General features: G+C 36.3%; 3 protein-coding genes and 1 pseudogene across 3 annotated transcripts; 1 reads left to right on the top strand and 3 right to left on the bottom strand.

Moving 5' to 3' along the window:
- Nucleotides 1–1,160: 1,160 nt before the first annotated feature.
- On the bottom strand, nt 1,161–29,435 carry LOC127546478 (mitotic checkpoint protein BUB3-like; annotated as a pseudogene).
- Nucleotides 29,436–32,780: 3,345 nt separating this feature from the next.
- PCYOX1 (prenylcysteine oxidase 1) lies at nt 32,781–57,121 on the top strand. Its single transcript, XM_051975467.1, has 6 exons — nt 32,781–33,422; nt 38,140–38,346; nt 40,917–41,091; nt 46,772–46,983; nt 47,394–47,546; nt 53,530–57,121. Exons 1-6 carry the CDS (start codon nt 33,260–33,262, stop codon nt 54,189–54,191), a joined length of 1,572 nt encoding a protein of 523 aa, XP_051831427.1. The 5' UTR covers nt 32,781–33,259; the 3' UTR covers nt 54,192–57,121.
- A 230-nt stretch (nt 57,122–57,351) lies between these two features.
- Nucleotides 57,352–64,733, bottom strand: SNRPG (small nuclear ribonucleoprotein polypeptide G). Its single transcript, XM_051975480.1, has 4 exons — nt 64,592–64,733; nt 60,439–60,461; nt 59,615–59,739; nt 57,352–57,543 (listed from the first exon to the last, which is right to left on the bottom strand). Exons 1-4 carry the CDS (start codon nt 64,621–64,623, stop codon nt 57,493–57,495), a joined length of 231 nt encoding a protein of 76 aa, XP_051831440.1. The 5' UTR covers nt 64,624–64,733; the 3' UTR covers nt 57,352–57,492.
- A 2,482-nt stretch (nt 64,734–67,215) lies between these two features.
- Nucleotides 67,216–77,213, bottom strand: FAM136A (family with sequence similarity 136 member A). Its single transcript, XM_051975479.1, has 3 exons — nt 77,084–77,213; nt 74,103–74,243; nt 67,216–68,723 (listed from the first exon to the last, which is right to left on the bottom strand). Exons 1-3 carry the CDS (start codon nt 77,168–77,170, stop codon nt 68,535–68,537), a joined length of 417 nt encoding a protein of 138 aa, XP_051831439.1. The 5' UTR covers nt 77,171–77,213; the 3' UTR covers nt 67,216–68,534.
- Nucleotides 77,214–121,896: the final 44,683 nt, after the last annotated feature.

Below are 121,896 nucleotides of genomic sequence, written 5' to 3'. Positions count from 1 at the left end.
TCACAATTCCACTTATCAAGATGCTTTAGTGTGCCAATTTTTCCACATCTACTCCAAAAATATAATTTTTTTCTTTATAACAGCCAATCCAAAGGATATGAGGTAGTGCATCAGAGTTATTTTAATATGCATTTCTCTAATCAATAATGATTTAGTTTTTTCATATATCTGTAATTTTAATTTCTTTGTCTTTCACATCCTTTGATCATTTATCAATTGGGAAATGATTTGTATTCTTATAAATTTGACTCAAGTATCTATGTGTTTGAGAAATGAAACCTTTATCAGAGATCCTTGATATAAATTTTTTTAACCCAGTTTTGTGCTTTCCTTCTCATTTTGGTTTCATTGGTTTTGTTTGTACAAAAACTTTAATTTTATATGCAAGCCCCTTTCCAAAACTACAAGTTACAGATTAGAGGCTCATCTGTATCAATGGAGTTTCTACATCAAGAATTTCCTAAACTAATGAAATAAGTTTTTTTTTTTTTTTTTTACCAAAAAAACAAGTGGACCAGGCACTTTGCTTACCCTGGGCATACAAAAACAAAACAATCTCTATGCTCAAGGGGCTTGCATTGCTAGTGAGGGAACTAATAAGAATTGGCATATAAATGGCACTTTAAAATGGTAGTTATGGTTGTTCTTTGTTTTTGAAGAGGACCACTATATTGGAATCAAGGTACACTGTGCCATGCTATGATTGATTAGGATATGCTTAGAAGGCTCTACCACAGGTCAGGCACAAACAATTCACATTAACATTTGGAGAGTAGATGTTACTAAATGTGTATATTTCGTGTTTCTTCAATTCTGCTCTACTCGTAGAGTATAGTGTCTTCTTTGATGGGGCATGCCATGCTGGACAATTCTTTGCCTGTGTGTCTCATGATACACAATCAATTCCATAGTTTTTCAGAGAGACCTTAAGTATGTCCTTATATCATTTCTTCTGATCTCCATGTGAATACTTCTTGTGTATGAGTTCTCTGTAAAATAATAATTTCTTAGGTATACATGGTTGGCATTTGAATAACTTTTTTTTGGCTATTATTTTTTTATAGTTGTACTATATGTTGATAAAAGACATATTGTTAGAGAGTTTCAAGTTCTTGTGGTCAAATATGATTTCTTTTCTTCCTTCTGGTGTCTTGGGCAAGTCACTCCAAACATTTGTGAGGCCATTTCCTTGGGGTTTTTTCTGCATCTATCACCTGGTGAATGAAGATACCATCTTCAGGAAGTTCTATGTCATCCATTTCATACATGTATGATGATTCTATTGCAATAGCCCATCATTACTGAAGCCAAGAGAAACTATGCTAATGGGATACTGATAAAATTGGCATAATCATTTCTTGTTGATCACAAATAATAACAAATTTATCAGATCCATCTGTAGCAAATGTGTAGTGAATATTGTAAAAGGAAATGGTATTGACAGAAAAAAAATATGCTTAATATTAGTTCTTTTGGCCTATGGCATTTGAATACATATTTTTTCTTCTGTACCTCAGGACTTGGGTCCAAAATTCAACTGCCTTTTGGCCTTCAATAGAGCTTAACATATAACATTGCTTATTTGGAAATGCTCAAACAAAACAAGTCTGGTATTTCTGACTAGATTCTCTTCTTTACAGCACATAGCCCATATTTCACAAGTCTCATACCAACACTCTCCAGCCAGTTGTCTCCACAATTAATGTCTCCAGACACAAAGAGCATGTAAATCTTTTTCAGTTGAGAAAAAGTTCCTGTATTACAAGAAATTTTGGAATCCCACAATTTAACTCTTTGATCCTACTAACCAAAACATTCACATCTGGACAATATTCAGTGTAGCTAATAGGTGCATCATGGTTCCAACAAGGTATTGATGTTGGAATTCTCTCTATAGTAGAGTTTGAATGCTTGACAGTTTAGCTTGAGAAAGAACTTCAATGTCTGGTAACCTATTTTATCACATGATCTTCAGAACCTTCCTAAGAGAATTCTAATGGAAGTGATACAATTTTCTGGCATGGAACTGGTGGGCTATAATAGACAGGCCACAATGAAGTCAGCATAGTGGCTCTGGAGACCATTTTTGTAAGCAGTCTAATACATCTTTCTTTTGGAGCTTTCAAAACACTAAACTAGCTCTGGCAATGCATGTGTCAACTCATCGTCTATGTGTACTTCCCTGGAAAGTATTCTGCAAAGGTAAATGAACTTACCCACAGTATTCAACGTTTTTCCATTTGCTATAATGATGGTTCTATATATAGAAGGTATGGGGCTGGCTGGTAAAGAATCTGTATTTTCTTGGTGTTTATTATTAGGCCAAAATTTGTACAAGCAACAGAGAATGGATCCAAACTTTGGTGCATCTCAACTTCAGAGACTGCATTGAATGCACAATCATCTGCAAACAAAAAAAAAATCATGCATCACTTTCCCTCTACTTTAGTCTTCACTTGTAGCTTATAGCCTTTTCAAATTAAATAATTTACCATCAGTGAGTTGACCTTGATGCCCTTTTTCATCCTTGTTGAAGGTTGCTAAAATACCATGCTAAAAAAGCAGGGAACAAGTATGTAGTTTTGCCAAACTCTGTTGGTAAATGGGAAAGCTTGAGAGCACTGCTTATTATCCAGAATCTGGGCAAGCATGCCATTATAAAACTGATGTATAATACTGATGAACTTCAGGCTCCCAAATTTTACCATATTTTGAAACAAACTCTCATGACTGACAGTATCAAAGATCTTGATCAATTCCACAAACATGTATAGATTTCTCTTCTTTGCATTTTAAAGTATACAAAACTGTTTACATATATTGTCTTATAATAATTTCACAAGTAAAACATCATAGATGTTATTATCCCTACTCTACGTATAAGAAAAGTGAGTTCTATTAAGAGGAAATAAAACATAAGCTACTTTTTTTAACCAAAGGATTATATTCACTCACACAACTTTAACAAACAAAATAGAAAACAAACCAAAAAGAAAAACAGATTAAGTCCTGAGAAGTTCCAGACTCATTCTGGTGATTTACATCTGATTTCTCTGTGCAGAAGTACTGAGTAAAAGTGGACTTTCCTAGCTTCTCAGAGTCAATGACCTTCCTATCTTTCATCTATGATTCTTTCAGTAGGGCAATATTGATTATGGAAGGTCTAAGTTCAAGAAAAAATGGGAAAGACCAGGGCAATGAGAATTAGTCATAGAAAAAAAATAAGTATGCAGGGGAAATGGGGGGAGGGGAACCTTATGTTTCCAAGAGTAGGACAGCCAGCTATAAAAGAAAGCTAACATCATGAGTTTCATTTGGGTAGACAAAGCCTCTTTGACCTTTCCCAGTGCAGTCCTTTGAAATTAATTTCTTTGGAAACTAAATATGTTGTACATTTGGATCTTGCCCAACAGGTGTCACCCAATAGTTCAGCATCAACTGGGTAAGTATTAAACAACAAAAGGGCAAATAAATAAGGGGAGTTCTGCTGGCTTGGTATAGGCAAAGGTCATTGTATGTTTGAAACCAAAGGAGATCCTCTGTTCAACTCATCCTTATAATAATAAAATCTCCCATAAATTCCCTGTCTCCTTCAGCTAATACTAGTTCCTTATTGAGGGATGTGGAGTTTTGTAAATTTTTAATAAAATATCAAATGAGTATCTGTTTACCTATAGCTTCTCCCAAACTCTTCTTCCCTAACATTCCCCAGGCACAAATTTCATTTCCTTGTTAAGGAAAGAAGGGCATATCAACTCTACGCACTATTCACAATTCTAATAGGATTAATGTTTAGAGTCATAAAATCTCTGGACTCCAAAAATCTTGGCTAAGTTTGTGTCATGGAACTCAGGAACCCAGTGTTAATTGGAACTCTTGAGTGTTGATTGGTTGTTGGCAGAGACCTCTGATTACTTCTGGCTGTGGCCATTCATCCATTTTATAAGGATGGGTGAACCTAATAACCAGCCCTTACAAAGAGCAGTGCTACTATTATATGTCAATTTCCCTATAACAATTATCTTGGCACCCAGATAAATTTTTCCTCATTTCATATTTTTATTCTAAAGTCCAATTCAATTCAATTCACCATCTAAAGCCATAAAGTTCCACATAGCACAACTAGGTAAGAGACAGATAAAAGTAAGAGGAGGCTACATTTTGAAATTGCTTAATGGCAGTAAATATTAATTCCTTTCACAATAGAATTGAGTTTTAGAAATTGTTAGAAGTCATTGGATATACAATAAGAACTCAAGATTGATTTTCTTGCTCAAAAAACTGTTAGTGTTTGGGATAGCATCCAGAAATTTAGAAATGACCTTAGACATCATCCATCCATTCCTGTTTTACAAATGAGGAAACTTACTTCTAAGTAGCATAAGTTGCAAGATTGAAAATTGATCCCTAAATTTGGGGAAACAAATCTGGTGTTCTTCATGCTTGAGGGTTCTATTTTCTTCTTTTTTTTTCTTCCTTGAGGCAACTGGAGTTAAATGACTTGCTCAGGGTCACACAGCTAAGAAGTATTAGGTGTCTAAGGTCACATTTGAACTCAGGTCCTCTTGACTTCAGGACTGGTTCTCTATCCATTGTACCACCTAGCTACCCCTATTTTATTCTATTTTTATTATAACTCACAAACTAACTTTGAACATAATTCTAAGAAAAGGCACTTCAGTAACATTCTGAGACCTGGCAGTATCATTGGAATTAAATCTCTAAAGGTGGCTTCCCTAATGATATAGTACAGGAGAATTCAAAATGACAAGCAGCAGAGTCACACAGGGATCTCAGTTAACAGAACTTTTTATTACTATTCACAAGGGGAAAAGAAGAACAGGATACAGCCTCCATTTTCCTCAGAAGAAGGCAGCCCACAGTGGGATGGCTTCTGGACAGAGAGTTATGCAACAGCTGTAGTATTCTGGTAAAATGCCCAGAGAGCATCAGGGCTCAAAATTATATTGAGTTTTAGATAAAGAGCCAGCAGGATATCTAAAGAAGATGGCCCTGTCATCCATAACAGAAGAGTTTATAGTCAGGACCAGTGAAATGAATGCATTTTCTAAATTATCTACAAAGGATTGACGAATCAGTGGCAGGGACACAGAGAACTCAATTCTAATTGTCATTCTGCAAAAAGCTTGGGGGAGAAGGGGAGGGAAAGAAGATAATGCCCATTCTCTGATTTACTAAGAGTAAAGATGCATTCTGGGGTTCTGGAACTATTTCATTCAAACTTGTTTGCAACAGTTAATGGATAGATAATATTTGCTTTAATGTATATATTTTAGTGTGTTTTTTTTTAAGCCAGAATATGTTATACTTCTTATAAGATACATTGTTTCTCTCTTAGTATCTATTGTCTAGTATCTATTGTGGGGTAGGCAGATTATAATAGAGTATTAAATCTGGAGTCAGAAAGACCTAAATTCAAAATTAGCTATGTAACCCTGTGTTAGCTCTATTTGCTCCAGCTTCTTCAACCATAAAATGGGGATAATAACACTCATCTCCCAAGGTTGTTGTGAAGTTTAAATGAGATATTTGTAAAAGGCACTAAGCACAGTGACTGGCGTATAGTTAGCACTACAAATATGCCAATTCTCCTCCCATAAATAGAAAAAACCTGGCATTTATTATAAGTCAGTAGTATTCCATTACATTTATAGTCCATGGCATATTCAGCTTTCCCTAATTGAGTAATCACTTTGTTTCATATATGTGTATATATATAAGTATCTATCTATAAATATACATATACATCTATATATAATGAAACAAATTGATATAAATAAATATCTACAACAGTACTACCATGATTAAATGTGTGAATGTTGTATATTCTATCTTTCTGACTTTGATCTTTTCTGCAGTATATTCCCAGGAATAGTATTTCTGGGTCTAAGAATGTGAGTGGTTTGGTGATTTTTCTTCTATAATATCAAATTGCTTTCAAAAGTGGCCTCATTTCTATTGTTTGTAGTGGTTTGGAACATTTTTTCATATAGTCATTGATAGTTTATATTTCTTCTTTTGAATATTTCACATGAGGACTTATCTATTGAGGAATGGCTCTAATTTTTTTATTAATTCATTTTTAACATTTGTTTCTCAGCTCTAAATCTTCTTCCTTCCTCTCTTCCTTTCTCTCTTCTTGAGAATGCAAGCCATATATCACATACATATGAAGTAATGCAAAACATACTATTCATATTAATCATATTGCAAAAACAATGACAGTAACTAAAAAACATAAAGTGGAAAAAACTATAGTTCAATCTGCACTCAGCATTTTTCAATTCTCTCTGGAGGTGAACAACATTTTTCATCATGGATCCTTTGGAATTGTCTTAGATCACTGTATTGATTAGAGTTGCTAAGTTTTTCATAGTTAATCATCATTATAATATTACTATCTATATAATGTTACAATGTACAATTTTCTCCTGGTTCTGCTCATTTTATTCAGAATCAGTTCAAATAAATGCTTCTACATTTTTCTAAAAAAACATCCCATTCATCATTTCTTATAGCACAATAGTATTCTATCACAATCATATACCACAACTTGTTAAATCATTCCCCAAATGACAGGCATCCCTTCATTTTCCATTTCTTTGTCACCACAAAAAAAGATACTCTCTCTATATATATACATATACATATATACATATATATATATATATATATACACACACACACACACATATACACAAATCATATGTATAACACATAGGTTTATTATATACTTATTTATGTATACACACATATATAAGCTTTTCTCTTCCTTTGATCTTTTTGAAATTCAGCTCTAGGTGTGGCATTATTGGGTGAAAGGTATGCACAGTTTTATAGCCTTTTGAGCATAGTTCTAAATTGTTCTTCAGAACAGTTGGTCCAGTTGATAAATGGTCCTTAATGTTACAAATTATATATAAATAATATATATTCTAGATATCTGAATTTTTTTTTTCAAGAGGCAAAGGTCCTGCAAAAGGCCTAGCAATCCATTCTCCTAAAATCTCCTATTTTGTAATTTCTTCTTCAGCCTATTCTTAGCTTTAATTCATAGAAACTTTCGTTTATTTAATACAAATTCTTATTTGAATTTTTTTCAGCAGGCCTTACTGAACAGGAAGGAGGCTTTTTCTTAACTAGTTCGACTAATATATTGTCCTCTGACTGTTAGTCTCTTGACCCGGTGTTTTATTGCCATCTATTCCTTTCCAAACTCAAGCTCTGGATTGTTCTCACCATCTGCTTTCCACATTCTTGTGTGCTATTGAACATTGTAGAGGAAAATAATATAACTTTGCTGAACCACTACAAATTTATAGTGTCCTGTTTCAACAAAGTCCTCATTGCTGCCCAGAAAACTTTTCATCTCCTGCCCTGTTTTTTTTTTTTTTTAAATCTCAGTCTTCATAGTTTCTGTCTCAAACTTTCTATTCTTTCACAATGCCACCGCCTGCCCTCCCCCTGATCAAGGGATCTAATCTCATATACCACTGTAAAAATTGAGGCCATCTGTGTTGATCTGATTCTCCTGAATTCCACATTTCAAGTCACCTCAACACCTTCTTTCATTAGCTCCTTTACAGAAGATGATATGGTTTGCAAATGCTATCCCCCTTGATCTCAATCCCTCAAGGATCCATTATCAGCTTACCCCTTTGATCTTTCACCCTTTCTTTCTAACCATCTTTTTAATCCTAGGACATTTGGTGCTGCTGACAGATTCATGTTATGGTAATTTAACTTTGCTGTCCATATTGTCCCATGAAAGACAAGCCACTTTTCTTGATTTTTCAATTGTTATTTTGACAATACAATCTCTTTTACAAAACTTGTTACTTCCTGTTTTTCAAAAGGGTGGACTGAGCAAGTATAGTTCTCTGGGAAATGATTCTCAGTGTTTGAAGGATATTGAAGGGAAATATGGTAAAATCTGGTGGCTGTATCCGAAACTTGTTGAAGCCCAAAGGCTAAAGTACTCCTTATATTTGAAATGCAAGGATTAGATCCAAGAGCCTCAATCTTTCTCACAGACTCTGATTAAGTCTACCATGAGTTCTATCTCCTGCTAGGAATCAGTCACAGAGGGAAAATCCATCAATTCTGTAACTAAAACAATTAATAAAGGGGACCCTTTGAGAGTTGGACAAGGGTTTTGGCAAGAATCTGCTATCTGCTTTGATTAATTCTAGAGTATATCATATGTTGGGTGGCTGTTAAAGCTGGAACTTTCACATGGTTGAGAGAGTCTCAGAGAAAATAGCATTAAATAACAACCAATCATGATGTCCAGGGAACACTGATACTAAAATTATCACAAGGTAAGTCCTAAGGTAACTGCATGGAAGAGGTGTGTGTATATATATATATATATATATATATATATATATATATATCCAGGAGCCTTCTGGTAATATATGGGATAAAAAGGGGAATATTGATGGCTGTTTTGAGGAGCAAGGTAAGTGAGTGCTCAATGTCTATCCAAAATGCTACTTCTTTGTATTAAAAAGTCTCCTCCTCATATGAAGATTTAGGAGCTCTAGCATAACAAACATTTCAACATTTTTGTATTAATATATTTTGTTTTACATCATCTTTTTTTCTAATCGTTCTTCCCCAAACTGAATCTGAGTTAAACCTATAATGAATAAAAAGGAAAGAGAAAGAAAAAAAAAAAGGTTCAGCAAAACTAATTAAAACACCAACTGATTGCCATAGTATATGTGGCATAGGCCCTCACCTATACAGAAGGGAAGCTTCATTCTAATTACTCTTCTTCCCTGGCCAATAGATCTAATCATGCTTCTCCTTATTTTCTAGGGTTTTTTTTAAGGTGATTTTCTAGGTAAACTGAGTGCTACATCTATAACCCCAGCCCCCTTTTCCAGTTCTATTTAAATGACTTTAAAGGATGAATTAAAAGCTGTTATCTACAAATGAAAGAATAACAAAAAATTGCCCATCATTTTAAGTCTTTTTTTTTTGTGACTTCAAAAGTGCCATTGATTCCCAAAAAAAGATATGTCAATCTATGCTATTCTGCAACTGTAACTTTCAAACTTTAAAATAATACCTACTCACTACTCTTCTTATCATATATTGTCTACCTCATTAGAGATGAAAAAAGATTTGTCTTCACTTCTTATAGAGGGCTGAAATTCAGAAAAGATATTCTTGAATCAAACAGCAGAACACTTAAGGTTAATTACCTATTTGATGTGAGATAATGACTCTATATACATATTTAGATGAAATGGTGATGTGATGGCTCTCTTCATCATTGGTGCTCGATGAATATTTGGTGTTGAGATAACCGGGCAAGGATTGGAGGGCTGGGGGAGAGAGGTGAGAATCACTTGGCAACAGGATGAGGAGTAAAGAGGCTAGAGACTCCAGATTCCAGAATCCAGGATATATCTTTGGTAAGCTGCTTAGCAGCTTGCCTGCCTCCTTCACTTCTCCCCCTAAAGACCAATAACTTTGATTAATCCTGACTCTGACTGATCCTGAGGCCCTCCAGGGGGCTACTTCGGACATTACAACTTTCATTTCTTATTCCCAATGCTTTGCACAGTATTTTGGCACACATAATACAGCTTAATAAATGCTTTTTCATCCATTCATTCTAATTACACAATATTCAGATAACTTATATTATGGTCATTTTATTTATTTTCCTGATTCTGCATACTTCATTTTGCATTATTTCATATGTTTTTTTATTCTGCTCCTGCATTCTTCATATTCATTGTTTTTTAGGGTCTGATTATAGTCCATTACAGTATCAAAATTTGTTTAACCATTTCACAATTAATAGGAATTTACTTTGTTTGCAATTCCATAGAGGAGATGATATAAATATTTTGATATGTATGAAATCTTTCTATCTTTAACCACCTTGGGAATATGACTAGCAGTAGTATTTCTGGGTTAAAGGATAGATTAATATTTTATCCACATTTTTTAATAAAACAGATTGCTTCCCAGAATGGTTGAGTCAATTCACACAGCAATATTACATTTAGTATGCCTATCTTTCAAAACTTTTTCTGAGGCTGACTTCCTATCATTTGTCATCTTTGCCAATTTGTTGTATGTGAAATGAAACTCCAAAGTCGTTTTCCTTTGCAAATTTCTTGTCACTAGTGATGGGAGTAGTCTTTAATATGGAAGCTAATATCCTTTTTTCCCCCCATAATTATAACTTTTTATTGACAGAACCCATGCCTGAGTAATTTTTTACAATGTTATGCCTTGCACTTACTTCTGTTCTGACTTTACCCCTCCCTCCCTCCATCCCGCCCCCCAAAGATGGCAAGCAGTCCTATACATGTTAAATATGTCACAGTCTAAATCCTAGATACAATATAAGTGTGCAGAACTGAATAGTTCTCTTATTGCACAGGAAGAATTGGATTCAGAAAGTAAAAATAATCTGGGAAGAAAAACAAAAATACAGACAGTTTATATTCATTTCCGAGTGTTCTTTCTTTGGGTATAGCTGCTTCTGTCCATCCTTGATCAATTGAAAGTGAGCTAGATCTCTTTGTCGAAGAAATCCACTTCCATCAGAATACATCCTCATACAGTATCGTTGTGGAAGTATATAATGATCTCCTGGTTCTGCTCATTTCACTTGAAGCTAATATCTTTTTGAGAATTGCTTATATCCTTTGCTTAGCAATTAGGGTCAGCTAGGTGACTCAATGGAGAGAATGCTAGATATTTACCAGCCACATGATTTTGGGCAAGTCACTTAACCCTGTTTGCCTCAGTTTCCTCAACTAAAAGATTAGCTGGAGAAGGAAATGGCAAACTATTCTAGTGTCATTACCAACAAAACCCCAAATGGGGTCATAAAGAGTTAAAGAACTGAAAAATTACTGTCTGAATGACTAATCATTTGGAAAATATCTATTCCTCAGTTTTATTATAAGCAGTCTCTGCCTCTCTAAAGCTTAAAAGTAAGATTCAGGTCTTAGAAGAGAAGGCATGTGATCATAAATTTTCACTAGTTATAGCTCAGGTAGATTTCATTGACAAAAAGTCCCAATGTCTTGGAAAAGCAAGCAGAAGAGTAATGAAAGTAATTGGGATGATTTTCTGATTTGCTGGGCTAAGATTTACAGGGTATACTCCATGGTGCATTCATGGAAGTGAACCTGTGACCTGGCCCCTTCTGGTGATACTTTTGCTCTGGCCTCTAGCAAAAAGCTCTATGTGACTAGTGTTTCCTGGTTGTACCTATGATTGGGTATGGGAGTGGTGAATAGGCCAAGGAGCCACACACTTATGAGGTAGAAGGATTCAGTTCTCTGCCTCTTTCTCTCCTGCTCCTCCAACCAAACTAGATTACTAAGGACAAGCTAAATTACTCTGGAACTCTCTAGAAGCATAGCTCTTCATCTTTACCTTGGTCATTTTCCAAACTGCCACAAGCATCATCCCTCTTCTTCTTGTTCTGAAACCTGTGATCAGATTAATACAGAAATGTTTTGGAAATATTGTAGGTTCGGTTCCAGACCACTGCAAGAAAGCAAATATCAAAATATAGTGAATCAGACAAATTTTTTGGTTTTCTAGTACATGGAAAAGTTATGGTTATACTGGAGTATAGTATTTTAAGTGTGCAATATATTATTATGTCTTAAATTTAAAAATACTCTATTGCTAAAAAGTACTACCTATTATCTGAGCCTTCAGGGAGACTTTTGCTGATGGAATGTTTTTCCTCTATGTTGATGATTGCTGACTGATCAGGGTGGTAAGTTTCTGAAGGTTGGAATAGCTGTGGCAATGTCTTAAAATAAGATAACAGTGAAATTTGCTGCATTGATTTCCTTTCATGAAGAATTTCTCTGTAACATGCAATACTGTTTGATAGCATTTTACTCACAGTAAAACTTTTTTTCAAAACTGGAGTCAATCCTCTTGAATCCTACAGCAGCTTTATCCACTAAGTTTACATAACTTTCTTCAATATTGTTGTGTCTCAGGGAAGAGGGAGGCTGGAGAGGAGACAAGAGGCAAATAGAAACAGAGAGACAGAGAGAGTATGGAGGGAGAAAGAAAGAGAGATAGAGAGGAATGAGTGGTTGATGGAACACTTAGAACATGCACATTTATCAATTAAGTTTGCTGTTTTATACGGGCACAAATTAATTTTGCCCTAAACAATTACAATAGAAACATCGAAGATCACTGATCATAGATTACCATAACAATTATAATAATAATGACAAAGTTTGAAATATTTTGAGAATTACCAAAATCTGACACAGACACACAATGTGAACACTTGGTGTTAGAAAAATGGCATTGATAGACTTGTTCCATGCAGGGTTGCCACAAACTTTCATTTTGTAAAACAGCAGCATTTGTGAAGTGCAGTATAACAAAGCATGCCTGTATTTTCCATTGTCTTTGGAACAGCAGGTCAGTGAACTTTCCTGTTTATTCTACTTAGTCAATAAATGGTAAAAGACAGTCCCTGACCTTAAGGACCTCACAATAAAATATAAGAGACAACAAACAAACAACTATGTATGAATAAAGTACAAGCAAATTTAATTTGAAATAATCTTCAGAGAGAAGGAAGATCAGCACACTTAACACCGTACACCAAAATAAGGTCAAAATGGGTTCATGACCTAGGCATAAAGAATAACATTATAAATAAATTGGAAGAGCATAGGATAGTTTACCTCTCAGACCTGTGGAAGAGGGAGGAATTTATGACCAAAGAAGAACTAGAGATCACTATTAATCACAAAATAGAAAATTTTGATTATATCAAATTGAAAAGTTTTTGTACAAACAAAACAAATGCAGACAAGATTAGAAGGGAAACAATAAACTGGGAAAACATTTTTACAGTCAAAGGTTCTGATAAAGGACTCATTTCCAAAATATATAAAGAATTGACTCTAATTTATAAGAAATCAAGCCATTCTCCAATTGATAAATGGTCAAAGGATATGAACAGACAGTTCTCAGATGAAGAAATTGAAACTATTTCTAGCCATATGAAAAGATGCTCCAAGTCATTATTAATCAGAGAAATGCAAATTAAGACAACTCTGAGATACCACTATACACCTGTCAGATTGGCTAGAATGACAGGGAAAGATAATGCAAAATGTTGGAGGGGATGTGGGAAAACAGGGACACTAATACATTGTTGGTGGAATTGTAAACACATCCAGTCATTCTGGAGAGCAATTTGGAACTATGCTCAAAAAGTTATCAAACTGTGCATACCCTTTGATCCAGCAGTGTTTCTACTGGGCTTATACCCCAAAGAGATACAAAAGAAGGGACAGGGACCTGTATGTGCCAAAATATTTGTGGCAGCCCTGTTTGTAGTGACTAGAAGCTGGAAAATGAAAGGATGCCCATCAATTGGAGAATGGTTGAGTAAATTGTGGTATATGAACGTTATGGAATATTATTGTTCTATAAGAAATGACCAGCAGGATGAATACAGAGAGGCTTGGAGAAACTTACATGAACTGATGCTGAGTGAAATGAGCAATTAATTACTTCAAAAATGATACTGTATGAGGATGTATTCTGATGGAAGTGGATTTCTTTGACAAAGATATCTAACTCAGTTTCAATTGATCAAGGATGGACAGAAGCAGCTACACCCAAAGAAAGAACACTGGGAAATGAATATAAACTGCTTGCATTTTTGTTTTTCTTCCCGGGTTATTTATACCTTCTGAATCCAATTCTCCCTGGGCAACAAGAGAACTGTTTGGTTCTGCACACATATATTGTATCTAGGATATATTGCAACCTATTTAACATGTAAAGGACTGCTTGCCATCTGGGGGAGAGGGGTAAAGGAAGGGAGGGGAAAAATCGGAACAGAAGTGAGTGCAAGGGATAATGCTGTAAAAAATTACCCTGGCATGGGTTCTATCAATAAAAAGTTATTAAAAAGTTAAAAAAAAAAAAGCTCCTACTTTTATCAATTCAATTCAATTCAAAGGAAAGAGAAGATTCCAGATAATCCATAGAGATTATCAATGAAATGGTCAGAGTAGGGAAATGGAATTTGGTTGAGCCAACAGGTGAGAACTTCAAACTTTCTCTCAGACTACAAGGAAATTAGGGAAGAGTAGCTACAATTGTCCTTATGTCTTGAGCCCTGAGCTGGACTGGGCAGTACTGCTTTCTCTGGCTAAAGTCTTTTTTTTTTAAATCATTTTTTTATTAAAGCTTTTTATTTTTCGAAACATATGCATAAACAATTCTTCAACATTAGCCCTTGCAAAGCCCTGTGTTTCAATATCCCCCCTTTTCCCACACCCTCCCTTAGATGGCAATATATGTTAAACATATACCCAATATATGTATATATATTTATACAGTTATCATGCCGCACAAGAAAAAAAGAGAAGCAAAATAAAATGTAACTAAACAGCAACAAAAAAGAATGAAAATGCTATGTTGTGAACCACACTCAGTTCCCACAGTCCTCTCTCTGTATGTAGATAGCTTTCTTCATCAATGAACAATTGGAACTGGTTTGAATCATGTCATTGTTGAAGAAAGCCATGTCTATCAGAATTGATCATCATATAATCTTGTTGTTGCCTGGTTGAAGTCTTAACAAGCTCTTTCATCTGGAGAAATTAACCTTGGCTAGAATCAGCAGATTTTTCTCTTAAATTCCCTCAAAGGATTAGTTCTGTACAAAGCTGTTTTATTGCCTCTAGGCAGAAGATAAAAGAAATCTAGGCTCTTCTTGCCATAATTCCTTCCATATTCAAAAGTTAACTATTATATTTTTCTTTAGGGTGATTAGTTTCGGTTCAGTCATTTTTATCTCTTATCCTCCTTTGGGAATTTTAGATAGATGAATAACTAAGGGAAAAGATGGAAAACTATATCTGAAGTTGCATTCCTGGTCCAGTTGACATCTTCATCTGTTTTAAGACTATAAGTCTAAGAGAGAAAAAGATCTATTTTACAACTGAAAGTTTTCCCCTTTACCTTTATTTTAGACAAGGCAAACCATGGGTGGAGCCAAAATGGTAGAGTGTAGACAGGATATTGCCTGAACTCTCCTCAGCTTCCCCTCAGAACCAATACTAAATCAAGTGTCTGAATGGAGTTAGGAGTGATGGAACCCATAAACATTCTAAGTGTAACAATTTTCCAGTTTAAGATATCTTGGAAAGACTTCAGGAAAAATTTGTCTCAATTGAGCAGGGAAGGACTAGGCCCAGCACAGACACAGCATAGGGAGGCCAGGTATGGGAAGGCCAGGTTCAGGGAATCTAGCAGACAGCTTCTACCCAAAATACAGCAGCATTGATTACTCTGTCCTGGTTTAGAAGGACAGATCAGCAGACCAGCTGCATGACCTCCAACACAACTAGAGAAGCTAAATTGTGAGACCCTGAACCTCAGCATAACAGGCAGGACTTGGCTAGGCCACTTACCTCAATGGGGAAGCCTGCAGCACTGGCTCTGATACAGTCAGTGAGAAAGCTCTGTTGGCCTGCAGAGGAAGCTCGGGACAATGAAACAGAGAGATGCATATAGAGTAAAAGTAAAAAGCCAGAGCAGAGTATATTACGCTTCAGCTGAAATAAAAAATTTTTAAAAAGCAGGGATAGCAATCCTGATCTTAGATCAAACAAAAAGCAAAAATAGATCTAATTAAAAGAAATAAGGAAGAAAACTACATCTTGCTCAATGATAATGAAGAAATATCAATACTAAACATATATGTACCAAGTGATACAACATCCATATTCTTAGAGGAGAAGTTAAGTGAGTTGCAAGAAGAAATAGACAGCAAAACTATACTAGTGAAGGATTTCAACTTCCCTCCTTCAGAATTAGATAAATATAAATACAAAATAAATTAAAAAGAAGTTAAGGAGGTGAATTGAATTTTAGAAAATTGGAGAAAATTGAATGGAGATAGAAAGGAATATACCTTTTCTCAGCAGCACATGGCATCTACACAAAAACTGGCCATATATTAGGTAATAAAAACCTCACAGTCAAATGCAGAAAGGCAGAAATAGTAAATGCATTCTTTTCTGATTATGATGCAATAAAAATTACATGCAATAAAGGGACAGGGAAAAATAGACCAAAAGTAATTGATAATGAAATAATTTAATCTTAAAAAATGAATAGGTTAAACAACAAATCATAGAAACAATAGACTACTTCATCCAAAAGAATAAAAATGAGACAACATACTAAAACTAAAACAAAGCAATTCTTAGGGGAAATTTTATATCACTAAATGCTTACATGAATAAAATGGAGAAAGAGAAGATCAATGAATTGGGCATGTAACTAAAAAAGCTAGGGAAAAAACCAAACTAAAAATCCCAATTAAATAACAAATTCAAAATTCTGAAACTCAAAAGAGAGAGTCTTAAAATTGAAAATAACAAAAGTATTGAACTAATAAACAAAAATAAGAGCTTATTTTATGAAAACCCAATGAAGTAGATAAACCTTTGATTAATTTGATTGGAAAAAGAAAAGAAGAAAAGCAGATTATCAGTATCAAAAATGAAAAGGGTGAATTTACTACCAATGAAGAGAAGATTAAAGTAATAATTAGGAGCTGTTTTGCCCACTTGTATGGCAGCAAATCTGACAATTTAACAGAAATGGAGGAATATTTACAAAAATATAAATTCCCCAGATTAACAGAAGGGGAAATAAATTACTTAAATTGTGCCATTTTAGAAAAAACAAATTGGATAAGCCATTAATGAACTCCCTAAGAAAAAAGTTTCCAGAACCAGATGGATTACAATTGAATTTTACCAAACATTTAAAGAACATTAATTTCAATATTATAAAAACTATTTGGAAAAAATAGGGGAAGAAGGAGTCTAATCAAAGTCCTTTTATGACACAAATATGGTGCTGATACCCAAACCAGGAAAAACCAAAACAGAAAGAAAATTATAGAACAATTTCCTTAATGAATATTGATACAAAAATCTTAAATAAAATCTTAAATAAAAAATTAGGAAAGAGATTACACAATTTATTTCCAGGATAATGCACTATGACCATGTAGGATTTATACCAGGAATGCATATCTGATTCAATATCAGGAAAACTATCAACATAATTGACCATATCAATAACCAACCTAACAAAGATCATAGGAATGCAGGTCTGATTCAATATCAGGAAAACTATCAACATAATTGACTATATCAGTAACCACCCTAACAGAGATCATATGATTATATTAATAGATGCAGAAAAAACATTAAACAAACTATTAATACCTATTCTTATGATTTATAGACATTTAAAGACATTCTTATGTCTAAATCATAAACCCAAAAGCTCCAGCTTCACTATCTGACAAAAATTGCTAGGAAAATTGGAAAATAGTATAGTGGAAACTAGCTAGGCATTGAGCAACACCTAATATGCCTTACCAAGACAAGGCCAAAATTAGTTCCTGATTTAGACATAAAGGGTGGTGCTATAAGCAAATTAGGAGAATAATAGAGAGTTTACGTCTTGGATCTGTGGAGAAAGAAGGAATTTATGGCCAAAGAAGAACTAGAAAATATTATGAAATGTAAAATGGATAATTTTGATTACATTAAATTAAAAAGTTTTTTTGTCTTTAAATTCTTTTAACAATAAATAATTGAATTATTCTTGTCATTAGTAGAGAAATTCCTTATATAGGTTCAGGGAGTACTCTGAGTGGCTCACAATATAGCAAGAAAACCATCCCAAGAATCTTACAACCTGTTCTGTTTCTTGGGTAGTGATTCCTCAACATGAGGACTCTGACATGATCTAGAGGGAGCAATAATTTGGGTCAGATCTGATAGTCTTAGGGGAGAGATTTCCCACTTCAATTATAAGCTATCAAGGCACATCACTATTGAAGACAATTTCACCCTCCTATTTAAGAAAAGCTCTTTTTCAGTGAGTGAATGAAGTTATTTTGAAATTAGAAAGTCACTACTCCAGTCATCTAACCTGGCCAATCCTGGGGAAGCTATGCCCCATAGGCAAAATGCTTTGGTTCCTTTTGGGAGGTGATTGGACAGATATTTACTATCTGACTAAATCAGTCACTGACAACCAAAACTAAATTTTTAGGAAGTTTTAAAGGAAAGTGTGTATAAATTTTGATAATCACTCATAAAGGATTTTTTGGGTCTTAGAGGATTGATCCTAGAATGAAATTAAAATGGAAGGAATTAGAGAATTTATCAAAAAAAAATAGTCCTTGAATATTTGAGTACTAGCTACAGGAAAGAACCTACTTTAGTGCAAAAGAAAATGGCCTTTTAGAGAAGGTGCATTTTATTTGTTGGTTGGTTTTTTAAACAGGGAAAACCACTACATTAGTGGGGAAACTCCAAGTTGAAGATAGCCACAGAAGAAATAGTGTCAGATATAAAGCATTCCTACCAGGACCTCCATTGGTTAAGTTTTTAATAGCCTGAGATAAGGGCGGATTCCCTATCTAGCAGGGGATGACAAAAAACAGAGCTGTTAAATTATGTAAAATGTGTTTTGAAAATACAAACTCCTCAGGGGAATTGTATTGGCCAAAGTTTGGAACAGTTGATTACTTTTAAAAAGCACAGAATTTTATTACATAATCTCCCAAAACTAATTTAGAACAAATGAATTATTGGTATTCTTGGGAGATGCTGCCAGAAAGCAGTTAATTCTCATCTCATTATCCAGCTTTATCAGACCTTTCTCTTCTTCCTTCTTTCTCTCTCCCTCCTGCTTATGCACCTTCCTCTGAAATAGCCTCTCTTTTAACAAAATTCAGGAAACAGAGAAGTCTGCTGGTATTTTTCCTCTTATAAAGTGCATCAAGTAGCAGGAGGAGGTTTTGTGTATATTAAAGAAGATCATTCTTTTAGGTCATCAGACCTCTCTAATTAAAGGAAAGCCAGACCTAGATTAGATGATGATCCTACTGCAGTTATTAATCAATTTTAATCCAAGTTCCATGGCAATAACTGGGAAGATGTGACTGACCTTATGGAGACTCTGTTATCCTCAAATGAAAGGACAGGTGTTATTGAGATTATAAATAAACAAATTGTGGGTCCAATACATCGGGGAAGTTAGCCAATACAAAATCCCCATTGGGATTCTAACCAACCTGCATACCAAAATGAGCAAACTGAGTTGCAAAAAGCTAGAGATATCTTACTTAGACATACAGGACTTTTTATAGAATGAATAAATAATTCTCCTAGCAACTACCATTATGGACACAAAATCTCTAGATCAAAGGTATAGTGATACCAACCTAAGGTAAAGTATCTTGGTTTTATTTTTAATCTGCTGGATAGCATTCTATTTCTCAGAAATGCATATAGATAATTCAGTAGTGGTCAGTTCCCAAGAGAAAAAAGCAGGTACCTGCCATTTTGGGAGCTGCAGGATATTGCCATTAGTGGATTTTATCATTCCATGAAATTACTAAACCTCTTGTTGCTCTAACTAAAGGACAAATTCCTGAACATCTTTACATTTTGAGCCTGAGCTCATTACTCTCATAGAGTTGAAGAAAGCATTAATATCTGTTCACCTTCTAGGGTATGAATGAAGGGGAGAGGGTAGTTTTTGGTGTTCTTACACAATCACTGGGACCCATAATGTGCCCTGTGGCTTATTAATCAGCTAATTGGACAATATAGTTGGGAGTGTTCCATTCTATCTGTTGGTTGTTGCAGCCACGGCCTTTCTATTAGAGAAGGCTTCTGATCTTGCAATAGGTATTTCATTAACTATTCAGTGCTCTCATGATTTTGAATCTTTGCAGTTGTATCACTGAACTCAAGCCTTTTCTGATCAAAGACTTGCTAAATAAGAAGTGACTTTACTTGGAAGAGCAGTTTCTTAATAAGACTTTTAGACATAAAGGAATTATCTCTGCCTTTATGATTGTGGGTAACTTTCATTCTAATAGTACTCATTAGCCTATGGTTTCTTGCAGTTACAATGCTGTTACTGTGTTTCCCCAATAATAAGACACTGTCTTATTTTTTTTGGACAGAAAAACCCCAGAGGGCTTATTTTCAGGGGAGGGCTTATTTTAATGAACATTGACAGCAATTTTAATAAACAGGTAAATGTGAACAAAAAAAAGTATCTTTATTCAATAATGATCATGTCATCTTCTTCAACAACATCGTCATAAGTGTCCACACCCTGAATTCCGTCCTGGATGTCTTGCGCCTCTATTTCCTTCAGAAGAAGTGGACCCAATCTGTCATGTCCAGCAACATAGCTCTCTTTAAATGAACATGTCTTGTCCAGGTAACCTGCTCGTAGTGCCTTGGCAACACAGCTGTCAGTAATTTTATCCCATGACTTCTTCACCCAAGTCACGACTTCTTGCAGACAGGGCTTCACAAAGTTTCCACGCTGATTTCTTTCCATTCTATTTTCAATGTAGTCATTGACTTCCATGCACAAATGGGCCTTGAATGGCTTGTTTATTGCAACATCAAGGGTGTGGAGATAGGCAGTCATTCCTGCAGGAATCATTACTTGATCTATTCTTCTCTCTGCAAGGAAGTTCTTCATTTCTTTAGCAGCCTGGTGAGTGCTGGTTGAATCCCAGATTATCAGACCTCTTTGGTTACCTCGCATAACAAGTGGCAGCATTAAATCAACCCACTTTCTTATAACAGCTTGTGTACACCAGGCTTTTTCGGTTTCAAGAACGTAAATGCCTGATACATGTTCAATCTTATCTTTCTCGCCCTTACTGATGATTAGAGGTGTGGCTTTCTTTCCATCCGAACGAATTGCCAAAACACAGGTGACCCGTGCAGACAGAATAATAAAATTATGACCATCAGTCCTTCTTTTCACTCCATCATGCCCCTCAATAATGTTTTAACCCCATCATGCTCCTTGAGTGCTCCTTCTATCCTCCATAATGCCCCCTGAGTTCTTCTTTTATCCTCCATCATGCCCCCTCACTCCTGCTTACATACCGGGTTTTTATGTTGTCCTGCCTCAGCTCTCCTCCGTGGCACTGCTCTCAATGGCGCCAGCAAGCAAATCACTGGGAAGGGGGACGGTGCATACAGAGGGTACTGTAATGTAGCGTGTAGTGCAGGGGATCACCTTCACTACAGTAGCAATCTCAATAGGGCTTATTTTAGAGGAATCTTACACAGTAAGGGGAGGGCTTATTTTTGGGATAGGTCTTATTATCGGGGAAACACGGTAGATGGACAAAGACCCTATTATACTTTGGTTGTGCTTTTAATGTTGCTCCCTGGTGCCTGTTGTGATGACTCTACTCCAAATGCTGTCAGTGTTATTTTTTTAGAGTAAAGAGACAGAAAATTTCTTTTGCCTCCCATATCTAATAGAACCGACTTCTCCATTTGTCTCAGATTAATTAATAGCTAGAAACTATTTGCTATCTAGTAATCTCAATATTTCTACTGATTACTATTAAGATATGGGTAAGATATAGGCCTCCCTTTTACACAATTCCATGCTAATTGTGGCTACAATACTCTTGCTCTGTTCAGGTACCTATACTACTAATTGCAAAGCTAAGCAAATGGAAGCCTTTCTTCTGATCTTAACATGATATACTGGAAGCAGATGGATAGATCTCTTTTTTGTTACCCTGGAAAATCTTTCTCCCTTAAAGAGGGGAGCACAGTCACCACTGTTACTAAAACCTACCCACGAAAGTGCAAATTTTTCAAGACAGGACCAGGAAGTGCATAACACACACTGTATTTCTTTCTTTTGGCAAACTGCATTCTATAGATGAGCCCATTAAATCCATGTCCAAGTCTTATTAAGTCCTCTTATTAAAAGGAGCATTTAGATACCTAAGTTTTAACATAATCTCTAGCTATAAAATCAGCAGGGGACCTACTACAACTTGGAACTTTTCTGACCCATTGATTTGCTACAACTTGACTCCTAATGAACCTTCCTATAATAAATTGCTAATAAATTCCCTTGAAACAATTTTATTAGTAATCCTACCAATTTAGGGATTGATTTTGCTATAACTATCAAGGGAAACAAAAATTCTCATTCTTCAAATTGTTATTTTGGAGGATGGGGAGCTTTCTCTATCGATTGGAATGCTACTAGCATTAATGGTAGTTATTGGTTTAAGTGGTTTGGGAATTACTATTGCTATAAATGTTTTGTTGCTTGGGACAGCTAAGGATTCATCTTGAGACTTGATCCAGCTAAGAGTGATATATGTTTCATGACTTGACACAATCCCATATAGTTTTTTTTTTTTTTATTAAATACAATTGCATTAGCAAAAGTCCTTTTATAATAGGTAAAACAAATTTTGAGACTAAAACTTCTAAGGATATAGATGCAGGTGATGTCTATTTTCTAATCACTGAAGTTCAAAAGAGAACAGGTGATATAGAGTATGTTGGAGGAACTAATAAGCTGAAAGCTATAGAAAAGCTGCAACCTTGTAGAATGGAAGAGCCTCCTCCAGGAGGAGCTGTTGAAGCTGTTTGACATTTTAATTCCCTGCTATATTGGACTGATTTTCTTATTTTTACCCCTTGCTCTGGAAAATAGGGAAATCTAGCTTCCTCAAAATATAACATGTGATCACTTCTTAGGGCATAAAGAAACTGCATTCCTATTTAGGGAAAAGGAAGAAATTGATGATCATAATGAAGAGTACATTGATGAACAAAATCTTTTTAATGACATCATACACAGTTGTGCCCCTAATGGGTACTGGGGACCTTATTTGTGCTAGTGTCAGGTCAAGACTTCAGCTCAATCCTAGCCCAAAGAGAACAAGAATTGTTTGGTAACTATTTGATTGAAGATGCTTATACATTAAAAAATGAATAGGTCCTAAATAATCATATTATTGAATGCTTAGCCAAATAGGCCATAAACTGCATTATGCTAAGGTTATTGGAACATATGGGTACTAGGTTTGTCAGTGTATCCATAGAAATTCACCTGAACCTTGGGGATTGTTCCTGTTGAAGCAGGAGAAACTAAGCCAGAAGTATGCAGCAACAACATTTCATTCACTGGGCCATTTGTTCCTTTTACCTTTGCCAAACATGTCATTAATGACAGCTCCTCTAACCTACAAAATGGAACAATCCTCTTTCTATGAGAAATTAGAGCGTTTACATTTTTTTAAAGTGAAGTTTCATACATTGATCTATAGCAATGTGGCCTGAGTTAGTATAAAAGCTAAGTTTCCCCCAATGACCATAGTTCATCCTATGCCAAATTCTACTCTTTATGTAAACAAAAATAAGATTGCAAATTCTGGAATAAATGTGGGCAATTTAATGAGAAATAATTTCACTCTTGCTACTTCTGAACCTAAAATTGTTCCTTCTTTTGTATGTACCCTAACAAAGAACTTATGTGACGCTTCCATAATTTTTCTTTTGCAAGTGTACCCATAGTACACACAATTTTACTGAGTTGTCAAACTTCCTGAGATACAATGGGGTTTAGTAACTCAGGTTAGTTTATTTTTTTTTATCTGTGTTGGTTTTGCTTTTTCTTCCCTCTCTCAAATCCTAGTAATATGAGACTTGTGGCAAAGCATATTTCGTCTCACTTGTGGTTGTGACATGTGGTGTTCTCTTCTTTAAAATATAATGGTTTTCTGGGGGAGAGCAGGTTTCTTGGGGAGGTTTTCTGGAGACAGCCTTAGTATCAGTTCAGATCAGTAATCACCCCAAATGCAGCCAAGTGTTAAAAGTTCAGATCTTTTATTGCTTCCTCCAAAATAGCCCGATTAGTTTTCTTGGTGCCTATCTCTCTGCTTGGTTCCAAGAACTCCCTCCGAATGTCTCCAAATCCAAAGGTTTGTCCTTCAGCCTCCAGCCGGCACAAAAGTAGAAAATGGAATGAATCTGACTTCGTCTCCGAGAGTGGGCTTGTGGGCTTTTGTGAGCTTCTGTATCTCCCAGAGTCTCTGCCAGCTTCAGCTTCTCTTCTTCCAAATATCTCCAGCCAGCACCAAGGTAAAAATTGGAATGAATCTGTCTTGCCTCCGAGAGAGGGCTTCTGGCTCTCCCAGAGTGCTCTGTGTCTATCCCAGAGTGCTCTTTGGCCCTAAGAGCTTCTTGCTTATATGAGCTCTCTAAAGATATGCACACAAGCATTGTTTCTATCAGTTCCACTTAGTACCTTGTTTCAAATTCTGGCCCATAACATCTCCTTGTAAGATCAGATCAATCATACTGAACGATGCTAAATTAGATAATTATTGTCTTTATCAACTCTAATGAGTTAATACTTTGTAAGGATTCCAACAGTGATCAATCATTCCATAGGATTTATGGGAATAAGAACAAACAGAAATATGGAAGCATGTTGTTATTATAAAAAATAAAGCACTTTGGGGGGAGATCACAATCCTGCAGCAAAGTATGGTGCAGGATATTACTTCCTTGTGGGAAATATGACTTAAGTAATGGACTGTCAGTAATCTAACTGTGGAACTAGAAAATCTTGTTTAGGACACCTCTGCTATTATTGAACATACTGCTTTAGCTATTTGCAGCTATTACTGCAGGTCAAAACTGAACCTGTGGCTCATATGGCAGTGGAAAGTTAAGTGACTTTGAATATGCTGACTGCTACACAGGGAGGCAGGTACTTATGCTGTCATTAACCAACCTTATTGTTCTTATGTTAATCACTCAGATGATATTATTGCCAACATTGATGAAATTCAAAAAATCCTAAATGGCAATGAGCAAATGATACAACAGACTCACATGCCTGCAAGTAGTGTAGGACGTTGGGACCTTTCCTCATGGGGCTCCTGGAGAGGAGGAATTTTCTCTCACCTAAATACTGCTTTGTCTGTTTGGATATGTTATCTCAATATTGTAATTTCATCTAATAAAATTCATTGTTTGTGTGATTAGTTTTTGTTTTGCTTTTGCTATCCATCTTCTTAGGATTGTTATTTAATACAAAATTAATTTTAATCCTTTATTCAATGGCTCTTCACTAAATATATTATAGTTACTAAAGGATGTTTGTAAGATTTCTACTCTTATAAACTTAATTGTGAGGTTTTATGCCAAAATACATGATCATTTTTTGTAAATATATCATGAAATACTGAAAAATACTTATGCTTTTTTTCAGTTTTTATTCAGTAATCATCAGAGTTCTATAATTTCTATTTTTTTCTCAAATTCTATGCTAGTTCTTAACTTCTTTCTTGTGAATTTTTTTGGTTAGATGTGTCTACATCTGAAAGGAGTACATTGAAGTCCCAACTGTATTTACTATATATTTTTCATTGCAACTCATTTAATTTTGTCTTTAAGTATTCAGATGATATATATTTTGATGTATATATGCTAAGAATTCATATTAATTTAATGTACATGGTATCCTTAAGCAAAATGTAGTTTCTTCATTGACCTTTATTCATAAAATCTATTTTTGTTTTTGCTAATTGGTACCATTTCTCACATTTGAGTTCTGCTGAAGTAAGTATAATATATTGTATTCTAGACCTTTATTTTAAGTGTGTAAATCTTTATAATCCAGATGCTATTACTAATTCCTTGAAGTAGTTTAATTCACCCTACATATTTCTATTGTACTTGAACTATTTACTCTATTATACATAATTATAACTTTGAATTCATATACATGTGACTACTTCAGGGGATGTATTATTTGAACTAATAATAACCTACCTATACTTCAAATGTATTTTTTTTTGTAAACAGTATATTGTTTGATTCTACTTATATATTTCTATATAGCTTATACTTTATATGTAGATTGTGTTACATCTAATAGATCTATGTGTCTACATAATAGATTTCCACCTCTCTATAGTGCATATATATCATATATATCTTTAAATTTTACATATCTTAGAAATTAGATCTTTATCAGAGATAATTACTACCAAGGTAATTTTTCTCAGTTGCTTGTATTTCTTCTAATTTTAGCTGCATTGGGATTTATGCAAATTTTTTTTTGTTTTATACAATCAAAATCATTCATTTTACCACATATGAATCCATTCTTTATTTTGCTTGAACATAATGTCTTACTTTTCCATACGTATGACAGATAATTTGCTTCTTGATCTCTAATTTATTTATGGTGTAACCCTTTATGGAGGTTGGTATACATTATGATATTTTGATCTATACCTAGTTTCTGCCATACTACTTCTCAGTTTTCTCAACAGTTTTTGTGGAATAATGAGTTCTTGCTTCAGTAGTTGGGATATTTATATTTATCAAAGACTAGGCTGCTATACTAATTTATTTCTATATATCTATTCCATTAATAAACCTCCCCATTTCCTATCTGGTACCAAATTGTTTTATTACAGCTTTGTAGTATAGTTTGAGATCTAGATCTTTTTTAAAAAATTGATTTCTTTAACATTCTTGATGTTTTGCTTTTCCAGATGAATTTTGTTGGGTATAAAGTTGCTTTGTTAGTTTGGCATGGCACTAAATAAGTAAATTAGTTTAGGTAGCATTGTAACTTTTGTTTTGTATTGGCTTGTGCTACAATTAATATTATTCCAATTGTTTATATTTGCCTTTGTGTAAAGAGCATTTTGTAATTCTGTTCATATAGTTTCTGTGTGTATGTGTGTGTGTATGTGTGTGTGTGTGTGTGTGTCTGCAAGCAGACTCCCAAGTACTTCATGTTATTTGTAGTCATTTTAAATAGAATTTCTTTTTTCTATGTTTTCCTACTGGATTTTGTTGCCAAGAGGCAAAGATGATCATTTGTATGGCTTTATTTTATATCCTACTACTTTGCTGAAGTGGTTAGCTAGTTTCAACTAATTTTTAGCTGATTCCTTAGGACTCTCTAACTAAACCCTTATATTATCCGCAAAATGAGTTGTTTCTTCTTTGCCTATATTTATTCTCTTATTTTTTTTTCTTTTGTTTTTACCTCCTAGCATTCTAGCACTATATTAAATAATAATGGTGATAATGGACAACTTTACCCCTGATTTTATTGGAAACATCTCTACTTTATTTTCATTACAAATGATGCTGGCTTTTGTTTTTTAAGTAGCTAATATATATCATTTTAAGGAAAATTATATTTCCATGCTTTCTATTTTTTAATAAGAGTGAATGCTATACCAGGTCAAATATTTTTCTGCATCTATTAATATAATCATATAATTTTTGTAGGTTTTGATATCCATATGATTATTTATATTGACCATTTTCTTAATACTCAACCAGTCCTGCATTGTTAGTATAAATCCAGTTTGGTCATAGTTTATGATTGTTGTGCTATGTTGCAATAGTTTCTTTGCTAATATTTCATTTAATTTTTACATCAATATTTACTAGATATATTGATTTTTAAAATTCTCCCTCTATTTTAATTCTCCTTTGTTTTTAGGTATAATGACCAGATTTGTATCATATTGGGAATTTGGTAGGATTCTTTTTGTTCCTATTTTTTCAAGCAGTTTATATAGTATTGAACTTAACTGTTCTTTATGTGTTAGTGGAATTTTCTTGTAAATCCATCTGGTGTTTCCTACATCCCTCTCCTTTTGTAGTTCATTTATGGTTTGTTTAATTTCTTTTTTCTAAATAGGGCTAATCAAGTATTCTATTTCCTATTCTATTAATCTGGGCATTTCTTATTTTTATAAATATTCATCATTTCATTTAGCTTTTTTATTAGCTTACAACTGAGTGGGATAGCTTCTCATAGTTTTTTTTAATTGATAGTTAATTCACCTTTTTCATTTTTGACTGATTTTTGCTTTTCTTCTTGTTTTTAAAATTAAATTAGGAAATGGCTTATCTAGTTTTTTTTTTTTTTTTTTTCAAAAAAGCTCCTACTAGGACTTCAGAAACAGCTACACCCAAAGAAAGAACACTGGGAAATGAATATAAACTGCTTGCATTTTTGTTTTTCTTCCCGGGTTATTTATACCTTCTGAATCCAATTCTCCCGGTGCAACAAGAAAACTGTTCAGTTCTGCACACATATATTGTATCTAGGTTATACTGTAACCCATTCAACATGTAAAGGACTGCTTGCCATCTGGGGAGGGGGTGGAGAGAGGGAGGGGAAGAATCGGAACAGAAGTGAGTGCAAGGGATGATGCTGTAAAAAATTATCCTGGCATGGGTTCTATCAATAAAAAGTTATTAAAAAGTTTAAAAAAAAAAAGCTCCTACTTTTATTAATTCAATTTTTTTGTTTTCAGTTTTAATTTCTCCTTTTCTTTTTTTAGTGCTCCTCTATTTTTTTTTTCTGTTTAGTATTTCATTTCATCCCAGTTACATGTAAAAGCAATTTTTAACATTTGTTTTTAAAATTCTTTTTTTCAAACTCTCTCCCTTCATCTTCCCCTCCCCCTCATTGAGAAAGCAAACGATTAAACATATTATACATGTATAGTCATGTAAAATATTTTCATATTAATCATGTTGTGAAATAAAACATAGACCAAAAAACCCCCCAAGAAAAATAAAGCAAAAAAAAAAAAAAAGTTTGCTTCAATTTGTGTTCAGATACCATCAATTCTTTTTCTGGGTAAGTTTTGTACCTGTTGTATTAAAGTTGTTAATTCCCCCTCCAAGTCTTCCCTCAGGCATTTTAATATTTTTTCCAATTTTTTCTTTTAAAGATCTTATTTTATTTATTTAAACCTCTTGCTTCATCTTTTCCAATACATTTTCATTGCCATTTGACCAAGTTGTGTTGTTCTTTTACATTTCACTTGTAGATGTTGTTATTTAGGAATAATTTAGGAGTGATTTTGTACTTGGATATCTCTTGCTCTACAACAACTTTTCATCACATATATAGTTTCCTCTCAATTTTTAGATTTTTTTCCAGTTGAACTATGGGATTATATGTTTGTCCCAGGCTCTGCACACTTCTAGGGGGAATGTCAGGACTTTTTCTGGAATACGATTTATATTCATGGGGGTCCTGCTGCTGCTTTCTTCATAAACCAAGACCTCTATTCTTCAAGGAATTCAGTCTGGGGATTTTCAACACTTTTAGAATGCTTTGTGTGGTGTAATCTAGCATGAAATCTAATAGCTTTCTTTTTAATTTGAATTTCTGATGTTAATCTTGGCAATACAACTACAGGTTTGCCTCCTGTTGGAATTCCAGTAAACTGCCACTGTCTCCAATTCCTATAAACTAGGTTAAAGGCTCCAAAGGTTTAAGGTGATGAAGCTACAATTAACTCCTCTTTCTGCCTGAAAGGTATATAGCTTCAGGTACTACACCATTCCTCACCATAATCTAAAGTTCAATATTGGGGCCCCAACCTTGCTCTGAGGTCAGAACAACCCACCTTCCACCTGGCTAATTTTCCTGCTTCCTACACAGGATATAGTGTCAGGCTCTGTCCACATCGTGAACCTGCTCCTTGCTATGAGCCCCAACCTTGGTCCAATCTAGATCTTAGTCAAGCTCTGAAGCCAAAGCAACAAGGCTGTTGGCTCCCTTCTGCTTGTTTCCTTGTATAGGACACAGTCTTAAGATCTCAGCTCTGCTGTTTTCATCAGACTGTGCCCTGCTGCAAACTTAAAAGGAATTTTGGGAATCTCAGTCTGACTTCCAATATTTCTAGCATGCCCTAAATAATATGATGTAGCATGAAGTCTAATTGTTGCTCTCTACTTGCTGTCTTCAGTCCATTCCCTTTACTGGAGGGTATGAATTGAAAATCTGAAAACAAAAGTTTATTGGGAAGATGGAGTGCATATAGTTTCTTGTGCCCAAGTCAATACTACAGGACAAATATGTGAGACAGAGATGAAGACAGAGATAGTAGGTGGATGATGTCAGAGGTATGTAACATAAAAAAAGAAGTTCTGAGTGAATGACTTCAGTTTCAAAGGTAAAATACAAGATAAGCTTCTCAAATAAGGGAGTGGTGAAGATAGATATTCTTTAAGTTATTTGAAGAAAGGAGAAAAGCATTGAAATAGCAACTGTGTTTTAGTGAGGAATAGAAGAATTGCTTTGCTCCAGTGAGAGCCTAGCTGAGATTAGATAATACAGATTTATAGGGGACCCAGTCAGCATGATTTTTTTGACTTTCTAATAGTTTATTCTTAATGCTCATCTATTTAATACTTTATATATTTTTCTACTTGAACACCCACATTATATGAGACAATAAGTTTCTCCATCCTTTCTCCCAATTTTCCTCGAATGCAATCTACTTTCTTCTCTTAGCATTATTGAAATATGGGAAAAAATAATTTATGTCTTCTGCCTCATTTGACAACCTCTATGACCCTTTGTGACATTAATATTCCAAAGAAACATTTTTATCATATTCTCTATAAAAATATAAACAGTCTATTCTCATAAAGTTCCTTTTGACTGTTCACTTGAATTTAAATTTTTATTTGTATTTATATTTGTATTTCACAGTAGTACTTTCCACCCTGCTCTGGATGGCAGAGATATCAAACACTTGTTGATCCATGTTGGCAACAATACCTAGTGCAGTCTGAACCAGATTAAATGTAATTGGTAAGTATTTAACAAAATAAATAATGAGCATAGATAATGTTAATATGTGATTTTTCTAAGTCAATGCATGGCCACTATCTGACACACTCCTATAAAGTCATGCAAGTCTGCCTAAAGTCAAGAGAATCCTCTGTGCTGTTACTTGTCCATTTGACTACCTAAGAAAGAAGCAGTTTACTGGACTAGAAGTGAGAACATAGAGGTTGGAATCTTTGCTCTGTCATATATACTTAGACATATATACTTAGGTAAGTGACTTTAAAACTAGTAAATATTTATCACTCACTATATGCCAGACACTATGCTAGGTGCAAAGCATACAAAGATAAAACAGATCTGCACTGCAAGAAGCTTGTAATCTGAGGGGAGAATTTACCTATATAAAGATATAAATATAAGAATATACAAACTAGATGCAAAAGAAATAAAAAATAATTTTTGACTATCATTGTCATTATACAAATGAGGAAACTGGGTTCCAAAGAGGGCAAACCTATGCCTTCTGCCTATAAAAAGAAAAAAAAAAAAGCTGGCTAGGTGACATAGTGGATTGATGATTAGACTCGAAGAATCAGGAAAACCTGAATTCAAATTTTGCCTCAGATCTTTTTAGCTGTGTGAACTCTGATCAATTCACTTGACCTGATTCCATTTCCTCATCAAGTAAAATGGGGATAACAATAGCATCTATATCCCAGGGTTATAATGGGGGAAAAATGAGATAACATCTATAAAGTTCTTTGTAAACCTCAAAATGTTATATAAATGCTAGTATTATATAGTAACATATTTGTGGAGTCCATATGACTATTCCAAGGTTCTGCTATCTCAACAGTTGCTTCTTTGTTACTGTTACTCATACCCTGCTCCCAACTCTAATATGAATGTCTTTTCATGAGTGCATCCTGAGCCTTCTTTGACCTTAATTCAAGGAGTTCAAATCTTGTTTGGGCCACTTTCTAGCAGTTGGGGCCTGGGGCAATTTACTTCACCTTTTCCAGCCTCAATTTCTCATCTGTAAAACGTAGACCTACCTCCCAGGACTCTTGAGATCCTCTAGTAAAATATATAAAGAGCTTTGTAAGAAAGACGTACTATATATAAACACTAGCTATTTTGCTATTTCTCTTATTGATTCTACCACTGCGGGACCCTGTTTTTTTCCATCACTTAGTCTTGAATCCAGTAGGAGCTTTATAAATACTGTAGAATGAGAAAACAGGACTAGAGCAGGATTTCCTAAAACTTTTCCCATGGAGATCCCTTTTTGTTGTAGAAATTTTTAAGCCTCCGACTGATTCTAAGGTATTCAGGGTGCTAGCGAGAATGTCACAAGAATTGATGGTCTATAGACTTGTTGCCATGTATAATGATCTTCTGGTTCTGCTCATTTCACTTTATGCTTCAACTAAGTAAATCATTAAGTGGTTAATGAGCTATAAGTCTCATATAGTTCTGATATTGAACTTGAACTACAGGTTGCTGGCCAGACAAGCCCAATGCAGAACAAAAGTTTCCTGAGATTTATGGTAATCTCAGAACAGTCTCAGAGCAGTGAAAATTCTTAGAATTAAAGTTTCTACTTTTTTGGCTCCAAATTTAATGTTATATTTAATAGATATATTAAGAATATTATCACTGTGTTCATAACAATGTCAAATAATTGAGATAAAATGAATATTTCTCTTTTTATGGCACTAATTTCAGTAAAATAATCATATCTATAGCATATATATTAGTAAAGAACTTGGTTTAGGGTATAGATAAGGGTAATCAAATTTTACTTTATTACAGTTCTTGAATAGATGAGATTGAGAATATATTTAGGAAATCACTTTATAGATATTAAACTTAACAGTGATTTTTGTACTCCAGTTATAAATACATAGAAAACAGAGAACTACTACTCCATACTACTAAAAAGATTTATCTTTTTTTGCTGAAATCTACATTACATTTAACATATAGTTTTGTTCATCATTTCATCTACATATTTTTGTATTTAAAAAATGAAAATGAGAATTCATTTTGGGCATTCATCTTTCTTATTTTAAATAAAAATTTTACTATGTAATACATGCATGATATATACATTATATATTTGTGTATACATATATCTTCTATTTTTCAATAATTATTTTTGTTATTTTGTTTCTAATTTTTTAATAAATGTTTTTAAGATGTAAAAAAAAATAAATTTTTAAGCGATCCTGGCATATGAGTATATAAAACAAGTATACAAATTAAATATTTACTGATAATAAATCATATTTCTGCGATGTCCACATTGTTACCCGATCCCTTCTTGGATCGAGACCCACAGTTTAAGAAGCTTTGGACCAGATGACCTTTGTGTTTCCTTGCACCTCCAAAATCCTCTCTTTCCAGAATGCGCGTGGAGTTAATGAACGATTTTCTTTAGTTTTTTGCTCACAGTTGCAATTCTCCCTTGGCCGCTCTGACTTTTCCCGGGTTTCCCATTCCGCTCTCCCGCATGCGCACCACACACGCGGGCCCAGTTTCCAGCGGGTGGGCGGGGCTAGCGGCTGCTGGGGCCGAAGGAAGAGCCAAGAGAGCAAAGAAAGGAAGGAGGGGGGAAAGGGGAGGGGGCGGGACGTTCAGGCTCCGCCTCCCCCTGGTCACCTGGCTGCACCCCCGGCACTTGTGCGCGAGCTAGCGAGCGTGTAAGGCCATGGAAGACGAGGGTGTTGCGCGCGCGCGTCGAGGCAGCCCGGAGCCCCTCCAGCGTCTGGCCGCCCTCCGGGGCCTCCCGGGGCCTCGTCTGATGTTGCTGCCGCTGCTGCTGCTCTGCGGCCCGGTCCTGGGAGAACTGCGCGCCCCTCCGGAAAAGATCGGTAGGAGAGCCCGGCATGCCGACTGAGGGAGGAAAGGAGGAATGCATGCCCATCCCCCAGTCCCCCACCCGCGTTCTCGGCGCAGCCCCCTTTGGCACACCCTTTGCCCAGAGCAGGAAGAAGCAGGGCCCGCCCCGGGTTAGAGTGCTCCAGCTGCCAGAGGGGAAAAAAAGACTTTAGAGCCAGCCGGCCATGACCAGTCTTGCATGGGCTCGGAATACAGATGAGGAAACTGAGACCGCTTGCCTTCCAGCGATCCAGGCTAGTTAATAGCCGAGTCGGGACTAGTCCTGATTCTAGGGGTAGCGGCGGTAGAGAGGAAGGATCGTGGACGGGAGAGCCAGCAGATGGGCTCACTCCGGCCCTGCCAGTTGTACGATTTTAGGCGAATCTCTTAAGACTCCTGGGCCTCAGTGTTCCTTCTCTGTCTGATGAGCCAGATGGGCAGCTGCTATAAAGGTGATGGAGTGAGAGCAGTGGAGTGAGGGGCAGACGTTAATATCTCACTTTTTTATTTCTTTAATTTGCATCCGATTTGTGATTTCTTTGATATAGGAATCCCCTACCCGTGCTGAAAGGTTTCTTTCCACTGACATTCTGTTACTCCACCTGCAATGCTCTTTTCTACTTTACTGTGCTGGGGGCGGTCTGTATCGGATGTCGGTGCTGACAGCCAAGGATTAGGGGATCCTAGGGCTGGAGCTGGAAGAGACCTGAAGCCATCTAATCCAAGCTCATTCCTGGACCTCAGTTTCCTATTCTGTAAGGCAGCAGGGCATTTCCAGGGGATTTCTTGAAGTCCTGCTCAAAGTCCTAGACATTTATGTGCATCCCCACTTTCCAGAATGTGAACCAGACTTCTGTGGGTTCCTGAGTTGGGGAATATGAGAAGGGAGGGGAGTAGGTCCTAGATCACAAGCAAAGCTGCCTAGGTTTGTAGACTCTTTGAGCATCCTGAATTCGGAGCAGAGAGACTGCTTTGTGAGGATCTTTTCTGCAGTCAAACATGATACTATCTCAGGTTTATTCGATGCCATTCCTTGTTTCTTTGCAGGACTCTCTTGGAAGTAGGACATGCAAAAGTCTATTTGTCCATTTTACAGATAAGGATGAGCCAGAGGCAGAAGTTTTAGAGCTGGTATTAGAATCTCGATCTTCTGACTCCCAGTTGGACAGCTTCTCCCCCCCCCCCCCTCCCCAATTACTATAGTAGATTGCCTTTCTTCATGGCCCCAAACTCTAGCATTTGTAGTGAGCTCATGGGGTTGGAGTAGCACAAAGTAGGTCACTTGTTTTGTCTCTTGGACCTCAGAAGCCTTTTCCTCAGCCCTTTGGAGTAAACTGCCAGCCAGGAGCACAGATTGTTCTTTGGATACAGCTTGGATACTCCCGTGTATGGGTGATAGCTAAATAGATCTGGAGTAACACTTAAGTAATTATTTTGATACAGAAGAAAGTGAGCTGGGGACTATTTCTTCCTGGTTCTTGGTGGTAACAAGGCCTTCTAGAATCAGAGGTTTTAGGAGGGTGGGAGAGAGGTATTGGACTGCTGAAGATGAAATGAGAAGAGTAAGTGTGAAGTGGCATATTTCAATATTACTTTTTTTAAAATTAGATTTGTTCTTTTTTTTAGTATAGATAATTTAACCTACCAAAGCTGAGCCACACTTATCTGTTTATAGTAAAATTTATATTGTTTTAAGGGAGTAGCCTGATGCATATTAAAGTTAAATGATTTGTTTAAGGCCAGATAGGAAACATAGTATAGGGGGAATAGAGAGGCTTTATAGAGAGCCATTGAGTGAGAAAACCTCCAAGTCTCTATTCTGATAAGTAATCCCTAAATATACACACACAAAAAAAGTTCTTCTGGACACCAAGTGTTTTACTTTATGGAAAGTCTGATTAAATTTGTTGCCTAAAAGGCTTCTGCGCAGTTGGCTGGCCTTGCCCAGACTCTATTCTATTCAAACCTAAATCCTTAAGTTGCCTTAGATAAGTCTATTTTTGTCTTAGGTCACATTACCTTATTTGTTACCTCTCCAGTCTCTCTTGTGAAATGGTATCCTGTGGAGTCATTAACATATGTGTATCTGTATACTTCTGTAAAGTCCTTCAATATCTCATCATGTTGGAGTGTAACACGAGTTTTCCCTAAGAGCTATGTCAGCAAATTCTGTCAGAACCTACCAAGCTGGAAAAGCTTGACTACAAAGCTCAGTGATGGAGCTCCATGTCTGTATAGAATGTCTATTGTTTGAGCATCAGATTGGCCAAGACTAGAAAAAGTTATCATCAGAACATAATGTGTTATATTCTACCACACGTTCAAGGCCGTGCAGTCAGTGAAAGCCTTCTTTGCCAAAGTTGTATTCAGTACCAGATATTTCATTGTTTATTCTATTCTCATGGACTGATCTCAGGGAAAAGTTTGACAAGTGCATAAAAAACAATATTGTTGCTGAATCTACTAGTATTTGATTCTTATCAGTTGATACATCTCTGATTTTGTGTGAGGTGGAGCATTTTATTTAAAAGTCTCAGTTATTGTTCTTCCCCTATCCTTTTTGTCACAAGGTTTGAAAATTACACAATCCCTTCTCCCTTCTTCTGTACCTCTTAAGAATTTTACTCTCATGCATGAGAGTATGAGCCTCTCTGGCAAGTGAATATAACTTAGTACAAAATAAATCTCTATGGCCTGTGGTTGGGATTTTCTGTTATTAGAAATTATCTGTATCGCACATATTTAACTTATATCATATTTCTTGCTGGCTTGAGGAGGGAGGGAGAAAAATTTGGAACAAAGTTTTATAAAAATGAATGTTGAAAACTATCTGTCCATGTGTTTGGAAAAATCAAATACTATCAAAAAATTCAGAAAAAAAGAAATTATGTATATAAAGAGTAATATTTAAATTTTGTTTTAGTTAACAAGCATTTAATTTTTTTCCTTCCTATCTCTCCTTTGAGTTTTCCATTGGAAAAAGAAAAACAAAACATGTAAAAAATCATGCCTACTCAAACAAATTGGACATTTCTAGAAGTGTCATATTTTTCACATTTAGCCCATCACCTTTCTGTCAGGAGTAGGGTAGGGATGAGATTCATCATCACTGGTCATTTGGAATCAGGGTTGTCTGGAAAGATTGAGAACTGATACAAAATGAAATGAACAGAATCCAGAAGAACAATTTATATTATAAAAATTACAAACAATTTGAAAGATTTAAGAATTCTAATCAAAACAGTGGATAATCCTCTGAAACCTTCCCTTTTATTAAATTTATGGCCTAACATTGTTATATCTATATTCTATAATTTGTTTAGCCATTCCTCAACTAATAAGCAACCTTTTTATTTATTTCCAGTTCTTTGCTAGTGGGCAAAGGGCTGATATATGTATATTTGTGTACCTATGGTAAATATGTTCAAAATAGATATAATAAAATACATACAAAATAAACATAATAAGAGAGGAATTTTTCCTCTGTAATGAATAATATTAAAAAGTGTGCCAAGTTACACATTCCTACAAATACCATCTTCCTGAGTCTTTCTTACCTATCTGTAGTCTGGAATTCATAGGATCATTCATAGAGCTGGAAGAGATTTAAAAGAGTTTTGCCTTGGCCAACTCCCTTCGTTTTATAGATGAGGAAAATTAAAACTGAAAACTAAATGATTTGTTGAATATCATAGTAACAGAATCACATTTTAAACCCAAGAGCTACTGATTTTTTCATCTCCCTTCATGCTACTGGTTTTGTTGCCGATATCAATATCTACTTACCAGTGTCTGTTTCAAGTCTCTTTGCCACCATCTTTCCTGCCTTTTAATTCCAGTTAATAATAACTGAAATTTAAAAAAAAAATGAATAGTATTTAATTTTTCTAATTATATGTAAAGGTAGTTTTCAATGTTAATTTTTGTAAGATTTTGAGTTCCAAATTTTTATTGTCCTCCCTTCTTTACCTCCTCTTTCCCCAAGCCAGCAAGCAATCTGATATAATAATAACTGAAATGTTAATAACACTTTTAGTTTTATGAAGTGCTTTATCTCTCTCTTTACCTGTAATAACATGTGAGAGAAGTGATAGGAATATTCTCTAATACTTAGCCCAGTGCTCATGTCTTAATTACTTTATAAATATTTGCTTTATTTAATTTTTAAAGATGAGGAAAATGAAATTTATCCTAAGTGATTTGCCCAAGTTATACAGCTTGTAAACAATAAACCTGGACTTCACAACATAGTCTCCTGATCCCAGATTCACTGTAGTTGAGACTAGAAATGTCTCAACTACACCACCTAATGAAAACTCTTAGGGAGAATGTGTAGTACAGTAGGGAGAGAATCTACCCCAGCATTAGGAAGAGCTGGATTCAGATCCTGCCTCTAGCATATTCGGACTTCATGACATTTCCAAATCCCTTGATTTCTCAGGGTTTCCGATGGCTCTCTTTAAAACAATAAGTTGGAGAAGATTTGCTCATCCATGTTGGTAGAAGGAGTTTCCTCACATTGAAGAAACTTTATTTTAAAAAAATTAAATTGCATAAATATATAAAATTCCCTATAAAAATAAAATCACAAGTTTGGACAAAAACAGTAATAACAATACAAAACTTGAAAACAAAAAGATAAACTACCTGTTAACATTGGTTTCAGAAAGAAATGTAATTCTCTCATTTTTTTTTTTTTTTCCCTTTCAGCTGTTATTGGAGCTGGGATTGGTGGCACTTCAGCATCCTACTACCTACGGCAGAAATTTGGGAAAGATATGAAGATCCATGTATTTGAGAGAGGAAAGGTTGGAGGCCGCCTGGCTACTCTCAATGTTGAAGGGCAAGACTACGAGGCTGGGGGTTCTATCATCCATCCCCTCAATCTGCACATGAAGCGCTTTGTCAAGGAACTGGGTACATAGGGTTTTCTGTTCTTAGAGACAGGATGGTGTTGTCTGATGACCTATGGCTATTTTTAACTCATGGGACTGAAACTCTAACATTCTTGAGATTTTTCTATCTTTCTTTTTCTGTCAAAAGAAGTTAGTTGGGGAAAAAATTATTATATCATATTTTCCTTAACAATCCAAGGGAAACATCTTTGCTATTTCAAGTATGGTGATAGTAGGGAGAGTGTTCTGTTAATTTAAACCTGTTCTCCAAATGAATGAGAGCAGCCACAGGGAAATTGCTGTGGTGACTGTCGAGGATATGTTCATTAGCCACTGATTTTGCATCTTAAAATTATGATATTCTAAAATGGGAAATCCCCTTATTTTTCTGATGGGGAAGTGACAGAGAAGTAGAACAATCAGTACAAAGGCATGTAGCAGAGACACTTTTAGTGCCAGCCCACTCTGGACCCTGTATCTTGTGATTCCACATAGGGTTCCTTATAATAATAAAAACAACAGCAACAATAATAGTGGCATAATGAAATTATAAATATTATTTATATACGTGTGCAAATATATGAAATTATGTTTACTCATGATTACTTATATAATGATTATTAATAATTATAATAATTAATGATGATTAAGGAGTACATCTGTGATTTCATTGGCATAGAGGACTCCTAGATGAGGAACTACCAGTTAGCACTGTTGGTCACCAGCTTCTCTGTAACTAATTTATAGTGTTACATGGTTTTACAAATGACTTGAGAGGTTAAGAGACTTTCCTACAGTCAAATATTAGAGACAAGACTTGAACCCATGTTTTAAGGCTTTATGCAGCTTCTACAGAAACAAGAATAATTGCTAGCATTTTAATATAATTTTAAAATTTGCAAAATGCTTTATAATATTATCTTATTTGATCCTCCCAAGTTCTTTGTAAAGTAGTAGCTATTTTACCAATAAGGAAACTGAAGCAGAGAGATTTTTTTTTTAATGACTTGGATCACACAGCTAATAAATATCTGAGGTGGGATTTTAATCCAGGTCTTCTGAATTTTCTACCACACTTTTAGTCTTCCTATTTAAAGGTGAGGGGTGGGGTAGACAAAGCTTGGAATTGAGAGATCTGTCCAAGTAGTGAAGGGGATTTAGGGATACAGTGCAAGATGTTAGAGCTTTGTATTATCTTTGGTCTTCATTCAGTTATTCAAAGGGTTCATTTATGCAGATGTGTGTGTGTGTGTGTGTGTGTGTGTGTGTGTGTGTGTGTGTGTGGTGAAAAATGCTGTTAGTGACCTGCTGCCTTTAGACCTTGCCAAAGGTCATACAGTTAGTAAGAGATTTGAACCCAGGACTACTGCCTCCAGAACTGTTATTTTTACCTACCTCATGTTGCTTGGCTTAGAACTGAACAAAATAGCACACCACTAGGTAACCAAATATCAAATAGCAGATGTTCTAGTCAGGGAGTAGATGTACCTGTAAATTCAATTAAACATTGATAGGAAAAGTTTTCAGGAAATTTAGTGTCTTAGACCTACAATACTGGCTACATTTTGGGCAAATATTTATGACAGATTTAATGTTGAAATCTAAGAAAACATCAGTATAAATTATTCAAAAAAAATTTGCTAAGCTTTTGGCTTTTAGCAAATTGTTTTATTTCTTGGACTTTTCATTTCCTTTCTCTGGATATTAGCTAATAGTAATCAAGCATCACAATGTATCCATCTTGAAGCACCTTGGTGATCATCAAGCTTAATTAACCCTGTCCTGTTACCAATAAAGAAATTGAGACCTGCAAAAGTTATATGTTTTACCAAGGGCACCTACACAGGGGTTGGCAAAGCCAAGATTTTAGCCTCTGAGGATCCTTTTGCATATCCTGGTTCTGTGATTTGGTGGATCCTGCCACTGTCATAGAGCATCTGGAGTTTTTGTAGCTGGTTCTCAATGTTCCATATTAGGAAGAATACTGACCAAGTGGAGCATATCTGAGGAAGGTGACTAGTTCCAAGAAAAGCCCACCAGCCATAATATAGGAAAGAGAGCTTAAGTGACTTGAAAGTATTGAGCCTAGAGGAGATTTAAGGGGAACTTGTTAGCTTATCTTTTGTAAGATATTTATTCATCTTGAAAAGAGATTAGAATGAAACTCTGTGGCTCCAGAGGTCAGGATTGGGATTAATAAGCAGATATACTAGGGAATACTTGGTACTTGGGGCAGCTAGGTGGTATAGTGGGTAGAATGCTGGACCTGGAGCCAGGAAAACTTGAGTTCAAATGCAGCCTTAGATATCAGCTGTGTGACTTTGGGCAAGTCACTTAATCCTGTTTGTCTCAGTTTCCTTATCTGTAAAATGAGGTGAAGAAATGGCAATCTTTGCCAAGAAAACTGCAAATGGGGTCATAAAGAATTGGATGTGACTGAACAACAATAGCATCATTGTGGCCTATGTACATTGTCCTTTTGGTCCTACTTATTGTGTTCTACCGTCAATCCATGCAAATGTATTAAACTATTTTAAAGTGAAGTCCAAAGTGCAGCAAAATCACTGGCTTTCCCTCTCTCCATTTTTGCAGATCTCTCCACTGTTCAGAGTGTTGATGGCCTCATGGGTATTTATAATGGAGAGGATCTTGTATTTGAAGAGAGCAGTTGGTTCATCATTAACATGATTAAGCTTGTCTGGCATTATGGATTTCAGTTTCTCCGGATGCATATGTGGATAGAAGATATCTTAGACAAATTTATGAGGTAATTGTTTTATCATAAGAAATATTTCTTAATTTTATGGACTTCAGGAATTCTAGTTTCTGGATTTTGCTTCCCAGATTTCCTAGTGACTGCATAGGATTGTCATAAAAATTGTAGGGACTACTGGAGAGATTTTTTTCATTCACAAAGCAGAGGGGGATTGTTCCAATTGAAGAAATGTTCTCAGGGAATATGGCAACCTTAAAGCCAGGCTAGCAGAGGTAGAAAGAGTTCAGGCTTTTTCTGACTTGCCCATATTAAATGGTACCACCGTATTGAGATCAGTTAGCAGCCATAATAGCTTGAAGAGTTTTGTAACCCTTTAAAGTTTCCAAAACAAAAGTTTCCAAAATACTTTTTCACCACAACCGCTTAAGATAGGAAATGTAGTCATCAAAAATGTAGTTATTGGTACTCTCATTTTTTAAAGAAAAGTGAGATGATGACCCAAAACCACACATCCAGGATAAAATCTGGATTCAAGTTCAAGTCTCCTGACTTCCAGGTCAAATGCTCTTTCTGAAATGCTCGGATATCTCTTTATGGGTTTTATGTAATTAAGAATTTTTATTAAGATATGATAGTTATACACAACCTAATTTTCTTTCAAAACAAAACCTAATTTGGGATAAGATTAGGCTTAGGGATGGATGCTGGATACATGCATATTGGAATGGCTAATTTTGAACTTTGTGGAGAAAGAGGCCTGTGGATACAAGATGGTGGCAGAAGTAATAATTTATTACTATGATTGTCCTGCCAACTGAATAAACTAAGTGCCAAATTATCAAATTACATACCATGTAACATAACCCACTCCTTAGTTCAAGTGGGATAAACTTGCTGCTATTTCTTTAACCTGGTAAGTCTCATAGATTTCTCTTTTCCTCAAACCTTAATTTTTGGGAAATTTAGCTTTGTTCTTTCTTTGGAGTCCGTGAAGTCTCATTACAGGGGATTTTCTTTTGAAGTATCTTTTAGGGCCACTGAAATCATTAATTAGAAAGAGCAAAAATTTGTGAGTCAGTCATCAACCCAGAGACAAATTTCTCCTTTTAAAAGTCAGTAGTTAACTTGTTCCTACAAGCCCTGGAAGCTAGGCAGGAAGGGTTGGGCTGTTGTTCAGGTACCTTATCTCTGGGTGGTTTTTAGCAAGTAAGGAATTGCTTGTTTGAAAAGGGTCACCTCTCTTGGGCTGCTGTAGCAGTGAATGTTGTTTGTCCTTCACTCTTGAAGTACATCATAGAGGTGATGCCATGAGTTGTGAGTGAATTGGATTTAAGTGAGTTTGGGCTATGTAAAGTCATCTGCTTCACTTTCCCCTCCAGAGCCATATGGGTCCAGTGGCAAGATATAAATCAGGGTGACTGAATAAGCTTTAAATAAAAGCCAGCAACAGCAATAGATAAACATGTTTCAAGAGGAGTTTCAGAGTTTTGCAAATTGTGTTTTGATCTAATTCAGTTAAGCAGCACACATTTAGCTACTATATGTCACATAATTAATAGGAGTCTAAGGTTGGATTTGAACTCAGGTCTTCTTGTCTTGGGGGCCAGTGCTCCATCAACTTTACTGCCTAGCTGCCCCAAGATAATGTGTGTCTTATATGTACCTATTTGCATGTTGTTTCCTTCATTAGAATTTAACATTCTTGAAAGCAGGTACTATTTGCTTTTCTTTGAATACCTAGCATTTCATATGGTACTTAACATTAGTAAATGCTTAATTTTGTTGCTTAATTTGTTTTTTTTGTTTTTTTGATTCCAAGTGTGGTGTTTCTTTTTTTTTTTTTTTAAATAACTTTTTATTGATAGAATCCATGCCAGGGTAATTGCTTAATTTGTTGATAGGTTGAAAGGAACTGTATGATATTTTTATTATTAAAGCAATTCACACTATTCCCTGGAATATCTGGGGAAATCTCATATTAGGACACAGCTAGGGTTAGGAATTAACCCAAGCAAATCTGGGGCCAGTGGAGAAGCTAGGCACCTGATTCACCTGCATTTCATCTCATCATAATTCTTGCCAAACCTGAATATCATATAATTGCAAGATATTTTCTCCAGTTTCAGTTTCTTTGAGCCGAACAGAAACTTAAAGCTGTTCACATTGTTTTGAATGGAAATGGTGATAGTAGAAGAAGTGTTAGAAGATTTGCCCACAAAAGAATTCATTAGCATCCCCTTGAAACTGGCCTGGTTAATCTGTTTTCCTTCAGGATATCTTTTTGTCTCATTGATAGTCTGTAAGGGAGTATTTGTTCCCTTGATTTCATAAAGGGTGTGTGTGTGTGTGTGTGTGTGTGTGTGTGTGTGCGCGCATATAGGGGGAAGGGGGAAGAGAGAGGGAGAGAAACAGACAGATAGATACTGTTAAAGAAGTTAGAGAAGCACAGGGAGCTGTGTTCAAAATTAATTTATAGTCTTAGAATGTACCATGGAGCAGCTTCTGCCAACTTATTGATAAAGTCAGCAAGGAAGACTAGTGAATTACAGTTAGCATTGGGCTGACTCATTTTGTGGGAAAGTCTGGTGTTAGCTTACTGGTTTCCCAGGTCGTCCATAGGCTGGTTCACCCTTCTTCTCTTTCTTTCCTCCTCACTGTTATGCAATTTTCCACTACAAATTTTATTGGGCCTTTCACCTCTCTCAAACTATCCAAATCTCAATACCTACCTATTTCATGAAATTGTTCTTTGTTTCTTTCTTTCTTTCTTTCTTTTTCTATCTTTCTTTCTTTCTTCCTTCCTTTCGTTCTTTCTTTCTTTCTTCCTTCCTTTTTTCCTTCCTTCCTTCTTTTCCTTCTTTCTTTTTCTTTCTTTCTTCCTTCCTTCTTTTCCTTCTTTCTTCTTTTCTTTCTTCCTTCCTTCTTTTCCTTCTTTCTTTCTTCTTCTTTTCTTTCTTTCTTCCTTCCTTCTTTTCCTTCTTTCTTTCTTTCTTCTTTTCTTTCTTCCTTTCTTTCTTTTTTCTTTCTTCTTCCTTCCTTCCTTCCTTCCTTCCTTCCTTCCTTCCTTCCTTCCTTTTTCTCTCTCTCTTTTCTATTTCTTCTCTCTTTCCTTCCCTCCCTCTCTTCTGCCTTCCCTCTCTCTTTATTTCCCCTCCCTCTCTCCCTTTTTCCGTTCCTTCCTTCTTCCCTTCCTCTTTCTGATGAGGTGAAGTCTAGTTTTTGGGATTCCCGATGAGGGAACCAAAAATATGATGAGGTTTAGGTTTGGGGGTTTCCTTTCAGGGAACCAAACGACAAAGTCTAGATTTAGGGAACCAAAATGAGATTAGAGTTCCTTGTGGTCAGGGAGTTAAATGTTAAGGTCTAGTGGCAGGTTCAGAGCTCAGGGAACCAAATGGAGAGGTTTGGCTCCCCTGTGCCTCCTTGGGATTCAGCGCAAGGGTAGGGAGTTTTGGGGAACCCCCCTTCTGGCAGCGCAGAGATTCTCTATAAAGGAATTTGCAGACCCGAAAACCTAGATTAATAAAAGAGGTTTATTATAGAGATTGGGAAGTAAGGTTAGAAATCCTGACAGAGAGGCATAAAGTCTCGTTAGGGATATAGGTGAGGGTAAAGAGAGGGTAGCCCTGGAAAAGAATATTATTCCATTGGGCAGAGGCCTCCTTGGCATAGTGCAGCATGTTTAGAACCTCTGCAAAGAAATGAGTTTTTAATTGCCATTTTTATAAGGAGGTCTTTGGCTGCAAGTGAGGCCTGCTCACCCCACCCAATGAAACCTATGGGTGGAGTTGAATTGAATAGAAGATCTTTAATTGAATAGGGTTGGAATTCTTTTAGCTCAGGACTGAACCAACCCCATCTAGATAACAGAATGAAGCTGTTTGTTTCCCTTGTTGGGAGTGGGGGTGGGTTGAAGGAGATTTTCGAGTTTCGGGATCCCTTCTTCATTCCCTCCTCAAGCAGTCGCCTCCAAATGCATTTGGGATAAAAGGGCAAAGATTTCTTCAATAGCTGCTTCGAGCTGGCAAGGGTCATAGAGATTTTTTGGGGGGGTGGGGGGTGGGGTGGGGATTCATTCCAAGAAGTGAGGCGTGAGGTGTGAAAATGGCAGTAGGGTATCTAAGGGGTGTTTGTCCCAGTCAGTTATCCCATGTTCTCCTGGCTGAAGGGCAAGTTGAAAACCCAAAGCTTGAGGTCTAGAGAAAACAGATCTCAAGAGTAGATTAAAAGTGGAGTGTCATCCAGGGTTGAGATGATGACATTTGGGAATGGGGCTTTTGTAGGAAATGCATCACTTCTTTCCTTTCCTCCCTCTCTTCTTTCTTTTCTTTCTCCCTCCTTCCTTTCCTTCCTCCCTTTCTCTTCCTTCCTTTTTCTCTCCCTCCTTTCCTCCCTCCCTCTTTTCCTTGCTCCATTCTTCCCCCTCTCTCCCCCTTTATCTCTTCTTCCCTTTCCTTTCCCCTTTCCCTGTTCCCTTTCTCTTTCTCTTTCCTTTTCCCTTTCTTTCCCTTTCCCTTTCTCCTTTCTCCTTTCTCTTTTCTCCTTTTTCCTTTCTCCTTTCCTTTCCTTTCACTCTTCCTCTCTTTCTCTTCCTCTCTTTTCTCTACCCCTCTACCTCTCCCTCTTTTCTTTGCTGTGCCTCTTTATCTTTTTCCCTCTCTGCAGAGGACTATGAACTTGATTTTGGCAAGGGGAGCCTGAAACTTTCTGAAAACTCCTTCAAAGAGAAATTCTCCTTGAACCCTGCTTCTCTGTGAGACCTGCCCCAAGCAACCAAGATAAAGTGTTTATCTTGGTGGGACTAGTTGAAGTAATCTCATTTAGCTGGACATCTAGATTTCTATTGACCCCTATTGTTGGCTCAAAACCATTCCCAGTAAGTGATCTCATCTAGGTTTGGGGGCAGTGACACATTGAGGGAATCTCATTCAATTGAAACTTCTGTCTCAGATTTCCTTATAAAAATGACAACTTTGGGCTCAGTCCTTGCAGAGGACCTAGACAGAGAACCAAGAACGAGAGCATTTTCTGTTTTTCATGGACTTTGCTATGCATGGCATGGCAGCAACCTCTGCCTGCTGGAATGATATTCTCTTTCAGCGTTACCTTTTCTTTATCTTCACCTATTTCCCTAATGAGACTTTATATCTCTCTGTCAGGATTTCTCTGCTAGAAATTTTACTTCTCTGTTGGGACTTTGCCACTAAGGAATTGCAAAGGCTGACTTCCCAATGCCAGTAATAAACTTCTTTTTATCAATCTAGCTTTTCAGGTTCATAAATTCCTTTACGAAGGACCTCTGCACACCAGAAGGGGTTCCCACAACTCCCTGCCCTGTGCAGAATCCTAGAGAAATCTAGGGGAGCCAAACCTCTTCATTTGTTAATCTGAACCCCAAACCTGCCACTAACCTCATAATTTAACTCCCTAGGAATCCTAATCTCACCACTTTTGGAAACATTGAATGTATAGTGATTGTATTACCAAAAAAGGGTAGATATAGCCAGCAAGCAGTACATACCAGGGAATGAAACCCAGGAGAGGCCCTAGGGCTAGAAATATTCAACCGTCTATTGTTTTTGATTGCATAATACCATTTCTTTCTTCTTTATTCTATCTCTACTTATCTCTTCCTCACCTTCTCACATTGACAGCTTCTGAAGCCCCAGCTGTGGGGCCAGGAATTATTCTCTTTGGTGCTTAATGACTCTTTCCCCTCTTTTCAATAAAGGATTTACCGCTATCAGTCCCATGACTACTCTTTTAGTAGTGTGGAAGGCTTACTGCATGCCCTAGGAGGGGATGAATTCACTGGAATGCTCAACCGGACCATTCTCCAGTCCCTTCAGAAAGCAGGTTTCTCAGAGAAATTCCTCAATGAAATTGTTACTCCCGCCATGAGGGTCAATTATGGCCAGAGCACAAGCATCAATGGCTTTGTAGGTAAGTCAGCATATTCCGTCTGCTTTGGATCTACTCAAAGAAATGTGTTTTCTCAAAGAGTCGTGCTATGGTTGGAACAGCCTTGACCTCTTTGTACCATCTCTGTATTAGAATGACTCTTATTCCACAAAGTCCATGAAGAACAGAAGATGCTTTCTTTCTTGGCTCTCTGTTTAGAAAAAATCTAGCAAATATCTAATGGAAATAAAAATGAAACTCACATAAAATCAGTCTTCTCCTACTCTTAGTCATTAGATGAAGAACCATGAAAGATCTAAACATAACTTCATCCATTCCATTGCAGTTCTGAGCTGTGGAACAATGTTAACCAAAGTGGGGAAAGTGGATGGAGGGAAGCCTTCTTGCATGCCCCATCTGCCTATTTAAACACTTTTGTCTCCCTCTGACAGGTGCAGTGTCCTTGTCAGGTACAGATTCTGGACTGTGGTCTGTGGAAGGTGGAAATAAACGTGTTTGTGAAGAGCTCCTTCAGTTTTCCAGAGCTTTGCTTATCTCTGGCTCAGTCATGCACATAGAGGAGAAAGCAAGGATCACACAGACAGGTAAGCTTCTCTGCAAGTTTTTCAGTTTTTTTCCTCCTAAACTTTTCCAGAAGGTGATTATTTAGTGTTTGAGGGACAGAGGGAAGGTAGTCAGAGAAATCTTTCTTTTCCTTTCTACCCCCTCATCCCAAATTTACCATTTATGTGTTCATTTCAGTTTGACAGACATTGGTCAAGCACTTACTATATGCAGGACACTATGCTAGACACTCAATACAGAACCAGAATTTAAGCAGTCAGTCCCTACCCTAAAAGAATTTAGATTATATTTATGGTATAAAACCTGTACTCGAATAAGTAAATTCAAAACAATTTGAAAACACAAGAAATATTAACAGCTAGAGGCTGAAGGATGAGGTGGAATGACCTAAGGCATCAAAAAGGAAGTGGCTGCTAACCTGAGTGTTGAAGGAAGATAACCATTCTGAGAATAAGAGAAGTTGTTGAGTCTTTTCTGTTCTGTGACTTCATTTTTTTGTTTGTTTGCTTTTGTTTTTTGTTTTTTTTTTGGCAAAGGTACTGGAGTGGTTTGCCATTTCCTCCTCCAACCCATTTTATGGATGAGGAAACAGGTTTAACATTTAACAGGGTTAAATGATTTGCTCAGGATCATACAGCTGAGTAAGTGTCTTGAGGCTGGATTTGAATTCATGAAAATGAATCTTCTTGTGACTCAAGGGCCAGCATTCTATCCACTTTGCCATCCAGCTATGCTAGAGATGAAGAGGCAGGTATATTTTAGCTGTGGGGGGACACTTTGGGCAAGTGCCCATAAAGGGGAGTTGAACTGTCAGTTTTAGGCCATAGTTCCTGGGCTGATATGACTAAAACAGAGAGAATGTAAAGGTGAATTTATGAAAAAATTATCCTGCTTACTATTGAAAAGCCCTATTTTCCCAATCACAAAAATTCTTAAAATTGATAATTTTCCTTGAAAGCTTTTCCCTCTCCCTCACTACCCTCATCCATTTCTAACCTATTGAGAAGTCTTATTGAGTTTATTTCTGCATCTTTTTCATAAACAGTTATTTCCATGTATACCCCCCTTATTTAGGCCTTCAGAATTTCTTGGCTCACCTATAATAATTTGTTAATTCACCCTCTTCAATTCACCCTCCAGATAGCTCCCAAAATTCTCTTTCTATGGCACATGTTTGACCTTATCATCATATCAGATAAATTCAAAACTAGATAACCTTTAAGATGTTACTTATTCAGTGATTATTTTGAATTTAGCACTGTGATAAGTTTTGTAGATTCATGGACAAAGATAGTTCCTGCCTAGGGAATTTACATTCTAATAGGAGACTACACTTTGATAGTAAATTAGAAATGGGGGAAGGATGTTTTGGTTTTGATTGTCACACATAAGGCAAATAGAGCCAGAGGGGGAAGTAGATTAACATACTTTTCCATTGGAAATAGTGATTTGATTTAGTTCCAGATAAAAAGATGATGATGATGGTTGAAGAGTAAAGTAAAGCATAATTGGAGATGGGCCTACGCATAACTGGGTGACTGAAATAAAAATGAAATGAGGATGAAAATGTAGGTTGGAACAGATTATAGTGGGCCTTAAATATGAGACTAAGGTATAAGGTATTTATGTATTTTTTTCTCTAAAGGTAATAGAGAACCTCTAAAGATTCTTCTTAAAAATATTTTTATTATAATAATAATTGTCAATAAAAAACAAGTGCTATAATAAACATTCAAAGTAAAATAAAGATTAGAACATTTTATTTAAAAACTCCTTAAAAGGCAGAACTAAATGAATTATAAACAAAAAAGTTTTTGTCGTATGTCTCCTTGTTTGATCTGAAATTCTGTAAGTTATGCTTTTGCTTTCTTTTTAAAAAATATAATTGGCTTGTGTGTACGCAGTTCTGGATCCTGCCATTCTTCTCTGATTTGTGGAATTCTTTTAAAATTAACTTGTATGATTCAGATGTAATGTTTTTATGGCACTATAATATTTTGTTAGATTAGTAAACCATAATTATTCAGCCACTCATCAATTGTACATATAGATTGCTTTAGCTTTTGTTGTTGTTAATGTTATAATTTTAGTAGATAATAAGGTAACATCTCAAAGGTTGTCTTGATTTGAATGTTTCTGATTGTTAGAGTGATATGGTCAAGCATGTGCCTTAGGAAGAGAATATGGGGAGCTATCTGGAAGGTGAATTGAAGAAAACTATTTAACAAATTATTATAATAAGTGAGGCAAGAAATTCTGAGAGCCTGAACTAAGTGGAATGTACATGGAGATAATAGTATTGATGAAAGAGATACAGAAGTAGACTCAAGACTTGTCAGTAGGTTGGATATGAATGAGAGTGGTGAGGGAAAAATCTTCAAGATGATAATCAGGTTAAGAATTTTCATAATTGGGGGAATGAGGCTCCTTAAAGATGAGCAGAATTTTTGGTTTGTAAAAGTTGAGAGAGGGAGATGAAACAGCTAGTAGGGAATTGAAAATATGGGACTGAATTTCAAAAGTGATTGGAGCTGAGATGATTGAAAATATGGAAGCCATGAGTTCAGTAATGTAAACAATATAAAGTTACAAAAGAAGAGGAACCAGGACAGTCTTAGAGCAAGTTAAGTTTAGGGGGCAGAAGCTAAATGATGAACCAATAAAGAATGACTGAAAAAAGAGCATGGAGAAGGAGAACCAGGGGAGAGTAGTATTACTAAAGTCAGGGGAGATGAGAATGTCAATAGTGTCAGGAAATAAGAAAGGTTAAAGAGGATATGGACTGGAAGAAGTTCACTAGATTTTCATAAGGAATCTTGGAGAAAACAGTTTGGTAGAGTTGTATGGTTGGAAGCCATATTGGTAGAACTTGTATAAGATAATGAACTCTGGGGATGGTAGTGTCAAGTGTAGGTTTTTCAAGGATGGAGACTCCCTGGTTAGATTTTAAAGCATCATTAATGGAGGGGGTAGATAAGGAGAGATTGAAAATGAGACACACAGAGAGATTTGTAGGGCAAACTTGCCAAAAATAGTAGGGAATTGAGATCATGTACACAGATGGCTGGATTGGCATTGATAAGGAACAAAGCCAGTTCTTCCTGGTTGACGAGAGCAAAGTTGCAGAGGATAAGTAAAGATTTAGATGAATTTGAAGATTTTGAGTAAGGGAGATGAAACTCATGATGAATAGCTTAATTTTCTCAATAATGTGAAAAGGCAAGATCACAGAATTCAAATTGGAAGGGACCTCAGAGACATCTAATCTAACCCATATGTGAACAATGGTCCTACAATCTTCACTTGACTTATATAGCATGAAAAATTTATTATCTGGAGCAGCCTACTCCATTTTTGAATCAATCTTAATTGTTAGGACAGCTGGGTAGCACAGTGATAGAGCACCAGGCCTGGAGTCAAGAAGACATCTTCTTGAGTTCAAATCTGACCTCAGACACTTATTTATTAACTGTGTGAGCATAGGCAAGTCACTCAACTCCATTCACCTCAGTTCCTCATCTGTAAAATGAACTGGAGAAGAAAATGGCAAACCACTGCAGTATCTTTGCCAAGAAAACTCCAAAAGAGGTCACAAAGAGTTGGACGCGATTGAAAAGAGATTCAACAACAATTGTTAGGAAGTTTTTTCTTATACCCTGCTGAAATCTGCACATTTTGACTTCCATATATTGTTCTTAGTTTTGGCCTCTGAGATAACCTCTGACATCAACAAGTCTGATGTTTCTTTTACAAGATGGTGCTTCAAATATTTTAAGTCCTCTTTCTTGTCCTGACTCCCTCTCCCTTTACACTTCCAGTCACTGATCCCATAATTCTTGTTCTATAAGTCTTCTTTTTTCATCATTTCCAGTTCCATTTATCCTGATCCCAATATGACATTAACTTTATCACCATCGTGGTCCTTTTTATCTGGATATTCTTCAATTTCTCATGAATGTGTTTTTTTTAAATGTGCCCAGAACAGATGTAGTACTTCAAATGTGATCTGATCAGAACAGAGTATAATGGGGCTATCACTTGCTTAATCCTGCCACTATGACTTTTTTTTTTAATTATTTTTTTTTTTGCTGAGGCAATTGGGGTTAAGTGACTTGCCCAGGGTCACACAACCAGGAAGTGTTAAGTTTCTGAGATCAGATTTGAAATCAGGTCCTCCTAATTTCAGGGCTGATGCTCTATTCACTGCACTACCTAGCTGCTCCTACCATTGTGACTTTTAATAAATACTGAGTTCTCCTTAGCTTTTTGAAATATTCTATCCCATATTGAGTTTATAGTTCGCCAACATCCTCAGATCTTTTTTAGAAGAATAGTTATATTTGGTTGATTTCCCCATCTTAATGCTTGATTAAAAAAAAAAAAACACATTTAAAATTATTAATATTTATCCCCTAAATTTTTTAACTTTAAATTTATTAGAGCCAACCTCTAGATTATATATAGCCTGTTGGGAACTTTTGGATCCTGACTTTGTCAGCCCATGTATTATTTATCCCTCCTGGATTTGTGTTATTTGAAAGTCTTGTAAGGTAACTATAACAAGATTCCCTTATCTCTGTTTTCTTGATTTTGTCAAACCAAAAGTTTTTTTAATTTTATGGAATCAGAATTATATATTTTAACTTTTTTGATAATCTCTTATCCTTTGGTTAGGAAAGCTTTCTTTAGCCATTGCCAGCAAAGATACCTGATCATCAGATTTCTTCTTTTTTTTTTTTTTTAATTTTATTTTATAATAACTATATTGACAGAATCCATGCCAGGGTAATTTTTTTTACAACATTATCCCTTGCACTCGCTTCTGTTCTGATTTTTCCCCTCCCTCCCTCCACCCCTCCCCTAGATGGCAAGCAGTCCTATATATGTTAGATATGTTGCAGTATATCCCAGATACAATATATGTTTGCAGAACCGAACAGTTCTCTTGTTGCACAGGGAGAATTGGATTCTGATTTTCTTCATGGTATGACTTTATACTCTGTTCCAACTTATCCCAAGTTGGCAGGAAAGAAGGCATATTCATAAAGTTACCCCATAAGTGGAACGTTCCCATGTATTGCAGGCCTTCCACAGGCCTTATGCATCAGAAGGCTCTGGATCTGATATTTCTGAGTTCTAATGGCAACTCTAATGTTTATATCCCTACAGGCAAGAATAAACAAACATAAATTCATTGACATCTCTGTAAGTTCATTCCAAGATGACAAAGAATAAAGTACATGTAAAATAATTTGCATGTGGTTAGTGCTAGAATTTAGTGGTTCCAGGGCCTGTTAGCATGAATCTAACAATGTCTACTCAGAGGCTTGAAATCCTTGGTCATTGTGAAATTCTTAGTGAGTGCTCTCCGATGTTCAAGTGAATTCATCATTTATTGGTTGTCTACTTAGTATGCAGATAATAAGTACATACTTTATACAAACTATTTATACAGAACTTGGAAGAATAAGAAATTTAAGGTATGGTTCTTACTTCCATGAAACTCACAGTCTCAAAGAAGCATAATGATAAATTCATTGTGATCCTCAGAATTCCATAAAAGACAGCAAGGGAGAAGTGTATTGTGCGCTGGGAAGTATGAAGAGGTGGAGGAGCGGAGGGGGGAAGGCATTTCAGATCATCTCATTTAGTGCCCTCGTTTTACATATGAAAAAAGCAGACTAGAAAGACTTAGTGAGTTGGTCAGTTCACACTATGATGTGTCTGAGGCAAGATTTGAACTTAGGTCCTTGCCTTCCAGTCAAGAACTCTGAGGACACATTCTTGAGAAAAACATTGAGAAATGCATGGTGAGGTTAAAGGGGAAATAATCACGAAGGAATGTAGAGAAATAGTGGAAAGTGGTGTTGATTACACCTATGTAATCATAAATGTATTAATATATAAGAAGATGTTATTTTTATTCCTGCAATATGATGTTATCCTCCAAAGTAAAAGTGCCGTTATAGAAAATTTTCATGAAAATGTGATTTTTCCCTACAGGAGGACCAAAGAAGGCATATGAAGTCACCTACAAAACAGATTCAGGGATAAATAAAGACCTCTACGACATTGTCTTGGTGGCTACTCCATTGAACCGCAAAATGTCCAATATCACTTTTCTAAACTTTGATCCACCCATCCCAGAATTTCATCAATACTACCATCACTTGGTGACCACTTTTGTTCATGGGAGACTAAATGCATCTTTCTTTGGCTTAATGGCAACTGATAGCTTGCATCTTACTGACATTTTAACCACTGATAATCCAAATCTGTTTATTAACAGCATCTCAGCAGTGTCCTCTGTAAAAAGAGAGGCTGACCTTCAATCTAAGCCAGCAACTGGTTCAACTGTTTGGAAAATATTTTCCTCAGAATCTCTTACCAAGGAGCAGCTTAATTTGCTATTTGCATCTCATGATTCTGTTCAGGAGAAGGAATGGCTTGCATACCCTCACTATAAGCCTCCAGAGAAGTGCCCTCCCATCATACTCCATGATCGGATATACTATCTCAATGGCATAGAGTGGGCGGCAAGTGCAATGGAAATGAGTGCCATTGCAGCCCATAATGCAGCGCTCCTTGCCTACCACCGTTGGTATGGGAACACAGAGATGATTGACCAAGAAGGATTGTATGAGAAACTCAAAACAGAGCTTTGAAGTGTCACCAACTTCCTTTTCTTCATCCTTCCTCCCATACTCCCCAATGAAATCCCAAGATGACAAGAAAGGGTTGAGTCCCTCCGAGCCAGGGATGATGGCATTGGATTAGATATAGTTGATTTGTTATTATCCTTACTTGAACGAAAGTAAATCAGTGGTGGGTTTGAAGGAGGTAAAGGGTTCAGTCAAGGATGAACATATAATTATTGCCTGTAATTCTGTCTTTAACATTGCTGTGTGAATCTTTGAGGACCTTTTTCAGTTAAGGCTGAAACTAGGTGCAAAAGTAAGGAATTTGATAGAACAGTTGTGTTTATCAATTAATTTGAAAATTTTCCCAACTTTGGAATAGTCTTCATTGGTTTTGTGGAAATTGTTGTGGAGAGAGCACTGGAGTTGGAGGTAAGAGTTACTCGTTTGTGTGACATTGGGCATGAGGCTCTTTTTGAGCCTTAATTTTTCCTCATCTGGGAAATGAAAGGACTGGGAAAATAATCTCTATAAAGTCCTTTCCTTCCTAGCTCTGAGACATAATTTAGTACCTGAAGGCTATCAGTAATGGGATAAACTTATTTTCTTTTTCAATACTATATACCTTCTCCCTCTTCATTGTAACTATACCATTGCCAAATATCTCTTCTCCTCTTTGAAAGCCAAATTCTCAATTCTGTTGCTCTATTTGTGGTTTTCATTTCTTTTTTTATTTTTATTTTTTAAAGGATACGGCTCAGGTACTTATTAATAATATAGCCTCAAAGATATTAAGACAGAAGTCAATAGAATTCAACTTTGAAGGAAAACCAGTATTGAGTATTATTTGTCATTTGATGAGTCAGGAAATTTTTCTGTACTTAGGTCCACTTCTAAAGTTTGACTTAACCACTATTTCCCTTTAGTGTTAATATTCAGTAGATTATATTTTACAAGTCCATTTTAAGAATGAGAAAAGTGTATGCTTTTAAAACTTTGTTCTTGCCTTTGTATTTTTTTAATTAGGTAGCTATATACGGAATTTTTAAAAGTTCTACCCCAGTGAATACTATTGAAAAATTTCATTTCTACATCTAAAACATTAGAACCAACTTTCTATTTGAAGGATTTGAGTTAAGGCTGGAAGTAGCCTTACCACATCTCAGTCAGACCAGATTGAAGCATATTGTAGAAGACAGAATATTGGACTTGGCATAAGACCAGGATTTGAATCCTGCCTCAGATAATTACTGAGTGTGTCAATCCTTAGGAACCTATGTAACCTTTCAGGGCTTGAGTTTATTTATAAAGATGGTGGAGTTGTACTCCACACCTTAAGATACTCTTCAGCTTTTAATCCCTAGCAAAAGTGTATTTTTTTAATAGCTTTGGGGTAACCCAGAGGAGTTGCTACAGCCTTCAAATCTCTGACCACAGTGGGCAAAACAGATCAAAATTAGCCAACGGGTGATAATACCCATAGTAGGCTAGTATGTACTTGGAGAAAAATAGATGGCAAATAGCTTGCCCTGTGTCTATATAAAATCTTGTTATAATGGAACTCCAAAAAATAGTAAAGAAAAACAAATTACAAAATGCACATTGAGATTCATGTGAAAAAGATATTCCATGCTAAGTTTTTCCAGAATTCCTTTAATCCATTAGGGGTTTGAGAAGGGGAAAGAGAACATTGGGAATTGATATAATTTGAGAGAATTGTCACTTAGAAGAATGGGAAATTCAAATAGAGCCAATTCCCAATTTGCCTACTGTCAGAGAAGATCAGGTACTTAATTAGAATTAGTTATATGAATGATAACTAGCAAAAACTTAGGTTATATACAAAAAAACAGATTCGAATTACTGCTTTATTACATTAGGACATTTTTATCAACAAAGCACTGAGAACTCTCCAAAGAGTTGTGGAAATCAATCCTACCACAGAAGTCAAATTAATTAATTTTGCCTTTCATAACTATGTATACTGAGCTGTAATTAGTGGGTCATTATTTAATATTGTATTTGTAAAGCCCTAGAGATAGATGGTTGACATTCTTTAGTGGCAAATATTGAGCTTTTACCTAATGTGGTTGTTAAAGGGTGCTGTATCTGCTTTTATCATTCATAGGCTAATTATTAAAATCAAGAAATGGTTTAAAAACCATTGTTTCTTCTTTTATAGATTCTTCCAGATGATGGCTATAGAGCATAACATCCCATGTATATATGCTAAAGATTGACTGATGAGTAATATAACAAGATTTGAGTAAAAAAAAATCATGTTTGTCATTAACACTGCTTTTAGCTGTTTTTTTCTTTGAAAAAACATACCAATTATATATTTAAGTACCAGTAGTTTTTGCTGTCACTGTTAATAAAGTTAGGACAGAGAAGCAAGTTATCAGTAGAACTCTTCTTGCTCTTGATGTAGTGGATCTTCAGTATGTGTTTCTAGAGGGTTATTTTGTGAAGTGTCACCAATGTTCAGAGGGTTTATAGCAAAACAGAACTATTCTTGGCTAAAAGATTTGTGGACTGATTCTTTTTTCATGGTGAGTCTCCTTCTGGATAAGTTGGGGGGGGGGGGGGGAATGTGGATAATTTATCTTAAGTATCCTGATCCCAGAACAAGTTTTATCCTATTTGATTGTTCTGCTTCTTACTACACTGTTAAAAAGATAGGCCTAGGCCATGTCACTTTAATTCTAACTCAGGGGCCTAAATATTACAACCTATATATGAATCCTAGTCTGAGCTTTTAGAGGAAGAAATACTATACCCTGCTCTTCTCCTTTTCCCTTCCCCAATAGTCCACCAAAAAAACCCTAACCCTATAAATGATTTCCTGTGGAGTTTTCATCTAATTAAAGCCTGGTTAAGGATTTATCCTCATTACCCCCCCCCCCCTTTTTTTTTTCTTGCTCACAGTGAACTGAAAATAAACAAATATGCCATTCTGTCCAGTGTCTTTATTTTACCTGTAGAAATGTAAATAGAATACAAAAGCCAAAATGGCTGTAGTATTTATGCTCCAATTTGCTGGGTTTCAGTTTAACAGTTTTGAAATTTAAAGGAAATCTCTGATTATCCTTAACTTGTAGCATCAAACAAAACTGAAGAATTAAAGAAAAGGCATCATTACCATGTGGTTTTCCTTTTAGAAGTACCCATGAGAAACAAGATAATCTAAACATCTTACAAAAAGTTTATTTTCAAAAAGTTAAACAAAGAATATACAATGACTAATTTTATGTATCAAAAGAAAAAAAAAGAGGCTCTTGGGAATGTAAAGGATAATCGGAGACCCAGGGCATCAGTGCTTCATTCCTTATACTCGTTCCAAGGCTTCTAACATAATGATACTGTTTCCTCGGATTACCTAAAAAAAAAAAAAAAAAACAAGGCTGTTAATGTAGTATATCAAACCCTGCTATGGAAATGGAAATGAATTTTAAACAAATCACTCATTCAAAATGAGAATTCACCTCTATCAAATATTCTCTAAGTGAAAACTATTTGCTGCTATTATACCTCATGTTAGAGTTAGTTTTCCGGACCCCCCCCCCCCAATGCAATTGGGGGGTGACTTGCCCAAGGTCACACACCACCTAGATAGTGTTAAGTATCTGAGATCACATTTGAACTCAGGTCCTCCTGACTTCAGGACTGGTGCTATATCCATTGTGCCACCTAGCTGCCCCTTAGAGTTAGTTTTTTAATGAGAGTTTCTGAAGCCTATGAGGACCATTTTGTATACTTGCATGTAACTAAACCATCACCTGAATTTCACGTAGGAGTTTATTTTTACCTCGTGCATAAGAATGACAGAATTTGAATGTAGTATGTGTCCAGATGCCAGAAACTTTGGAGAGAGGAGATCTGGGGTCATATCTGAATCCTGACATTTGCTGCCTTAATTTATGGGATATCAATATCAAACTAACCAATAAGAACTCATTAGATACCTACTGTGGTGCCATTGGTCACCCCATAAAGGGTAGAACAAATGGTATCTGCACTATTTCATCACTTAACCTCCCCTTTTGTTCTATTAGGCCTTAAAGACTTTGCTTTTTCCATCCTTAAAAAGGTGAGCACCAGCCCTGAAGTCAGAAGGGACCTGAGTTCAAATGTGATCTCAAACAATTAACACTTCCTGGCTGTGTGGCCCTGGGCAAGTCACTTACCCCCAATTGCCTCAGGGAAAAAGAAAAAGGTGACTATGCTTGGCAGAACTATATAAGCAATCAATTAGAACTTCTCAGTTATAACTAAGTTAATAAATATTCATTTACAAGCAGAGGTCAAAGCCAAAGAACACAGAATTTTTTTGATTGGGAGGCCTGGAAGACAGGAGAGAAATAGAATAGCTCAGTGCAAACCAAACTCCAAATCCCCAATACTTCCTACTGAGGATTAATACTAGCCCCTCAATTTCATTTCAGATCTCTCTGATCCAAAGTCATGCTTGTAAGAATTACCTGGTTCCATCATTATCAAAATTCACAGTTACTATAAACTCCTGGATCTCCTGATAACACCAGTAACATGCACTTTCTCCTTAGAACAGAAAATTGGTACCATAAGCACCCATATAGCCATAATGTCCAGGAAATGACCACTAATAAATTTTAAGAAAACAAATACTATAAGGCAATGTAGCAGCTAACCTAAAGTATAAAATTCAGTTTCAGATTATCCCTATTAATGGTGACAGGATTGACAGAATGATTAACAATAACAATTCTGACATGGAAATTTGCAACAGAATGACAAGAATTCACAGAGTAGAGAGGTTGAATTAATTGAAATTGTAACATTAGACAATTTAGTCATCCTGCCTCAAAGAATCAATGATGGCCTCTCAAGTGAGAAGGAAGGGAAGTGACAAGGGGAATATGTATATAAATAATACTTCAAGGCAAAGTGCTGAAAAATTAGAGGAAGGAGATAACTTTTAGCTTGGAAAAGTGTGGGAATGCTTCATGGAGGAAGCGAAGTAGAAATTGGAAATTTCTTCAGGCCCATAAGGGACAATATGAATGTAGGCACTTAAACACCAAACAATCTAGTTAGAAAATCTGACCTCTACAATTAGGTTTTGTTATAGTTTAAAAGATTTGCTTGGGACAAACCATAAAGTGGCTAGACCTTGACTGCAATCTGCTTTTCATTTGTCCACATGTGAGTTTGAAAGAAGTCAGAAAGCCATTTAATATAACATCTAAATCAAATGAAGAGAATTAGGTTTACAGAAATAGAAAGTTACCAAAGATGAAGGATAAATTAGTAATTATCTTTGAGAAATACAGGTATGTTTAAATGATTTACACTGTTAGGCTGACATGAATGGCTTTTTTGTATTCCCCAAATTTATTACAGAAGAGATGTTCATGACATAAGCATTGTGCCTATTAAGCTTAATAAATTATTTAATAACTGCTACTTACCACCATTCCAATATTGTTCTGTTGTCCACCTGGTGCCATTTCTACACATTCATCAATCACAAGATTCATAAATGGATCAAACCCCCGTAATATTCCTTGAACGTGCCTTCCACCATTTAATTTCACTAAGAAAAAAAAAAGTGAAATTTTAGTAAAACCGTCCATTAACTAAGGTAAGGAAAAAAGTTAATAATAATTGCAGATCTTAAAGTACTATGTAATTATTAGTAAAGTACTTTTTTTTTTTTTTTATCTTGTTTGATCCTTCAAGCCCAGAACTATATAATACACCAAGAAATCTGTCCTGGATATACAATACCAAGTAATATAAATCACAAATATGTGAAATAAGGTCACCTCTTGCCCAAATTAAGATACTGTGCCAAAGTAGTTCACTAAACTTTGAAAAAGTAACTTTTTATTGAAAGAAAATTCATTTAATTGGTGATTAAAAAAAGAAATTAAATTATTTCAGTATATTCAGAAAAACTGAAGTCAATCAAGTGTTATTTTGTGGAGAGTCTAGTAAGTATCTTAGTATGAAGAATGATCATAAGCATATAAGTTATTTATGAAGCTTTTAAAGAGGCTATAAGAAAACATTAATTTAAATAGTCTGAACTTTAAACATTTCCCCTAAAATGATCTATTAATTTGTACTTATTATGACTTTAACAGAGATAGATTGCAATTCTACCCCCCTACAAATAGTTAAGACTGAATTGGGTTTTATTTCAATTTCAATTTTAGCCAATTGTACTACCACCAAACCCACATAAACAAAAACTTTTTTCTGTTAGTAAAAGTCATTTTAAATAACTTACATGATAGCTTCTTGTCCATAAATCTGAAAAAGCAAAAAGGGAAAAGAAAGATAAAACTCTTAAATGTTTTTATAAGCACAAGAATGAATATTCAAAAAAACTAACCACCAGCTATGCTTAAGTCAGTTGCTCAAATCTTATGAAATACCAGTAAAGGTATGTGATCTTCTCAAACTGGTATACCTGTCTTTTGCTGAAAGAGCTGGGGTGACAAACTAATGTAAATTTAGATCAAACTGCTCAGAGCAGGCCAATTACCAGCCATTCCTGAAAGTAACGTCCATCTATCCTAAATGCCACCAGACACTGCATGGCTTTTTTGTATTCCCCAAATTTATTGCAGAAGAGATGCTCATGACATAAGCATTGTGCCTATTAAGCTTAATAAATTATTTATTATCAAGCAATTTTTGATTCCCCTATCAAATTCACATGGAATTTGCAAAAATGAGAGATATGATACCACAACCATTTCTGCCTATCCTGGCCTTGATCTCAAATCTAATATTTAGAATTTCGTCTTATTGGATTTTGCCCAACATTCTAGCCTGACAAGATCTTTCTGTTTCCCATTTGTCATCCAGCATATTATCACTTGCCCCCTTCAAGCCCCTTTCCACAAAAATCCTTTGCAAAATTTAAAGTATCATATAAATGTCAGTATTATTCCTTTTCTTTCCTTCCATTTTTCAAAACTCATCTACCATATGCCTCTTTCTCAGTCTCCCCTTAGCACCAAGGCATAAGTTTCCCCTGCCACTTCTTTCAGCCTTTCATTTGATTTACCCTAGTTCTAAAAGCATTTCCTTCCTGACACTAGGATATAAACTGAGGCAGGCAAATTTACAGCTGTCAATAACTTACTTTTCCTTTTCTTAAAAAAAAAAAAGTTATTTTCCTAATTACATGTAAAGATAGTTTTCAACATTCATTTTGCATTTCTTTTTTTCTCCTCTCTCCTCCCCAGGAGAGGAAGCAATCTCATATAGGATAATCTACCTTTCTTTTTTATGTACTCTATGTTCTGGCCCAAACACCCCACTGAATCTCTGAATCTATTATCTTACATCTCACTTTTATATAATCAGATAAGTTTTCTCTTGCCAGTCCTCCGTCCCCCTCCCCATATAGGGCCTCATCTCAGCTGTCACAATTCTCATCTTTCTCTGAAACCAATTCAGCTGCTCTCTTCTTTCTGAAGCTTCTGCTGATCCCTCCAATTCTTAATACTTGAAAAGAGGAAAACTCATCAAATTACTGGTTTTTAACTTACGTTTACACATCTCAGAGTAGGCTAAATTTCTAGAGGTAGGGAACTATTAATTTTGTCTCTTTATCCCCGTGTCTTGCACACAGGTGGTGGTTACTTTTTACAAGTTTTGTTAAATTAGACTCCTAAAATTTGGAGCTAGAAATGGATTTACAAATCATCTGGTCTAATGTTCTTATTTTACAGATAAAGAAACAGCCTCAAAGATGGAATGATTTGCCCCAGGTTGCATAGTGGCAGACTTAGAAGACTGGGCAACTGCCTCCCAGTCCAATAGCTTTCAAGGCACTCAAGTTATCATAGGGCTTCTTCCTCTGTGTTCAGGTGTTTCCTATCTTAAAATGCCAACCAAAAGCTTTCCCAAATTCTTCCCATTCCCTTAAATTATTCCATCTTTCTAAATTCACTAAAAATGTTTACTGAGTGTCTGCTATATAGAAATGATTTTAGCTCTTAAGAAACTTCTAGGGAGGGGGGGGGGGGCAATTAGATGGTGCAGTGGATAGAACACCAGCCCTGAAATCAAGAGTACCTGAGTTCAAATCTGGTCTCAGACTCTTAATACGTTCTGGCTGTGTGACCCTGGGCAAGTCACCTAACCCCAATTACCTGGGGGTGAGTGGGTGGAAAAGAAATTTCTAGGAGAAAGGAAATAAGCACATATGTGTGTGTGTGTGTGTGTGTGTGTGTGTGTGTGTAGCGCCAACTATGTGCAAGACAAAGTACTAAGCAGTTCATAAATATCTAATTCGACCCTCACAACAGCTTGCTGTGATCCTAACGACACTTGTTAAGCAAATGCTTTTATGACAGTGAAGGAAACTGGACAGACATCCAGCGTCCCAAAGGTAGAATTTGAACTCAGGTATTCCTGCCTCCAGTTTAAGAGCTTGGTCTACTTTACTACCTAATGGTAATGGGAAAAGTGGATAGTATAATACAAGGAAAACTTTAGTGAGAACTCTGAAAAGCTTCATGGAAGAGATGAAACTAGAACTGAATCCTTAATACTTGAAACTTTTTGAGTTGCTTAAACAAAATGCTTTTACTTCTTCATTACTCAAGCATGTGCAATCTGCTTCCCATACCTAACTACTTAAATGAAAATTACTTTCTAAAAGTTCACCAATGGTAGCCTACTCAACAAAACCAATTTTTTGGGAGGGAGAGGAACTCGATCTAGTAAAGCATTGTGTTCACTTCCTCTTCGTTATCTTTTCTTCCCTTGGCTTTCAAGATATTTCACTCCAGATTCTTCTAATATGCCTAATGACCTTTTCCACCTGATTTTATTCCTCTTGCTCACTTAACCTGGGCATCGTCCAAGGTTCTTTACTAAGCCATATCCTTTTTCCTTTTATACACCTTTGCATCAAATTCACCTCCAGTTTTAATAGTAATTGTATGAGATCGACTCCTGAATTTATATTTAATTATGAATTGTACTGGGTTCTCTTATAATAATACCTAGCATTTACATAGATTGGTAAAGCACATCACACAAACACTTAATATTATGCTTTAAACAATCCTGAAAGGTAGGTTTATTATGATTTCACTTTACAAATGAGACAAGAAGGCAGCAATCAAGTAATTTGCCTAGAATCACACAGCTAGGAAGCATTTGAAGACTGGAACTCAAGTTCTCCTAAATTTAAGGTCAGCATTCTTACCTACTCAATCATCTAGCTGCTCTAGATATCCCCATTCTACCAGTACTTTAAAGCAAGTATTCAAATTTATTTTTCCTTCCAAACCTGCTATTAATCTTGACTTCCCTATTTTTGTTAATAGTTGCACTACTCCCACCAATTTATGTTTAAAATCACAGTGCACTCTCCAAATCCTCTCTGGACCTTAGTTTCTTTGTATGTGGAATGAGAGCAGGAGAAAGGAAAAGTGCTTCCATCACTTTCTACAAAACTAATTTTTTGTGTTGGTCACTTTTGCTTTAGTGAGTTTCTCCCCTACCTCACTTTTCTTTCTTATTCTTTATTATAAGGGATGGCTCTTTCGGATACGAAGAGAAATGGAATATATTGGGAAAAGACGGCAATGTTAAAAACAAATAATCAAGACATTAAAAAAAGAAGGGAAACAATAAGTGATACTTCTTAACACGTTTGGTCAACCCATTTCCCTTCCAGTCCTCAATTTCCACATCTGTAAAAAAGGCCTGAATTAGATTCGCCTTTTTCCTATCTGATTAGGTCTTATGTACTCATTCACTTTAAGCTCTGGCATTCTTCCACCATTTTATTCCACATGCTACAAAAAAGAACGTGCCTTAAGTGTGTGTGTGAAGTAAAAAATTTTTAAAAATTTATGTATGTATGAGAAGTCGGGAAATCTGACTAAATCACTCCTGACCAGTTATTGTTCCTTCCCGAGCCTCAGTTTACTCTTCTGTCAAATAAAGTGGTTGGGATTACCTCTAAACTTATATCTAATTTTAAATTCCACTTTCCAAACAAATTGTACTGAGATTCAAATCAGCAAGCATTTTTTTAAGATCCAAAGAAGTCCTGAGGCAATCTTAACGCAGCGGGTGCAATGCATGAATATTCTGACTGCTGGTCAATCAGTCCGTCCATTTACTCTTCCAGGCCGCACCCAGCACCGCCTCTCAAACTGGAGGCCACTCAACCGCAGCTCCAAGAAAGAATGAATGAATGGAGATTGAGACAACACAAGAGGCGAGAGCGCGCGCGCGCGCGTCCCTCCTCCTCCCCACGTGGCCGGGATCGGAGGGAAGGCCAGGAACGCGGCGCATGCTGGGAAGCAGAAGTCTCTAATTGGCTTCCTCAGGCCTCCCTCACCGACTATTCCGTGCAGTTTGAGCTGAAATCCTGGGCCCTCCAATAGCTGGGTCACTGTACTCACTTTTTTAGCTCGGGCGGGTGTGCTTTGCTCATTTTGTTTCAGTTGCGGCCCTTCGCCTTCTCCCTCTGCAATCCTCAGCTTCGCTCACGCTCCCCTTGCCGCCACTGACGCCACTTTACGTCTAGCATCACCAGCTCCGGCGAACCAATCATAAGCCGAGCAGCCCCCACCTCGCGCCGAGGCAGCCAACCGAAGCCTGCTACGCATGCGCCCTGACACTGCAGTGGGCGGGGTTGGGAACTAGCCCGGTAATTGAACAGTTTGTAGAATTTCAGCGGGGAACCCATAGCTTAGAGTCTGTTATCTTTGGGAAAGGGAGACGATATCCAGATGGAGGGGAGGAATTTGTCTTAAGCAAAGGCAAAAAAACACTTAGTGGAAAAGACTCAAACATAGGGCCTTCTATTCCCAGTGTGTTATTTCATCCCCATTTCACGCTTCCCTAAATATATGAGTGTGTCTTACTGAAATATACTGAATAGGAATAAAGGACCTAGGACTACAGGGGCACTTAAAGATGAAGTGATCTCATTTTATAGATAAAGGAAACTGAGGCCCGCTCAGTGAAGTTGCTCGAGTGCCAACTGCACTTAGAAAATTGCCAGTTATGGTGATGTCTCTCTGAAAGTAGTGATCGTCTTATTACAAACGTGCAGACTCTAAGGCTGTGCTTGTATGAGAGTCAGGCCCACATCAACGAGAAGGGGGCGGGAGATTTACGTTTATATCAATAAATAGTGTGTAGGAATTGTAATCGACCTGGGAATGCCCCAAAGATCTGATCTATCAAAATGTTTAACTTCCTCCACCAGAAATAAATCAATCTGAATCACAAAATCAGAAAACCTGACAATTGGAAGGTTTTCTTAGTAGCCATCTAGTCCAATCCATACATAAATGAAATTCCCCTTATATCTGAGAAGTGATCATCTTCATTAGATAACCTCTGCTTCTGAGGAGGAACTTTTACTTAGACAGCGCTATTTTTCCGGAAATTTTCCCTTACATCAAGCCTAAATTTGTTTCTTTGCCACCCTTCCATCAGCTTCTGCCTTCTGTAATCAACGAACCACTCTAATCTTTCTTCCGTGTAACAAAACTACAAAATGTTCTGTGAAGACATCACTACAAATCAGTTTGCAAATCTTAAAATACTATGTAATTTCTAGCTACTAGCATTAATCCTATTTTAATACAACTCTAGATCATAATTTTTTCTTGTTAAATCTTGCTGGTTTACATTTGCCTTGTATCACCTGGCAGGATAAAATACCTGATACAAAGACTAAACTGCCAAGAACTCAAACTCTATTGGGGAGTGCACAACTCCATTGGGTTGGCCACATTGTTCCAATGCTAAATGTATGCTTGTGGAAAAGACTTGCAGAGAATTCATACAAGACAAGTGCTCACAAGGTGGTCAGAAAAAGCCATACAAGTACACTCTCAAGAACTTTGGAATTAATTTTATGACCCAGGAGACATTGGCACAAGACTGCCCTGGACTGTGTGTGCTCATCAGAGAAGGTGCTGTGCACAAAATTAAAGAATTCCCTCCCTCCCCCAAACGTTCATAGGGACTAATTGTGTTTGATCTGTGTTGTTCTGATCAGCCACAATCAGACACACTAACTTTAACATAATGATGTAATTTTTGGTCTTCCTTGAGCATGGACAATGATCAAATCAAACCCAAAACAATCCACTAAAACCCACAGATGTTTTCCCTAATGGCTGCTATCTAAATGACTTTTTGTACTTATGTAAGATGTTATGTACTCAAGTGTAGATACAATTCCACAAACCTGAAAATTAATTCTCTACTATATTTTATGGTCTCCAATTAGAAGGCATTCATCACCTTGCAAGGCAGTTCATTTCACTTTTGGATAGCTCTAATTATTTGAAATTTTTTCCTGACATCAAATTTAAATTTCCTCTGAAACTTCCACCTTTGTACAGATGAGAAATGAAGGCCCAGTGAAGTTGCTTGAGTGCTGACATTTACAAAGTAGTCCATATGGTAATGAGTCTCTCTGAATAGTTAGGATTATTTTAGGACAAATATGAAATCTCTTGGACTTCACCTGCATGGACAGAATTCACAAGGGAAAACTATCTTTTCTCTGAGGTCAAGAACAAATCTAATCCTTCTTCCATATTACAGCTTTCAGATACTTAAAGACAGCTATCATTTCCCCTAAACATTCTCTGCTCCAAGATAAATATCTTTGATTCCTAGAGGTTAAAGTGTTGGACTTGGAATCAAGACGATCAGGTTTGATTTCTGACTCAGACACTATAGTTGTGTAACCCTGGGCAAATAAATATCACTCTTTCAGTTTCCTCTCTTGTAACAGTACCTACCATTCCAGGTTTTGGTTTAAATGGGAGGGGGGGAAGGAGAGAGGATAGTGGAGGGGAAGGCCAACTTTTGCAAACCTTAAAATATAAACAATGTCTCAATGGCCAGAATTTGGTTTAGGTATAAATGGGCTAGTTCCTGCATATATGCTGTTTCTGACACTTGTATAAATATATTCCTCAAAAATTATGAGAAAACAACAACTCAAATAAAAAAAATTTTTTTTCAGATGTAAAGAGAAAAACAGTCCACTAACGGGGAAAGTAAAAAAGTCAAACTATTTTTTTAATCAAAACACTAGGAAAATACGACATAGCCTTGAAACACTGAACAGTAAGGCTATGTTAATTGCATTCAATAAGAAGTTGGTATAAAGAGAACAAGATCTTTTCCAACACAATGTCTGGTACTAACATGTTGCTCAAAGTTTTAACTGGATAATTGGTGCTAGCTGCCTGTACTCTGGGGTAGAAAAAAGCTCTCCCTTGCAACCTGCCTTTGCCCCAGAGGTTTAAGTTGTCTCCTACTTTTTCGGGTCTTAAGAGTGTGCTCTAAACACAGATTGTTTCCATTAAAGAGGGCAAATCAGAAGGACCAGGATCAGGTAACATTTTTTTTTTCTGCTTTGGGGAAAATTAATTTCCCCCCAAACCAGCCATCTATCATCCCATTAAGCAAGAGGCTTAATTAAGATTGCTCTGCAAGCAAAGAGAGACTTCTTTGGCCTTAATTTAAAATATTTCATTAGTCTCAAAAAACACTTTAATTAAAGTGTTGCCTCTGTAGTACCTCCCATAAGGGCAAGAAAAGGTAACCTGAACAGTGGTTCTAGAGAAGCCAATATCAAAGAACCAGAGCTTCACCTGCCTGGTGAGAGATTCCCTTTTTCTGCTTTTGCTTGGTGTCCCAGCAAAAAGTCAGCATGAACACTATCTCCTTAAAGGAGCGAATAGGGGAGCTGCTCATTGCTCTAATCCAAGTAATCCTTTCCCCCAGACTTCCCTCTGCATGCTAGGTTCCTGTACTGAAGAGAAAAGCACAACTATGCTTCTCTTTTCCAATCAATAGTGACCTCATGACTGCAGCTTTATGGTCTATGGGAAATGGCTCAATCAGGTAGATGTGAAGTTGGCACCAAACAAAAGTGGATGCTGCCTCAAGGAATCATACCAGTTGAAGATAGACTGGGGAGGAGAACAGCTAATATCTATAAACCCAAAGGGTTATTCCAGCTTATAGGAATGGAATACCTCTAAACCAGTGGAAAGCTGTTAAGGGTGCCAACAGATAGAATAGGGATCATAGTCACTGAAGGGATAGACCTGGATACTGTCAGCCCTCCATGCTACCTCCAATCCAGATCTGAGCACCAGTTTTTTCCATTTTTTCATTTATGGACTAAAACATATAATGGAACTAACAGAGTCCAGAAGCAGATGCTTAATTCCCATAAAGGTATTCTTAAAACTTGCTCTCGGCCTCTTTTTCTTCATTCTTAAATTTTCACTGAAAGGCAAAAATTTCCATATAATTTTGTAAGCAGACCCATTCTCCCACCCCAGATGGCTGACAATGACTCTATTTTGCAATAGATGCCAGGGAATCCTTCATCTTCTTAGTCATGGTGGGGATGAGGTGCATGTGGTCATCAACACATTTGGTCACACAGGATTCTAGCTGCCTCTTCACCTGTTGCTCCTTGCTCCCAGCATCCATCAAGTCTTTGGCTTTGTCATTGCAGTGCATGGTGCATCGAGCCAGGCGGTCCTGTAATCGGAAACCACACGGCAGGGATATAATTAATATCATGGTAATATGATGTCAGCTAACAACCTGAACAGTATTAGCAAAGCAAATGGGAACCAAGGGATGGAATAAACCATTTGCTCAGAATACTTTTCCTGTAAACATTGAGAGGTTAACTTAGTTCAAGAGTCCTTAGTCAACAACTTCATCTCTGACTGATAAGGGAAGAGTAATAGCCTTGGAGTTAAGAGAATCTCCGTGTAGACCTGCATGAGTGGCCTTGGGCAAGGTACTAGAGCTTCCCAAGTTACTTATCTCTAAATTATGGGATTGGGCCTAACAGTACCTTTTAGGCATAGTGCTAGGATTCCATGGCCAGTACTCTAAATCTAATACTAGAGAACTATGATAACATCTTTGTAAATTTGTCTTCATAGGTTTTAGTTTTTTAATCTACAGAGCACTTACTTCCTAAAGCTCTTGTTGTAATGTAACAAACTCCCTTTTTAGGGCTATCAATTTTTTATTATTTTTTTAGCTTTTTATTTTCAAAATACTTGCAGTTTTCAATATTCATCTTTGCAAAACTTTTGTGTTCCAAATTTTTCTCCCTCCCTTCCCCCTCACCTCCTTCCCTAGATGGCAAGTAATCTAATATATATTAAACATGTGCAATTTTTCTATACATATTTCCACAATTATCATGCTGCACAAGAAAAATCAGATCAAAAAGGGAAAAAAATGAGAAAACAAAAACAAAAAACAAGCAAACAATAACAAAAAAAGTGAAAAGACTATGTTGTGATCCATATTCAGTCCCCACAGCTCTCTCCTTGATTGCAGAAAGCTGCAATCATAAGACCACTGGAACTGGCCTGAATCACCTCATTAGGGCCACATCCACCAGAATTGATCATTGTATAATCTTGCTGCTGCCATGTACAATGACTCTTGGTTCTGCTCATTTCACTTAGCATCAGTTCATGTAAGTTTTTCTAGGCCTCCCTGATGATTGTTTCTTATACAACAATAATATTCCATAACATTCAGGTACCATAACTTATTCAGCCATTCTCCAACTGATGGGCATCCATTCAGTTTCCATTTTCTTGCCACTATAAAAAAAGATGATACAAACATTTTTGCACATATGAACCCTTCCCCTTTTAATGATCTCTTTGGGATACAGACCCAGTACACACTGCTGGATCAAAGGGTATGCACAATTTGATAGGGCTATCAATTTTTAAAGAGTTTCTTTTAGTGAATAGCCAAAGACAGCTGAGTGTCCTCCAGTGTTAAAGCTTTTTCTCAGTCTCACACAGCTTTCAAGATTTCCCACACTACAACTGTAAAGGACCTTAGAAGACATCTATTCTAAATCTAACTCACTAAGAATTTCTTTTATAGCATCCGGTACAGAAGAGAGTTAATAGAGTATTTGCCTGAATGTACTCTGAATGAACTCTCCTGTCTGAGCTTCAGTCCACAACTTATTCCAAGGCATTAGAAGGAAATAGAAAACAAAAAAGGGGAAAAAACCATAACCTCCAAGTTAATAATCTCAAAACCAGAATGCTTACTTGTCAGAAGGAAGAAAATATGATCTGTCAGATCAGAGCTGAAATAGGGCCTATGCTGATAAAATGGAACATCAGAAATTAGACTAATTTCTGGCTAACATCATAAAGGGGAACCAACAGTATTATTCAATTCATTCTATTCCAAAAGATCATTCAATTTTAAGTTTATTATCCAAGTAGAAGACAAGGCTTACACATGCAAAAAAAAGAAAAAATAAGGCTATAAATACTCAAATGCTAAGTGATAGTTTTATACCCTGTTCCAGAAATGGAAGAGATTACTAGGAATTGTTGTTCTATTAAGACACTACATCTTGGGTCTTTTATTCACATGTTGCTGAAGGAATTCCTATATAGAGGAAAATTTAGACTAGATTGAGCTCAAATGTTCTTATTCTAACTCTACACTGAAAAGGGTACATAGGAACAGTTAGGAATTGGAGAGAACATGAAAGATGAACAGAAAGCAGCGCTCAGCTTCAGGGACTCCCCAAGCCCTTTGGAGCAGCTAGATGGCACAATGGATAGAGCACTGGCCCTGAAGTCAGGAGGACCTGAGTTCAAATCTGGCCTCAGACACTTAATGCTTCCTACTTGTGTGACTCTAGGAAAGTCACTTAACTTCAATTGCCTCGGCAAAAAAAAACAAAACAAAACCTCTTTAAAAACCTGTATCCCTGATAAAAGTATTTCTTTTGTGCTGGTTTGAGACAGTAAAAAATGAAGCTTGGAATTTATAAAGCTCAGGGTTGCAAAGTAGGAAGTAAGTTAGAGTGTTAGAATCAGGGAGATCCAAGTTAGAATGCTACCTCAGACTAGTTATGTGACCCTGGGAAAGTAATTTTTCAAATCTATAAAAATGGAAATAACAGCACTTATCTCACAGAGCTGTTATGAAGGTCAATTGAGATAACTTGTAAAGTGCTTTGCCAACTTAAAAGTGAAATCAAAATGTTAGACCTTCTCACTCCAAATCCAATGCTCTCCACATGGCATTTCTCTGTTGCTGGAAAAGACCACAGAAATCAAATCTGATTCCATCATTTTATATGTATATTTCAAAGTGGCTTTATAGTCCATGGGGACTGAGGAAGAAGTTTCAAAGTTTACAGAGGGTTTGTCAATTAATCTCAGTCTTATATGCAATTATACAGAGGACCAAGCAGCCCAACTTCTTCTTTTTTTTTTTTTTTACATTCACTCATTCTTCTGTACTACAATAAGACATTCCCAACCACTGAACATGCCTTGTTTCCAGAATATGTGTGTGTGTGTGTGTGTGTGTGTGTGTGTGTATTTGAGCGTGCGCATGCATAAGATAGTACTTTTAAGGCTGGCAAAGTGCTTTATATACATTAATGATTTTGATTCTGACAACATCCTGGGAAGCAACAATAAGAGTAATAATGATAAACATTTTTGGGTATGGAGGCAATTGGGGTCATGTGCCATGTCCATGGTTACAGAGCTAGTAAGTGTCAGAGGTCGAATTTGAATTTAGGCCCTCCTGACTTCAGGGTCTGTGCTCTGTGCACTATGGTGCCACCTAGCTTCTTCCATGATAAGCTCTTAAAGGTTATGAATTTGCTAGGACTCCTGGCATACCCAGTGTAGTGCTTTAATGTTTACAAAGCACTTTATGTTACCTCATTTGATCCTCACAACAGCCTGGTGAGGTAGGTGCTATTATCATCCTCATTTTACATATAAGGAGATGAAGGCCCAGAAATTAAGTGACTTTCCCAGAGTCATACAATAATCTACTAAAGTAAAATTTTAATTTAAGTCTTCCTGACTCCAAATCTACAACTCCAGTGATTATGCCATCCAGGTACCTTGTAGAGGACATACTGGACCCTACTAACCCTGGGTCCTACACTGGCTTATAAAATTTACTAACAAACATTTTCTAAAATTATTAAAATAAGTATGTTTAAACTTGCTAAGCTCGTAGAAGGAACACTTGCACTAAAAGCTGTTCTTTGCACCCAAGTAACCAAGTTGAAAATAAGTGTATTTAGACTTGCTGAGCCCACAAAAAACACAGTTGCTCCATAAACTGTTCCTTGAACCCAAACAAAAACAGTTGCTGTTTTTTGATATTTTTTAAGCTACTGTCCAAAAAAGATTCTGTTTTAGCAGCCTTAGTAGTCCTAACATGATTCAGAAGCCAAATCTTGGTATAAAAGCTCTGTTCCTTTGACTCCAATTACCAATTAGTTATCATATTATTTGGTCTGCCTGATTTGGTGAAATAAAATTTTGACCAAAAGAGAATCCTGTGCTAGTGCTTTCATTCTGACTCCAAACCAAACACTATTGTAGCAATTGCATGGCAAATAATGTTACATATATTTTTACATACGGGGTTCTTTTCCCTCTGAATAAGGTAATCTCTGAGTCAAAGGCAATGAACAATCTGGCAAACACTCTTGTTTAATTTCAAAATGTTCTCCAGAAAGATTAAACCAATTTATAATTTCAGCAAGACTGAATTTGTGTGCCTTTCTTCCCATAATTCTTCTAACAATAAATTTTCTAATCTTTGCTTACTTGGCAAGGTCATACCCCAAGGTTGTTTTAATTTACATTTCTAGGATTGTTATCGATTCTGAACATTTTACTCAGGTTCTTATTTTGAAAAAAGTGTTCATATCTTTTGACCACCTGTTTAGAATACATTTTAACTGGCAGCCCCTATACTTAGAATGTTTTACTTCTTTATCTCCGCCTTTCTTTTTTCAAATCTCAGATAAAAGTCCATAAGAAACTTTTTCTAGTTTTCTTTAATCTTAGTGCCTTCTCTATGAGATTACTTCCAATTTATCCTGTGTTTTTAAAATTTTTTTACATAGTTGTCTGTATGTTGTTCTCCCTATCACCTTTGCATAAGATTTTTGCCTTTTTTGTATCTCCATCATTTAGCAGTGTCTAACACATACTAAGTACTCAATATAATGCTTACTGGCTTGATTAACTGGTTTAATTTCTTTCATCTATATAGGGATATTTAATTAAAAATGAGATTCATAGTTTTCCCTCGATCTTTTCTTTTAATTCTTAATTGGTTTTTCTTGGGAAAAAGCTCTTAATTTTTATATAAAAGAAATTATATTTTACAAACTTGTATGTTGTATGTCTGGTTCCCATAATCCAGATATTTTTCTCCATTTTTTAATGTATTACATGACCTTTATGTATTTATCCATTTGAAATTTATGGTGTATAACAGCATTAAGAATGCTATTCCAATTCAAACCTGTTTTGTTTTTGAGCAGATCGTCTTCTATTTTTCCAGTAGTTTTCATAGAATAAAGAATTTCTTTTCCAATAATGTATATTCTTGACCCAATTCCCCATTTCATAGAGAAAACTAAAAAACTTGTACTATAGAATGTATAGTTGAGAAAGGGCAGAGTGAAAAGAGTCTGGAGTCAGAATATCTGAATTAAAACCCCTCACTCTGCTATTTCCTATTTGTGTAACCTTAGGCATGTCACTTATTATGGCTTATTCTTGGTTAAATAAGACTCATTCCAACTCCAGATACTATGAACTAAGTAGGTATGCTGCTTATGATCATCTCTTTTAAAAAATGGTCATCAGGTTTTTGGCTAGGTACCTGATTATAATTGTTTCTATGAGAAAATCACTTTCAGTTTATGTCAGATTTTCTGCTTCTTCCAGGAAGATAAGGTACTATAAATCTGGAAACTGCTAGTACTAACAAATGTTAAGAGAATCAACAAATCTAGAGATGGAAGTTGGGAATTCTGTACTTCAAGCTTGTAATCTCTGATGAGGAAATGATGCCAACCTGGAATTTTTCCAGTTCACTGGTCACAAGAGCCTGGGCCTGGGCCAAGGGAGCGTGGCAGCGCTCAATGCACTGATGAACCTGCTGCATGGAGGCCTGGGTATCCTCACAACAACTGGCACTGCACCGGAACATGGTACCCTAGGAAAGACACAGAAGGGGGAGAGGTCAAGCAGGAACACATTCTTCAGCCTTGGGTAAAAGATATGGAAGAAGTATAACTCTAAAACCAGAAAATACATTATTGCATGATGGAAAACATGCAAAGCTGAAGTTAAGAGGAATCTTGGGTTTAAATGCTGCCAATGATACTTATTAATGTCGTGATTATAGACAAAGCACTTAATCTCTTTATGCATCAATTTCCTCATTTGTCAAATGAAAATAATATACAATTAGAGTACCACCCATAGAGGGCTAAGGTAAGGAACAAATCAGACAATAAGCACAATGAAGTATTTGGGAGACATTGTTTTTTGCAATGCAAGTATTAGTGAAAAGTATACTTTTGTATCAATTTCATTCAAATACTGTTCTCTAAAAAGACTATCCTTCCCATTCATAAAACAGGGACACTACAGAATCTCAAAGTCAGGACTGAAATCATAGGCTAACTTAGTTCAACCCATTCAATCTCACCTAAAGATCTCTTGTAACAGAGAATTTTCTAATCCAGCTACCTCCAAGGCAGGCCAGCCCAAACCACTTTGGGCCAAGTCTAATTAGTGGGAAGCTTTTCCCCCTTCTATTAAATGCAAGCATGGCTTTCTATAATAAAATAACTCTAATTTTTCTTCCATGAAAAGCCTCCAAAGGAAAATAACAACATTTACATAGTATTTTAAATTCTACAATTTATGGCTGATTTGAGCTAGGTTTCAAAATAAAGAGAGTGCTGAACCTGGATCCAGAAAATCTGAATTCAAATTCAGGCTCAGATACCGACTATCCCTGTGACAGTGGCCAAATCATTTAACCCTCAATTTCCTAATCTGTAAAATGGGGTAACAGCACCCATTTCCTAAATTTGTTGTGAGGATCAAATGAGATCATAGTTAAGCCCCTTTATAAATGTGAGCTATCCTTACAAGGAGGAAGGTAGTAAGCATTTACATGGCACTTACTATATGCAGGGGATTGTGCTAAACAGTACCTGTAGAGAGCATTGCCAGATACCTTGGTCTCTTAAGTATTAAAAATTTACCATGAAGTACTATTTAGTTTAGATAAGCTACAGTCTTTGATCTCCTAAAGTTAATAATACTTTTTGAATAGTTGTTGAGTAGATAAGGAATTACAGAAAAGGCAGGTGGTCAGAGGATTGATGTAGGATCTAGCCCAAGAGTCAAAAAGGCATCATTAAACTGAAGCAGGTGCCACCCAACCAACAAATACCCCTTATCTGTGCATCAATTTCCTCATTTGTCAAAGGAAAATTAAAATACTATTACAGTACCTAACCACAGAAGGTTAAGGTAAGGAACAAATCAGACAATAAGCACAATAAAGTACTAGGGAGACATTAAAAGATTCTGTGTCTGTGTCCAGAAGGACAGACAACAGCAGAACTGTAAGACATGGTTTTCAGGCACATAGCACATACACTATAAAGGAAGGGATTTCTGCATGGAGATTAGTAGTTCCCAACTTAAGGAGCTATTGCAAAAGGTTTCTGTATTCCTCTATAAATCATATTTGTGCAAAGGACTTAGTTAAATGTCATACACAAAGCTTTTTAAGGGAAAGCGCTTAATGCCTTCATTCTGGTGTATTTAAGTGAGCAGGGGCTCTGCATTATAAGTTCTTTTATCACATTCTCCACAGCCCTATCCCATTATTCCTTAGGTAAAGAAATACTTGCCGAATGAAGCATTTCCTGAGTAAAAATACACCTAACCCGGACGCTTACACTTACAAATCCAGTAACGTTTATTGAACATCCACTGGATGCAAAAGGAAGGGAAGTCCACGGGGAGCACATTCTTGTTTAATAAGTCCCTACCCCCATGCTCCCTTGACCGGGGATCACGACTTCGGGCATGGCGTGATTAGTGACCTACTGCCCAGGAAGCTCAAGCTTCATAAACTGTTTTAACTCGGTTTCTCTCAACCCCGGGAGCACAGCGCTGGATAGCCTGTCCCTTCACCCTTCCTGACCACAGGGAGGAGGAGTCCGATGGCTGGGAAGATGGGGGGCAGCCAGCACTCGAGAGCCTGACAGGCTGAGCAGGACTCATGCCTCTTGCCCGCAAGCGGTGACTGGGACCGGGGATTAAGAGTAGCTTTCAGCTTTAGTAGCTTCCCTCCGGATAGGACCCTGTCCTGGATTTCAAATTGTCCACCTGCGGTTCATACTGCCAAAAGTCCCTAGGGCTAAGGAGGGCGGGGTTCCCTTCTACCTCCTCTCCCCGCCTCCCCCACCACACTCAAGAACCCAATCACGTCCGTTTTATGGAAGAAAGTAACAGACCCTCCGGAGGGGAGGGAAGTGACCCATTCAAGGTCAGTGCCGCGGGTGTAGACCCCGACCTCTAGACTAGGCGGGCAGCGACCACAGCACCGGCCAGAGTTCTCTGTCCTTCTGTGACCTTGGGCGGCCTCCTTCCTCTCTACCTCAGTTTCCCCGTGCGTAAAATAAGGAGGGGGAGGGGGAAAGAAGTTTCACTCGATCTTCTATAAACCTCGGTTTCCCTGTATGTAAAATGAGGCTAGATTTAAGTGGGTGCTCCGCGCCTCGGCTTCCCTGTGTGTTAATCAGGGGCTGGATGCTCTGCGCATTTCACGGGGAGGGAAGATGGACTTGATGCTTTTTGCCTCAGTTTCTCTGAGTATAAAACGAGGGGAAGGGTTGGGCTGGGTGCTCCGCGCCTCCGTTTTCTCGTATGTAGAATGAGGGGTCGGTGGCTACCCAAGGGGCCTTCCATGACTCAGTAGTTTTGATCATGGGGGAGGGCTCCCTCCTGCCCTCCCGCCGCCGCTACCTGCATCTTGCGGATATTCTCCCGCTCCAGCCCTTTCACCATGGTGTCCACCGCTTCCTGCACCCGCAGCTGCTGCGATTCCGCCATGGCGTACGCCCCCACCCCCCAGCCCCTCGCCCTGCCCTGCTCGGCCTGAGAGTTCTAGCTCGGAGTCCACATGGAGCCCCAGGAGTGGCCCCGCCCCCTGGGTCGCCCACTTCCGGCGTCCGGCGGTCGCGGCGCTTCCTGACCAATCAGCGAGTCCCAGCCGAGCGACCCTTCCTTGCGTCTTACCTACACGGGACGGTTCTGCCCCTCGCTGGCGGAGAAGAGGAACTGCAGCGTCTGCTCCCCCTGGCTAGTTCCTCTGACGGTGCAGGCTCCCTCTCCTGGCCTTCTTAAGGAAGTTCATCCAGAGCAACTCTTTTACCGGTGGGGAAACAAGACCACAGATGTGCCGTGAGTGGTTTACACTACAAGTGGATGACTCGAGATTTGAACCCAGGCACTAATGCTTCATCTCCAGGCTCCCTCCTTATAATTAACGAACATCATTCATGTAGGGCTTTTACTAAAGCTTACTTGTGGCTTTAAGATTCCTGGATAAAATAACAATTATTTATGCATATCTTTTTTTATTAAGCTTTTTATTTTCTTTTTTTTAAATCTAATTTTTAAAATATATTTTATTTTATTTTATAATAACTTTTTATTGACAGAATCCATGCCAGGATAATTTTTTTTACAACATTATCCCTTGCCCTTGCTTCTGTTCTGATTTTCCCCCTCCCTCCCTCCACCCCCTCCCCTAGATGGCAAGCAGTCCTTTATATGTTGGATATGTTGCAGTATATCCTAGATACAATATATGTTTGCAGAACCGAGCAGTTCTCTTGTTGCACAGGGAGAATTGGATTCAGAAGGTAAAAATAACCTGGGAAGAAAAACAAAAATGCTGATAGTTCACATTCGTTTCCCAGTGTTCTTTCTCTGGGTGTAGCTGCTTCTGTCCATCATTTATCAATTGAAACTGAGTCTTTGTCAAAGAAATCCACTTCCATCAGAATACATCCTTAAACAGTATTGTTGTCGAAGTGTATAATGATCTCCTGGTTCTGCTCATTTCACTCAGCATCAGTTCATGTAAGTCTCGCCAGTCCTCTCTGTATTCATCCTGCTGGTCATTTCTTACAGGACAATAATATTCCATAACATTCATATACCACAATTTACCCAGCCATTCTCCAATTGATGAGCATCTATTCATTTTCCAGTTTCTAGCCACTACAAACAGGGCTGTTACAAACATTTTGGCACATACAGGTCCCTTTCCCTTCTTTAGTATTTCTTTGGGATATAAGCCCAATAGAAACACTTAAGCTTTTTATTTTCAAAATATGTCTGGATAATTTTCAACATTCACCCTTGCAAAATCTTGTATTCCAAATTTTTCCCCCTTCCTTTTCCCCACCCTCTCCCCTAGACAGCTAGTAATCCAATAGATCAAACATGAGCAATTCTTCCACATATTTCTACAATTATCATGCTGCACAAGAAAAATCAGATTGAAAAGGAAAAAAAATGAGAAAAAGAACAAAATGAGAGCAAACAACAAAAAGTGAAAATAAATCCTCACAGTCCTCTCCCTGGGTACAGATGACTCTCTCCATCACAAGACCATTGGAACTGGCCTGAATCACCTTGGTAGAACAGAATCTTTAAAAAAAAAGTTTTTTAATTAACTTATTTTGCTTAAAAATAAGACATCACTATACTGTGTTCTGATATTTTTTTCTCTCCTCCCTAGAGAGCTAATTCATGTAAAGATGTTTTCAAAGACATAAGGAAAAAAAAAAGGATCAGCCAAATTAATCAACACATCAAAAAAGTCTGAAAATACTGTGCAGTACCTGTTGTTTGTTCTTTGTTCTGAAGAGAACCAATGACATCATGAGGTGATATCTTGACTTATGTGTGAGTTGAATTTAAGTGAGGCAGAATTGCACAAAGTTGTCAGCCTCCCTCTCTCTTCCAGTTATCCAAGTCCAGTAGTAAGACAAAGTCAGGAGATTGTCTGATATCTCAGTGGATGACTTTGACATGATTGATGTCTTATCAAGCCCTAAGTGCTCCATAGTGCCTGGTTCAGATGTCTTTGTGGAACAACTTGTTCTCATCTGCCCATTTCCTGGGAGGGAAGTCTTCACTTGCTTAGGGTTAGACATCCCCCCTTACTCACCAATGGATTTGAGATCAGTTGGTTTTCCTCAACCAGGTTTAGCCCATCTGCTTAGTTCTAGATTATTTTATATACTAATTGATGAGTCACACCTCCATTAATACATTATATTAATATTCCTATTCCTAAATTACTTAATCAATAACCAACCATTTTATTGCATCAACAAGCACTTATTTTAAAATCTTTTTTTAGGTTATCCACGTACATTCATGTTTTACATATTTCCATATGAATCAAGTTGGGCAACAAAATCAGAACAAAAGGGAAAAACCATGAGAAAGAAAAAAAGGTTGAAAATGGCACACATCGATTCACATTCAGTCCTCATAAGTCTCCTTGCGGATGGCATTTTTCATCCAAAGTTTATTGGGATTGCCTTGGATCACTAAATTGCTGAAAAGAACCATGTCTATCATAGCTGATCACACAACCCTTTTTTTTTTTTTTTTTTGAGGCAATTGGGGTTAAATGACTTGCCCACAGTCACACAGCCAGGAAGTGTTAAGTATCTGAGGTCACATTTGAACTCAGGTCTCCTGACTTCAAGGCTGGTACTCTATCCACTGTGCCATCTAGCTACCCTGATCACACAATCTTAAGCATTTATTAAAAGGCTACTGTTACCTATCAGGTGTTGGGGTTATAAAGACAAAAATAAAATAATCCCTTCTCTCAAAGAACTTAATTCTAGATTTTGATTCTTCAAGCTTCTACATCATAATTTTGTCATTCAGAAATATGCTAAAAATTTCTCTGGATATGTCATTGTCATACTAAAATTACAAAATAACAGACTTTTCCTAATGTCCATTTCTACCATATCATAATCAAGTGAGCATTTTTAATTAGCTCTATTGCTTCATTAACTTGCAATGTGCAACTTGTGAGCTATGGTTCTAGGAGTACTGGCCTTCAGAGTACTTTGAAACTGGGTTTCAAATCCTTCTTTATAATTTCAGTCAATGAATATGCTTTGATTTTTTTCCTTAATCTCAATGCCTTTCCTATAAGATTGTTTCCAGTTTACCCCGTATATAACTTGTTTGTACACAGTTAATTACATATTGTTTCCCTCATTAGGTTTTGAATTCTTTGAGAGCAGAGACTGCGTGTTTTCCCTCCTTTTGTTGTATCCTTTGTTTAGTATGGTGCCTAGCATAGAGAAGAAACAACAAATTCTTTTTGACTTAACTAATTGTGTGAAACTACAGGATGCTTCGAACCTGGGAGAGCCATCTTGGGGTGGTACACAGTAGGCTTCAAGGAACTAGAAAACTATACTTTTTAATGTAAGTGATTAAAGATTTGCAGACTATATGGGCATTTCCACTTCCCGCCCTGCGTATGGTTTTCCAAACATTGTTTTAAATAGCTGCAGGTGGCACCCATGTTTCTTTTATTAAAAAAGGCTTTTTACACATGGTAATTCTTTTCTTCCTTCCTTCCTTCCTTCCTTCCTTCCTTCCTTCCCTTCCCTTCCTTCCTTCCTTCCTTCCTTCCTTCCTTCCTTCCCTTCCCTTCCTCTTCCTTCCTTCCTTCCTTCCTTCCTTCCTTCCTTCCTTCCTTCCTTCCTTCCTTCCTTCCTTCCTTCCTTCCTTCCTTCCTTCCTTCCTTCCTTCCTTTCTTTCTTTTTTCTGAGGCGATTGGGCAGTTGCCCAGGGTCACACAGCCAGGAAGTGTTAAGTGCCTGAGATCAAATTTGAATCAGGTCCTCCTGACTTCAGAGCTGGTGGTCTATCCACTGCACCACCTGGCTGCCCCTCCATGTATATTTTCAATATAATTTTAATTTATTGTTTAATAAAACATAGATTGTGCTAGATACTAGGTGAAAGATAAAATTTAGATAAAATACAACTGCTTCAGTGTTGAAAAATATATTATTCTTGTCAACATGGAGAAAATATGTTAAATGTTGAAAAATATACTCTCCATGTCATCATTAGAGGACAATGAATTCACAGACAACTATTATACATAATATGTACACAATATATAATAAACTTACAGAATAAGTGCACCAGACCACAGAGAGTGTATGTGAGGTGAAACATCATAGTCAGATTAAGATTGAGTTGTGAAATAGAAAATGTTCTATTAGGAGTGAGGAGCTAGCTCTATGTTTGAGTATCAATTATGCTACTAAGTATATATAGGCTTCTCTTGTTACCTCAATTTAAAATGAGAAGGTTTGGGCTGCATGATCCTTGAAGTCCCTTCTAATTATAATACTTTCCAAATCTAAGTGATTTTCCCTTGGTAAAGACTATATAATTGATAAGTAGAGGCCACACCTGGTAGAACCAGAATTCAAGTTCAAGTTTCTCACTCCGTATCTGGTCCTGCTTTTTCCAATACCCTACTGCCTTGGGCTTCCTTCTCAACCTCATCTTCTCTCTGGACATCTAGACTTTCTAGAAAAGATGTAGGAAAACCTGCATGATTAAATGGGAAAGGCAATAGCAGGCTGGTTTCAGAAAAGCCTGAACTGATGCTGAGTGAAGTGAGAACAGGAGGATATTGTATACAACAAGATTATATGATGATCAACTAATTAGGCTTAGTTCTTCTCAGCAATACATTGATCCAAGACAGTTCCAATAGACTTGGGATGGAAAATGCCATTCAGAGAATGAGCTTTGGAGACATATTAGGTTTCCACAAGATGTTGCAGTTTCAAGGTAGTGTAAGATAATAAGTACCACCAACCAAAGAGCTTTCAGAAGAAGAAACTAGCCTAATTGCAAAGTTACTGATAAAAGGGACCAGATATGACCAGCCAGGGTCAAAGACCAAGAGAAGGCTTTTCTTCACTGTGCTTGCTTAATTGATTTCTTGAGTATTATCTGATACACCCTAAGAGTGGGATTAATCGCCATTTTTGAGCATGGGATGTATGACCAGAGAGGGGGAACATGTCTGGGAGCAACATGTAAGGGGTAGGTGAGAAGACTATAAATTGGAAGGAGCCAACCAGAACTCTGAAATGATGTGTAGATCTAATCTATAGAGTATAAAAACTTGTTTTCTTTTCTTTATTATTAAACTCATATGGAGTTTCCACCTGCTTTTACAGAAATGTATTAAAAGTTTAAATTGCTTTACTCATCCTGAAGTTGTTCATTTACTCTGCCTTTTTGGGTGTTCAGAATTTTGTTTTCAACAGGACAATGAGGATTAAACTTTTTTTTTTTTTTTTTTTTTTTACCTTTTTTGTTCTTGTTTTCTTTCTTTTTTTAATGGGTTTTCATTCTGATTTTTCCTCCACAACATGACAAGTATGGAAATTTAAAATGATTGTGCATGTATAATCTGTATCAGATTGTTTACTAAATTGGGGTGAGGGGTAAATAAAGAAAAGAGGGGAAAAAATTGGAATTCAAAGTCTTACAAAAACAAATGTTGAAAACTAACTTTATATGTAAATGGAGAAATAAAAATACTTCAGAAAATGAAGAACACAACAAATATTACAAAAAGAAATGCTGTAAATATTACTCGTGGTTCCCTTTCCAATTTTTTTTTTTATCTTTTTAGAGGACAGGTCTAGTATAGTGCCTTTGTTGGGTCAAAAGATATATATACAGTTTAGTAAGTGGTAGTAGTAGTAGTAGTAGTAGTAGTAGTAGTAGTAGTAGTAGTAGTAGTAGGAACTATACCAAATCACTTTTTAGTATAATGGGCTTGTTTGAAAATCCTGGGTTTGCCACATGTCTTTGCATCCCATACCACATTGGTGAGAATAATCTACTTTGATTGGTTGTCTGCATCTGGTGGGCTCTTTTTTTCTTCTCTCTTTTGCATCCAGAGGATAAAGATCATAGTTCATCCGCAGCTTGGGCTCTATCAATGAAACTGATGAGAGAGAAAGAAAGTACTTTTCTTTCCTGTTCTCTTTCGTTAACCCCAGTTCTAAGAAATGGGTCTAGTGTTTGTTTCTCTTTTGTGTAGCTTGTCCTCCTCAGTTGTAGGTGCCAGTTTGTGCTATGGTGGCCTTAGAACCAGCATTGCAGGGGACAATGGTGCAGCAGTCAGTCTAGCAGAGAAACCCTGAAAAGCTGGGTGCCTGGGGCAGCGCTGTATGGTAACAGATCTAGGCTTTGAACCTCATCCTTTTCTCTCTCTAGAGACTGGTTAGAGCAAAATGAGCAGAGAATTATGTTTCCCATATGTTGGGGGAGTAAGTTTTCATGTTTTCCATTATCTTTTGAAATAAATAGTCCTTTATATAAACTCCAGTGTTACACTAGAATGGCTGGACCAATTCATATTTCCATTGCCACACGGTCTCCTCCTCACCTTGATCTCACAAAATCCCTATTTTCCTCTAAGGCTTATCTAAAGTAATCCCTTTTTCATTTTTAAAATTTTACTTCAATTTTATTTTATTTTCATTTGCAAATTTTCTTCTTCCCACCTTCCCCTTTCTTGCCCACTGAAGAAACTAGAGTATTCTACTCTACCCCAGACATTAATACTCTCTTCTTGATTAAAAGAAATTTATTTACCTATTTGTGTGTGCTTGGTATATTACAAATCCCTTGAGGATGTTTCTTTTAATGTGTGTTCCTAGGTTCTACCACACCTCTTTCACCTGTGAAGTACCATGATAAAATGTGGAATTTGGTATCAGAGGGATCTGCATTCTTCTCACCTTTATTGTTCATTAGAGTGGCACTATGGGCAAGCTACTTTATACAACCCAACTACTTTTAAATCATAGGACTTATGAGTACATGTTTATTTTTTTTCTAGTAGAATATGAGAATATACTCATTGGCAAACTAGAAATAATAGTACCCTTCTCACAGGATCATTGTCAGGCACAAATGAGATAGTATAAGCAAAGCATTTCCTAAATGTCAGTTGTTTTTATTGTGTTTTAACATATATTGACTGATTAACATATATTGATTTTCAAATGATATTGGAATTGGCCTCAATTGATGAAAAGAGCCACATTCATTAGAATTGATCATCATATAATCTTGTTGCTGTGTACAATGTTCTCTTGATTCTACTTGGTTCTACTTACTTCCTAGCATTAGTTCCATGTAAATCTCTCCAGGCCTTTCTGAAGTCATTCTACTGATCATTTCTTACAGAACAATAATATTCCATAACATTCATATGCCATAACTTATTTAGCCATTCCCCAACATGGGCATCCACTCAGTTTCAATAAACTGAATTCTTTGAGAACGGGATCTGTCTTTTGTCTTCTTTTGTATCCCCAGCACTTAACACAATGTCTGATATACAGCAAACACCTAATAAATGCTTTATTAAATATTATCAAACTGTGCATGCTCTTTGACCCAGCAGTGTTTCTACTGGGCTTATATCCCAAAGAGATACTAAAGAAGGGAAAGGGACCTGTATGTGCCAAAATGTTTGTGGCAGGTCTCTTTGTAGTGGCCAGAAACTGGAAATTGAATGGATGCCCATCAATTGGAGAATGGCTGGGTAAATTGTGGCATATGAATATTATGGAATATTATTGTTCTGTAAGAAATGATCAGCAGGATGATTTTAAAGAGGTCTGGAGAGACTTGATGGTAAGTGAAATGATCAGAATCAGGAGATCATTATACATGGCAACAGTAAGACTATATGACGATCAGTTCTGATGGATGTGGCTCTCTTCAACAATGAAGTAATGAAGAGAGATGTTTCCACCCAGAGAGAGAACTATGGGAAATGACTGTGGACCACAACATAGCATTTTCACTCTTTCTGTTATTGTTCACTTGCATTTTTGTTTTTTCTCAGGGTTTTTTCTTTCTTTCTAGATCCAATTTTTCTTGTGCAGCAAGATAACTGTATAAATATGTATACATATTGTAAAGGGCTAAAACTCTTGACATGAATTTGGACAAGCAAGCACTTAAGGCTAATTACCAATTGGACAATACTCTATTAGCATTTACTTGGAAACTGGCCCGTCCCACCATTCTGTGTGGGCTGGATCTGTTGGTGTATAGAGAGATTGGGAAGAGGGAAAGAAGGATGGAATAAGAAAGCCAGAGTGACTCCTAGTCAGATTCCTGTTGCCATCTCTCTTACTTCATGTCACCATTCTGTTCACGAACACAAAGAATAAAAATCAAGGACTTTTGCTGATTCTAAAGTATCCTGGGTGCTAATGAGGTCACCACAACATATATTGGATTTAACATATATTTTAACATGTTAACATGTATTGGACTACCTATCATCTAGGGGAGGGAGTGGGCAGAAGGAGGGGAAAACTTGAAACAGAAGGTTTTGCAAGGGTCATTGTTGAAAAATTACCCATGCATATATTTTGTAAACAAAAAGCTATAATAAAAATTTTAAAAAGAAAAAAATGAATGCTTGATTGATTATTACATTATAGGAAATAACCATTATAGGAAATAATATGAAGAATTTAGCAATACTTTGAGATTTCTATGAATTGATGAAGAGTGAAGAATCCAAGAAACATTGTATATAATGACTACAATGCATTTTTTTAAAAAGGAAAACAAACTAAAACACATCAGAATTCATATTAATGCAGTGATTAATTTTTATTCTGGATGATTGATAATTATAGAATAATAGTTGTACATTGTCAGATGTGGTCTTTGCCAGTTTATTTTGCTTAATTCTCTGTTTTATCTTTTATGAGAGAGGGTCCTATGGGAGAAGGAGAGGAATTGGAAAACAATAATGATGTTAAAAAGCCATAACAAATCCATTTTTTTTTGGTTATAAAAGGAAATGAAAAGAAATAATATAGTTAGGTTTTCATTAACAATTTTCTATAACAGAATACATTTTTAAAGTCACATTGAAAGGTACCAGATCCCACTGTGCTTATTGCCTTTTGACAAAACAAGCATTTGATCTGGGGAACTAAATGACACTTAAAAGTTGTCCTCCAGTAATCTGTGCCCTAAGTGTATGTTAAAATTAATATACCTTTAAAGGAGTTATAAAGTAGGGAGAAAACTTTGATGACTTTGCTTATGTTGACCATGTGGTTCTCCAAATGTTCTTCTTTGTGCATAGCATGCTGATTGCTTCAAGCCTTGAAAATAAAATTCATAGTTATTCAAAAGAGTTTGGTCTGATTATCTATATATATATAAAAAAACCCAACATCAAGCAAATACATGAAGAATGCTTATTGTTCAGTTTATGCTATACAGTTCAAGGGAAAGCCACACAGCATTAGTCTATCACTATACATATGTTGGAGAGATACTTCAGATAGGCAACAAACTGGGACTGGAATTGGAGAGTAGGAAGAGAGTAGGCTGCATTGCATTTGGAAAATGTGATAGTTCAGTGCTTTTAATGATCCCAAACTCAAAACAAAGATCTATCTTTTTAGCACTAATATTCTACCAGTGATCTGTGTGGCTATGAGTCATGAAATACCACTGATTCCAAAGAATTGAAATTTTGAGTCACTCAAAGGACAATGGAGATAAACATGGTGGATGTGAAAAGGTTGTCATTCATGCTAATATGCTAGAAGCCCACAGTTGAGGTGGGCTGGTCATGGAGTGAGAGTAAGAGGTAACCAATGGAAACTCATTTGTTCCACTGGTGTCCAAACAATATCAAGAGATGTAGCGGATGGTCCCCAGAACCCCAGGCATACCCTCTGTGAAGGATTGATAGGAGAACACGGAAGAGAGCTGAACAGATTGAGAAGTCATGAATAGTTTCTACTGGGCTTATACCCCAAAGAGATGCTAAAGAAGTGTTTTGTACTCTTGGAGAGAGTTTCCTTCTCAATGAGATCTCAGTAAAGCAGAAGATAAATCTTTTTTTTTTTTTTTCAACTCAACTATTTCGCAGTTCATGTTTGTCTAAAAACTTTAGAAGGACTGACCATTTTTCTTTTTCTTTTTTTTATTTTATTTTATTTAATAATAACTTTATATTGCCAGAATCCATGCCAGGGTAATTTTTTACAACATTATCCCTTGCACTCACTTCTGTTTCGATTTTTCCCCTCCCTCCTTCCACCCCTCCACTAGATGGCAAGCAGTCCTATATATGTTAGCTATGTTGCAAGGACTGACCATTTTTCAATGGACTTAATATATTTTGCTAAAAGATGTTGATTTTGATTTTGATTTCTTTTTTTCAGATTTGTATTAGAAACAAAATGGTAACACCAAAGGTTTTGTAATGTGCAGATCTGGGATTTAAAAAAATATTTTGTTATTATTTTGACTCCAAAATTAACTCAATTCTCTTTTTCTTAGTATTTTCTTCATATTCTCTTCTATGTTTTTCATGTCACTTGTTTTCCAATTTATCATTAATTTATAAAGACCTAGAAGCCATTATTTATAAGGAAGGAAATAAGCATTTATTAAGTACTATTATATGCCAGGAACTAAATTAAGCACTTTTGGAAATATGTCATTTGAGCCTTAAAACAACTTAAGGCAAGTGCTGTTATTATTTCATTCTATAGATGAAGGAACTGAAGCTGACAGAGATTAAGCCACTTTTCCAGGTCACATAGTTAGTATATATTTGAGGTCATAATTAAACTCAGCTTTTCCTGATTATAGACCCGGTGCTCTGGCCACTGTATCTCTTAGCTGTTTCTATTCAGAGGTACAGGAGGGGAATTTTCTCCTAAGTATTGGTACTTTCAATGCAGATCTGTTTTCTGGTGCTATTTAGAATGTCTTCCACAAAAGAGCCCTTTAGATAGTCAAGGATCACAATCTTTCTAAGACTATTTTTTCCAGGCTCCTGATTGCTAGCCCCTTCCACCATTTCTCCATGCCACTCTTTTCTAATCAATCAGTGTGGTGACCTGGAATTTTTGTCTTGAATTCAATTACAATTTGTCTTCTGGCTTTCTCCAGATTCAACACTAGGTGGCAGAAAAATCCTGGGCTTGGGCAGTAGAATAAAAGTTTTCAAAAGACGTCAGAAAAGAGAGCTGGAACTAATGAAAATGTTAGTTTTGGTCTTTTGAAAATTGTGGTGTAAGGAGCCACCAACTTCCTCATGTGACAAACGCCATTTCTTCTTTTTTTGTTGTGTGTGAGTGTGTGTGTGTTTTTTCCCCCTTTATGAGCTTAATAAGCATTAAACAAAATGAGCTTTTGGACAAACTGGAACCAGTCAGTACTAGTTCTGAGTACTGATTATTAAAGTTTCAATATGAGCATTTATATCTCAGAAATTGCCAAACACTACAAATCAAGGCTTCATCTATTGTTTTTTGATTGTAGAGATAACCTATTTTTTTTTTTTTTTGGTTATCTAGGAAAATGATGGAGAAAATTTTGATATTATAGAATAAAACTAAAAGTATCAGAGAACTAGTTGTTAGACATTTGCCAGTACATTGCTAGGAATTTCCATTTATAGAGTAAAACAGAAGAGGATTGTACATGAAAATGCCGGTCTCCTTTACATACAGCTTGATTTTATTTATAAATATATAATGTGTTTAGATACAACTAGGTGGTTCAAAGGTCAGAATACTGGGCTTGGAGTCAGGAAGATCTGAATTCAAATGTGACCTTGGACATTTACACAGCTGTGTGATCCTGGGCAAGTCACTTAACTGTTTGCCTCAGTTTCCTCATATGTCAAATGAGCTGAAGAAGGGAATGGAAAACTGGTCTTTGCCAAGAAATCCCAAATGATCCAGCCATTCTGGAGAGCAATTTGGAACCATGCTCAAAAAGTTATCAAACTGTGCATACCCTTTGATCCAGCAGTGTTTCTACTGGGCTTATACCCTAAAGAGATACTAAAGAAGGGAAAGGGACCTGTATGTGCCAAAATGTTTGTGGCAGCCCTCTTTGTAGTGGCTAGAAGCTGGAAAATGAAAGGATGCCCATCAATTGGAGAATGGTTAAGTAAATTGTGGTATATGAATGTCATGGAATATTATTGTTCTGTAAGAAATGACCAGCAGGATGAATACAGAGAGGCTTGGAGAGACTTACATGAACTGATGCTAAGTGAAATGAGCAGAATCAGGAGATCATTATATACCTCAACAACGATGCTGTATGAGGATATATTCTATGGAAGTGGATCTCTTCGATAAAGAGAGCTAATTCAGTTTCAATTGATCAAGGATGGACAGAAGCAGCTACACCCAAAGAAAGAACACTGGGAAATGAATATAAACGCTTGCATTTTTGTTTTTCTTCTCGGGTTATTTATACCTTCTGAATCCAATTCTCCCTGTGCAACAAGAGAACTGTTCAGTTCTGCACACATATATTGTATCTAGGATATACTGTAACCTATTTAACATGTATAGGATTGCTTGCCATCTGGGGGAGGGGGTGGAGGGAAGGAGGGGAAAAATCGGAACAGAAGTGAGTGCAAGGGATAATGCTGTAAAAAATTACCCTGGCATGGGTTCTATCAATAAAAGGTTATTTTAATTTAAAAAAAAAGAAATCCCAAATGGTTTTGGACATCTAGGTGGCTTAATAGAGAGATTACTAGGCCTTAAATCAGGAAGATCTCAGACAATTAACTGGGGCAAGTCACTTAAAGTCTGCTTAATTCATTGGAGAAGAAAATGGCAAATTACTCTAATATCTTTGCCAAGAAAACCCCATGAACAGTGTGGTCCATAGTGTCATGAAGATTGAACACCACTGAATAACAACAATCTGTTCAAGTTGTCATGTTGATCTATAGTTCTATATAAACTTCCCTTTGTCCTCTGCATTTTAGAAAAAGATACCTCAATAACTATCTTTTCTTTTGCTTCTTGATCTCCCAATTTCATCCCTGTTGCCTTCTCATCTTCAAACTCTCTCTCTCTCATCCCCCTTAAAAAATGGCAACAATAGTGAAAATGCAACAAAGTCTGCCAAGTGACATTTCTTAAAAATCAGAGAATCATGATATCACAGAATGTTATAGCTTGATTAAACTTTAGAGATCTCCAACTACAACTTCCTTATTTTATTGACTTAGTCAAAGTAGTTTTGCTTAAGTAGTTTTTGAAATAGGACTGCAAATTCAGAGCTTTTTATCCATCAGTTTCCCCCCCCCCCCATTGCTTTTACTCCCTAATTTGAACTGCTTCATGAATGTCTGAAAAGCCTATGAGTTTGAATGTAGACCTTAAAACACTGTATAAATATGAACTATTATTGTTACTGATAATAACATGATACATCACTTAAAAGTATAAAGTAATAACATTGATTTTTACATGTGGCTTCTAATAACTGGTGATCTCATTACTTTATATTCATACTGTACGTGTTCTCTAAAACCTCAAATTTAGCTTCAGTCTAAAATTCCTGATCTTTGCTCTCTCTCTTCCTCCTTCTTAATGAAGGGGACTAGATCTTGAGGAAAGACCCAAATGCATTAGACACTTCCACCACCCCAACTAACTTGTATGACTCTGCCAAGGGATGACTCATCCCTGAATAGAACTGTCACTGCAAAAAAAAAAAAAAAAAAGGAATAAATAAGTCTCTGTGCTTTAAAAAAATAATTAATTAAAACCAAAACACAAAACTGTCTTCTCCTCTTGTCTTTACAAAGTGCGTTCTTTAATGTGTGTGAGGTAATATTATTCCTGAATAAGACCCATTGAATGTTGCAATCTGAGTGGAAATGGTGGTGATGGTAATGAGAACTGAACTCATTTTCAGGAGTTAGAAACTAATGTCAGTGTCATATTCTTAGTACTCTGGAAAGGACAAGTGATACTTCTTTAAGAATTACAGAATCATAATGTCACATTACATTAGATGTCCAGGATCTGAGCTTTGGTGAGATTATAGTTGCCATCAGACTTGATTCCAGGGTTTTCTGGAGGCCTTTCATAGCCCTGAATTTCTAATTTAACTAGGATGTCCCCCAGTCCCTTCTATGGCCATTCTACACTTCCAAGTTTACTACTGGCATAGTAAAGTCTCAGAATGTCCATGGATACTGATGTCAGAGGTAGGATGACTATCAGTGTGACACATTTCTTGTTCCCTGGTTTTCTTAATCAGAATTGAGGTAACACCATTAAGGTGGGGAGGGGGAGGAGAAAAGAGGCTAATGAAAGAGGAGAATGGCAGCTAATACTTAAAGGAACACTGATTTAGGCTTTGAAGCAGCTAATAATAATTACAATAGCTAGAGTTCTTATAAATTTTTAGGTTTGCAAAGAACTTTTCTCATTTGGTCCTCATAAAAATCCTTTGGGATTATATCCATTTAATGAATGATGGAACTGAGGCTGAGAGGTTAAATGTTTTATGCAGGGTCATATACTTGGTAAGTGGCTGAGGTAAAATTCAAACTGGTCTTCCAGAATCCAGGGTCTGATTCAATTCATTGAACCACTTAGTTGCCATATTGAGCCTGATCAGTTCATAAAGAAACAATGTCAGCTAGAATTCCTGCTCTAGGCCAGGTTCAAGCTTTGCCTTGCCAAAGATCTGCATGATAGTTTATTAACTAATCAGAATAAGTCAATTATTTTGAAATAACAATGCCAGCAATTAATTTTTAGTTTTCTAGTCATAATACTTCTCTGTAGTAAATAAGCATTGACATCTGACCAATGGAAGAACTTAAGCCCTGAAACAACACTTGAAATATGTGATACCATTCACCATAACAAAGATTTTTAGGCTTTTTGAAGTTGAAGAATCTTCAAACACACACACATCTCAATTTCTTCATCTGTAAAATAGGGATACAATAGCCTCTAGCTCCCAGGGGTGTTGGTAAGATCAAATGAGATAATAATTGTAAAGTGCCTGGCACATAGTAAGCTGCATATAAATGTTAGTTATTATTATATATTTATGACCTTTTATAATATACTTTATAATCTTTTAAGCTAACTCAGTTTCCTCATCTGCAAACTGGGAATACTGATAGCACCTACCTCCCAGCATCGTTCTGAGGATCAAATGAGATAGTTGTAAAGCACTTAGCACAGTGTCTGGAACATAGTCATTGTTTTTTTTTTTTTTTTTTTTTTTTTTAACTTGAATGAAATTTATATCTGAAGATTTATATTAACAAATAAAAGTTTAACATAAAATTTTTTGAATTCTAGGAAATCATCAAATACATAAAACTTAAAAGATGAATGAAATTGTTAGTGCTTATAAAATGAAAATACATTATCATGTTAAGAAATAGGAAAAATGGGGCAGCTAGATGGCACAGTGGATAGAGCATCAGCCCTATAGTCAGGAGGATCTGAGTTCAAATTTGACCTCAGACACTTGACACTTCCTAGCTGTGTGAACCTGGGTAAGTCATTTAACTCCAATTGCCTCAGCAAAAAAAAAAAAAAGAAAAAATGTAAAGATATAATCCTATAATAAGAAATCAGAGATGAACTAAAGCTATGAAAACAAAAACTTAATCATCCAGATAAGTTTTGATTGAGTTAATTTACACCATTTGTAGCAACCTGTTTCCTACTGAGATTCTTTGTGCTAGATTTGAGTGATACACATGCAAAAGTTCTACAGTTTCTAGCCTCTAGAATCTTGCATTTTTGGATAAGAGTCAAAAAGACAGTACCTACTCTTCAGTTTTCTTTGAAATAGTGCTAGAATTGACAAGTCAGCACCTCCTATGTAGGGAAAACCTCTCCAGAGAGCAAGCCAGGACTGAAACCCCAGCAAATACACAATGGGGAGACACACCAGTTTTAGGAACATTTGAATCCAGTGGGTGGCAGGGATTTAAGTGAGAGACCCAGGAGTTAAAAGAAGCAAAGATCTGAAATATAGGACCAGAACCACATGACAGAACAGTACCGTAAAGGCATCAGTAGGTGCAGCAATGCTGAAAGCTAATCATTTCGTTTCCAATGAGCCTGTGCCTCCAATGTGAATATACTAAGCAACATAATCATGTTGTATTACTATCATCCACATCCTCCCATAAATCCTCCATGGAGGATCTAGTCAATGTGTCGGTGATACATACACATACTTTCACACATGTACACAGATGTATGTACACATACACACACAGAAGTGGTTTCATATTATGAATAAAAAGCTGGCCTTAGCTAAAATTTGGAAGACTTGGGTTCAAATCTTAACTGATTTGTAATATGTAATAATACATCTGTAATGTCTGATATGTAATAATGACAAGGCCATATATAAGTCACATCCTCTCTCAGTGGCCCAGGGAAATCAAAACTAGAAGTTTCTGATTTTCATGAAAGGAATTTCTAATTTTCTTGACTGATGACAGCACAGATCCAGACCAAAACAAACCCCAAAGAAACCATCTATCTATTTATTTCTTTGTCTATCTGTCTGTCTAGATATATACTAGATCCAAATAGTGACAGAAATATATAGAAAAAGAGCTAGATAGAACTAGCCAGCTTAATATAGATAGCTAGATCTGGATCTAGATAGGTATAGCTATTCATCTAGATATAGACAGATGTAGATGTAGATAGAGAGACAGACAAACAGACATGTAACAAACTCCAATTGTGCTAGAAGTACATACACACGTATACAAAACATACCTACATGCATGCATGTATATATTACAAAACATCACATACATATATATGTACCTATACAAATACAAAATCATCCACTAAGTCCTTCTCAGCTACCTCATAATGGAGTAGAGGCCATGTAAAGTTTCCCAGTGCTGCTCCTGTTCACCCAGAGAGGTCCAGATCCCAAAGGGCTCTGTAGGCACAGCAGGAACAGAACATGGGGAGAAATAAAAGCAAAAAAGCAATGTCTTCTCTTGCTTTATCCCTCCGCTGCTCCATTGCCACCAGGATTTGTCCTCCCAGTGGATGCTGACTTCTTCCACTCTGTCCCATCCACACTAGAGTCCTGTTCCCCTTAGACCCTCTGACCCAATAATCCTTTCTCAACAGTTTTTGATTAGAGACATGGCCATTCATATTGCTTGAAGAGGGAATGGCCAGCTATAATTCCCACAAGATAGGAAAACGCTGAAGTTTATTAGTCTGTCCTGCTGTTCTTTCCTCTGAACCCCCTGGCATTTCCATTTGACCTGCTGCAGAATTGTAAGGATGGCTAGATTTTCCATCTGCCTTGCCCTTACAACTTAAGAATCATCAGACCTTTTCATCATCTTGTAAATTGAATCCTGTTATATATATTGTCTCCCCTAATTAGAATGTAGCTTCTTAGAAAGCAAAAAATATCTTGGTTTTCCATTTGTAGCCTTATGCTTAGCACATAGTAAGCCCTTAATAGATGCTTGGTCATTGCATTGCATTGTATTTTACTCCATTCCACAGAAGGTTATGACAGGGAAGCATAAACTTTGGAAAGATTTCGAATTTGGCACTGATCAAAGACTCATGTCTGTAATCAAAGGCCTAATCTGGGTAAGTGCAAAGAGGCTCATCACCCAGAAGGCTGGCCACACAGTGATGGATTTCTTCTGCCAAAACGCCTCTAGAGGCCCTTTATACTGAGGCATAAAAGGGGGAGTGCAGCTATGTGCACCCACAGGTCCTTACACTAAACATATGTACGTGTGTTTATATTTGAATATACACATACAAGTGGAACCTTTAATATAATAAAATAAATATTAGGATAGCAATGCTCTCCAACCCAGCCTCAGCACAACTCAGAAGTAAAGCCAGAAACATCTAGCAGGCTTTTCTCAGAATTCAAGACCGTGTGACCTGTTTTGTGCTCATGCTTTGTATGTTAGACTATACTTCTATTTTTTTTTCCTTTTTTTTTTAATTTTTATTTAATAATTACTTTATATTGACATTTGTTTCTGTTCCGATTTTTTTTTTCCTCCCTCCCTCCACCCCCTCCCCTAGATGGCAAGCAGTCCTTTATATGTTGGATATGTTGCAGTATATCCTAGATACAATATATGTTTGCAGAACCGAACAGTTCTCTTGTTGCATAGGGAGAATTGGATTCAGAAGGTATAAATAACCCGGGAAGAAAAACAAAGATGCAGATAGTTCACATTCGTTTCCCAGTGTTCTTTCTTTGGGTGTAGCTGCTTTTGTCCGTCATTTATCAATTGAAATTCAGGTCTCTTTGTCAAAGAAATCCACTTCCATCAAAATATTAGACTATACTTCTAGCAAAGCCTGATATCTGTTGTGTCTCCTAGAACCACCTGGGGCCTTAAAATCAAGATTGATGAAAATACAAATAGGTACCATATTGGAAAAATAAGGAAAGTTGGAAGATGATCTTTCTTTGTGTCACCCCATTACTACTTACTAGCTGTGTGAGGCACTAAACTTGTCTGAGACAAAGATATCTCATCAATATAATGGGCCAATAATACTTGAATTATTGTCATGGTTGTTGCATGGAAAACATATTATATATTACTAAGGGTTATAAAAATATAAGTTATTATTATTGTGCAAGTTCCCAGCTTAGGATAGGATCTGGGTGCCATGTGGTAGCTAGCTACTGCAGTGGCTAGAGCCCCAAGCTCAGAGTCAGTAAGACTCATCTTCATGAGTTCAAAATCTGATCTCAGATACTTTCTGAGTGACTGGACAAGTCACTTAACACTCTTTGCCTCAGTTTTCTCATCTGTAAAATGAACTAGAGAAGGAAATGGCAAACCACTCTAGTATCTTTGCCAAGAAAACACCAAAGTGGGTCATAGAGAATTGGGCATGACTGAGTAACAACAATAAATTCCCATGGTCTGGAGGGAGTAGAGGTATGGTGCATTTATTATTTCCCATTAAGATACACAATCTCTGGATTCCCAATGAAGGGATTCAGACTTTTCTTTTCATTCTCTGAATCTCACAACAGAATTTATAAAACTTTTAAAACAAATCTTAGTAATGGCTCATGTTTAGGGTCTCTTGAAAGGCATCTTGAAAAGAGTCCTTTGTAGAAAGGTTCTCATCAATGTATAAAGATATAGAACAGATATTTATTTTTCCACAGATAACATTTGAGCCATGAAAACTTATTGACAAATACATAGAACATGAAACAGTAATGTAATTCCTTTTATTTTTTCTCGGAAGATTTGTACTTAAACATCAACACATGAAACACTTTGTGGGATTGCTGAACACTGCTGAGGAATGTGAACATTCCACATATTCTAGCACAGGGCTTTTTTCTTTTTTCTTTTTGCTGAGGCAATTAGGTTTAAATGACTTGCCCAGGGTCACACAACTAGGAACTATTAAGTGTCTGAGACCAGATTTGAATTTAGGTACTCCTGACTTTAGGCTGATGCTCTATTCAAAACTTTTTCCACTTGAGATCCCATTTCTCCTGAGAAATTTTTACATGACCAGGTATATAGGTATATAAAATAGGTATACAAACCAAACACTTGCTAATTGTAAATCATGATTTCACAATCCCCAGTTTAAGTTATGACATTCCATGTGGGGTTGTGAACCACAGTTTAAGAAGCTGGGCTGCAGCAAATTAGGTCATAACTTTAACATTCTTAGACCTTTCACCCTTAGTATCCTTATTTTTCTGAATGGGGCAGTTAGGTAGTACAAAAGATAGCGTGATGGACTTGGAGTTAGGAAGACTTATCTTTCTAAGTTCAAATCTGGATTCAGACACTTACTAGCTGGGCAGTGAATAAAGCTTGGAGTCTAGACTAGCTGTGTGATTCTGGACAAGTCACTTAATCCTGTTCAGCTTCAGCTGAGATGGAGAAGGAGATGACAAACCACTCCAGTATCTTGGCCAAGAAAACCCTAAATGAGCTTGCATAGTCAGACATGACTGAAAAATGACTGAACAACATCTTTCTGAAAGGTCCTCCCTGTCAGATCATCTCTTTCTGGGCAATCAGAATTGAGATACAGGCACTTCTGATTTTTCACACTTATGAGGTTAGTTCCAAGGCTACAAAAATTCACTTTAGGATTGCTATTCAGTCATTTGTGTTCATGGAAAGAAACACAAAGCAAAAGAAGCAGACAAGGCCTTGAGAATTTAGTCTTAGGTTCAGTTAAGCACAAACTTTCTCTGCTGTATGCAAGCAGTTGTCATAGTTTCTGGAGGGGGGGGGCAGGGGAGGAGAGAAATTTTCTTCCCTTCCTGCAGTCCCTCTTTCTGTATAGATAGAGTATGGAATCACAGTTGACTGAGGAGGTGGTTCATACCAGTTTAATGGCTAAACAACTCCTTTCCTTGCTGTCTTGGGGACCAAGGAGCCCGTAAAGGATTGTTGAGAAATTCCAAAGCACAAGTCATTGACCGTCTTGGAATGACCTATTCCTATGCAATTCCATAGGTGTGCTTCAATATAATTTTTCTCTTTCTCTCATGCCCACCACAATTATTACAGGAAATGATTAGAGGCCCATAACCACTTTGGAATTATGACAATTCCTGGTGGAGAGCAATAAGTTACTTTCTGGTCTGTAGACCTGATTTTCATTGAATCATAGAATTAGAAATAGTAGAGGCTTTAGAGATCTAGTCCACCCTCTATAGAAGGACACAGACTCAGAGAGGGAGGAGAGGGAGAGGGAGGTGACTTGCTCATGATCATACATGTCCTAAGTGACAGTCAGGATTAAAGCTTTAGGTCCTCTCATTTCAAATGCCATGATCTTTCTGCTACCCTATATTCAGGACTTCAGCTGTCCCCAGCTACTGGGAGCCTAGTATATCTCCAATCAGGAATTTAGTTTGGCATTTTATTAAAACAAGAGATGATTATGGGGTATTTGACTGAATATCTGGGTCCATATGAATCTTTGGAATAGCAATTGACATAAAACTAAAGGGAGCCACAAGATGACAGGAAATTTCAGGTCATGAAGGTTACTAGGGAGAAATGCATGATATTCCCATCTTTCATCTTTAGAAAGAATTAGCTGGATCAGTTTTCAAATTCTTAGTCATACTTTTCCAACCTGTGCCAGAGATGCAGTGGTATTCAGCAACCTGCTATGTGAGTACCCTTGGCATTACCTGGTATAGTTTATAAATCTGCATGGGTTGCTTTCAGTTTTCCCTTGGGTAGCTATCAAGGATACAGCACAAGGTCCAAGGAACGGGAAGAACTGAAGCCAAAATCCATGATTAGAGGAAATTATAGGGTTTTCTGGATAAAGTGCTCTTTCTAGTTGGTCTGAAGAACTCCTTTTTTCATGTATCATATCCCAAAAATTATATGTTGTCTTTTTGGAACTTCTTTTCCTGTTCAAGGTTGTCTTTGATGTTCATTTTAACTGGATTTTTACCAGTTAGTCAACAAATATTTGTGCCAAGAATTGTGCTAAATTGTATGTGTATGTGTATGTGTATGTGATTTGGGGGGTAGGGTAGGGAAGAAGACACAGTTCAGGCCTGATAAAATTAATTGTTCTGGATCCTTTACTCTACTATGGAGACAGTTTCTTATTTTATACATGAGGAAGTTTAAGACCCTGAGAAGGGAAGCATGGGGCATAGTAGTCAAAAGTGAATAGGAGTTCAAGCCCCATATCTTCTGTATATACGACCATGAGTAAGTTGCTTCCCTTTCTGGGTCTGTAACCACCTCTATATAAGTAAAAGGTTGGATTGGACCTCTTAAGTCTCTAAAAGTTCTGTTTCAGTTAAAATTGAGATCCTACATACTGGAAGTAAATGTAGATCTCCATCAGGAATTATGATTACAGGCTGGTACATTTATGAGCTGTGTGCCTGGATGAGTACTTGAATTTTTTGAAACTTTAGTTCCCTCATCTGGAAAATGGTGATATTAATATTTGCACTATCTAGCTCCAGAGTTGTGAAGAAAATGTTGTAAAGTGCAAGGCACTTGAGGAACTTAAGGTATTACTACTATTAGTAACCCAAGTCATATAGCCAATTAGCATAAAGTTTACTAGCAGGACAGCTGAAACAGGAAGACATTTTAGTACTTCCATAATGCAACACTGTTAACTCTTCTACATCCAATTTTTGCCAACGATCAAGTAGGAAACAAAGAAAAAAAGAAAGGAAATAAAGAAAAGAAGAAGGAAATATAGGAAGAGGGAAAGGAAAATATTCTTCTGTTTATATTTTGACTATCAGCTTTCTAGCTAGAGATGGAGAGAGCTTTTTGGCTTTGTATTTTATTTTCATTATATTTTAATCAGAATTCTTAAATCTTTTAATGTTGAACATTTTTTTTTTTTTGCTGAGGCAATTGGGGTGAACATCCTTATGATATTATTATTGTATACTTTGTTCTCCTGATTCTAGTCACTTCATTTTACATCAATTCATGCAAGTCTTCCAAGCACAATAGTATTTCATCATATTTAAATATCATAACTATTTTAGCTATTCCCCAGTTTTGATGGCTATCATCCCAGTTCCCAATTGTTTGTCACTAGAAAAAGAGGTGATGCAAATATTTTTGTATACATAGGCACTTTCCCTCATTCTTTGATCTTTTGGGAGCTAGACCTAGAAGTGGTATTATTGGGTTAAAGGGTATACACAGCTTTAGCTATTCTCCAGTTTTGATGAGTATCCTCTCAGATCCCAATTCTTTGCCACTACAAAAAAAGCTGCTGCAAATATTTTTGTGTACATGGGTGTTTTTTCCTCTTCTTTGATCTTTTGGGAGCTAGACCTAGAAGTGGTATTGCTGGGTCAAAGGGTATATCCAGTTTAATTGCTTTGGAGGCACAGTTCCAAATAGCTTTCCAGAATGCTTTCCAGTTCACAGTTCCACAAACAATATATTAAAATATCAGTTTTCCCACAACTCCTTTAGCATTTGTCATTTTTTTTGTTCAACTATGCCTATTTGATGTCTTTTCTCAACTTTTTTCCAATGTCTATCTATATAGATGATACTATAATATGTTGTTTTGTTACACAAATGTTTCCAGTAAAATGAGTTTTTTCTCCAACAAAAAGAAATCAAAGGGTTAATTAAAGATAGATATTAATGTAAAATCAGATAGAAAGCCCAATCTCTATCTAGGTGCTAGCAATGTTCCTAACTACAGACTCAAAGTAATTTGTGACTGAACTCAGAATTTTATCTCTAAAATAAACCCCCCAAAGCTAAAGAGGTAAGAACTATATTACTTCCTAGGTTTAAAATGAGCTACTTATTGTGATAGAGTATTACATAAACACAAATACAGCCTGATTGCCTTACCTGGATTTTTCTCTTTTGCATTGGAGAATGCTAGTTTTTAGATATATAAGGAATAAAAACAGGGCATTTATTTAATTATCTAGAAAATGTAAGCTCCTTGAGGGTAGGAACCTGATCTTATCTAAACTTTACAACTTTTAGAGTCTAAAGCACAGCATCCTGTAGGCATTTAGTAAATGCTTGTCAAATGTAATATGAATAAAATTGACTAAATTCACTTTTTGTGTTTATGTATATGTGCGTGTGTATATACATATTCATTAAGTATACACATAGATTTCTATATTCTATAGTCTGCATAGTCTTAGGCACATTGTTTTCTGCATATAGTGCAGCTATACTCACCCAGAGGAATGGTAAGAATAGAAAGATAAACCAGTTTTATGTGATCATGTAATCTCCAGTCTGGAAAGGATCTCCTCCTCATGCCTTCCTTTATAGAGAACAGAAATTGGATTTTTAGGTTCATTGATCAGGATCTGCACAACTCCTTGGAACAATATGCTTCTTGCAGTGGGTATTTTTATGTTGTCCTTTTTGTAGGTGCTTAATAAATGTTTAATGGATTGAATCTCAGAGGACACCTGGTCCAACCTATACCTGAATTCTTATATCTTTTCTTTAATATCCCAAACAAGTGGTCACCCAATTGTTGCTTGAAGACCTCCAGGGAGGGAGAATCCCTGCTTTCTAGGTCTGAAGCCACAAGCTAACCAATACGTTATGTCAGTCTACTCTCCTAGATCTCCATTCACCATCCCAAACCACTTCACTTTGATAGTGCTTCTTTTTTATATATTTTGTATCCTTTTATTAAAAAGGTTCTTAATTTTGAGTCTTTTTTTTCAAGATTTTGATACTTGTGTTTCAATATAATTGGTTTCCTTTTTAGTTATTATGATAAATAATATGTTTCAGAGAGAAAAAAAAAGTAAGCATAACTGATCAATACATTGAAAAAGCCTAAAAACACGTCCAGATTATAACATATGTGCACCTCTCATCCTCACAAAGGAATTGGTTGAGGATGTCTCATATCTCTTCATTTAAGTCCCTCTTGATTTTTACAAAAACTTTTGATTTCTTGGTGTGTGATTTTTCTTTCCATTTACATTGTGGTAGTTACTGTGTGTATAGATATATATTTATATACTATTTTGTTACTTACTTTACTCTGTATCAGTTCATATAAATCTTTCCATGCTTCTCTACATTTATCACATATATACTTTCTTTTTTAAAATAGTTTTTTTATTTTTATAAATCCATGCAAAGATAGTTTTCAACATTCACCTTTGTAAAACTTTGTGTTCCAGTTTTTTCTCTCTCCCACCTATTCCCATTAGACATCAGGCAATCCTATATAAGTTAAATATGATACACATAATTTCTAACAGCACAGTAATTTTCTAGTACATTCACATAGCACAAATTGCTTAAACATTCTCCAATTTATGGTATGCATATTTGTTAACAGGATTTTGTTTTTCTTTTTTTTCCCCTCAGTATTTTGAGGGAGGGATAGGAGAAAGAGAAAATAGATTTTTGTTAATTAAAAAGCTAAATGTAATGTAAACAGTCAAATTCATTCAACAAATAGGTACAAAGTGTATGTTGTATAGTGGTATTGGGAATAGAATATTGGGCTTGGAGTGAATCCTGTGTTTAAATTCTGCCTCAGACACTAGCTATGTAACTGAGAAATCCTCCCAACCTAAATTTTCTGAGATTTAAAATGGGGATAATAATAGTATCTACCTTTCTGGGTTGTGAATATCAAAGGAGATAAATATAAAAAGTATTTTGCTGCTGCTGCTGTTCAGTCATATATGCCACTTTGTGACCTCATTTGGTATTTTCTTTTTTTTAATTAAAGCCTTTTGTTATCAAAATACATGTAAAGATAATTTTCAACATTCACCCTTACAAATTTTCCCCTCCCCCTAATCCTTTCCTAGATGGCAAGCAATCCAATATAGGTTAAATATATGCAATTTTTCTATACATATTTCCACAATTATCATGCTGCACAAGAAAAATCAGATCAAAAAAGAAAAAAATGGGAAAAAAAACAAAATTCAAATAAACAACAACTAAAAAAGTGAAAATTCTGTATTGTGCTCCACAGTCCTCTCTCTGGGTGCAAATGGCTCTCTCCATCACAAGACCATTGGAATTGGCCTGAATCACCTTATTGTTGAAAAGAACCAAGTCCTACACAATTGATCACTGCACAATCTTGTTGCCACGTACAATGTTTTTCTGGTTCTTTTTACTTCAATTCATGTAAGTCTCTCCAGGCCTTTCTGAAATCATCCTGCTGATCGTTTCTTATAGAATAATAATATTTCATTTGGTATTTTCTTGACAAAGATACTGGGGTGGTTTTCCTTCTCTAACTCATTTTAAAATGAGGAAACTAAGGTAAACAGGGTTAAATGACTTGCCAGAGTCGTACAGCTACTCTGAACTCCAAGCTTTATTCACTGTCCTACCCATGTAACCCATAAAGTACTCTCTTTCTTTATCTCTTAGTCTCTGTCTCTCCTTCTTAGAAGGATTTTTTAGCTATTGTTGTTGTTATTATTATAAGACATTGTGCAAGGTTTCATTGGGGATTGAAAGATGAATAATGATTCTCTGCCCCTTAAGGTACTAATATTTTACTCTTGGGAGGAAATGACATGCATCAAATTAAGTGTAACACAATGCAGTCTGTGATTGTGATATAGAATTAAGATAAAGTTCTCTTGGAAAATTGGTGGAAGGAAAGGGATCCTTAATGCTTCCATGGGAGGAGGAGAAAGGGACAAGGGAAAAATTTTACAGGAATGGTACCTGAATAGCATCTTGAAGAAAGAGGAGGATTTTAAGGTAGAGAGTCAATGAAAGAGTGTATTTAAGGCAGTAAGAGTTCTAGGGGGGAAAAGTATGCAAATTGAAAACTCAGGAAAGTTAATTCAATTGTTTTATTGGATTAGATTGTCCTCTTTTAGATCTTATATCCCAGTTTCCACACTCAAATTATTTTTAACAAATTCAGCAGCCATTTATTAAAGGCTTACTTTGGGCCAAGCTTTGTGCTAGGGAATAGAAAGGGGGAAGTGGATTCTCCTCCTAAGGAGGTGCTGATGTGTTGGAGGTAGGGGAGGTCATAGATCATAAAATCATAACTTTAGGGATGCAAGTAACCTTAGGAGCCATTTAATCTGACCTTTTTATTTCAATCACCTCTCAAGGAAGATTTTCTCAAGTTCACTCATGTAGTTACTCAATTCAAAATTCAAAAAACATTTATTAAATACCTGCTATGTGCCAAGCGTGGTGCTAAGTGGGAAGGCAAAAAAAGGCAAAAGATAGTCTCTGTCCTCAAGGAGCTGACAGTCTATGAGGGAGACAATATGTAAATAAATATATACAAAGCAAATTATAGGAAATTAATAAGAAGGAATGCATTGGAATGAAGAAGGATTAGGGAAGGCTACAAGTAGAAGGTGGGATTTTAATAATTATCAAAGTCAACATTAGAACCCTGTTCCTCTAACTCCAGAGCCACTGAAGACCTTTAAAATGTCCCATTCATTATAATAGTGACTTTCAGTATATGGCTCATGGTAGCCTATCTACATCTTTCCATAATGAACAAAATGACGCCCCTCATCTTCTTCCTTATTATTCAGAACTACCTCTCTGTCAGACCCTTTGGGGCACCAAATTTTGATTCATTCAGTCAGCTTAAGAACTTTTGGATTTTCAGTCTGCTCTGATACCCTACTTTTCTGCATACTGGGAAAATCATTGACCTTTGTGCCTTAGTGTTTGCCTTTGTAAATGCTTGACAACACTGTTTGCCCCTCAAGAATGTGCTGTAGGTCAATGGGTTAATGTCTCAGAGGCACTAGGTAAACAGTTATTACTGTGGGATTTGAGTTATAAGAAATGCTGTGTTCTCACCTCTTCTACTATTATTATGCACATTTATAGTAGTAATAATCATGGTTTGTTGTGCCTGTAAGGCATGGGAGCAGCAATGCTGAGATACCCTAACAATGTGATTTTGAAGGCATTTCCAGTTCAGCTGGCAGGAAGAAACCCTGAATTGAACATGAGAAGGCTGATGTACACATGTCAACCTGTTGCTTTTAAGTCTGGATGTTCTTACAGCAGCAAGCCAGCACTATAAAGTTAGATGGGTACACTGGTTGGTGTAGTGTTCTGTTACCAACTGTGTGTCCTTGTGCCTCTATTTCCTCATCTGTCATATGAAGTAGTTGGACCAGGTGATCTCTTACTCCTTCTTAACAATACAAAAAGCACTAGATTTAGTGTCTTCTGGTCAAAAGGACCCTGGATTTGTAGTTAGAAAACTAGGATTTAAATCCTAGTTTTATTGTTTGCTTACCTGGGTGGTAGGGGGCAACTTCTTTTTTATTTTCTTCATCCATCAAATGAAGGGTTGGATTAGATGACCTTAAAGGTCATTTCCAGTTTTACATCTATGGTCCTATGACCTATATTTGAATTTTCCTTCCATGGCTTGTCACCTTTGTCAAATGTAAAGTTTTTTGTTTGAGGTGAAGAGCTCTTCAAAGTACAGTCAATGAAGTCTATAATCCAGTTACATTGGCCATCTTGCTCTACACACACACACACACACACACAAATACATGATACTCCATCCATAGCCTGATTTTATGCTTTTGCATCTTGTTTATCTTGTTGTATTATAGTTTTTCTGGGGCTTAATAATTTTTTCTAAATTATGTTTTTTCAATTAACAAATGCTTATTTATCTTTTTGGCAGAACTTTAAAAGATATTAATAAATGCCAAGTAAAATGATCATTTTTTATATATACAATAGAACAGAAAAAGAGGATTATACATGAAATTGCAGGTCTCTATTGGGTATAGCTTAATTTTCTAAGTGTTTATAAAATATTATAATTATTTAGTCAATAAGTATCTATTAAGTATCTTCTATGTGCCAGGCACTGTACTAAGCACTAAGGATACAAAAAGAAAAGTAAAGGATAATTCCTGCACTTGAGGAGCTTACAATCTAATGAGGGAGTCAACAAGAAAAAAAATTATAATGATAAGAGATATAGAAAGTAATTAATAAAGAAAAAAGCACTAGAAGTAAGAGGGATTAAGAAACTCTTCCTGTAAAAGGTAGAAATTTATTTGGGACTTAGAGGAAACTAGAGAAAGCTAAGATGAAGGAGAAAAATTTTAGGCATGGGGAGCAGTCAGAAAAAAATGTCCAAGGGCAGAGACAGAGATGGAATTAGTAAGGAGACATGTGTCATTGAATTGAAGAGTGTGTGTAGTGTGGTAGGGAACAGTATAAGATATGAGAAATTGGGGTCATGGGGTGGGGACAGAGTTATGAAGGGCTCTGAATACCAAAAGAAGATTTTTGAGGAAACAGGCAACTACTGTAGTGTGTCAAGTATGTGAATGACATGATTGAACAGATGCTTTAGGAAAATCACTTTAATGGCTGAATGGAGGATATATTTGAAATCAAATTGTTGAAAAGAAAGCCTCTCATAGATACCAAAATATTAGTAATGGTAAATGTCCATCAACATAGCAACAGCTGAACAAATCATGGTATATTGAAAATGAAATATTGCTATTCTATAATAAAAATGAATTATGAGGAATTCAAATAACAGAACCCGAGAACAGAATACATGATGATTACATTGAAACAAGGGATCACTAAATTGAACATAAGGATCTCTGCAAATTGCATATTGGTTTTCTTGTAAAATGTAATATTATCTTGTCTTATTGTATTCTTATTTTATTTGTTAAATAGATCCTGATTGCATTTTAATCTGGTTTGTGCTCAATCTGGAATAGTATTTGCTACATGTTTGACTGATGTCATGAAAAAAACTTAAAAAACAGTTGAATCTAAAGTAAAAACAACTACTAATACTGAATTTAGGGGATAGATAACAAATTACACCTCTTTTTTTAGTAGGTAGGAGGCCTATATAAGTAGAATGTTGATTATTTTAGTCACTGATACTTATTGATTTTGCATAACTCATTCATTATGACAAGGGACAACACTATTGGGAAGGGAAAATATAATGGGAAATATTTGTGGTATAAAAAAAGTAATCAAAACTAAAAAAATTAAGGACTTGCTCAGAGAAATTCTAGTTATATTCAAGTTACTTAATAAATGGCAGTAGACTATTTGTTAAGGTTATAGATAGCCTTTTGTTTAATTTTTTTTGCTCCATAATGATAGGAATCTGGAGGATATAGGTGAAGGTCTTTGTTTCGTGTGTGTATGTGTGTGTATGTGTATGTGTGTGTGTAATAAATACTCTTTGGATCTAATCATTCACTCAATTGTGAATCCAGCAAACCATATCCTGAATATTTCCCCTGAATCTGGACATCCTATTCATGAAGATAGCACGAAAGATTTTGTTAAATGTCTTGTTGAAATCTTAGAGATATATCATATCTACATCATTCAATTGCGTTACCAGTCTGGCAAACATATAAGAAAAATAAATTAATTTGAAATAACCTGTTCTTGACTACTACATTCTGGCTCTCGGAGTGTACTATTTCCTTTTCTAAATGCTTACCAACTAGTTCTCCAAAAACATATTCTAAAATATTGCCTGAAGTTGAAATCAAGTACCCCAGTCTTTAGCCTAAAGAATCAACGCTTTTCTGCTTTTTTAAAAACTGGGACATTTGCATATCTTTAGTCTTGTAGCATCCCTTTCATTTTCTATGATTATTTAAAGATCACCATTAGTGATTCAGCAATCATACCTGTTAACCTTTGAGTATCTCGGGATAGAGTCTTTTTTTTGTTTGTTTGTTTGTTGTTTTGTTTTTTAATCTAGGCACTGTGACTCCCTGAGGATAGCTAAGTGTTCCCTCATCTCCTCTTTTATTTTAGTTTTCAATTCCTTTTTATACAGGTGTCCCAAAAGTCTAAGCTTAAATCTTAAAACTGCATTAAAACTTTGAGACACCCTGTATCTTTTAGAATATCCTTTCCAGTCTGTACATACTAAAGGGTGTGCATAGAAAGTAAGTTGTTGTCAGATACCTTCTAGATCATGGATTCTTAAACCCTTTTTTGTGTGTGTTGTAAGCCCCTTTGGCAATCTTATGAAAACTCTGGATCATTCTCAGAACATTGTTTTAGATGCATAAAATAAAACACCTAGGATTACAAAGCAAACTACATTGAAATAAAATTATCAATAAATGTAAGCAACAATAACCAAAAACCAAATTCTTGAACCCGAGATTAAGAAGCCCTTGACTAGAAGAATTTTAAGGTCCTTTTCAGTTTTGACATTCTATTTTCTGAAGTCTAGTCTTCTAGTTTTGATGTTACATGTTCCAAAGGCCTCTCTGACCCCAGTGTTCTGTGTTTGTGAGTCCTTTCCAAGTTCTAAAATCTTCTGACTAATTGATTATTTGTTTTTAATTTTCCTTAGCAGATAAGGTCACAAAACATCAAATATCTAGCAACAAGGAGTTTCTAGAGTTCTATCCATAAACATAAGCTGCTCAGATTCAGCTTAGTTTAGAAGAAATCATAATGTTCCAACATAATGTAAAAAACATCTTTTCATTGACAGCCAGACATGATGAATTACCAATGTGCTGTAACCTCTTCTGAGTGGTAACAGTAATTGAATAGGACAGAATTTTTCAAAATGATTTTCTGAAATTAGAGAATTATGTGGAAATTTTGATATATTTAGTTAGCTCCTATGGGTAATAAAGAATTGGATAGTGTCCATGACCTGTCCCAGCATAATCATACTCCAGAGAACACTAAGGAGACAGTGAAGAAGGAACAGAACATAATCTTCTCAAGAAATCCAGTTTCATCAATATTTTTTAAATTCAAAATTTTAAATTAAAATTTATTTTAAAATTAATAAACATTTGTTTTTCTCTTTCTCTTTTGTTGAGAAATATATTTCTGACATTTGCAACAAGTAGACAAGCAAAACAAATTCCCAAATTTCCATGTTCAAAAATATATGTTTCATTCTACACTTTGAGTCCATCACTTTTCTATCACAATGTAAGTATCATTCTTTGTCATGGGTCTTTTGAAGTTATATTTAGTCATTGTGTTAAATTAAGCCTTTCAAAGTTTTTTTAAAAAAATAATGTTACTGTTATAGTTTTATAATGTTACTGTTATAGTTTCCATTGTTCTGTTCATTTCACTCTGCCTCAATTCATACAAGTCCTCCCAGATTTCTTCAAGACTTTCATCATTTCTTGCAGCACAAGAATAATCTATTACATTCACATACTATGATTTATTTGTTTGTTGTTCAGTTGTGCCTAACTCTCTATCACCTCATATCGGCTTTTCTTAGTAAAGATAATTGGAATGATTTAGCCATTTCCTTCTCTAGCTCATTTTACAGATGAGGAAGTGGGCAAACTTGCCCAGATAGTATCTGAATCCAGATTTGAACTCATGGACATGAGTCTTCCTGGTTCCAACCTCAGTACTCTATATCCACTTTGCCACCTAGCTGCCTATAATTAGCCATTCTCTAATTGATGGAAACACCCTTAGTTTCCAAATTTGTTGTCCACCCTAAAAAAGAGCTGCTCTAAATATTTTTGTACATAAGGGTCTTTTTCCTTTTATCTCTTTTTTTTTTTTAGTATAGAATCAATTAGAGCTATTAGTGCACAAAAGAGAATGCACAGTTTAGTGACTTTTGGGGCATAGTTCCAAATTGCCTTCCAGTATATTCAGGCCAATTCACAGCTGTAACAAGTGTATTAATGTGCTTGCTTCCTCAGAACTCCTTCAACACTCACAATTTTCCCTTTTTTTTTTTTTTTTTTTTTTTTTGGTCAACTTTGTCAATCATTATCAGCAGTTTTAAAGGCCATTAGTACAATTATTTTTATTAAATATCAGGTGCTTCGACAACAATATTGTATGAGGATGTATTCTGATGGAAGTGGATTTCTTTGACAAAGAGACCTGAGTTTCAATTGATAAATGATGGACAGAAGCAGCTACACCCAAAGAAAGAACACTGGGAAACGAATGTGAACTATTTGCATTTTTGTTTTTCTTCTCGGGTTATTTTTACCTTCTGAATCCATTTCTCCCTGTGCAACAAGAGAACTGTTCGGTTCTGCAAACATATTGTATCTAGGATATACTGCAACATATCTAACATATATAGTTCTGCTTGCCATCTAGGGGAGGGGGTGGAGGGAGGGAGGAGAAAAACCAGAACAGAAGCGAGTGCAAGGGATAATGTTGTAAAAAAAAAAATTACCCTGGCATGGATTCTGTCAATATAAAGTTATTATAAAATAAAAAAAAAAGAAAAAAAGAAAAACATCAGGTGCTTTCCCCATAAAGAAAGACTTCAGGCCACATCATGGCTCAGAGATACCAACTGGATAAAGGACAATGATAGGGAGAGAGTCTGAAAGGGCAGGGTGAAGACTGGAGGTGACTTTGGTTTTGATGTTGGCAGGCTGGCCCATCTCTAATCATAGCTCTACCCAAATTGCCTTAATGACAAAGCCCCTCCTCTAGCTAGTTCACTGAGCAGGTACATTTTTTCCCACTTAGATCATAGAATACTATTCTTATTCTGGAGGGTGTGGCTCCAGGTTCTATCTCTATTCCTGCTGGCAGAGAGCCTGCTCTGTGAGTCAGCCTTGTTTTGGCACAAACAATCTGATTGCTACAACTAGCAATGGTTTTTCTCTCTCTTCTTTCCCTCAAGAAAACATACTCCCACTCACTCTTGTTCAGCCCAGGTAAACAGTTTTTAACACTTCAGCAGTGTGTTGTAGCCTTTCTTTGGAGTCTGTGATCATGGGAGGAAGAGAGATAATTACCCTGAGTCAGGAGAACAGAGTGTCCAAGAAGCCCAGCTGGCCCTTTGCTTTGTGTTATGCTAGTGGGGCCAGAGGAGATTCTACCAACAAAAAGGCACATCCTATAATTATGCTTGCCAGATGAGCTTTACAAAAGGCAAAGGTATGAAAGTCCTTAAAACAATTTTAAGTAAAATGTCATTGTGGAAGGAAAGGGAGGGAGGAAAACATAAAAATGAAGGCCCAAATTGTTTTTAAAAATTAAAATTTATTATCTCTTTGATTTATCTGTTATAGTCATGGAGAACAACTGTTTGACTCAGTAAAAAAAAAAGGGGTTAGAATCTTCCTTTGTACTTTGATGAAAAAGTAAGCAAAATCAGAACAGTTTACGTGGTAACCACAATAACTGAATGGAAAACAGCACTGAAAGGCTTTAGAATTCTGATTAATGCAATGACTAATGGTATTAAGTTCAAGAGATCAATGATGGTCCAGCTTGGGTCTTACTCAAATCAATGCTCTGATAGTTTATATTTGATTTGGTCTAAAAAGAGACACAGGCACACATCAGTTAACAAAAAAAGATTTAATCAGCCATAGCAGGAGAATGCTGTTCAACAAGGATAGGCACTGATGCTACCTTGATTTGGTTTTACTGAGTTCCTTTGCCTAAGCTGTCCACAGTAATCTACCATCCAGTCATAAGCTAACACCTGGAACTTCTCCTGTTTGGTATTCAGGTGACCAGAAAGTGATGGAGGATGCTTTCACTACCTTTAAGAAAAAAAACTAGCTTAACTTGCATAGGGGGAGGAAGTAGTGCTCCTACATGGCCTCTTGGAAGGACAAGGTATATTATAAATGTAGAATGAGCTATAACCTTTTCAAATAACCAGTGTAATTTTCATTGCTTAGCTCTCCTACTTGTTAGAAGTGAGGATTCTATTATTGGTGGTAAAAAGCAATCACTGGGAATCAACACTGTTGAGGAGAGCACTTGTAGCTGGGGGGATTGAGAAAAGACTTTATGTAGACATGGCATTTGAGTTTGAGATTTGGAGGAAACAAGACCAAAAAGGGAGAAGGGAGAACATTTCCAGGTATGGAGTTCAGAAAGTACAAAGCACTGGGATTGGGTACATAAGTAAGGAATAGCAAAAAAGCCATGTGTGGCTGGGAAGGGGAGTAATGTAAAAGGCTGGAAAGATTTAATCTTGCCATTCAGTCAGCTCAGAATCGATTAGTTGTATTATTGTCAGCTTCAAAGCTTCTTAAACTATAGGTCTTGATCCCACATGGGGTCATATAACTGAATGTGAGGGTCATGAAAAATATGACAATAAAAGGTATAAAATTTTCTGTCAAGATTTAATTCTTTGTGAAAAAATAAACAAGTACATCCATCTAATTAATATGCAAATTTGCTTTCATCTTTAATAAATGGTAAAATTATATATATGCCAAAGAATTGTTTTTAAATAATTTTTTAATGATTTATGATTTACATACCTATTTTATATACCTATATACCCAGGATCACAGACAAATTTCTTGAGAGAAAAAAGAGTCTTGAGTGGAAAAAGTTTAAGAAGTCCTGTTCTAATCCACATGCCCTAATTTTCTCTTCCTTAAGAATAATACTTTGTCAAATGTTAGTTAACTATAGACATCACTCTCTAGATCGAATTTAAAATGCTATCTTTGAGTGTTTTAATGATTATCAAAGAGGACAGGCTTGATCTGTTTGACCTCAGAGGTAAAAATTAAGACCAATGGGTAAAAGTAGTAGAGGCAGATTTTGACTTGATATAAGAAAAGGTTTCTCTTCACTTAAAGCCATTCCACAGTGGAATGTATGGCCTTGGGAAGTAGTGACTTTTTTTTCCACAAGAAGTCTTTAAGTGAAGATGGTGTAACTACTTGATAGTGATGTTATAGATGTGACTTAGACCTTTGAGGTTCTTTTTAGTGCTGTGTGATCATTCCAAGTAAATTCTGTGAAAAACAAAATATAACCTGAGGAAGGTGTTGGTAACTGGAAAGGCTTTCCTTCTGTAGCTCTAGGTGCTGGGTGTGATGGTTTAGGAAACCTTACTTTTCAACTCCTTTGTTGAGGATCATAAGTCCTGTTTCTAACTTCTTGTTATAGATGTAGTACCTATTGACAAGAAGTATAGTTTTTTCCATCTTAAAGGAGAGACTAGAGAGTATAATGGAAGGTGAAAGCTGTGGTGGAAGTGGGGAGAACCAGAGAACTTTTTTTTCCCAAAATATTTCTTTAAATGTAATTATTTTAATGAACAAAAAATCTATTTTCTCTCCCTCTTACTCCTCTTCCACATTGGGAAAAGAAAAAAGAAAAAGAAAACTCTTATAAAAATATTCATAGTCTAGCAAAACAAATTCCCACATTGGCTATTTCCCAAAAATATATGCCTCATTCTGTACTTCTTTGTCAGGAGGTGGTTAGCATGATTCATGCTAAAATGAAATTGTTGTTGGTCATTGTGTTGATCAGAGCTCTTAAGTCTCTAAAAGTTGTTTGTCTTTACAATGCTGTTTTTATTGCATAAGTTATTCTTCTGGTTCTGGGAAATGGAGAGTTTTTAGGCTTTTAGAGAGTATAAGGACCTACTATGGGTTGGCAGAAGAGCTCAGTTAATTACAAGGGAAAGGACTTGTTATTTACAGCTGAATATAGTTACAAGTAGTTGGAGCCTTATGTGATTCACTGATCTCCTTAAGGAATGATTTGCCAGGACAGAATATTGCTAATGGGAGTTAGTGAATTTATCCCCACTTCACTTTTGCCTATTCCCCTATCACATTTTGCCTGACTTCATCTTAAATATTACTCATTTTCAGTCAGTATCTTTATATTGTAGTTTATTTCCAGATAAAGCTAGGATTATTTCTTGTGCTTTCTTAGCAAGTTTTTGATATAATTGAGTAGACCACTCTAAGTGGACAGACAGAAAGAAAAGTCTGTTAGGGGATAGCTAGGTAGTACAGTGGATAGAATGCTAGGCCAGAAGACAGAAAAACTTGAGTTTAAATCTAGGTGCAGACATTAGCTACTTAACCCTAGACAAGTCCTTAAATTCTGCTTCAACTTCCTCATCTGTAAAATAAGGATCATAATAGCATCTACTTTCCAGGGTTGTTGTGAGAATAATATTTATAAAGCACTTAGCTTTGTGCCTGACCCATAGCAGTTAATAAATGTTTTTTTTTTTTTTTTCTCCTTTTCCTTCCTTCTGGACAAATAATTTAGACAACTGTGAGCCTATATTGAAGCTTTCTCTTTCTATCTGGAGATGCAAACAAGAGCTTCAGAGTCATGTTACATCTTCCAAACTACGTGTCCCCCCCACTTTTCTGAACTATTCTAAGCTTGGAATCTATCATGCTATAATCTTGCAGTTCTACACTGTGATTATTTGCATGTAAGCATGAAGGGCAGTGAAGGGGAGACTGAAGAAAAAAAGTTGAGGCTAGATTTTTAGAGGGCCTTAATTATCAGGTTAGGGAATTGATGTTTTATGCTAAAGACAATAAAAAGTCACTGAAAGTTTTGGAACAGAGGAGTGGTATTTTAAGACATGTGCCTTAAAAAGATTATTTTAGCATTTGTGTGAAAAAAGGATTGGAGTAGAAAAGAGAGGGACTGGAACTAGGAAGGCTATTAAAATTAGAGGGCTATTAAAATATTCTAGACTGGGGTTCTTAACTTGGATTTTATGAACTTTTGATTTTAAATCATTTCATTATAAATTAATTTTCTTTGGAATCCTATGTATTTTATTTTTGTATTTAAAAACATTATTCTAGTATTGTTCTATAAGAAATGATCAGCAGGATGATTTTAGAGAGGCCTGGAGAGACTTACATGAACTGATGCTAAATGAAATGAGCAGAACCAGGAGATCATTATACACAGCAACAGCAATATTATACAATGATCAATTCTGATGGACATGACTCTTTCCAACAATGGCCAATTCCAATAATCTTTTGAGGAAGAGAGCCATTTACACCCAGAGAGAGGACTGTGGGAACTGAGTGTGGATCACAACATAGCATTTTCACTCTTTCTGTTGTTGTTGGCTTACATTTTATTTTCTTGCTCATTTTTTTTCTTTTTGATCTTATTTTTCTTGTGCAGCAAGATAATTGCATAAATATGCACATATATTGGATTTAACATATTTTAACATGTTTAATATATATTGGATTATTTGTCATCTAGGGAAGGGAGTGGGGAGGAGGGGAAAATTTGAAACACAAGGTTTTGTAAGGATTAATGTTGAAAAATTATCCATGCATATGTTTTGAAAATGAAAAGCTTTAATAAAAAAATGAGAAAGTTCTTATTGTAATGCTGGAGAAACTGAGGCAAGACAGAGATTAGAGGGTTTTTAATATTTTAATAGTGGACAGTTTGGACTGGCAGCCATACTAGCCAGAGCCAGAGCCAGCCTGCTGGATGAGACTCTTGTCTTAAAGAATCCAACAACAAGTAAGGGATTCCAGAGACTCTTCTAGGGCTTCAGCTATTAGGGAAACAAAGACAAGGAGAGTAGAACACTGTGGGGATGGAAAAGGACCATAACATTTTAATTCTGACAGGTTGAGGGTAAGGAGAAAGGACATTACTTCTGATGAGTTGGAAGTGAAGAAGCTAAGAGACAGTAAGTCTGGGCCCAGGAGATGCTCAGGCATTTGAGATAAGCCCATCTGGAGTTTTATGACTCTTTGGAATGCGAGTAGCCAGAGCTCTGTAGCCCTAATTATCTCAGCCCTAATAGCCAGGAAAGGGGGCGGGGTGCCACCAGGGAAACTGAGTCAGAACAATTCAGGGAAACTGAGGCAGGACAATTCAGGGAAACTGAGACATATTATTATGAGTTACAAGTATCACTCTTCCCTTAAAAAAAACCCAACACATTATTTTGAGAAGATGTCTCTAGCATTAGTTGTTTATATGTTGTTTCCTCCATTAACAAGGAAAGTCCTTGAGGGACAGAATCATGTTTTTGCCTTTTTTTTGTATTTCTAGCACTTAGTATAATAACTACTTAATATATGATTGTTGAATGTTGTTGTCCAGATACTACTACTCATAGACTGTAGTTTGTCCCTTATTCTTAAAGAGGACCAAGGATATCAGGAGGACCAAGGATATTTTGTCTTGTAAGTGAATTGGATTTAAATAAGTACAAAGTCATCAGCTTCACTCTCTCCTCCAGTCTTTATAGTCCAATGGCAAGACCTAGATTAGGATGACTGAAGAAGACCCCAGATGCAGTGAGAGACTTTGGCCAAAAAGGTCTTTCCCAATTTGTCTGAGGCAATACCCATCAGTGATTTAAAGTTAGGTAAAAAATGAGACAAAAGATGGCCCAGTTTGCCTACTAAAAAAATAAAAAATCAAACTGGATAGGGAAGGCCCTCAAGGTTTCTGGCCAGAACAGAAACAATTGAGATTTATAACTCACTCTGAGCCATTAGAACCCAAAAAATGATCAATTGAGGCTTGGGCTGGGGCCTATTGTTGGCCAATTAGTGAGAACCAAAGTGATTTGGGTTTAAGGCATGGTCAAGCATGCCTTAATTTGATCCAATGGGCTTTATCAAAGTCTGGTTTTTCAAAGCTCTATTTCAAGAGATCATAAATGAAACTATATAGGACAAAAGAGTTAATTGTCAGATTTTTAAAATGATAGAATAAATAATAAAATAGTTAAAAAGTGAAGAGAAAAAAAATCTAGCTCTCAAATCCCAAGATCCTTTGTGAGATCTCACTAATCAAAATTTATATTCCTTTGGGCAGAGAAATGTCCTTATGTGGACAGAAGGAGAGGAAGAAAAGAAGGAAGGAGCATTGTTCAAGTGGACTGACTAGTTGAGTCTCCAGTGGGGCAACTATCAATAAGATCCAACAAGTTATGATGAAGTAGCAAATGGGCAAAGTTCCTAATGAACTTGCAAATAAGGAGTGGAGAGGTGAGACCTTTTATGGGAAAGCATATGAAGCAAGGTATGCTAACTATGTAATTGTGCGCATCAGTAAATCAACTGATGGTCCAGGTTGTCCTGTTTATACAAGATAGCGATATTTAGTGTCTATACTTAACTTTCAGATTGTACACAATAACAGTGGACAGCAGTACAGGATAGCTCTGTCTGTACAAGACAACTCCACAGAGTCAAATTGTTCCTCCTTGAGTCCCACTTAGATATTGAGCTGCTATCAAGGACATGATATTTTTTTTGGCTCTATTCATCCCATCACTACTTACAGATTGTTGCTTGTCCTTCATTCTCAAAGAAGATCAATGACATCAGAAAGGTTATGCTTTGACTTGAAAGTGAATTGGAGTGAGGTTGAAAATCGTCAACCTTACTGTCCTTCAGGTCATCTGAGTCCCATGGGAAGACATAGATCAGGATGACTGGAGTTAATCCCAGATATAGTAAGAGACCATCTCCTTTTTAAGCTAAGATCTTTCCCAGGTCTCAGTTTGTTTTAGGCAATATCCGTTTAGAGATTTAAGGATAGGTAAGAAGTGAGGCAAAAGATGGCCTAGTTTGTGTACTTTAAAAACAAAATTCAAACTGGGAGGGGAAAAACCTCAGAGTTTCTGGCCAGCATAGAAGCAATTGATATTTATAATCATTCTGAGCCATCAAAACCCAACAATGACTAAGTGATTGTTGAATGACTGATTGACAAATGAAAGACCTGCAATAAGTGAGGAAGGTCTGAACAGGAGTAATGACTCTGTGAGGGGAAATCTTTAAAACTGCCTTTCATCTACTCAGCATATATGCTGTATTATTTAAATTTATGTTGGTTCTTCTATTACAATGTAAATTATTTGAAGACAAGGACTACTTTTTGACCATTTTTTAATGCCTAGCACTTAGGACTATTTGTAGCAAACAGTGAGCACTTAATACTTGCTCACTTGATGAAAACGAGAGATATTGTGGAGGCTGAACTGAGAAGATTTCATACCTGGTTGGATATGGAGAGGTGGTAGGAAAGACAATGAAAGAACTGTGAGAGTAAAAGTCAATGAATCTGCACTAGCAATACAGTTATGCTCTTTCCAGAAACAGGGAAGTTTGCAGGAAAGAGTTTTATGGAGAAAGATTTTGGACATATTGAGTTTGAAGTGCCAAAGGATATCCATATTGAGATTTCTATCAAAAAGTTAAAAGTGGGCTCCTGCCCTTAATCTGTAGACCAGGTCTCCTGATTGATGACCCACCCAATTCCCTAACCAATAAGAAATGTCTTAGATTCTTGGCAGATGAAATAAGGACAGAAAGAAGGAAGGAGAAACAGGAAATTACAATATTAGCCTCAAAAAACATTATGAGGTAGTGGAAAGAGCACTGGCCTAAGAGTTGGGAGACTTGATTCCTCTTCCTGGCTTCTTAGCTTGCTAACTTTATGCCATCAACCAAGCCCTTTTTTCTCTCTGGGCCTAAGTCTGCCCCTCTCTACACATGATCTTGAAGGTCATGGAAGTTAGTGTGATATAATGGATAATGGATATAATGGAAAAAGAACTGAATGTTGGGGATCAAGGACTTGTGTTTGAATTTTTTCTCTAACTGGAATGCATAATCTCATTTTCTTTCTCTGGACCTCAATTTCCTCAACTGAGAATTAGATGAGCCTCTCTGTCTCTAAATCCTAAGATCCTCGGATCCATTTCAAACTTTGTTTTTTATGATTCAAAATAATCGTAATACCCCAAAGGTTAATACTTGATAGCTTCATCTACTTATTAGAGTTGTTTTCACACAGACCACTTAATGTATATTTCATAGTTTCAGAGCTGAAAAGGACCATCAAGGATCATTTAAAACAACATTCCTTTTAGAGTACCTCCAACAATTGGTTATCTATCCTCTACTTGAAGACTTCCAGTAATAGGGAACTCAACACCTAGTAAAGCAATCCATTTCAATTTGGTATGATCTCTTGTTGGACAATGTGTCTTTACTTTGATCTGAAATCTGTCTCTTGTGATCTTCTATTGCTTCTCCATTTTTTGTTAAATCACCCCCCACTCCATTTCCCTGGGACTTTGCAGAAGGAAGCGTGACTCAGTGGGCTTAGAGAAGGTTTCTGACTCAGGACGCATTCTCCTCAAGTCCTAATTCTACTGTTGACTCATGATGACTTTGAAAAAACTTCTTGGCTTCCTGTTGTCCTCATTTCCTCACCTGAGAAACATTGACCTCTCTCCACTAGGTTGCTGTAAAAACATTTTGCTAACACTGTTGTCATGCATTCCAGGCATCCAAATGGCCTCAGGTATTCAGGAATGAGACTCACCTTCACACCTGGGAGAGGACAATTCCAGTCAAGCAAAATGAATTGTGGTCTCAGTGACCATCCTCTCTCTTACCAGAGCAAAACCAATGTACCCCTGGAATCCTCTCTCCCTCTTCCCCTGGTCGATGGCAGTGTTTTTTTGAGGTAGACCTCAGAGCTTTGAAGTTGTCTTTTTTCAGGCTGGGCTCCAAGTCCCTAAAGCTAGAGGTCAAACATTCCAATCTAGTAGTTTGTTCAGTCTTTTCAGTGAAATCTCCTTCATCTTGGCTCACTTCCTCCATTGCTTTTAACAGTTCTTTTTTCTATGTACTTAACAGTTGATAAAGACCGAGGTAGGTAGTATAGGTAGTATGTGCATTAGCTGCATTTTATGGATAAAGAATCTAAATCTCAGAGATATCAAATGACTTCTTCAGCGTCAGTCATTCATTCATCCAATTAGCTTTATTAAACACCTCCCATGTAGCTGTTCTAAATGTCCATGGATACAAAGAAATGCATTTCTCACAAAAACTTTGTGAGGTCAGCAGTGCACAGTTATTCCATCCACATGGGGTGGTGAAGTTGGGGTGGTTAGGGGCATGACACTTCCACATTCTAGAAAATCCAAGTAAAATCTTTTGACCCTCCCTTCTTACCAGAGAAGGTCTGAATTTTTTCTTTTATGAGATAGTTACAGTCCCTTACTGTAAAATTTGGGTTAAGTATTTTGTCTTAGGTTCTGTGTTGTCTGCTGGCCTTTATGTATCATTTGTGGCTTCTGCAAAGCTCCCCCCAAATTGCCATTTAATTTCTCATGCCAACTTTCAATATATGGAAACCACAATGGGGAAAGTTGGAAAGTTGTAATGTGAAAGGGAGAACTGTATTTATTATCTCCATTTTATAGGCAGACTTAGAGACTCAGAGAGAAGACGTGATTTATTGAGGGACTTGTTCAAAGTCCCAGAGGTAGTAAGTGGCAGAAATTAGAAATCATGTCATATGGTTATACGGTGATTATATATTATAGATATATAGATTGATTACATATTATATATTATACTATCTATAATATATTATATATAATATAGATAATATGATATCTATATATCATATAGTTGATTATATAATGATTATAGAAGTAAAGAAGGACAATTAGTTTGAAGAGAGAAGATTTTTTTTAAGGGAGAGATGAAACATAATTTTAAATATTTAGAAGACTATCGCATGGAAAAAGGAATAAATTTTTTCCTGTGTTATTCCAGAAATATGACCAGGAGACAAATTTCAATTTAAGATAAGGAAGAATTTTGACCTGTCAGTTGATAAAATCCAACAATGAAATAGGCTGCTTTCTTGAAGTAATTTTGTAGTCAAGGCAGAGAAGCTGTGTGGGACAAATTACAGGGCCAGCTTGTAAACCTGAAAGACTGAAGTTCAAGTTTGGTCACTGATATACTGGTTATATAATCACAATCTAGTCACTTAACCTCTCAGTACCTGGGGAAATCCTCAGCCTATGTTTTTTGAGAAATGGTCAGTTTGTGTCATTGGAGAGATTTCTACTTCAGCGATGAAATCACTCATCTGACCAAAAAATGTATTAAAGGCAATGTTCTATTAATGTATCATATTAGACCAATTACATAGAAGTAGACCATGACAAAGTTTCTTTAAATAAATTCATGCTGTTTAAAAAAGATTAATCTAATCATCTATACTAACCAACAAAGTAGATGAAAAAATGCCCAATGTTATGATTGTGATATAAAGTTGGATAAGTCTATTTATGTGTGTTTGCATACATACCTATATGTATATCTGTACATGTTTACACATAACTGCATGTCAAACAATCTGGAATCCTAGAGTATTTGAGGTGAAAAGTATTTTATGGTCATCTTTTTAAGGGATTAAGGAATCATAGAATATCCGAGGGGGAAGGAGGGGATTTCAGAGCCATCCACTTCAAACTATTCTTGAATAAGAATCTCTTTAAAGAAAGCAATATGGATCAATTACCTCATTTGTAAAGTGAAAGCATTGGATATTAATAATTAAGATCTCTTCCTGCTTTAAGTCTATGATTCTTCTATAACAAACCCTAAAATTAGACATCTTCCTTCTGTTTTGTTAGGAACATAGGGATCAAAGGTTGGTTAATGATTTGGGTATACTGTGTGAAGAATTCTTATTCAGGTATAGTTTAGATTGTTAGTTTTATTCCTCCAGAACTCTGAGGTTCTTTGATTCTCCGATCCTCCCTAAGCAGTCCATTCTGCTCTTTTGATAGCTATGATGTTAGAAAGTTAGGGTGCTCCTTATGTAACTGACCTAGAACCAACCCCTGCTTTGCTCTAGGCTATCTCTGTTGGTTGGCTGATCCAAATTGCATTCATGCTGACAGATCTATAGTTCTTAGAGGGAAGAGTCACTGCCAAATTTCACTCTCTCAAGGTTCTTAGGGTAACCCTGGTAGAGGAATTATACTCTCATATATACATACATATACTTACATTATATATATATATAAATTTAGCTTTGGAGTTCCCATGTATATGCTTTCCCTTTGACTAACCTGCCAGTTGAATTCTATTAGCGCGAAATCAGAAAAATAGATAGAAAACGAGGATAAAAATAACACAATCCATAAATTGGAGATTTTTTGCACTGATGCGCATAATGTACATGGGGGGGAGGCCAACAGTGGGCACAAACCTATGGAATCAGTCAGTCAATAGTTATTTATTAAGTATTTATGACATGCCAAGTACCGTGTTAAGCCCTGTGGATACAAAAAGAGACAAAAAATAGTCTCTGTCCTCAAGAAGCCTCTCAGAATCCAATTCTCCCTGTGCAACAAGAGAACTGTTCGGTTCTGCAAACATATATTGTATCTAGGATATACTGCAACATATCCAACATATATAGGACTGCTTGCCATCTAGGGGAGGGGGTGGAGGGAGGGAGGGGAAAAATCGGAACAGAAACGAATGCAAGGGATAATGTTGTAAAAAAAATTACCCTGGCATGGATTCTGTCAATATAAAGTAATTATTAAATAAAAATTTAAAAATAAAATAAAATAAAATAAACTCATGTTGTAAAAGAAAAAAAAATAAAAAAAAAAGAAGCCTCTCAAAACTTAGCATTATTTAATCATTTTAGTCATGTTTGACCTTTCTTGATCCCATTTGGGATTTCCTTGGCAGAGACACTGGGGTGGTTTGCCATTTCCTTCTCTAGCTCATCTTATAGATGA

This window comes from Antechinus flavipes, chromosome 2, assembly GCF_016432865.1.
Source record: "Antechinus flavipes isolate AdamAnt ecotype Samford, QLD, Australia chromosome 2, AdamAnt_v2, whole genome shotgun sequence".
In the NCBI taxonomy this organism is placed as follows: domain Eukaryota; kingdom Metazoa; phylum Chordata; class Mammalia; order Dasyuromorphia; family Dasyuridae; genus Antechinus; species Antechinus flavipes.
Note: the sequence above shows the minus strand (reverse complement) of the source record. Positions and strands in the feature narration are given on the sequence as shown.

Bases quoted from the DNA above. Each gene is read 5' to 3' on its own strand.
- PCYOX1 (XM_051975467.1), top strand. From the start codon at position 33,260: ATGGAAGACGAGGGTGTTGCGCGCGCGCGTCGAGGCAGCCCGGAGCCC. The intron at 41,092-46,771 runs GTAATTGTTTTA...TTTTCAATAAAG, and splicing joins ATCTTAGACAAATTTATGAG to GATTTACCGCTATCAGTCCC. The intron at 46,984-47,393 runs GTAAGTCAGCAT...TCCCTCTGACAG, and splicing joins AAGCATCAATGGCTTTGTAG to GTGCAGTGTCCTTGTCAGGT.
- SNRPG (XM_051975480.1), bottom strand. From the start codon at position 64,623: ATGAGCAAAGCACACCCGCCCGAGCTAAAAAA. The intron at 60,462-64,591 runs GTGAGTACAGTG...TTGCTTTTTCAG, and splicing joins CACCCGCCCGAGCTAAAAAA to ATTTATGGACAAGAAGCTAT. The intron at 59,740-60,438 runs GTAAGTTATTTA...TTTTTTTCTTAG, and splicing joins TATGGACAAGAAGCTATCAT to TGAAATTAAATGGTGGAAGG.
- FAM136A (XM_051975479.1), bottom strand. From the start codon at position 77,170: ATGGCGGAATCGCAGCAGCTGCGGGTGCAGGAAGCGGTGGACACCATG. The intron at 74,244-77,083 runs GTAGCGGCGGCG...TGTCTTTCCTAG, and splicing joins AGAATATCCGCAAGATGCAG to GGTACCATGTTCCGGTGCAG. The intron at 68,724-74,102 runs GTTGGCATCATT...TTCCGATTACAG, and splicing joins GTGAACTGGAAAAATTCCAG to GACCGCCTGGCTCGATGCAC.